This window comes from Argopecten irradians, chromosome 13 (genome assembly GCF_041381155.1).
Source record: "Argopecten irradians isolate NY chromosome 13, Ai_NY, whole genome shotgun sequence".
Classification (NCBI taxonomy): Eukaryota; Metazoa; Mollusca; class Bivalvia; order Pectinida; family Pectinidae; genus Argopecten; species Argopecten irradians.
In genome coordinates this window covers 24,620,155-24,764,333 of record NC_091146.1, presented here as the reverse complement: position 1 = coordinate 24,764,333, position 144,179 = coordinate 24,620,155, and the positions used below count along the sequence as shown (strand labels likewise).

Here is a 144,179-nt window from a genome sequence, read left to right as displayed (position 1 = left end):
ATAGAATAATTTTTGATAAATATTATCCTATGAATGAAGTCCAAACTACATAAGTGTAAATCGAGAATAAATCAGTATGTAATATCAAAACGTCTCAACAAATATGCGCTAAAATGAGTTTTTCAAATAGACTTGTTATCGTTTTTTAATTAGTCAAACAAGCTCAATAATTACGCAAATTATATACTTAAGTGAGTTAATCATTAAAAGATCAAAAACAATTGTTGTTTAATGTGGCACAGCAATGAACGACAAACAAATATGTCCAAAATACCAATTGACTACAATTTGGGCCATCCTGGTTTGTCTAAGAAATAAACAGAAACAACTTTTTATAACTTAAATGCGATTCCCTACTACAGTTCTTCTCGCCATGTCTCTTAATACATTAAATTTCGATTTCTGAGATCAAACCAGAGAAAGAAAAACATCTAAAATAAACCCACAAGACTGCATATGCAAACTAAGTTGTTGTAATTAATCTTAATAAGTTTCAGTCAAACATTGGATAGCCTGGTATATAATGTCTGGTTAGCCCGCAGAACAATTATTGTGTCACTACAACACGTATATGAAACACCAAAAGTGTGTATGTTTAGGGAAACCTTAAAATCGAAAAAAAATCAGATAATGCACATTACTAATACTATTTGATTATAGGATCATAATATAGTTATATGTTCAGATGAAAAAAGGTCCATCGCTATTTATGATATCAGCTGCATGAGATGGTAGATGGTCCTTATTCAAGATGTGGTACTTAGTAAGGTGTTTAAAAACCAGTTTATGAATACCTACCACAGTAATCAAAGTAGAGAAATGATACTGACTAATGCGTCTATCATTAATAGTAAATATATCTATAATAGTTTAATTAGGTAGCACATGCGAGGGAGTTATTTACAAAATATGGTCACGTATCTTCTGAAATTTATATAAACAAAATCAAGAAAATATGTGTGGACAGTTTAGTTTTAGAGTAATTAATACTAATATGCTATGTTGTGTATTGATTACCAGAAACGATATATTATATGACGCTGACAAGTCCGTGGTTATGGTAGGAGATCGTAGGCAATGATAATGCCGACATCCGGAGTAGATATAAATAAGTGTTATGTTGCATTATTTACGTAATACTTTTCATAATAGAAATACCTCAACATAATATGCCTATTTCCGAACCCAGAAAACGGCTAATGGTACAAATTACATCCACAAACATAATACCAACAGCTACTTTAACGTGCTGCTAAGAAGCTAACTCTCGTTAAAGCTAACTACAAAGCTCTATCACACGCTAGAGGCACTCCAACCACAGCTCCCATTACGCATTTAAAGCCTCCGAGTGTAGCTTCAACACATCAGAAAAGAAAATTTATTTTGGATTAAGAATAAATATCATCTTTAAATCATCTTTCCTTAGACAATGTAGTATGGAAATCCCTATTATGGGAAAAGATTGAGATCCTTGGTTTGTTTACGTATGAATTAAATTCGAAGCATGAATTGTGTAGGGGTAGGGGCTTCCAAGCTAGACAATTAGAAAGAAACGATTACATCAGTACGATTATAAAATAGGGGGGGGTAGGGCGGTAAGGGGGGAGATGGGGGTGAGAGGGGGGGGTCTCGTTGGGGGAGGTTGGGAGGGGGCTGAGTTGTGTGGGGGGGATAGTGGAGAGTATATGGTCGGGAGGGGATTGTGGCGGGTGGCGGCGTCTGTAGTGGAAGTATTAGAGGTGACAGACAGTAGGAGACTGGTGCCAGGTAAGTTGGGGGTTGACTCAAATGACAGATGATGTACAGAGTTAGTGTCTGCTAAGCAGGGGCGGGGCGTGAACTGTTGAAGCAACAGAGCAGTGGCCATATGCAGGTATACTCAGCAAATGAGCAGTGATGGTCTTGCAGAGCACACAGAAGAGGGGGCAACAGGCGACATGCACTGATGAGATGTCTTAAACCTGTCTCAAATTGTTTTTTTAAACACAAAAGACACAAGATTAATCGACAGCAGTATATCCTATACTCTGTAGTTTATGGTGAGAACCACGGGCAGGCAACGAGTAGCAGAAAACAAACGAATTTGAATCTATTATATAAGCCAGATTCATTTAGGAGGATTCGGTGACACAGGCGGGGGGGGAGTGCGCGCGGCGGGGGGGGGGGGGGGGGGGGGGGGGCGGGGTTGGGCTAGTACGGGAGGCTTACTAAAATGGGTGGCTTTATAGCTCTTGATTATATTTCTTAATCATCACACATCAGATAGCATTTACTATACAGAATACGTACGAATCGTAGATCGTCCTTCTAATGTCAATCTTGAAGGCTATATCAAAATTTAATGGACTTCGATTGATAAGTCTCATATGGGCGATCTGGGAGGGGAGATGGATGATTATATGTGAGAGAGATTGTCGCGCGCGAGGGTCTTTGTGGTGGTTCTGAGCATTACGACAGTGAACTTCATATCATGTATTGCACCTAATCACGGTTCATGTGTACAGAATCCATTATATGTATATGAATAAAACACACATAAGATTTTTTGGTTTTTCTATTAATAAAGCCAACAAGGTGAGATTGTCCTAAGATCCGCTGTGATACAATATAAACAACATAATGAACGATTGTTTTCCTCACACACTAGACTACACGGATTGGCCACGGAGAGATGGAACCGGAAAAGGTATACGCATCATCCTATGATTTAAGCATTAGCTGTCAACATTTAAGTGTGTTAATACTAATGTTGTTAAGAAAAAATATGGCGTAGAACATCACAATAAGACATATACAATTTTCAATGTTTTTTGTTATCCCGAAAGTTCACATTGTTTTTCATCAGAAACAGTTGTTTTGTTCGCGTCGGGGTACATCCTTTTTTCCATCAACTTTAGGTTAATATATTAAAACTCATTACGTTCTTTTATGCATTAAATAATGTACACAATTTAAAAATGCATGATAATAACAAATTTTAAGTATTGGAGACATTTATCATAATTTTTAAAAAAATCGATGATACACAATTACCGGTAATACGAGGTGTCCAATATATTGAATATATATGATATCCATATTATTATAACAAGGAATTAAGGTCAAACTACATATGTGAATATCGAGTTAAATATGTATTAAATGACGACAAAACTGCAAATATGTCTGTCATAATGTTTTTCAAAATGACTTGTATCGCTATTTAATATTAATTAACGTGAAAAAAAGAGGCACTAAATTTTTAAGGTGACTTATAATTGAAAAGATCAATAACAGTTGTTTGTTTAATGTGCACGCAATGAACGACAACACACACTTTTTTCAAAAATACTATGTATATGAAATATTGAGCCTTGCCTTGTTTGATCTAGAGAAACGAAACAGAATCCAAACTAATTTATAACTTAAAATACATTCCCATCCTCTGGTCTCTACACCGAGTCACTCTTAATACATTAATTTCGTTTCCTGGAGATAAACCATGAAATGACAGAACACTAAAATAAACCCTCATGAGCATTGCAATCTAAGTTGTGGTATATTAATCTTAAAAATTCAGCAAACAGAGGATAGCCTGGTATATAATCGGTCCGGCGGGGGGTGGGGGGGGGGAGGAAAGCCCGCATAACAATATTTTGATGTTGGCCGGGAAATGACACATGTGGTGGTGTATATTATTGTGTAATATGTGTGTGTTAGGAAACCGTAAAAATGGAAATATATCTGATAGAATATTGCAATTACTAAAACATAATGTGATTAATGAACTAATATATATTTATATTTAATGTTAAAAAGGTCCCATCTACCTTATCCTGAGATCACCTGCTTGAAAGTTAATTGGATCTATTTGAGATGTAGATAGTAGTGTTTTTTTTAACCATTTTAAACAATTCCACAGTAATGACAAGTATAAAGAATTGGCTCGCATTGAACAATATACGGTTTAAATAGATCACATAAGAACTAGGATAATTTTATTAGTAGCATAGCGAGGGAGTTAAATTTTTATACAAAATGTACGTGATCCTTATATTCACGAAAATAGTCTAAAAGCAATGGGAAATAATGTTGTGAGCGAGGGAATGTTATTAGGGGCGTTAAATAGAGAAAGATAAAGAGGGGGGGGGGGGGGGGGGGGGGTGGGCGCGAATGGTGAGAGGTTATCTTGTATGGGGTGTCAGTTACAAGGGACGTATATAGTCTCATTTAAGCTAGATGAACTGTTCTTTGTCTAGTGGGCGCCGGAGTTGTTTAGTAGAGAGGGACTGACATCATTCTGTGGTATGTCTGAGGGAGCTAGACAGAGGATCTGTAGCTATAGTATTCTTGTTACATATCGATCGCCACAATTAGGAGCCACTCACACCTTGTTACTTATCTTCACTCATAACTAAAACTTTTCTACGGATTATTACTAATTTATTAAACTGATATTCTGTGGAGCACGAGGGGGGGATTAACATCGCAGCCAAAGGATGATCTCCGTACTATTGTACTCTTAGCTCTCTTTTGTCATCGAGTACTGGGCTTTCTATCACGCTATCTACTCTACATATCTCATACAACATATATAGCCTCTGAGCGTGAGCGTCCATTAACACCAGAAACAAATGATATTGGAAGATGAAGAATAAAACAAATCACACACACACTTAATACAATAAACATGTTTTATTATTGTTCTCTTCAACTTACCATACTCACAAATAAAAAATATTTTAAAAAATACCATCTGCATTCCACAACTGCTCAAAATAATGACAATTGATTATAAAAGCTTTTAACCTCCTGACATTTGACCTCCGATGATTACGTTGATGTTCAATAGGGATAACAGTTTGATTTGTTGGCATATCATTTAGTAAATGTGATCTTGCGAAAATCCAATATAAAGGGGAGAGGTTTGAATATCTATCGTAAGTCTCTCATCTAGAGAGAGCAGGAGGAGCACTTTAGGATAACAACTGTAACTCGCGCAGACTCGGAGAGGAATAAGAGGCCGAAAAAGGAGGATTTTTCATATCCATATTAATGCATCAATGCCGTAAATATTTTTAGTTGGCAATATTGAAATCGTAAACATCACATAATTTTTACTCCAATTTTCATATTTTTTTGTTTATTCCAAAAGTACATATGGTTTCATCAAAACAGTAAATATTTGTTGCGCTGTGGAATATCTTTTATACATCATTAAATTGAAATAATTAAAAAATCATTACGTTCACTTGACGTTATTTTTAGACTTTGAAAAAAACGCAATGATATTCTTTCACATTGGTGATATTTGGTCACTCTTTTTAATTATTTGGATGATACACGCTTTGCAGTAATACATTTTCAATAGATTAAACATTTGTTATATTACACTAAGGAATAAAGGTCCAACCAATTTCTGTGTGGTTAATCAAGATAAATCATGTGTTTAACATCAAACGTCAAATATGCATCAATTGTTTAAGCGTGTTCACTTAAAATACAAATGAGGCTTCTAATACTTTGTATTATGTGTCAGTAGCAACTGAAATATTTGCATGATGAAGGGCTATATATTTTTTTTTTTCGATGGTTTTCGTATTACTGTTCAATTGTATTCGAGAGTATAAATAAGACAAATATTATTAAAGAGAGGCCGTGCCAATAAGCATCAAGCTTTAGGTGGATTAGTAAAACAAAAATAGAAATTCAAAATATATACGTTAAAATACCCCCTTTTTGGCTAAGAAAAGAAACCCATAACGAATTAAGTTGTTTGGAAGGATGTTAGTACTGATCGGCATGTGAATTTTGTTGCCATGGTAACAAGGTCTCATTAATTGGAAAAATGTTGAAAAAGAGGATATTTGGGTAATAGAAAAATTCAAGTTTTTATAAAAATGCATTAGTATGAAAACAAATATATATTCATTATATGAGTATATTTTATTAAAATAAATCATCAATAAACAATTCTAAATTATATGATTGTTGCTATGTAACAGTAAATAGCCACATCCCTGATTTCCAAAAATTGGCGAAAAATGGTGTTACTTTTTGATGAAAATAAGTTTTTAATGGAAAATCCGTGCAATCTTGCCATTTAAAATAATATTAATGAGTATCGTTAATGGAATGTATTAAAATTAATGAAAGAAACAATAAAATATTGGGTAGAAAGAATGTTTCTGTTTTTCCCTTTTTGGTATGGATTGGCAATTAGGTCATTTTTACACATTTTAACTAGAAAAAGAGGATCCATTTTGTTTTGTTTTTTCTTTCAAATGTTTGTATTTGTTTATCCATTCCATAAAAATAAATTATCACTTTCTATTTTTCCTGTAGGCAACAGCTTATTATTGCTTATATTTCTACTATTTCCTCTTTCAAAATTGAAATAATAATATTGTCCACTCATAACATGTGAGACTCGTGATATTTCTGTTACATCAAAAATAAAGTTATTCCATTCCTTTAAACCCAAACCATAATATAATATTACCCATATGTAAATGGGTTTGAGGAAAAAACGCAGATAGATGACAAAACCAGTGTCAATGGGAATTTATTTTGATCAACTTTTAATCCGCTCGAAATGAATAAAAAACATGGTCGCTTTGCCTATAACAGACCAGGTAGATTAATTACAAAGTGAAGTGGTCCATGCCTATGATAAAATAAATACATGTTAATTTCTTTTTTTTAATTTATCATACTTGTATTCATTATAATATGAAATATGACAGAGAACACAAGACAATGGTAATAATCATTATTTTTCAGTAAAATCATCATTGGTATTATAAAGAGTTAAACATATTTATCAGTCATTTATGGATTGGATATTGATCGTGGTGTCATATGTTTTGAAAGTTTTATTTGATCAAGTCTGTTTTGTTTTGCTCAACAAAATATTGATATTCATAACTGATACCTTCCCCCAATTGGGAATTAACTCTGTGATATGCTAAGACAAAACAGTGAAGAAAATTTTAAAAAAAATGAAAATAAACAGAATACTTTAATCCCCTACCATTCCCCCAAAATTTGTAACAGTATGCTCACTCACAAAGTAACAAAAACATCAAATATACATTGCACTCTAAATAAATACGCCCTCACCACTCTTCACTGTAAACTTATAATGAAAATGTCCTCCTCATGTCCTCACACTATAAACTTATGCCTTATCAGCCATCCTACTGTGAAGTATTTTAATAAGATAATAATATCATCAGTCCTCAAACTGTAAATTTATTAAGATAACGCATCATAAAGTCCTCACATTGCAAATTTATGATTCTCAACAGTCATCACACTACAAAACGTATGCCCTCATTAGTCATCACACTGTATACTTGTATGCCACCATTTAAATTGCCCTCAGCAGACTGAAATATCTTCATTAAAACATCCTTTCACAACATTTTCAATTGTATTCTCATAAAAAAATCAGCTAAAAAATGCTATATCCACATATCGATAACACTTCATTTTTTTTTTAAAGTATCCGTTACAAAACTAAAATTACAATCAAACAGACAGTCACTTTCAGCTGATTAATTTTATTTAAATAAAAAAAAACAAAAATCTACTTTGGTCCTTTTGATCTTTTGGTTTGGTGAAAAAAATGGATATAATGTCTGCTAAACAGAAACCCCATGGTAACAAGCTCCTTCAAGATGGTATGTACAGTTACTATGGGTCCAGCACTGGTATTTATGGTGCTCACAAAATTCATCAATTCATCGTAAAAACTCATCTTCTGCCATTTCTAATAAAATTATCGAGATCGACCCCCCCCCCCCCCACAAATATAAAAATCTCGCGGCTTTCGGCGCTCGCAAATTTAACAAAATATATTTAAAACTCATCATTGCCCGATTATAAATCGTACAATTTTTTCCCGATGGGAGACCCCCCCCGTATCCCCAAACACCCAAATAATCAAATAACATCATTATACTCATCTCAGTCTTTCTAAATCGTATTTTTTGCCCTTCAGGGGATACCCCAGACCCCCCCCCCCCCCGCACCCTTTATTAAAAAAAAAAAAAAAAAAAAAAAAAAAAAGAAAAAAAAACTCGCACACGCTGATTTAGCGTATTCATGTAATTTCCTGCTTAGTGAATCGCTACTGTCTATAGATGGGTACAATGTGATTATATGTAATGAAATATGAAAAAAGTATATCAAGTGACTCTTCCTGTGCTGTGGCAGTGGATATATAAAAACTCGCCCGCATAGGCGGGGAGGGCGTCGCCCCATCGCCGCAGATAAGATTGGTGTACGAAAGGTATTGATTGTAACGGCTTGGCCCCACCATTACGTTTTTCGTCTCCCCTACGCCACTGTGTTTTCAAGAATGCATAATGTATCTTTGTAAAAAAAAGAAAGTACAATGGATACATATAATGTTACAGTTAGAGCTCAGCACGATGGTCTTTCCAGAGTCAAAGTTATAAATTTTGTGTTATCTTAGAATCGGATTTAGATGAACTTTTAACTAATTTGTTCGGATTTGATCAAAAAGAACACTACCAAATATGTGGACTTGAACAATACAATGAATTTACATTTTACCTTATATAAATGTAGTCCCCCGTCAGCCACGGGGGTGTTCTGTAGCTACTCCATTAGTAAGTGATGATTTTAATGATCATAAATTAATCAGTTATCCTTCTTTAAGAGAACAATTCAGTAGTAACATGAAATTGCAGTTACTTTGAAATTCATTTCTGTTTTGTGCTCTGACCTCCAAATATTATAATGTTTCTTGGAAAGTAGATGTTGTGCTATTCATATTACAATAATAGAATATAATCTTAATGGATCAGGTAAACAACAGTAAGAAGAAACTCAAACCAGGTGAATACATAAACTGTAACTTGTACTAACGGCGATATACACAGTGAACTGAAGACAAAAACACAGAATGAATCTCAAACAAAACTGTTAGATTACTCCAATAATTTAATTAGTTGGTTACTTGTTGGAATAAAAGGTTCTCTAGCCATTTAAGCTTTGCCTTTGTTTTTGGAATTTTCCTCTAGTTCTTCAAATCATCCTTGAAATGAAATACGCCTAATTTTAAGAGTTTTACGATTGCTCTCAGATTTTAATTACTAAATAAAAGACCTGTAGCATTTATTGGAATTAGACCAAATTTAGAATAGTATTTTATAACATGTTTCTACTCACACAAGATTCAACAACTGTTTGTATCTTATAAACTATATGTTAATACTCACCCCCATAGTACGCTGTTTATCTTTGAATCTGCCACCGCTTATCATGTTTACTTTCTCCATCTGAGAGATCCTAATTCATCAGATCAGTAAGGTTAAATAATATATATTGTTAGGGAACCTAATAGGGTTTACTTAGGAAAAGGTACTCTATATTGAGAAAAAAGATAACATCCACTTGGTTCCCACAATATGATAATTGATTATTATTAATTAATTTATAGGTTGATAATTTTGGTCTGATTCTCTCCCAATCCAACCTCCTGCATGAAAAAAAAAAGTATCGTTACCTAACAAAATATTCTATGTATCTAATTCTTGTCTCATTCCTCCACACAGACTAAAAAAAACTTGCTATTAACAGGCGATCTACATTGACATTCAGGCCGTGAGACAAATCATGCGGTTTTCCAGTAAATTATAAATCATTTTGCGAGTTTACATTAATGGAGATATCCAGGCAAGGGAGGTGAATGATTATATACTCACTAAAACAGGCAAAGGGAGATAAATCCAAACGCTAAAATTATGCCAGAAAATCCACAGGTAATGAAAATGTGATTTTTTCTTTCTGTTTTAATTTTTCTACCCGAATTTTATTATTGATTATTTTTAACCAATTAATACTTATTATTTTAGTATAAATCCCTAACATTTATCAAGCCACATTCATGGGATTTGTAGAGAAATAGATGAAGTTGCTTTTAGGACAACATTTTCACATAATTGAGAACTAATATTTTGGGGGTTTCCAGCCTCTTGGATCTTCAGGAAAATTAATTGGAAACATATGTTTTGTTTTGGTATTTTATTTTCACACGCCCATAAGGATTTAATAAGTTTAAAAATGTTCTGCTTTATGAAACATAAATTTTAAGAAATTTCGTTAAATAAGATTTAATGCATTTTTTTCACTTACATAATAGTATTATTAACCCTCTGGCTTCGCCATGAAGTACATATGCATATTTTTTTTCATATCAACCAACCTTTTTATGATTAATTATTTTATACGTTATATATTTAACTTAGCATCAAACAATCATCAACTTACGCGACGGGCCGATGCTTATTGGCACTGGGCGCTTAACAGTGAACCACTTGTGAAAAGCGTGTAGGTAAAACAACAATAGATCCCAAGTAGAGTTAGTGCTGCAGAGGAACATGTAATGAATGAAAAAATCATACTGGTTTTGAAATACATAAAATATCAATGTCTTAGGACTTTTTACCGTTTCTCTATAAAAAAAATTATAAGCAATATATATGATTGGATTCATGGACAGTATAGGTTAATATTCATTTGTAAATGTATTAACAATTTATCAGTTATGTGTGTTTATCAAGAAAATGCCAGTCCCTTTGAGATGCTTGCGACAGACTGCGGCGAGGAAGGGCCATCCATACTTCCAAAGGGCGAATGGCTTATTCTATCGGTAATGGAGCAGACATAAGAATAAGGTTAAGTCTGTTCTCTATCAACGACTGGTCCATTTTGATGACCGAACATGGCTATTTTTTATATTCCAATGAACATAAGGGTTCCTCACTTTGTTCTCGTTTTGTATGGTTAATAGATCGTATGTAGACAATATGTCGTATGGATACACATATTATAAGAGACTACCCAAACATGGATATTGTTTTACCTGTAAGGCAATTTGCCAAGAAGAGGAAGAATTTTATATATTTAACCTTTAATTTTGAATATTGCATTATATGTGGATTATTGTATGTAGGGAAGGATTTATGATAAAATAGGTTCCAATGTACCCCTTTCTACCGCAGCTTTTGGAAAACTTGCCTATTGAAGCATTTGAAACGTCAGACTGGGCAGAGAGCGCTAGCGGGTGTTCAATGTTTTGAATTTTGCATCTGGTTCAGTTGGCATTCATTTTGGCTAATGAAATGTCCAATCTGGAAATGCATTTTCATATATTTACATTTGGTTACTAATTTTATGATAACAACCCAAGGGGGGTTTTACGGTTTATAAAGAAATAAGCATCCCGATTTATAGTCCATGGAATGGAACCAGTCATTTGAAACAGCCGTTCTTTCGTGTTCGCTGACATGATTATTGTTACGTCTACAAATAATAATGACCGTCATAGTTAATAAGCGCTTGAAGTTCATTGTCCTATATGACCGGTCTCAGACTGCGCTTGAGTAAGGTAAAATAGGTGGGGGGCGTGCAGTGTGGAAAATGTAAATTCAAATGTGTGGTTTAGTTTCCATTTTATGCTTCCCTTGTTCATAAGACAGTTACATGTCGCCTTAGGGACATATGGTTGGCCATCTTGTGACTTCCAATTATCAAAAATGGCCCTACAACTGACAGAAATTTGCATAATTGCGGCATCATAGATTTTCGGAACCATAAAAAACAAGTACACAGAGGCCAAATAAAAAAGGAAATTAAGAAAAACACATTTTATGAATATAATATTTAAAACTTTCTAATTAAATACGACAGGTAATTTCATAAAGAATAACGTTATAGATCTTCTCAAGTATTCTTGTAATAATGACGGGGTGGAAAATTAAGAAATTTACCAGCTTTTTCCAACTAACTTAATTGAAAAATGGCCTTACTTGTTCAATCACACACAATATAAACTTGATGGACTGTAAAACATCTTTGTAACAGTACTTTTTTCCGAATTCTAACTAACCCTTGTAGTAAAACTGATTGTTACAGTTTAGATCTTCTGCTGACTCGTCCCTAAACATTATTTATGTGCAATTAAAAAAATAATGTAGTTGTTTAGCAGAAAGAAGAAGTTAGACAACCACCCCCAAACAAGTTCCACCCATAGAGAGAAAAATAATGAAAACGAAAATTCACATTTATTAAAATAAATTAACATATATCCTGATCCAAGTAAACATCCAAAGAGCTAGTTTTCACATGTAGTTTCTATTGACACTTCAGACCGTCCCGTTCCCAATTTATCAAATGCAAATGTGACTAGACGCGGTATTAAATCCACTTCCTCATAGTTTTAAAACAACCGGGAAATGTTTTTCTTAATTATCGGTTGGGTGAGCCATCTGAAACGCAAAAGTATTAACAAAATGTAGTTACCGCAATATATTCTCCTTTGATCTTTCTTTCCGTCTTGAAAGACAAGATGGCAAAACACAGTTTCCAGTTGATAAAAATATTAAGGTCGAGGGTTCTTTTCTTGCCCATAAAACATAGTCCAGTAAGGATGTCTGCTTGCCATTTAACTTTGAATTAAATGAAATCCAAGATGTCTAACATTTGACCACAATGAGTACATTAGAGTTGTTAATGGTAACAAGCAAAAAAATAAAACTAGACATATACTAAACACATCCATACCGGTCCCTTAAAAACATGTTTTGAAAAACTGACAGAGGGGTTTTCATGGACCTATTTGCGCTTCCCCCCCCCCCCCCTGCCCTCACTCCCCCCCCCCGATTATTTGATTTATTATAGACAATACCGTATTTTTTAAGTCTTTTCTTTGCCGCCAAAATAACGGGTAAAAGTAAACATTGAGTTTTTATTGTTTACGTCATTTTGAAATTCAAGTGCATGTAAACATGGGACAAACAGCAATATATAACTTGATACAGCTTACTTACCATGTGCTCTTATTATTGTTAGAAAATCGCGCCGCTTTAATATTGCAATATTAAGAGTGAAACTATGTGTTTTAGCCATTTAAAGTGGGTTTATCTTTTCAACGAACTTTGGGTTCTCTGTAATATGATGTACTTTCTTATTTAGAACTGCACAGTAAAATGGTGAAGTATACTGTGAATTTTAGCCCTAAATTATGTTTCTTTAGCTTCGAGGGGATATGCCTGCTCTGGACAGCGTGTTCTAGGCAGACAATGAAGACCGCCATTGACATGGTTGACCACTACTTCTTCGTTTTAATGGGCTAGCGTGCACGTAAAATCAAGGTTAGTTTGTTCATTACATTAGACATATCCAGATACATGTAGTGTATACATGGTTGAGCCTATATACATGGTTAACATGGTAACCTACCCAATCGGATTTTGCCCACTACGGACCAATTTAATAAAACCCAAGTCATTGTGTGGTAGTATGTACAGGGAACATGTACGATATCTTTTTTAAAAATTCCAAATGCGCCAAAAAGCCCTTTTGCTAGGGAATAATTAGATGTTGCCCTTCCGAGGTGTGCAAGAGGATTCCCTTTTTTGGTCCGAAACAAGATCAATTTGATATTCTATTTCGTTAATTTAATGTGATCATCTGGTAATAAAGTGGGAGGGTGAGAATGGGACCGGATTAATAAAAATGGACATTGTCCACGAACCAATTTTATGAAAACTAAATGTTATATGTAGCATTATTAATGCAAACCCTTGGAATGTGTTTAAAAATTTCAAAAAAGTCACAAGCGCCTGTGCTATGCCCAAATTAAAATTGTCTTTTAGAGGTATATGACAGGGTTCCTTTTTTCATCTAAAACTGTAGCAACATCATGTTTTAGGACGTCAAACTGTATTATTTTCTAAAGAGTATTAATAATTTCATATTGTAATCAAAATATGTAGAAAAAAAATGTAACAAAACAAAATGGCTGCATTTTCAATACAGAAAATGTCGAAATTTTGGGTGCTATTTTCGGCCATGGTAATTATTTACAAAAGGATTCACGTACTTCCAGTTTGAGTGCATTAAAAATATTTTCTAAAATGTTGGCTCATTACCTGCCAACATCAATATATAATCCAATAATCATTTGTAAAACTTGCTATAATTTCAAGTTAATTTATTTAGTGATATCTTGTGGAAAAACTATGTTTTACACAATCAAAATCCCAACACATTAGGGTATTTTGAGCCGATTATAAACTGTTCTGCATTTGATGTTGCTTCACTAACGTGTCCTGTTTTAATGATTAATTTGTAGTTATAGAGCGTATTATTATTGAAGAGAGAGAACAAATGGGATTCTATAATTGCATGGTTTGAGAGTTACCATTTCATAGGGATCATTTGTTACAAACCTAGTTCAATTATTTGTAGGGCTATACTAATAATTGATACAAAAATTCACATAACTGATATATGTTTGAAAATAAATTATAGCATTATCCTAATAAATTATAAATTGCGAACAAAGTTATAGATTTTGCTAATAATAGACAGAAAATTCTGTCACAGGTCCTTTGTAATGTTTTATTTATATTTGAAGACAACATTAAAGTTATAGTCAGTGAAACCATCAGGGAAGTAGGAATGACTGACATAATGCACCTTACTTCAATGTCGAAACGTACATTAGTATCTATGAGCTATAATCGATGCATTTCTTTCGTAAAATGGGCTTTTATATTTCCGATCGTATCTAAAGCCATTTCAAAGTGTATATATCGTGGTTGGAAGGTTCGGTATCCGAAGACTGTTTTTACATTACTGTAATGGTAAATGACGTCCAACAGTTGTTACTATCATTATGTTCTTCGGTAGGGGTTCCCCCTGGTGTTTGCAGCAGCTCAAGGACACACACGTGTAGTTAAACTGCTTATTGATAACGGAGCAGACGTGAACAAGGTAAGTGTTAAGATATATACGCATGGGTTTGACTTATTTGTTTTGTTGATCGGACAATTATAATGTTTTACTTTAAAGAGATAGATTTTATTTTCAGTGAAAGCAGGAGAATTTACAATATCGCATCTTCATCAAGTTATCAAAAATAGGTTATACCTTTGTCGTGTATATCGCAAAAGAAAATCATATTATATACCATCTTTGAACAGTCAATATTTTTACGTGATTTCGAATACATTCACAGAAGATGCATTTAAGTATATTGAATTGTAGATTGAAAGCTACCTAGATCAGTAAAAGATATTGTGATGTGGATGAATACGGTTAATGAATAAATTCTCAAGTAGTTTGATTTTGGACTAAATATACTGGCTTGTGTTCAAACGCTGTTAGCGGACGCGGGGATATGCATTGTATGAAGCCTCTCCATAAACGAAAACACTTATAGGCGAAGAATTAAGCCAAATGGTTCTATATCATAATACGCTCTCATATTGTACATGTATAGGACTTGTCTATTTTTTTGTACAAAACAAAACAACAATCCCCGTTTAATATTAAGGTAAATTCCATTCACTGGTCCTATTCTTTGTGCCAATTTTGCGGAATATTTCTTCTTTAAGAAACAAACTTTAAAAATGTATACATCAAGTTTGACAAAAATCAATATAATGTAAATTTGTATATGCTTACCCATCTTCATCGTTGATTCTATTAAAAGGGGTTGTTGATTGTCCAGCGCCCCCGATATTGATTATTTCGAAACTAGGAAAGAACTCTGACAATAATTAATGCTTAGCTTTTTTCCAAGTAATTGAACTAGTATTAATAACTTCTGGTCTTTCACAATAAATAGCGTCTAAATGAATAAATAACTAAATAGCTGTTCATATAATTGTCGGCCAAAATGTAAACCCTGATATACACCTCCAGAAGGAAACATTAAATCATCCCTAGCACAGACCAATGGGGCCTTTTGGTTTTGAATGTATTTTACAGGTTCCTCGCATAGTACTACAAATTGCACTTTGAATATGTTAAATTGGTTCGTGTGCAAAATCCATTGATAGCTGTAACTTTATTTTTTTAACTTGTATTAGAAGACAAAATTAAAGTTGCATTCAGTTAAATCATCATGAAAGTACTTGTTGATTCTACAAATGAGTAAACATATTAGCGTACCTTCTCTGTCGATAAGAAGTTAAATAAAATCCTTGTCATTTTGGTCATGTCTGACACCATTCCATCTTACTTTAATATCGATACATCGAACCTTTGCCGAACTTTCGATGTATATCTTTCGTATAACTGGATTTGTTTTATTTCCAATTCGAAACGTCGTTTCAAAGTGTATATATCATGTTTGGAATTTTCAGTATCCAAAGACTGTTTTTTACATTTATGTAACAGTAAATGACGTCTACTAATTAACACTATTATTGTCTTCTTTGTTAGGGGTTTCCTCTGAAGTATGCAGCAAAAAGAGGGCACACCATTGCTGTCAGACTGCTTATTCATAACGGAGCAGACATAAACAAGGTTAGTGTTGAAATATATACACATGGGTATTGCTTATTTGTTTTGTTGGTCAGACAATTATATTTCTTTTACTTCATTGCGGTAGAAGATTTATTATAGGTGAAAGCTGAACAAATTACTAGATATCAGCGTTATCAAGCTATCAAAAATAAGTTAGACCCTTTTTCCATGATTGTGAATACATATAGAAGATGAATTGGCAGCGTGAAGTTAGCACCTATTCGGGATTTGGGGAATCAGAATTCAAATAACGAATCCTGTGCCAGCACTCGTTTTTTTTTTCAAAATTGAACAGATAAATAGCAATTTAAAAATAAAAAACAGACTAAAATAAACTTTTAATACAAAACAAAACAAAAAAATCTTAATACCTCCCAATCATTGTTTTGAATTTGAATAACAAATCCGTTACCGTACAAAACGTATATAGACATCATTTAAACACTTGAAGGCCGTAAAAAATCTCCTTATATCGTCTTTCGTTATTCAGTTTAAATTACGAACCCGGTGCCAGCATCGTATTCGGGATTTGGGATTCGGGAATCGAATAACGAATCCGATGCCAGCACTTTATTCGTTATTCAGCAAAACGTATATATACATCATTTTAACACTTGAAAGTCGTAAATTCCCACCTTTGAACGTTATATAAGTTTGTGTTTATGAACATAAGATGATAATGCTTGTATGTATTGCATGACAAGGATGATGATGATGATGATGGTGGTGGTAATGATGATGATGATGATGATGATGGTGGTGGTGGTAATGATGATGATGATGATGATGAAGATGAAGTGAAGTTGGTGTTAATGATAATGAGAATGATAATATGTCTAACATGATGATTATGATGATGAAGTTTATGTTTCTGAAGATGAGAATAATAATTTGTTCAGTTCTTCGAAAATCAAAGAGCAAATAATCAATAAAGAAATGGCTTTGCTGTTTGTTATAATTAGAAAAAAAACACAAACAATAAGACTATAGATTTTTATACCATAACCACCTGTAATCGAGATTGTTAAATAAATCATTTAAACTTAATAACGAAAAACGATCAAGGGAGGTACTTAACGGCTTTCGAACAGTTTTATTCTATGAATGGTAACGAATGAAATATATGTCACAGTTTCTTAGTTTTGGTCCACCGACTCATCGAACCCATGCACTAAGTATGAAATTTCAGTGCCATATTTAAAAAGAGATATTGTCCAAACAAGTTCTGGTTTTACTAAAAAATATGTTACAGTGATTTGGTTTTGGTACGTCACAAATAATTTTATCAAGGTGAAGCCATACATCACATTATTGGTACTAATGCTGTATATTAATAGGGATAAAGTCCAGACAAGACCATGTACACAATAATGAAAATGTAGTGGTAGAGGGACGAATGTACTGACAGAAGGTCGTGTTCGGTCCAACTAACGGAACAACACGACACAAAACCATACCTTTGTCCCGTGCTCGAGGTGGAGAACTATAAATAAAAACAAATTAATAGTTTTAATCCATGAATGCCTCAAAATGTTAGAAATTGTTTTTTATCAACCCATTTTTTACAATGGTGGCCATATTGAAAACCACGGTGTCCGAAAGTTCTTTCTTAAATTTGATCACTTCCATAAAGCATTCACAAAAAATATGATTCTACGTCAATTAATCTATAAAATATTACACTTTAAACTTTCTTGCAGTGGCCATTTTGAAAATAAAAATATAATATGGCTGATAGTTTTTCCATTTACTTATCAAAGTCATTTTTGTTTTCAGTAACATTGAAGCTAAAATAGGAATTTACATCAATTATGTTTTTAAGACATTAGAATCTAATTATATCTATGTCGGCCATTTTGAAAATAAGATATATGACAACAGCTTTTACTATTTACTAATGTTCATATTTGCATTCAGTCACCCTGAAAATATAGGTATAGACCAACAATCCTTAAAATCCGGAATATTAAGTCATTAGTACATATCTTCAAGCAACTCTGGAAGAATAATTGAACTTGTGATATATGATATGTATGTGCTTTTTTGATCAGGGTATACCTTAAATCAAAATATCAAAACAATAAATGAAATCCTTTATAGGAAACCAGAAGGGACAGTCTATCTTAATGTGGTTGCAAGAAACAATCTGCTGTAACGGTGGTTATTCCAGGAAAATGACCATCTGTTTTGTGTACACACCGAGGTTTCTTTGTATGTTTGCATCGTCGTCATATTTGATCTCGGTAATTGCAGTTAACCAAATCTAGTTACCAGCTGTGACATAAAATGCTCTTTGATTCATGGGGATATGAAAAAACATATAACCTGCATTATTCTTTTTATTGCTTTTTATAGCTTTCGGGGCTAAAACTGCCAAACGAATGTCGTCAAGATCATCCACGAAAGACAAGGTAGTATATCATGAAGTTTATATTCCATTAAATACAAATTTATAGTATTGTGGATGCGTCCTTTAACCCCTTATTTTCAAAGATTTTTAGCAGAGTTCCCGCAAATCCGACATTTTCTTTCAAAGTGGTTTTTCTCCGTTTTGCATCAACAATTTTGGGAATCAACCAATATATATATTTAGAAATTTCATATCACAAACTTTTTAAATTTTGTAGGAAAAATAATGATTTCACATTAATAATATTACCATGGCAACCAAAATTTTGGAATCTGAAAAAAAAAATTAAGTTTCTTACATTTATCACTCTGAAGCCAATTTAGATGTCCATTTATCAACCTGACCATCAAGTATATTTTTGCCGAAGGGTTGAAAATATTTTATGGAATACAATAATTTAAATTTAATTTTGAATGTTGCCATGGTAACCAACAGCATTAAAAACCGAAAATATCTGAAAATATTTAAATTAGTGTTTCGCCTGTGGGTCTATTCATAACCAAACAGACAAGTTAATATACATATGGTAGGAACCCTCACTTTTCCTCAAATATACACGCATACATTTACAAAGTGCAACGTGAATATAATTGTGCATATGTGAGATATACCTTGTCCATACTGTAGATACCATGGAATGCACATACTTGTATATTACTTTTTATAATTTTGCCTCGTTTATATGATAACGAATTACTAGCACTTTCTACATGTATAGGAAAAAACTAACTTAAGCGCAACCATTCCTTCCTATTGAAAAAACAGGCAGTTGCCTGTAGTGATTTGTGTCACTATATAGTAAAATATCACGCTGAATGTAACTTACATGTATATGTATTCAAGATTTTTTTACTGTACATTAGATATGTTTCGTATTTTTGTGTGAGAAAACTTCGCAGCGTCCAGCAAACTTACACGAATGTACATTGTACATGTTTACGTACTTTAAATACAACCGCTTATTCCTCAGTGGTAATGAAAGTGTCATTCATCAGATGGCTAAGTCAGTAAGCAATCAATACTAACAATATTGCCTTAAATATGCGGGCCACACAAGAAAACAATCGGCATCGGACACGTTTCAATAGATACATGTAGGCCTACATGTTGCTTTTCGAAACGAAAGTCCTTGGAAGTCCCCGTTACTATAAATGGTTTTCACTGTTATCGGCAAAATTTATTTGCGGATTTAATTTCATTATGAATGCATTCAAAGGTATCATTAAAATAGTTTTCTTACCTTTTCATGTAAGAGTTCTGAGTTTCTAAATGATAAATTGAGCGCCATCTTCCGTGTGTACGAGGGAAAGTCGCCGATCGGTTTCGTACAAGTGCTTGTGAAACCGATCAACGTCAACTTCGTTAGACTGAGCGATTTTTCGTGGATGCATCTGTTGATATATTGAGTCATTGTATTGTTAATATGGTATGTTACGAATGGTATTTTTTTGTATATTGTTCAGTTTTTTCTGGCCTTCATCGTAAATATACGTTTTGCCAAATTGGTGATGAAAAACTGGTTAAAACTGACCAGATATTGCTATATATCGAGTATAACCACACATCAATCTTTGATTCCGAGTAAATGTAAAACGATAAATATAAAATCGAGATAAAAAGTTATCATCATTGTGAAGTTCAAGCATTATTTTTTCAGTACTTTTTAATTAACAAGGGATTCCTTACCGGGTCTATGCACTGAAAATTACGCCGATAGAAGGACAACATCTTCAATTTAAAATGTTCAGTTTTTCAGTCGGCATCCTTTGTAAACTTTGAATATTTTATACGGACACAAACTGTTACTTGTTTTCTCTTGTTTTAGCAGGTTTAATCAATATCTCAATAGCTCTTGAAATAAGGGAGTTAAGACGATGTATTCAACACCGACAAGTTATTTAGGCCATGGGCTAGGAGGGTCCCACTTGCATCCTCCCAAATCTCTGAACCAATATTTTTCCTAACCCTTGTGACCCACAGATCACAAATCAAAATGCTAACATTGCATGAATTGGGATGAAATTCCGGTTATGACGTCATCAAGATTGCCATCTCGAATTTGACTATTTTTTATTTTTTAGTGAAATTCGAGATGGCGGCCATTTTTATGACGTCATAACTGGAACTTATGTATTGTTAACATGGGTTTTTTTCCATTTGTGTTGTTTAAACTGATTGGTAGGTGGTCAAAAAACTGATTAGAAAAAATACTTTGCTGTCGGGAAACATTTTGCAGCTTCAAGCCAAATATGAAAAATTTGCTGAAAAATCACCATTTTTAAGCTTAAAATCCGTTTTTTTCATTTCCTGTATTTTTTGTTCTATTGTGGTCATTTTGATACCTCATTTGTCTACTTCGATTGAAAAATGTCGATGTTATGATTATTTTTCATTTTTAGTGAAATTCGAGATGGCGGCCATCTTGATGACGTCATACCGGAAGATCATCCCAACTTATGCAATGTTAACATTTTGATTTGTGATCAGTGGGTCATAAGGGTTAAGAAAAATATTGGTTCGGAGGTTTGGGGGTGCTGCATGTGGGACACTCCTAGCCCACGGCCTAATTGGCGTAGTTTGGCGTAGTTGGCAGTAAAGGGGGTTACTGTGAATTTAGTCTAATTACAAAAACACAATTTGCAAAAGGTTAACACTTATTTATCGCAAAAATAGCAACATCGCGAAATGTCAAGAAATATAGATCACTAAATAGATATGTTTACAGTATGTTTTCCTATTTTGCCTTCGTTTGTTTACATGTTTAGAGTGATCGATATAACGTCAGTTATGGTTTCGCTCACATAGAAAGTACCAAAGGTCGATCAAGTACCAATTAGATTTTAAAAAATAGAGCATAATTAACCGACTTATTGTAGATAATATTCCTATTTGATAAAGCATCTCAGTATCACAATTTAACATGCAAAGGATATTCGGGGAAATCTATACATATTGTAGAATATAATTGACAACAGTCAATTATGGATTGCATCATGAACATGAATGATTGTCGGATGCCTTTATCCGACTGCAAAGTTTTATTAATTCTATTATTTGTGTAAGAAGATGAAAACCTATCTTCATCGATCATTAAATAGTACCGGTATGTTCAAATTGAGATACTGGAAGGTGAGGGTTGATATGGAACTTTATGTAAGGCTTTTAATTAACTACTACGTTGATTTAATGTCACAGCTGATTTTTCAGTGTGGTTCATATTTACTTTCTAAAAAAGCAAACGCTTCTTATTCACACTGAAAAAAAGTTGATAATGCTATAAAACAATAAACGTATTTTTTCTTATTGGACTTGTTTGCGGCTCAATTGAAATGTTCAATTTTAAACACAATAGATATTCCCCATTGGTAGCATTACCATTTACTCCGAATCAACCACGCACACTGCAGCTAGGTTATATAACAGTTTTCTAATAATGGGGAAAAAATTAAGTCATATGAAAAATAATGATACCTACTGAGAATTTGCTCAAATAAAACAAAATAGTATTTTGAAATCCCGTTAAGCTCAGCAAATCAACTTTATTTCAAGTTTAATACAGTTCGTAAAATCAAGACGATCGACATTACTTGTATTAGATATGGAGATTTAGTGTATTTTTTCACGCTTATCTTTATTATTACAATACCAGGCTTGGTTGTCACACACAAGACGATACCAGCAAGTTATTTTTAGCGCAACAATGATATATATAATTTATATATCCATTTAATACCCTGCGAGATTGTGGGCCACCGTTGTTGATTGTACGTTTTCACGAACTTCAGTCCATTGGCAATTATGTAAAAAAAAGAAATTTAATGACAAATATGGTGTTTGGTCATTTTAGAAAGGCGACAGAAGGAATATACACAGAGCATACTGGAGACGACGGAATATCCCTGCAATATTACTTTAACAGTCGTTGGACATAAAGGAGTTGGGAAAACGTGCCTTGTCAAACAACTTAAACATGAACACATACCAAAAGGAGGTCCAGAGTCGACAAATACAGCTGATTTCTACATAAATTATATAGCCTACAACCCGCACACTGGATTTCGAAAAACACTTGATGAAAATGGTGAAATAGAAACTCACCTGCACCGACTGAAACAGGTAGTTGATCAATTTCGATCAAACAAGGACGATAGAAGACGCAGAAATATGGAGACGGTCGTTCATCAAAAAAAAAAAATAATAAAAACTAGATTTGATCGCGATCAAAACACGGGATTTCCACCTATGTAATGATATAAGTAATGTTAGCGAACAGACGATTGCTTTAACAAACGGACAATCTCACTCAATATTAATCAGAAAGCGTTTCTTACGAAAGTAGTCTGGTCCAACCGAAAAACAGATTTAGGGGGAATCCCCCTTTGGGCAGAAGATTTCATAGAGAGGTGAATATATAGGAGCCTGCTGATTGGATATATGTGTGGGTCGGAACAATACATGTAGATGTAAATTTTGTAAAGAATTTTGATAACTTCAATTAACCTGAATAGTAGCAAACGTTAACACGGTCCTCTATGGGAATTTATTTGGTTCTGTGATCTCAAAACGGCCGGATAGTTTCTCAAAATAGCACCGGTTGTGTTTGAACATCCGGTGTCACAGGTGACGGCTCTGCCACACACATAAAAGGCTTTTAAACCTGTCAGTTATTGTGTTTGTGCATTACTTTTATTGTTTGTTTGTTCAAATGTACGTCCTATTAACAGCTAGGGTCACGTAAGGACGGCCTCCCATGTATGCGGTGTAGTTACACATGTACGTGTATTTACGCAAACACGTGTACATTGTTCATATATACGTGTATATGTAGTGTGATAGAACGGGTTTCTATCATTGTTGCATTTATTATATATACAGTATGTATATTTGTTATTGCACTCTTCTAAGTCTTCACTTCAGTGATCTGTTTATGTATCTTGGACCCAAATTCAGGGGAACACCGTGAGAAACAGGTCTTATCTAGGGTGTGTTTTGCTGTTTAGCAGTCACATTCATCAACCTAGTTGTCCTCATGATCACCCCGATGATGACCGCTGGCCGGAGTACACGTGTGGTACACGTGGGAGGTTTTTTATCAGTCAGTTGAGCCTTGTCTGTTTTAAGCGGAAGATATATTTAGTGTGTAGGTGGGTTGTTGTAGCAACGGTTTCACCTAAATATGGTGCTCTGTCCGGACATTGACCAATCAGTGGTCACTTTGGGGTACTGGGTTGATGAGTTGTTATAAAAGGGGCTGATGGGTCTTTACTTAGAGTGTATCTATAGCTAACGTAGGGTTTGTGTATAATTAGGGGTTGTCAGGGGCTTAGGGCTTAGGCATCCTAAGGTATCCTAGTTTACACCGTTGGTTTTATATACCTCTAGAGTTAAGAACACTTGTAGGTGGTTAGTTGGCTCCGTAGGGTGTTAGGCTTTGTTTAGGGAACGTGGTAATCACACAGGACTTAGCTAATTAGGCCTAAAGTTTGGCTATAGTTAATCTTGGATACATTGTAACTGCTTCGGCACTTATATATCTCTTATTGTTATCTGTCTTAACGGGCACTATTGTGAATCTTCTATGTAATAATTAATCTACTTGTCTTTTATATAATAAATAGTTATTTGTACCTGTATTTACCTAGTTGAGTTATTGGATTAGTGTCAGTGCTTCCGCTACATCCTAGAGATCGAACCTGTTGAGATACAGGCCTGTAACCTGTGGAGGAAACGGGATCCGGAGAGGATTTGTGACGACTGTGGACTCTGTTGTATACTAAAAATACTATACGATCACGATTTGGGACTTATACATATAACGGGAGCTACAGTCGGATCGCCCCTCCGGGTCTCTTGTGGAAAACCCTCCCTATATTGAAAACTAAATGTAAAAATACCTTCGAAACGGCCCGTGTGTAACGAAGATTGAGCCCAGGACAGAATTTTAACCCGGCCGCTGATTGGCTGGCTTATTATGAATTTCAAAATTAAAAATGTTTTCTGACAGGTAATTATTCCTTGATAACCGTGATATGAATTTGGAAATTCCGATTGAGATTTAGGTTCAAAATATCAATTTTGATAATGAATAGGTAAACAACAATAGAATTTCAGGTTTTTTAAAAGTGCAAAAATTCTCCTTATCTTATGAAGATCTTGGACCAATGCGGAATAAACAAGTACGATTAGAGTTTTAGTATTAGATACCGATTATCACCCTTTGGCCACATGCCACATCATGTAATCACACCTCAAAATCGCTGAAAGTTTCTATACCTCATCCGCCATTTTTGAATCAAATATGACATTGAAATTGGTCATTTTATGTGTCTGAAAGCATGATCTTTCACATCCAATTCAAAACATTATCACCTTCTGAATTTTTTCATGAATTACGCTAAATTTACGTTAAAAAAATGGACGAATACGCCATATCGGAGGTCTATATTTCCGCCATATTCAAATTCATGACGTTTGAAATTAAAAACCTGTACAGACAATAGGCTAAAGCTTACATTTACAAAAATTCAACACTCTACATGAGATGATAAAGGCCTACGAGCTCACAAATAACGGAAAAAAATAAGAAAAATGAAACAAATCGCCATATTTGGAGAGCTATCTTTCCGCCATTTTTCTATATAACCCCTTAAAAATAAATAACTTTTGAAGACAAAAGTTCATACAACATAGGTATGAAAAATCAACAATGTATATATACAGGTTTAAAAGGCGCTGAAAACGTCTCGGGCAAGGACAAAATATAAACTAAAATTTCGATTTTCGATGTCCCTATATCTCCGCGATTTTGAATCTTATGACCTTGAACTTGGTCATTTTATGTGTCTGAAAGTATGATCTTTTCACATCCAATTCAAAACATTTCACCTTTGAATTTTCATGAATTACGCTAAAATTTACGTTAAAAAAATGAACGAAACGCCATATTCGGAGGTCTATATTTCCGCCATTTTCAAATTCATGTCTTTGAAATTAAAAAACCTGTACAGACAATAGGCTAAAGCTTACATTTACAAAAATTCAACACTCTACATGAGATGATAAAGGCCCTACGAGCTCACAAATAACGGAAAAAAAAATAAGAAAATGAAACAAATTGCCATATTTGGAGAGCTATATTTTCCGCCATTTTTCTATATAACCCCTTAAAAATAAATAACTTTTGAAGACAAAAGTTCATACAACATAGGTATGAAAAATCAACAACAACCGTACAATACAGGTATTAATGAGCGCTGAAACCCCTCCGGGCACCGAGGGGGCAAATAGAAACTCACGTATCGATGCTAGATGTTCCTATTAATCTCCGCATTATTGAATCGTAATGACCTTGAACATGGTCCATCTTTATCGCAGAAAGCATGGATCTTTCACATCCAATTCCAAAACAATTCAAACCTTTTGTTTGAATTTCATGTAATTACCTAAATTTACGTTAAAATAATGAACAAGAAACACCAGTAAGAGACGCGGGGAGTCTATTATTTCCGGCCATTCCCCAATCAATGACTATGAAAATTAAAAACCTGATAACAGACAATAGGCTAAAGCCTTACATTTACCAAAAATCAAGCACATCTAAACTAAATGAGAATGATAAAGGCCCTACGAGTTCTCACCAAATAACGGGAAAAAAATAAGAAAATGAAACAAATTGCCATAATTTGGAGAGCTATATTTCCGCCATTTTTCTATATAACCCCTTAAAAAAACTAAATAAACTTTTGAAGACCTAAAAAGTTCATACAACATAGGTATGAAAAATCCAACACCGTACAATCACATACAGGAATTAAGTAAGGTAAGGCGCTGAACACGGTCCATGAGGGCGGGGCAGGGGCAAATATATAAACTAAAAAAAATCTTCGATTATTTTGATGTCCAAATAAACGATCTTCCCGCCATTTTGGATCATATGACCTTGAATTTGGTCATTTTATGTGCCTGAAACAAGCTCTTACATTTAGCATGCGACCTTTCGATACTGGCGCGGCCCTCAAACCGAAAAAGGAAAAGTATTTTTATCTTTTAGCTTTCTAATTTTCATTTCTAAAAGGGTAAAGTAGATACAAATTTAAACACCATTGTAATGACCATCATTTGACCCCCTAGTGAACTTCGTGACCTTGACAAAATTCTGTGATAACAAGAAAATGAGAAAAAAACGTGAATTATCGTGATCTACATGGAAATGGAATTCGCACATGTTGTGTAGCGTACGGTTATGAAATAAAGAATCGCTTTAGAAAGTTCGTTTCGACAAAAGCAGTTTTTTACGTCTGTGACCATGCCCTGAACGTATATCCTCCAAAATCGCGCGCACATTTTCAAGCACACATGTACGAACATAACGTGTCCAAATTTCAGCCTCTACACCACTTATTATATAAAGAAGAAGTCGTTTAAAGAGTTTAAAGCTATGTTGTGAATCCTGTGACCATTGAATGATATGTCAAGGTCAATAAAAAAAATGAAAAAAAGGAATAAGTACTGTAACATTCGTTCCATAGCTATAACTATACAAAAAATCAAGCATGTGTGTTAAGTATTAAAGGCGCTGAAACCTTAAATATTTTTGGGGGGAAAACGCCAAAATAGCCTTTTTTCAAAGGCCTAAATCTCCGCCATTTTGCATCACATGACCTTAAAACTTGTCATTATATATTTCTGAGGGCATGCCCTTTCATATCCAACTTTCAAAACTTTTCTGTGACAAATTTCGTTTTTGACCTTTGTTTTGACCCCGTAGCGAACTCTTGACCTTGACATAATCTCTGATAACATGGCATGGGAAAAGCACGCGCAATGTCAAGATCTATCTGAATAACAAAACGTGAACGATGTACACCGTACAGTAATGAAGTTATGAGCGCTTAAAACTTCGTTCCAAAAAAATTGTTTTTTACGTCTATGACCTTGACCTTGAACATTTTTGTAAAAAATCGAACGTACATTTCAAGATCTTATGTACATTCATAACGTGTCCAAAGTTGAGCGTCGTACCTTATTTCGTTCCTGAGATATCCTGCGAACAAGATTTGTGGAAATAAGAATAAAAAAAAAAATAAAGAATAAGAATAATAAGAAGAAAAAAAACAGAACAATAACAATAGGGATTTCCATCCTCAAAGACAAAATGAAAATAAACAAACACTGCCGGAAAACTCATTCTATACTGAAACAACACACATCGCAGAAACACAGACGAAACCAAAACCACTCCACCAAATTGAAAAACAAACGAAACCGGAGCCACCACATCCAACTGAAAAACAAACAAAACCGCAATTAACACATCGACCTGTATATCAAACAGAACCAGAACAACACCATCAAACTGAAACAATGAATCGAGCAAATATCCAACCATTATATAAGTCTGATAGAAAGGAGGAAACTGCACAGATGTCATCACCACCACATTCTCCACAACCTTCGACAAGAAAGAGACATGCAACAGGTACAATAAATTAATAAAGTTGTTTGTTTTATATAAGCGAGGCAAACAGTTACTTACAAATGTGAATTTATGTTGCTTTTAAAGATTGAGTTAACGGAAATCACTGTGACTAGATGAATTCAGTCTCTCTGACAAATATGCCTAATGTCATAGAAGGATACCGATGTCCTTACGCAGTCATGTGACTTCGCAAAATTACATTTTCGGGAAAATTTACAGCACTTTTTGTTCTATATTACACGTAAAATTACCTTTTACATGTATATTGAGTTTGAGTAAGGAGATGCTCAAAGCCGATTGAAAGACCATGTGTGAAATGAAATGCCTAATTATTGATAGTAGAACTCTTTAATGTTATGGTACGGAAGTTGCATAGAAACGATTAGGCATTTGATTTATACAGTGAATTACTCTAAATACAAATTATTTTCAAGATATCTCGGTCTCGACTATATAAATACAAGTTAATGTGTAGTTTCAACGACGATCCGGCCTGTAGTTGCTACGACGCTCGACCTCTCGTTTGGCAAGTAGACTGCCATAACAACATACTACAGATATCGTGTTTTGTTATTATAGCATCACTGGCTCAAGATATATCTTCCGAACAAAGACAGGTCATTGATCAGATAATGGAAACAAAAACAAAGGAAGGAGAAGAAGAGGTGAAAGGTTTTGTAACAATCTATGATTTCGGCGGTGAGAGGGTGTTTTATAACACCCATCACTGTTTTATGTCCAGCAACATGGTGTTCATGTTAGTGTTTGACGTGGACATGTGTCTGGATGGGAAAAAATCAACTGCGGGCTACGGTAATTATTTTTTTTTCTGCAATAATTCAATTATATAAGCCAAATTTGTTTCAGGGCTCATTCCCCGATCTCCCATAATATGTTGAAGATTAATTCGTTAGTTGAAAAAATATAGATATGTATTACGGTAATTTGAGGAAACAACATTTTGCGAATTTTAGTAGATCGTGATATACGCGGTATGAAATCGCACGTATTTCAAAGTGGTTTACAGCATAGAAATGTACATTTTACTTCATATGATTAAGAAGCGTTCATATAAAATTTACTGATTGCTCCATTGGTTTTATCATCTTATAAACTAGGCAAAGTAAGAGGTTTATCCTTATATTTACAATATTTTCTTTAAACAATAAAATCAACAAAATCGTCAGATACAATCATTTACCTGTGTTATTCGCCGTTATACTGCTGCCATGTTTATTCATGTACAACAGCCATTCAAAAAGCGCGCAGTTGACTGAAAGCTTAATCCCGCCCTCTTTTATGACGTCACAAAAACAGTTGTCATATTTCAGTTATTTTATTCATGTCAAATAGCAATAATACATCCAAACTTGTATTGGCAGAAATAGCGGAGCATTGGCTGAAGGCTATAGCGACGTATGCCTCGGATAACGAGACGCGTGGTGAGGGTATACCACCGATAATTCTTATAGGTTCTCACCTGGACAAGGTGTCATCCAACGTAAGTTTCTTAAAATAGAAGTTTAGATTTAGATTTAAGACTTTGTTTCATTTATCATCTCCCTGACAGGAATCAGTGTTATTTTTAAAATGCCGGTTGTGTTAATACAGCTTGGAATTTGGGATTATAGACATTTCGCTTTGTAGCCATAAATCATTAAGGAGGGTAACGTTATGTAGACGATGTATACTTTTAACGTGTAACAGTTTAATTACATTGTACTTTTTGAATATATATTTTATCTTTCTGTAGGATATTTCAAAACATGAAAACAGTTTTCATTTTAATATATTCAAACGAAATATTATTTTTACAACCACATATGATGTATATATAACTAAGTCAGATTTAATTTTCATACTTTAGTTATTTCAATTAAAGAGCTTTCGACAAAGGGGTACTTTATTTTCATTTTCTTGCGTATATTTACATTGTCACTACATGCCCATTATGTAACCCTACTAAGTGCAATTTTAAAACATTCATATAGTCTATAAACTACATCCGCTTATTTTGACGTCATTACCATTGTGACGTCACAACTGCCGAGCTAGCGATCACGAAAAATGGCAGTTCCATCATTGACGAGAACGAACAATTTATTAATTATAATATATGCAAAATCCCTTGGGATTGTATCATAAAAGTGTAACTATATATGAATCATAAACATTGAATGTCTTTCAGTTGGCATCCATAGCCAAAATAAGTGCCAGCTAAACAGAGGCAAATTCAACATGAAGCGCTCGCGTGCTTCAAGGAATTTTCCTCTGTCCAGTTTCCATATTGGCTATGGATGCCAACTGAAATACGTTGAATGCTTAAATACTCACGCAAAGTCATGTTTTACAATTTCTCGTATATGACTAATTTGACTGTAAATGCGCAGCAAAAATAATATCAATAATATCAAAAATAATTGTTTGAAATCTAATTTAACGAAAATATAATGCCATGAAACTTACCATTTCACGGTATATATATATTTTGTAAACGTTTTTATATTAATTTCTTTGTACTTAGAAAACAACACAGAAAATGAAGTTTGAAAAGGTGTTGGACACTATACAAGCTAATCAACAACTCCGTTCAATAATAGAAAAACCATGTCAAGGGTAGTTTCGCCATAGCAAATCTCAATGACTCCTCAGCCAACAAAGATGTTTACAAAGCACTGTGGCAGAGGATCATTGAGATAGCTCCTTTACAATCTCAATGGAACAAAGCCGTCCCCGCCCGATGGATAGCAATGGAGCACGAACTCATCAGACTGAAGAATAAAGGACACATACTTCTGAAATATGAAGAATTACTTGATGTAAACAGCAAGACGGCGGTGCCTTTGGTGAAAGAGGAAATTGGAGATTTTCTTAGGTATTGAGTAATTCTCTCAAATTTATAAGTTTAATGTTCTAATTACATTCACACTCAAATGCTCTTACAACTATCGATATACTTGATTCGATCATTAACACTGATGTTAGTAAATTTTGTTGAATCGCATGGTCCTTTATTGCAATTCGAAACGATTTTAACAACATAAATTGCATTTTGTATTGTTTACAAGCTTTTGTATGGATCGTCACTGCAAACATAGTGGTTTAAATCATTCTCCTGATATTATTAAATGTAGCTCTGGTATCCATGATCATAGTCATCATGTTCCATTAATGTTACAGTTAGACTTCAGAATAGTCTAAGTGATGAACATAGTGTGCTTCAGCGAAACAGATTTGAAAATCAAGATCATGGAGATGTAGTCTGTAACCAGTAGGAACTCGTATAAACCATGCCATCTTGATTACTTCTTTAATGTTTCTTCTGTAACCTTGATGCAATTTATAAAGCCCATAACGACCATTCGATAATTTGTAAATTGTTAATCATGTCCTAAGCACACAAAGTTTTACATTGTAGTTAGTTCGAATACTTCATTTGACACGAGAATTTTGAATTCGAATTCGATTAAGCAAATAACAACTTTTTTCTAGCGTAGTTTTCATGTACCTTCCAAAACAAAGACAGATCATCCGTGTGATGTGTATAAATAACACCATTACTTTCATTTTTGTCAATATACAATTTTTACGTTTTCATTTACAAGAACATCGGAAATAATTTAGATTTTTGGTATTGTCGCACTAACTTAAAAATATAGTAGTCCCTTTTGTCTCCCTCCCTCCACCCAAAAAAGAAAACTACTAATATATCAATTATCTTTGCTTTAAATATCAAATTTGGCTTTCTGATTGGCTAATACTTTTTTGCATAACATCTTAAACAATCCGAAATTGGAGCGAAACTACGATGTTGCGTATTGATTCGAAAACGGATCTATTACAAAAAAAAAACATAGTAGAATGGTACACTTAAACACACATTATTTAATCAAATAGATTGTAACATTAATTATAAAAAATGTCCACTTTCTCGCACCCCAGTGATTGAAAGTTCTATCTCGTCCGATCTGTCTGGTACTTTTACGTGATTTTTGGCGGAATTTTAACTCATTCATGTATTCATCCGCGCAAGTGACGTAATATTCTGAAATCAGTGAACAAGTGCATCAACCGCGATGTAATATGTGTATACGCATAACAGTTATACGTTTAGATACAATACTGTACATTGTATAAATTGTTAAAATGTTGTCATATTTAATTTGCCGACATATGCACTGTATCAATAATGTTCCGTGATAGTAAATGAAGTCACAATCCAGATCATCAGCTGATTTAAATTTGTACAACATAAAGCAAGACGTCACCAAAAAATCGATGCTTAGATATATGCAGTGTATCTATATTCTTAAATCTTTGTTAAGAGAAATAAGTTCTATTTCAATCATCTCTAATACAATATTAAAATAGAAGTTTTCTTATAATTTATGCATCTTTAGTGTTTTATATATTTGTGTCTAAAACTAGTAAGTCTTAATCTTGAACAAAATAAATACTTAGGCACTTCAAATTTTATAAACATCTTTTCAGATACCTTAAATGCGCTGGGAGATTCCTGTGTTTCAATATCCAAACGAAACATCCTTTCATCGTCCTTCAGCCTCAGTGGGTAATCGACGGATTTAAACAGATCATCACTGATGATAAATTCAAAGCAGCGTTATCAGAAAAAATGAAGTTTGATTGGGAATCGTATAAAAGAACAGGTGTTCTACCGATGGATTTCCTCAAACAACTTTGGAAGGAAGAAAGGTTTCACACAAATGAGGAAGAACTCCGCATCGCCATGGAGACTCTAAGTCTTTTGGCTCAACCCATTCCGATAAATCAAGCAGACGAGAAAAACTACTACATTGTTCCCAGTATTCTGCCAAATGCTGACCCAGAGCGTATTGGGAAAATACTAAAGGATCCCACCCGAATCGTTACTGTTACCCTTTGTCTAAAATTCAAAAGGTCATTTATCCCACAGGCCGTGTGGGACAAGATGATTGCTTCATGTGTTCACAGATTCCAACGACTCGATGAACGTGGACATGATGGCCTCAACTTTATCCAACGTGGATTCGCATGTCTGAAAGTGAACTCTCGTTGGAACATGATTCTCAATTGCAAGGACAATTCAATGAAGATCACGTTATTTACGAAGAGTGGATTTGCACCAAATATTGTTAGGAAAAACACTCTGACGAAGGACGCTGGTGAATCCACATCGACAGGGGCAGGTGTCCAGCTGCTTTCAATCCTGGAGTTTCTTCTCCAGCGCATTCTGGAACTGAATCACCAAAGTCATCTTGAATACCAATACTACCTCCATAACGATTACCGCTTTGCAGCTGATGATCAGATGGTGATGGTAGACGAGTTGCGACGGACGCCGCGTATGCAGAGTTTGGACTCAAAACGATACCCATGGATAAAGAAGGAAGATATAGGAGTTTGGTTTGTGCAGCCGGGAATGGAGGTAAACTATTTTCTATGCATTCCTATCCCTGTTTACGTATTATCTATTAAATATAAACAGTATACTTTGAATCAAAACACTTTTTGATGCGTATATGAAGAGATTCGGATTATTGATATCTTACAGATATGTCCATGTATATCTGACGTTATATCTAAGTGATAAGAATATATATTAAATCAAAACGGTAAGTGATATAATTGTGATTATGAGTTAACAATTAACTATCGCGGTTTGATCTACTTTCCAGTCACCGGATGCTACGGGGAAACAAAACGGTAGGTGAAATGCATATGCTGTTTGAATTGCAAGATTCGTCTTTATTAAACTTAAAATATTGAGCTGTCATCTTAATATATTTTAATCTTAATTTATATAAATATCAATTTGTATTTTATGTTTAGAAACGATGATGCCAGCCTTGGATTTGCCGGATAGACAGCTGACTTTGAGAGAAATGGGAAGAATTTCGGCGTACATTTATGGTTCATACTACTCATTCTTCGTGCACATGAATTGCCGATTGGAAACACTTGAACAAATGTTGGTAGGAAACTCCCGCCTAGATATACGATCCATATTCACAAAAATCTTGATTCGACTCCAAAACACCAAACACAACGTGAGCTTTTCTACAATGGCTGAAGCGATGCAAAGATACGATATGAACCCGTCGAAGCTTTGGATGATTTTAGATGGGCATAGAACCAATGCATTCAAAGGTATCAATTTCCTTCAGTATTCGAACTGTATCAGATAAATAATATAATTAATGCTGTACTTCATTTGATCTAAAGTTAAAATAAGTATATTCAATATATAAATCATATTAAAAAAAATCTTTTAAATCTTGCTTGAAAGATTTTTTTTAAACAAAGCAATCTAGAAATAAATTTAAAAAATCGCTTTTACTTTACAAACAAATTGCAACTATTGTTCTATTCTTTCGAGACTATTTTTTTACAGATCACAGAACTAGTCTTCAGTCAAGTGATGCCGAAATCATTGCTGAAAAGGTGAGTGTGACGATGTACTTCAATCTGTTTGTCGAACTTGGTTTTTCACCTGAAAAAATCGAAGACTTTGATGACCTCTACTTTCATCACAAGAGTCGTGACAAGGTCGTGGCCATGTTAAGATCGTTTATCACAGAGACGAAACCGACGCCAACTAGAGACACAGTTCTACAGGCAATGCAAGAGTGCCAAATGAATACAGAGGAAGTTATCGAAGCATTACTACAACAACAGAGTGAGTGGGTTTTTTAATATCGCGAAACATACTACCATAAATGAAAAAGACATTGAATTATGATTGAATTATATGACTAAATAATTTATGTTTTTGGATGAAAGTGTGATTTAATAGTTCATTTATTATATATCATAAACGTTGCACATATATGACATTGAAATTTATATTTTCCATTTTTGCAATACATGATCGATCGCTGGAATGATTCATATATGGTTTGTAAATTATTCTTTAGCAGATATGTTTAAATATTAACACTGTGATACATTACCTAAGAATTCCTGTGCTTTTTACATTCATTAATATATTGATGAACTGTACGTTCTAATAGTTCATTTAACGCATCATGTACATTGTCCATGTATTTTCAATGCTAGATATCGATCGCTGGAATGATTGATATATGTTATATGCTACATACGTTTCTACATATAAACCAAATAAAACATCGATGTATTATATCCATTCCTTTACATTACAGGTGTTTCTCCTACATCATCCAGACCACAATCCAAAGTGTGTCTCATTATCTAGGAAGATCAAGGTTAAAGCGATATACTTGTTTAGTCGCTTCTGCGTCGCGTTGTGTTTAAATGAGTGTCTAGGCATATGGGGATTTGCTGTCAGATGTTTCATTACCAGAAATGAAACTGATAGTGTATGTAGTACTGAACATGAAAAGCCGGGGTTTCAATGAAAGAAACACATAGTTATTTGGACATATAATACTATCGTATAATCATTTATTGAACATGTCATGTATAGTGAATGAATAACTCAAATAGTGTTTATGTTATAAACCGCTGTCGGTTTATGCCGAGAGAATATTCTACCTTTGTGTCTTGACTCATTAACACGATAAACCTACCATGTTATTTAATTTCCTATACATTTATATCATCACGCAATTTTTAGTGCAAAAGGTTTTTTATTCGGGTCATTTTATCGTTTACATTATACCGTATTGGATGAGAATGACAGGGCAACATTTTTTTGCGTCCATTGACTAGGATGCATTTAAGGATTTTGTGAAGGAATTGCTAAAACCGCATTACATTTATTATGTTGTATCCATTGCTATGCGCTGTAAATCATTTTGATGATCAAATATTGGATACTAGGATGAAAATAACTATGGTTCAAAAATGCGTGCAGTAAGATATTTCATTTTTATCTGATGTTACCTTATTATTTAAGTGTGATTTGATATCGCTTCCATTTAACATATAAAAAGTAGGCATGTCCTACATACCGTCGACGAAACAGAGTCTTTTCGACAAATAACTTTTATTTTAACGTTATTCATTATCATAAGTGTCTGTACTGACAACATTGTTTATTTTGGTGATATTTTAAAGCTTGTATCAACATACATTTATTACATTCCGCATTTGTTATTCCATAATCGAGGAATTGTGTAGATCATTTTGGTTTTGGATAATATTATTGACATTTCAAAAATGAAAACACAAAACAAGTCATTTAACCGGTCTTTAGTTTAGTCGATATTTTCAAGATTTAATTCCAACTCACGTTGCAGCATGATCTTATGGTTCGGTTCTGAAACAGGGGAGCGACTTACGTCATGGTTGGTTGTTTATAACTTCAAGATATAAGGCTATAACCTCTTCTTCAGACTATGTCCCAATTCCTTTCTAAAACATGGGCTTTGCATTAATTGTTTTACTTTTTCCGAATCATCTAGCCGGTCCAGGAGTCCCACATATTGAGACAAACTAAGAGGAGACAAGACGTCCTGAAGACAGAGGTTATAGCATAAATTCGTTTACTATAACAACCTGCCCATTGAGATTTGCGAAGTAACACAATTACATGCAAATATGGCGGTGATCATATCAAACACATATTGTGTTTCTAAGAAAAACAAGCACGGGATAGCGATACTAAGTTCCGGACGTCCCTCATAAAGGCGGCGGACTTCTAATGACATTACACTGCAACTTTAAAATGTGTTAACCCCCATAATCCACCATGCCTATGTCACCCCGATCCTTAAAAGATCGACCGAGACAAACTATTATTAATATTATTCTATCAGTGTTATCGTTTGTCGGAGGACAATTTTTCCTGTTTCAGATATAACACATATTGGATATTGCCTTTAGACACACTGGGCTAAATTAGCGGGAAATAGACGGCACTCTGCAGTACAAATGTCCACAAGTAATTTCAATGTTTGTAGTTACAACCGAAATCTGGATAAGAACATATACTCCATTTAATAACTTTAATTATTCCTAATTAGAGGGATATGTCACCCTTACAACTCATATCTATGCATCTAATATGTTTTAGCAATTATGACATCCTCTGCTATTGGAATCACGACTGGTTTCCAATGGAAAGCTAGTATTATTGTCAGGTATGTTATATAACGTAATATTATTTATTCAGTTAATACATGTAGCTTGAGACAGGTGATAAGTTTAATTGGGTCCGGTAGTGTCACTTTTTTCAGTTATAAATATACTAAAAGCCAACAATAAACTCGCATTTGGGACACTTGATTATATATGGATGTAGTCACAACAATGATACAAATATAATTTATAACTTACTGGAAAAGCTACGTATGCTATGGAACATATTTTAATAATGTACATGTTGCATTAGTAATCAATTGATTTCAACTAATTTATTGGCCTCAGTTTTTTGTGACCTTATTTACTAATGGAATGTAATGTGCGCCAAAGCCTAACGCTCAGTGTAAATAAAGGAAACAATCATACAATTACATTTTACTGTATAGTGGTAATGTAAATTTGTGCTAATGTTTGCTTTGAGTAATTTGTCCTAAACTTATTACTAAAAAAAAACGTCTATTAGCATTTCTGTTTTTAGGAGGGAAATCAAATTTAAAACACGTTTATCAAATATATATTTTTTATTATTCTTTCGCCCACATTTCTTTTCATCAAACCATTGCATGCCGTGATGTCCCACTGTGACGTACCGCGATTTTGTCACTCTTTTGCGCCATACACACTGTTTTTTTTTATCATTGTGGTAAATAGAGATAGTTTTTGCGCTTTAATTCGAGAACTAAATGGTGTACGCAACTGTTTTGTGATCCGGAATATTAATGTTAATGTCTGGTATCCAAACGGTACGTAGTTTCTTCTTCTATTTGATGAGATGGAGTTATGCAAGCAATGTCACAAAAATCAGATTTCACATGCGTTGATTTTATGTTTGAAAATAAAAACTCTCTTGTAACTGATGGCAGACATAGCGTCAATTTTACTCTTGTATTTGTCAATTGTCACTTAGATGACCCACATACTCATCTCCAAACAAATCTACCGTTTCTGAATATTACTCGTGGTGGCACATTTTGCTATATTTCACAATTATTCACACTTGCTGAGGTTTGGAGACCAAATAGTTATTTTATTTTCTATGAATTATTAATCGTTGTCAAACATTTAATTAGTTTTCACTAACAAAAATAAACGATGCATACATTATTATACACTTTGTGGATGATAAATTGCAGATATACAAGACGCAAAACACAATCAAATCAATAGAACAAATGTCTTCGATCTCAAACACATTATTTATGTATTTCCAGTAAGGATATTGTTGTAGTTCTTTTAACAATGTTGTAATATGAATGGCTTTAAATAGAGTATGATGTATACACCAATTCATACTTCAACGCAAAACCACTAACAACAACGAACAGCAAGGACCGCAGATTCAACATAATTCGAGCGATTTCAAGGGTATTCGACTCATCCGAGGATGGGCCACTGATCTATCATCCGAGCAGTCCAAAATGCCTGGTACTCCGAACTATGAAAAAATAATCGTGTCCAATGACTTTTTTTTATTACTGTATGATTTCCAGCATTTTCGTAAACTTCTTAAGAACGTAGGTAGAGTCTGAAATGCAATATCGAATTGAAAAAAAATGTATTACATAAAAATGACTGTTGCGAACATCTACCTGTTTTGAAAATTGATAATGGTACATAGACTCATGTTATTTGACGAGGTGATCATCAATTCTGTTGCGAGGAATCATACGGAGACTATTTGGATAAGCGAGCGACTGTTAGACGGCATTCCGGATGTATGTTAGAGGATTATTCAAGGTAGTCACAAATGAATCATATAGATATACGGCTATTTCATGACGTCAAGAGTCTCCTTCCTCCTTTTGCGTATGAAAGATGGAGTTAGGCATACGCCAAGAAATTAACGATTTCGAAATTGTGTTGATTTTTAAGTCTTCCCATAGAACTGATCATTTAAATGGTCACATTGATTTATTAATTATTCCGTCGGTGATACGATAGCCAACAAATCAATTTGCGGTTTCTGTATTTCTTATATATAGGATTATATATATAATATCAATAGTTTACTTTTTTTCGTTTTAATATTTTCTTTGGTTTGAGAATGAAGATGACACATTCTTATGACAAATTATTTCTATTGATTTTAACGGTTGCAAAACAATATCAAATATAACTAAAAAGCCGTCTTTCAAACAGCAACGAGGTTTTTGAAGTATGTCTGTATTACTTATTTGTAGGTGTATTGCAACAGAGAATAAGGGAATAATTAGGACAATACGTTTATTTGCTTCGAAGATGTGTAATGACACATCCAAGGAACAGGATATGAACATCAACCATTATTCTGACTATGAGTGAAGTAGCATTGACAACAGAAACATTAGGAAATGGACAAGAATCTTTGTGAGTGAGAGTGCAATGGTGCAGTGTAATAAAATGGGATGATTGCATTCACGCGTCCGAGGGTGTAATGCCCGGTGTTTCGATATGGTAGAGTCACATCCGGATGGACGGAGTAAGGATGGTAATGCTATCGATAGAATGCTTAATTTCACAACATTGTGTGATTTATTTATGATTATTACTTACCCCCTGTCCCAAATGTTATTCATGTGAACTGAAGAAAATGAAAATGAAAGTAGTGAACAATTAGGTAATGTAGTGAACACTGCATTACTGTTTATTTAAACTACATGTGAATAGTTTAAACCATAGTGATTATTGATGTTTGGTCATTCCTCATATTAAGACAAATCTCACTCAGCTAGTAGTAGTATAGCACACCAATCGGATCCAAGTAGGTCAAACTTTTAAGTTCTATTGAAAATATTACACAATATATTAATTTGTAACCAGCGTTAAAAATGTTGATAAAAGTCATACTAACCTGTTTGAGCAACCTGACATTTGAATTAACAATACTCCCCCAATGTGTCATCAGATAATACAAAGACTCTTTTGGTAGAGATCCTCGCAAAAAATGTGTGTAAGCGATGTGAAAGTGGATGAGCTGTAATTTAATTATGTAGACACACACTTGATGGATTTCTTGCAATTCATGTTTCCAATGTAATAATTCACTATTTCGACAAAAACCCGTGCCCGCCAAGTCGTGTTAACTCGATTTCGTGAACCATAACAAACAAAACATTTCAGGTCTGACCTCTTTTGTTTTTCTTTCTTTACATAAGTTTAACAATCTACAACAGGAACATGATATGTAATTGTTATTGTCTTTCGAAACACAAATATAATTATACTATTTCTACAAAAGACATATTTCATCAATGTAATTTTTTACTTTTTTTTTTTTCCATTATCTGTATTTTTAGTTGTCAGAATTGTTCTGACATTATTTAATTATCATAAATCTTATTTTTAAAGGGTTTTTTATTTTCATAATCACTTTTAAAGTGTTATTATATTTGGCAAAAATGCGCGCGGTTGAACTGAAAGAAAGCAGTTCGCATGCTTAAGTTCTTGGTTACGCCAAGAGTAACTAAGTCCAAATCTGTATCCGTCCTCAACTTACGAACAGTCGTAGTAGCTGCTTTATGAAACGGAACTTAGAATCGAATAACATTTGGACTAAATCGCTTAGTCAGGCCTGAGTTAGGCCCAAAAGTTAGGCCGTTTAGAGAAACGCAGACCTGGAGTCTAAATTGTTATGTTCCAATATAAACCGAATGGTAACGGTAGTATGATTTCCTCAATACATCCTGGAGTATATATAAAGTAATCACAAGGTATTACACAAAGTTGATAGCTTTTAATTATCATATTGATATATACAAAAATATACACAGCATATACTCAAATAAGATCCAAAATCAGAACGCTAACAACTTGTAAACTCTTATTTCAGTTAAAATCCACAATACAGCATCCAAACCATAACGGGACAAAACTACCCACTTGGCCACCCCTTACCCCTCACCCGCTCGTTAGGGTCAACACAATACTGACTTATTTAAGCTAATGACATCAGTTTTCATTTTATCGTTCAACTAAAAAATACACGTCACTACTTTAAATGCTAATATTAAAATAGCATAATATGCTTAAAAGAGAATTACTATGACAACCAACTGTCCCTCCTTGATTAGCCCCATCAATGACCTCATACCTGTTTTTAAGGTCAGAAGTAAAGAAATGCAGTATTTCCGTCGTCGGAAAGTTTGTAAAGTAATCGGAACTTGCTATTAGAGATGTACTCGTAAGGTGTGGATAAATAATCATAAAAACTACTTAATTGAAATAATAACGTACAATTAATATACATTCATCAATATGTGTTAGACTATTTGAATTGACACTTAGATACTGTCGCAATTCGCTGAAACATGTACTTATGATTAAATGACAGCAGTTTATTATACCTACGAGTGTCTATCATTAAATTCCCCGTCCCTTTAATAAGACGTGGGGATGATATGACCATGATCTGACAACAAACGATGTCTGTGTGCGATAGAGTAGCCAGGCTAGATTACAGGTAGATTGATAGCTTTCACACCTCAGTGAAATACACGCGAACTTTAAATACCGTCGATTGTTTATCACTATTATACCCTTCCAGACCCTTTAATTGAGAAGGTGCAATATATAACCATGATATGAAATAGGAAACGACAGATAACGTCTGCTGCCAGAAGTGAGTCAGTCTATGTGCTACAGGGTTAGATAAACATGAACTTTTGTGTCGATATTAGACACGCGAAATGTGTATATCTGGAATTGTGGATAAGCGTTTGATGAGTCAATAGGGATATATTTTTAAAAAAGGAAAAGCAATACGTGGGAGCAAAGTGGTAGTATAAAAAACAGCATGTTAGCTTAGATATTACCACTAAAGAATTACTTGTAAATTAGGAAATGTAATTAGAAAATCATATCTGAGTGAAGCAAAGTTATTTAAAAACAATTTATATATACACTACCAGTATGTTTAAAAGTTTTGGAACTACCAGGTAGTTATGTCCATAATGGCTGTGACTGTACACAACACAATGTAAGGCGCATTTTGGTATACACTCTCATCAGAACAACTTTAATTATGGATCTTCTGTGACATTAAAGCACTATCATCACCACCTTGATTTTCTTTGGAGATGCACGCAATTCGAGAAATGACGTATATATATAAAGTCAAATAACTAGTCAAGTATATTGTCACCAATTTTATTTCGGTAATATTCTATGCTGAGAAAAATATTTACATGGAAACAGCAAACCGTATTGTAAACTGTTGAGGAAAACCACAATTTCGTTTTTTTTTCAAATGTATTACGACAGCATATTACGTTGACTATGCAGTGACTATGCACTGTCAGCTTGAATCAGGTTTCTCCTGTCGATCAGAGGCAAAGTTTTAAAATCAAGCTGTTAAGGAGATGCATTAACAGATATTCCCAGATTCATCTATGACTTTTACAAAACCTTTCAATAAAACAGGCATTAGTTAAAATTATAATTTATAAAAATTGAAAATATTATTTTTGTTCAATTAAATAGATTGAAAGTTCGAACAGTTTTTGTACAACTATACTTTCAGTTAGCACTATCATGATAACGACCTAGCATTTAAATTTTGCATCAATTTAAATCACTGTATCTTTCCCCTTTTATCAGTTATCCTTTTGAACCACAGGTATAACAGATTAATTGCCCACTTCACACCGCCCTATCGCCATCTCTGTGACATATCTGGCTGTATGATGCGGTCTCAGTATAGTTACAGTGGAACATTCTAACGTAGATAACGTGATTAATATTATTACATTATTGATTTTATACATTTTATTTCATAATATTTTATTGTGACACATCTGTCAAATGCTTACATTTATTTTAATATGATTACATACATGTAGCTCTATCACATGTAACGTTAGACATCTCCGATAAAATTCACATTACATGTTAAACTTACATCTTAAGTACATTACAATGTCAAACCAAACTAATTAACTTAGAATAAAGTTTTTGTATCTAATATACGTTACTTCTTACATGCACCAATTACTTTGTAATGATGCTGGTTGATTTGCATATGTTTATAAGTAAATTTAATTTGCATGGTGCATACAACTAGCTAGAAAAAACTATGTATTTAGTGTAATTTACAGCAAGCTGACCCCGCTTAAGACCTTTACCCGCAAATCCCGCGCTTGTGATACATTATGTAGTTTGCTTTTCTTGTCAAACAAAACTAATTAACGTAAAATTGTTCACGCAATTACAACACTTACTACTTCTTAAATGGTAATTGTTTAAATGACATATATTTTTGCTTCTTAAATGTACCAATATGGATACATACATGTAAATATGTATTTAGGATGAGGCTGGTTAAGGTCTATTGTTCATATAACTGGCAAGATAAGTTATTGGTGTAAATTTGACAGCAAGCTAACCCCCACAAGGCACATTGTTCATCTGCGAGATAAACTATTAGTGTAATTGACAGCAAGCTGACCCTACTCAAGACCTTTTACCGGAAATTCCCTACACTAGCGCATGCGTACAAGTAGTTATTTTCCTCACATAGGCAAAAATCTAATTAAAACTATTCCTTCGCCAATATTCTACTGCGTGGGGCATGAAGCCCCACGCAATAAAATATGCATAATCGATTCCTTCATTGATATAATCGGATGTTTTGAGAAATAATTTGTGATCAATTTAACATTTCGACAATGGTTATAGTATGTTTGATAGATGCCTATTGTTTTGATTCTAGAAACAACAAATGACTTTGTTAATAGCAAAACATGTGTACTGCTATGCGAGCCATGTATTGGTAAAACATGTCCGTAATAGATCTTATAATCTGCAGTAGGTACAATACTAAATACTAACACCCTACCTGCAGTACAAATTAACAAGGTACGACTGAACAATGTCATCTTACCAATAATTATAATAATAGTAGTTACATTGCTATGGAAATAAAATCGCATGTTTGAATTCCTGTTGAATTGACACTTAGATACCGTCGCCATTCGCTGAAACTATTTTACTTATGATTAAATGACAGCAGTTTATATGACTATGAGTACATATCATTACATTTCCCTGTCCCTTTAATAAGAAGTGTGTGTGATATATATAAAACAAACGATGTGTGTGTTAGAGTAACCAGACTAGATTACAGATTTTTAGCACATCAGTGAAGTACATGGAAGTTTAAAATGACATCGAATGTTTCTTACTATACCATCCGTCCCTTTAATTGAGTAGGGACAATATAACCATGATCTGAAATCGGACAATACAGACAACATGTGTTACGTAGTAGTCAGCCTGTGTTACAGGTTAGAAAATGTGTATTATTATGTACTCGTGCTTGTAATAACTCCTTTGAGGGCAACACTGACCCTACAAATAATATAGTATATTGTGATTTGCAGTATAATGTTTGTAAATCGTTGGCTGTTTAAAGGTCTGTAACTACTGCGTGATACATCATATAATGTTTATAATAGACATGTGTATTGGGTATCATTAATAGTCGGTCGGTATATAATTAACTGGGTACTAAAGTGTTGTAGGAGATATATTGTTTGTCTACGTTTACATTTTGATGTTAAAATCTTAAAACAGTGTCGGTGCTAAAAGCTGGGTAACTCCGGTAGTCAAAATGACCGAAAATAAAGTTCAACTACTTGTGGAATGTTATTGCTGTGCCGTGTGATCAAAAATATAACAATGGTAAATTTCAGATATTTCAAAAAACTCTTCTTGTCAACAAAGGTTAATCATGTAGCGGGATTGAACTGGGTCGATCGGTGACCAGGTATTTTAGTCGTTTGAACATTCGGTAAGTAATGGGATGTCCCGGGTTTCGAATCCCGGTCTGCTCGTTACATTTTATTCCTCTCCTGTTACAATCATATACATGCATTCATGATTTTCATTTTTGAATAAAAATGAAGATCCTCAAGGCTAATGATCACTGTAATAGTAGTGATTCGGTCCATTCTTCATTGTCACAACTTTTTAACTTCCATTAGATATGGTAGTAACAGTCTGGTTCGAAGGGTTTAACTGACCTCAAACTCAGTCAACAAATGTATAATGTTTAATGGTATTAACTGCCATAAAGTTATAAATGTCTGGAAAACCCGTAAGATAAAAATCACCTATTCACAATATCATGTTAAAACCCAGCTTTGTCTTTAACACGCATGCGCATCATGTCATGTACTGTTTAAAAACAATGACGTGTTCCATGAGGTAAATACCTATACACGCCATGTTTAATGGCGATAACCATGTAAGGGTAATCATGGATTATTGGATAGTTTACCAAAATGTGTTACACATGTGAAACAAGTGACCAGCCCAACATATCTGCAACCCCTGACCCCTGAACTTGTCAAGTGAATTGGTCAGTAATTGAGTGAAGATGATGGGGGCAATTTGACACAAAATCAACTGGGATCTTAACTTATAAACGAAACGGTATGTAGTGTAACTAAGCATTATTGAATACACCTATTTCAATACTACCAAATGCACCATTATCAGTTATGACACATTGACACAGTTCGATAATTATGATAAAAAAGTAATAAAGTACAAAGTCACCTAATTATGTTAGTACGTCTTCATACATGCTAGATACTATTGACTAAAACCAGTATTTGTTTGTTGTCTCTCTGATATTGGTTTGTTGTGTATTATATTATGCTGGAAAACTCATTAAAAATATAACTTGGTTCCAACAAAACTAGCCAAAACAGAACGTTGACCCACCTATATAACCCCCATCATTAAATACCAAGGGATTCCGACCTAACCTTAATCATATGTCATACCATGATGGCCTAAACCCCGGGTATCTATAAACAAAAACATGCCCATCAATCATGGCCGCCAGAGAGCCCAAATTGACACTCCTTCTTTGCACCGTCATGAATATCATGTACTTGTTTTTGTGTACTTTATTGATCTATTTCATGCAACGGTTGATCACTGTCGTAAACCCTGCGTTATCATGCACACAAAAAAGGTGGATTATGCCTGGTCATAATTTAGATATCATCCTATATTGGTTGGGAACTTAAGTAAAATGTTTATATTAGATTAATTAATTGTTCTACTATCCTTAACGTGATATTGCAATATAATTGTATTTAACATTGATGTCACTATATCATAATTTCTGGAGTTCAAATAAATTGCATCGGATTATCGAAGTATTTTTAAAAATAAACCTTTCTGAGATTCGCTGCGTATTCTGAAGAACTGTCTATAGTGAAAACGCTAAGGGCATACCGAGTTTTCTTTTTTTGTTCCGCCTGTAAGAAAATACCTATTGTTTTGTTCTATTATTTATCATCCTCCTGCATCCAAATTTATATACAAAGGATCTCCAAAATGGTAAAAGATACGGCAATGAGCGTGTCATCAAACTACATGGCGTAAGTTGAAATGTGACAACTTGTGTTTAAAGTTGGCCGACAGTCCAATATAGCCGTTATGATATCATTTTCGGTTGTAAACTTATATCAATATCTCGTTAACGGCTTAACGATTTAAAAAAAAGTTATACATAACCGAAACAGAAACAAACATCTAGTGTATCGCTTTTCCATAAAACGTTAACTTCTGGGTGGAAATATTGTTCATAGTCAAAAGTGCATTTTTTCGAGAAAAAAAACAACAACACATTAACATATCCTCTTCTCAAGTTTAGAAAGGACTGTACGATGCCGAGATAAATGTCTACTCAAGTTTTTTTTATATGAGTGATCTTTAGCAGTATTCAATGTCGCATTGGTAAAAAACCTATTAAAATGACATGTTGAGTTCTTAAATATAAGGTTTTGTAGTATTACTGCTGTTAATATTCTTTTTTAAATATCTGTTAATATGGGTGAACTTGACATTCATTCAAGGTTATATGAGCCAAATGGCCTTAAATCTTTATCAACTTCTTGTAGGATTCAGAAAGGTGTAGCCTCCCAGAATTGGACATTTAACATTGTCATGTAATGGGCTACCAAATATCTTAATATCAAAAACCTTGATTGTCCAATACAAAATTGGACGTTTGTAGAGTTTGCGTTATAGATCGATAAACAAACCATTTCGACAGTTATGGTCATCAGAAAGATTAATCGACTGCCGATACATATATAGATTAAATGATACACTACATGACTCTATGCCAGATTTGAAGAAATATCGGTTAGAAGGTATATACACACATACGCCGATTCTAGATAATTATTTAATTCTGCTTCATCACGTGGGAATTTTGAATTGTCTTTTTGTATGCTGATGTTGTAACAAAACATACATAACTCACTTGTGTCTTTTAATATATCTAGGTGTACATGTATCCTGCACAATTAATTGTGCAAAACCAGTATGGATCCGTATGGAAACCAGGTGCAGGTTTTAAAGAGCTATGTTAAGCCAGTTTGAAAACAGCACATATCTCAACGCAGGAAAATGGCTGACGTGAGTATATTTTCGAACATTATTCTTAAAGAAAATGATTGCTGAAATGCATCATTGATATTTGTTTAAATGTAATATTATACAATTATTTGAAACCACTTACATACGTGTTGCGTAGTTCACTCTCATACAGTATAAAACAAGTTAAACTGATACATGTATGTCATCAAAGAGTTATTAAACAAATAGTCCATCTGTCAAATGGCGATTTTCACCTAACCTAAAAGATAGTTCGCCTAAAATGTCTTTGCACAGAAATTTTCTTTAACATGTCCTCCAACGAAAACTGGATGATGTCACTGTGGAATCCCTCGGGAATTTGAAATATGCAAGATGGCGGACAAGATTGTTGACAAACTGTGATATTGATATATTGCAATCCTAATTTGATAGTTTTTGCCATAAAATCATCAATTCTTTACTAGAGGGGCAACACCTTAAGGGATGTTGCGGATGAAATGAGAGACGTAAAGGACCATAACTCGTCGTAATTCTCCTAAAGATAATCGAGTATGTACATGAGTATATGAAGAATAACGCATAAAGGACTATGTTACACACATTCGATCTATTTTGTAGACTACTACAGTGGGCGACACTTGTATGAAGGAGTGTCCCGAATTCGAACGGGGTATAACTCTTGCTGTTACTCTTAAAAGAAAGCGGTTTCATTACCTTAGGAAACAATATCCCACGATTTAAAGCTCTTTTGCGATTTCAGTCTATTTGATCATTGCGACTGAGACCTTGAATGAAGATCAAGATCATTCCTTTAATAAAACTTATAATTAGTAGCCCTTCATCCCAGGTTGCTACAAACTTAAAAATGTACCATGCATATGGCTACAGGCGAGTCAATTATTAATATAGGAGTTATTTGAATTTGTTTAGCCTATTTGACCCTGTGACCTAAAATTAAGGTCAAGTCCATTTATTTGAAGAAACTCATAACTCAGTAGCCTTCCATTTCAGCATGTTACAGACGCAACATCAGGTCTGTAAGACTATTGACATAAACTTATTGCAGGTGGAATAAAACTAACACTCCCAATTCAAAACTGGTATCTCATTCTTTCACGACTTACCTAATCTTCGGAAGATAGTTTTTTACAGCTTATTCTAATATATTTAAAAATATATAGTAATTAAGCTTCTCTAATGGTTCAGCATTTTTTAGTTCAGTAATCAAAACTTTAAAATGTTTAAATTTAAAATCATGTCATTATCAAACCTATTGGTTTCAAAGTATTCCATCGGTATTATATATAATATATGCAATATAATATTATCAATGTAAGGAATTTCAAAGAATCGTTTTGCGTTTTTTCCAAATAATCTGTCAGTAGGGGAAGATAACTTCATATTTAAGGATAATTTGGGCACCACATGCATGCAACCATCACTTAATCTTGCAAACTTTATTTAAAGTCTGGTATTTGCTTTTAGCATATAGCTAAATGAGTAATTATTAGACAAAATCTGTGCAATTTTATACAATATATGCTTGTAGCAGTAATGTAGCTTTACATGTTTCTAAATGAAAAAGATGTCAAATAAAATCATATTTAGAAATCCTATATTCAAATATCTGCAAGATAAACTCATTCTGATATATAAATGATATTATGATACCATTACCCAGTATAAAAGATTTGGAAATGTCATGTATATATAACATCACAAGTTTTGTATTCTTACATGTATCCTGGAAATATATATGTTTATGTATAATCATGTAAAATGCTCCGCTACCCCCATTTTACCGAAAAGACGCTGTTTTTCCTCATATAAGTAAGAAATTAGTAATAGCAGACAAAATCGTCCTTGTCGTACACTCAATACCTTGCAAATACTTACATTTTATAGAGCAAGAATCATTTGGATTTCAAGTGAATAAATAATTTTGTTTTCCGTCCTTTCATCAGTATTAGTCACTTATTAGGACGCACTGGTTATTTAGAAGGTGAAAAAGATGGAGTAGATTGTTTGGGGCTGTGGACAGTGATTGCCGAGTAATAAGATGTTTCAACATATTTACCACAATCCCTCTACCTTTGGGTTACGAGTTTAAATCCCATGTAGGGTAGATTCCAGGTACTGACTGAAGCTGCTGGTGAGTGGGTTTTCTCCAGGTACTCTGACTTCCCTCTATCATCTCCTTAAATGACCCTGTATTAAAAACTGATTCTGATATTTAATCTAAATAATGACATGATATCAACGATTTTGAAATGGCTGGTATAGTATTATCATGTAAAAGTCCCAACATATTACCACAGTGTTTACGAGTTTGAATCCCATGTAGGGTAGATTCCAGGTACTAATTACAAGCTTATATAATTAGCTCCACCTCTCGGTCGCGAGTTTGAATCCCATTTGGGGCAGTTGCCAAATACTGACCGCTGGTTTTTTTTTTCAAAGTATTCCGACTTTCCGCCACCAACAAATCTGGCCGTTAATAGACGTTAATCTAATACTCATGTACAAGTCTCTGCTATCCCTATTTTATAAAAAAAAAGAAACTTTTATTCCATATAAATAAGAAAATGGTAATTATAGACAGTATCGGTCTGGCTAAACAAGAAATCAGTTACAATTACATGCATTTCTTAAGTTTGGTTATTCTTTCAATTGTATTAAGCATTATGCTAGAAAATATACCTAGAAAATGAACAGATATGTAAATTACTTCCCTTGATTTAATCACAGTGAAAATATTTTATGAGAACACGTAAAGAATGAAGTATTTACGTGAAAGTAACCCCTTTCAAAGTTAGCTGTCATTTTTTCAACCCTTAAATGAATTTAGTGGTGCAGTATATTGTACCTTAACCGATTTTTTTTAAATGTAACTGTATAATGACTAATGAGATAAATATATATATATGATTTTTTAAAACGTATTCCCAAAGTTTAGTAAAGTATTTTTGTTCCGGAACTGACCGAGCGACCGAGAAATTTGATATATACGTACACAGAATGTAAGCCGTTTGCATTTTTGAGAAAAATTAGATAACAATTCTTAATATGAAAAAAAAAAAATAAAAAAGTCAATTAAAAATTAAGTTGGTCTCTGAAATGCTTGAAACTGAAGAGGATGTTGAGTGTTTGATATCCAGTAGGCCTACATTTGATTTCTAAAACCTTGCTGTTACTATGACCCCCCCCCCCTCCTCCAAGTCTCCAGTAACTTAGGTCTACTCCAGAGTAACACGTTAGCCTAGGTGTCATGCAGTGCATATCTAATAATGTTGACCATATCCATTGTCAAACTACCAGATTTTCAGGTTTGTCTTCTTTAGTTGTCCCTCATATTTAGGTTACGACCATCCCGTGTCTGACACTGACATTGTCGCATGGACGTGTCACTTTCATTGATCTTATCAACGGCACGGTATGCTATTTTAGAATGCAGCTGATCAACAAAAAATGTGTCATCTGATAACGGGTATGGTTTAATTACAGAAATAGGTAGCAATTTAATCATACAATTAAGCAATATATTAGGATAATATATCATAACGGCATTTGTCTCAGAGTCTGTACAATAGACTTTCAGTTTACAAGTTGTTTTTAATACATGCAGTGTAGCTTACAGTAGCTTAGCGCTGGATTCAGTCGCTGGCATGATCAGACTTGGCTTCTGCAGCAGGCATACGAAAAACAATCATAATAAACAACAGCAACCTCAAATATTAGATAGCGAATACTACTAACATCCGCCGATAGTAATAGCTTTTACAAGTAAAATACATAACTAGGCCCACTTACCTGATATTTCCGATTGTAACTTGAAAAGCGAAGCGGCTTTCAACATCAATCCGAACCGGTTCAAACTGGATACACAAGTGACAGAGCTTCACGATGCACATTCTTTCTACCATGTGGCGCTAGTCGTATAGCATTCCTTTGTGTTGTTGAACGCCACAAACAGCACACATTTCCACAATACACGCAATCCCCAACACTTATTTGGTTATCATTTCAAGACTTATAAAACATTTTATCAATTTAAGTAATTATATAATAAAATAAACAGTATATTCATAAATACGATCAATTTGTGAATGGTACACTCGTCGATCCAATCGGTCTGAATAGCTTTGAAGGAAGGCGACCCACAAGTCCCGAAATCTCGTCTGCCATGGAAATTAACCGGGAATCTGTGAAATACTACCAATTCCCAAGACCGTCTTGTGGTCGTTCTTAATAATATTTTCAAAAACCAAAGATACCGTTTTGTTTAAATGTACTTCAATTTTTAATCTGTAGAATCTCAGTTCGTCAACTTTTAGCGTTTGTCCGCTTGGTCGAATTAAACAGAAACTAGTGATGAAAATGTCGATTTTTGCCTGTTGGACCCAACATTATCACTCAAATGAATTTTCGTATCAACATTTATCTTAGTCGATAGATCACGCCAGGATTTACTTAACTTTGAAATATCGTTACAAAGAATCTGCCAGTTCCCTTATTAATTAACTTGCGGTTATACGCGTGTTGGTGTAGGTAAACGTTGTCGTGTTAACATGCTAACTCTGTTATCGCACCTTACGTCTCTCATTTAAAAGTATCTGTCAGTTTCCTTATTACTCAACTTGCGGTTATAAGCGTGTTGGTAGGTAAAAGTTGTCGTGTTAACATTCGTTCCGAAGGAACGATAACACTGTTATCGTACAATACGTCTTTCATTTCATACTAGTTGGACAACACCTTAAGGGATGTTGTAGATGAAATGAGAGATATAAAGGACCATGATAACTCGTGATAATTCTCCAAAGTATGCGCTATGCATATAACTGTACATGTATATAGTGCAAACGTGTATGGAAACTGAATGAAGAATAACGCACAAGGGATCATGTTACATATCTCTGATCTATTTTGTCTGTATGAAGGAGTGTCGCGAACGGAATATAACTCTTTCTTTTACTCTTAAAAGAGAGCGGTTTCATAAGCTTAGGAAACATATCCAACAATTTAAAGTCATTTTACAATTTTAGTCTATTTGACCCTTGTGACTGTGACTTTGAATGAAGGTCAAGGTCATTCATTTGGTCAAACTCATAATAAGTAGCCCTTCAGCCCAGCATGCTGCAAAATAATACATATATCATGCATATGACTACAGGCCAGTCAACTATTGATAGAGGAGTCATTTAAAGATTTAAGCTCATTTGACACTGTGACCTTAAATTAAGGTCAAGTTCATTTATTTGAACAAACTAGGTAGCGTTCCATTTCAGTATGTTACAGGTACTCCCATTTCAAAACTGGAGGTTTGATTCTTTTACGACTTATCCTAACCTTCGGAAGATAGTCCGATTCTATTTCAACTTACCAATTCTAAATTGGAGGCAGTCCTATTCTTTCACGTCTCATCCTAATCGTCGGAAGTATATTTTAATTTCCTAACAAAAAGCACCCGAATGTACACATTATTACACATTTTTGGTGAATAATGTATTTACGTTAAGATAAGATGAATTAATTTGTCTTTAGGTTACTTTCCCTAATAGAAGTAGCACCAAAATGGCTATTTATTTTTTGTATTCCTATGAAAATCTGCCTTGGGTATGGGGTCTACCAAATTATTTTTCATCAATTCTATACATTTATGGACCCTTCGACGGTGTGATATGGAGGTTTTTTTTAAGAATATTACATCTAAGGGTAAATAAACCTTCATATCACACCGGTAACAAAAAAAAATATCATACAGAAAATCTGCTAGGGGGGGGGGTTGTGTTAAGAATGTCCGTGTTTAAGTATACAATTGTATACAATTAGTCCGTCATTGCTGTACAATCATAAGTCATAAGGGGAGATATAACTCTGTGAAAGAGGACCGGTTATAAATAAAATTAAATATTTAGCATTATGCTTGGAAATACTGTATAGCTCAAAACTTACTAAATTAAAGAATTTATTCAATCCAAATAAGAACTTCTCATATGGTTTCTGTCATGGGGGTAGAACAGCTTATCGGGTAATACTTCCATAAAATAATTAAAGACTTTGGTAATGAAAGTAAGTTTTCAGTAGTAATGGAGAAATTCATTGTTTTTAATTTAATACCTTTTCCTATTAGGACAAACTTTACATTGATTTTACAGTACATACTGTTCAATGAAGAATGCTTGTTTTTGCAATGTCATAGCGTTTCCAACTTTAAAATGTTTAAAGTTAAAACCATGTCATTATACAACTTATTGATTTCAAAGAGTTTTACCTGCATCATAAGTACAATATATATAATGTTATTAATGTAACGAATTTGAAAGAATTCTTGTAAAAAATGTTCAGTCAGCGAAGGGATATAAATACAGTTGTGTTTTTCCAAAGAATCTGTCAGTAGGGTGAGATAACTCCATAAAGCAGGATATTTTGGGCGCCATGCAGACATTACTTAATCTTGAAAACTTTATTCAGTCTGATTTTTGCCTTAAGCATATAGCTAAATGAGTAAAAAAAGATGTAAAAAAACAAATCATATTAAAAAAATTCAGATTCTGATTTATAAATAATAACATGATACCCAGTATAAAATATTTGGAAATTGTATATGACATCAAGAGTTTTTGTATTCTTACATGTATCCTGGAAATATGCATGTTCATGAATAATCATGTAAAAAGCTCTGCTACCCCCATTTTATCGAAAAAGACTGTTTTCCCCCTCATATAAGTAAGAAATTGGTAACAATAGACAATATCATCCTTGTCGAACACTCAATACCTTACAAATTCATACATTTTAGAGAAAGAAGAAATCACTTGAATTTCAAGTTCATGATTAATTTTTTTCCCCGTCCTTTCATCAGTATTAGTGACTTATTACGTAGGACATGCTGGTTATTTAGAAGGTGAAAAAAGATGGAGTAGCTTGTTTTGGGCTGTGGACAGTATTTGCCTAGTGGTATGATATCTCAACATATTTAGCACAAGCCCTCTATCTTTGGCTTATGAGTTTGAATCCCATGTGGGGTAGATTTCAGGTACTGACTGCTGGTCAGTGGGTTTTCTCCGGGTACTCTGGCTTTCCTTTCTTCTGATATTTTATTTAAATAATGGCATGACATAAACAGTTTTTAAATGTCTTGTATATAATTATCATATAATAGTAAGAGCCACGGTGGCCAAGTGGTTAAGATGTCCCGACATATTACCACAACTCAAGCCAGGCTCACCTCTGGGTCACTCTTGTCACTCGACTGTTTTTTCTCCGGATACTCCGGCTTTCCTCAACCAACAAACCACACATCCTTACATGACCCTGGCTGATAATAGGACGTTAAACTAATAAAACCCACTGATGTATAAGTCTCGACTAACCCTATTTTATATAAAAAAAATCCCATATAAATAAGAAAATGGTAACAATAGACAATATCAATCTCGATAAACAAGAAATCTATTAGAATAGTACATACATTTCAATATTTTTGCTATCTTTTTAATTGTGTTTTTAGCATTACATGTATTTAATGCTAGAAAATATACTTAGAACATGAACAAATAGCAAATTGCCTCTCTTTATTAAATCCCAGTGAAAAAATATTCTGCGAACATGTAAAGAATGAAGTAATTAAAAAAAAAAGATTCAAAAGCAAATAATACTTTTATTCGTACAATACCTTAACCGATATGACTTATTTTTTTAAATCTATCTGTATAATGAGAGAGATCTATTTTTTGTAGATCTATTCCCAAAAATAATTGTTTAATAAATTATAAAATATTCCGTTTGTTCAGGAATTTGCTGGAAGACCGAGACATTTTAGACAAACTACTGGGACCCTACCAGAAGTCGTGATTTGAGAAAAAATAATTCTTTGCATCTCATGAAACATATTATTTCCACATAAACAAAACAACACCTTGATGAAGTATTCGTCAGCAGCTCCAGACATTCGTAAATCTGGACACACAGTAGAATATGCACATAATCACGACTACTGGTTTGGTCTCAGTAGTGAACATTTTTAGAATAAATGTAAAAAAAATGTAAAAAAAAAAAAATCAATTAAACGGACAATTCACTCAGGCTAATTCTTTTAAATAACCAAGAAGCAAAATATGGCATAAATGTATTGTTGTACATTTCTTTTGAAACATATAACGTAAAACATTGACAAATTCCACAACATTGTTAGTATTTTTAATTATTATCGTTGAAATATCAAATCGTTGATCAATACGATTAAGCAGGTACAATATAAACGCTGTACCTATACCCGAGCCAAAGTCACACACGTTAAACAAATAAACTACATAACCACTGAGAAGGTGATAAAATGATTTTTAGGCAAGACAATTCACCTAATAAGGTAAACACACACTACTGTCAGATCGACTTTAACAGTTTTAGACAAAAGTGCATTACTCTATGAGCAAGGGACAGGGTTCGGCATACAAGAAGTTCGACTACAACGTGTAATGGCGGACAGCAAGCGAGTTTGAACATCTACACTCATGTCACAACCATGGGCTTTTCAGTGATATCACAGTAAAACCGACTGATCTAATTTCCATTAGAACTGTTTCCGATATATGTACACATTTTAATGTCCTCTTAGACTGAATTGTCTCTTTAAAAGGTCACTGAAATGCTGAGAACTGAAGAGACTGTTGAGTGTTTGATATGCATAACATTTATTTTTAAAAAACCTGTTGTTACTATGCCCCCTCCCCCTAAGTGTACAGTAACTTTAAGGTAATGTAAAAATTGCATATGGTAATAAGCTTAGGCCAACGTGTCATGTAAAACTGCAGTGCATATATACATGTAATAATATTGATCATAGCCATTGTCCAACTACCAGTTTTCAGGTTTGTCTTCATTAGGCCTAGTTGTCACTATATTTAGTTTACGGCTATATCTCTTGCCTGACATTGTCGCATGGACGTGTCTTTCGCTTTCGCTTTGATCTCATCACGGAACAGCTGATACTCGGTGCTATTTTTAGACTGCAACTGATCAACAAAATATGTCATTTGATAACGGGTCTGGTTTAACTACCATACTAGTAGGTAGCAATTTAATCACACGATTAAGCAGAAATTTAAATACAATTACTATCTGTCTCAAAATATGTACAATAGACTGTCAGTTTACGAGTTGCTTTTAAATTCAATGCAGTGTTGCCTGGCCTAACGCTTGATTCAGTCGCTGTCAGTGTCATGATCAGACTCGGTACATAATAAACAACAGCAACCTCAAATATTAGATAGCGAATAATACTAACATCCGCCGATAGTGATCGCTTTAAACAATTATGATACATAACTATGCCTACTTACCTAATATTGCCGATTGTAACTTGAACAGCAGGCGGCTTTCAACCTCAATCCGAACCGGTTCAAACCGGATACACAAGTGACACAACGTTACCATGCACATTTCCTTCTACCAGGTGGCGCTAGTCGTATAGTTTCCTTTCTGCGGTTGAACGCCCCAAACAACACCCATTTCCACGATACACGCAATCCCCAATAATTTTTTGGATATCATTACAAGACTTATAAAAAGTTTTATAAACTTAAGTAATTATATAATAAAATAAAGATAATTTCCATAAATACGATCAATTTGTGAATGGTTCACACGTCGATCCAATCGGTCAGGCTAGTTTTGAAGCAAGGCGACACACAGTCGGGAAATCTCCCCTGCCGAAGAAATTTACTGGGAACCTGCGAAATACCACCAATTTCCAAGACCGTCTTGTGGTCGTTCTTTAATATATTTTCAAAAAAACCAAAGATACCATTTGTTAAGAATTACTTAAATTTTTAATGTGTAGAGTTTAATGTGTCAACGTTTTAACGTTTGTTCGCTAGGTCGGATTAACAGAAACTAGCGATGAAAATGGCGATTTTTGCCTGTTTGACCCTAAATTTCTCACTCAAATGAATTTTCATACAGTCAATATCTATCTCAGTCGATAGATCACGCCAGGATTTACTTTACTTTAAAATATCGTTAAAAAGTATCTGTCAGTTTCCTTATTACTCAACTTGCGGTTATAAGCGTGTTGGTAGGTAAAAAATGGCGTGTTAACATTCGTTCCGAAGGAACGATAACTCTGTTATCGCACCCTACGTCTCTCATTTCATATGTAATACACTACATATAGGACGCAAATCTGATTAAACAAACAAACAAACCACTCGTTTGGCTTTCGGTTGAGCTCTCGCCCTCGTATGATGAATGTTCAGGGTTTTGTCAACTGTCCGACACACACCAAAGTCTATAAATTATAAAAAAAAACTTTATTTATTTTACATCGATAGCGAAACAAGTTATACAACTTATACAAATCACTTTCGATGGCCCGGGTGAAAGCGCGCGAGGGGTTTTAGAGTTTGAAGAAAACCGGAGTGCCCGGAGTAAACCCACGTGATCGGGCAGGTGATCCCTGACCTATTCATGTTCGTGCCGGGGATCGAACCCTAGCAGGCTAGGTGAAAGTCGAGTAGGTCAACCACTAGACCACCCGATCACCAAAGTCTATGTAAGTGGTATTTTCTGGTAGTTTTTACTCCTGTTCAGCGCTTAGTATACCGGGAGTGGTGCAACTGATTCGCCTGTTGTTAGTATAACGTGACCGATTTGGATGTTTTGCTTGGTGTCTTAGGCGGCATGATTCAGAAAAATGGCACTATTAAAAGGTCAAGAGTTTCGCTATACAGGAAGATGCAAAACACCGCATACACGGAGGCCGTCTTTACATGACCCTTGATGTTAATAGGACATTAATTTAATTAAACAAACAGATACGTTTTTGATGCATCATTAGTATGAAATTACACACATTTTGAATTTCAATTTATCTATAAAAACAAGAATACCTATATTTTTTCTAAATTTTCACTTCAATATAAAAATAGAGAATTACATAAATATTTGAAGGTATTTCATGTAGTGACAATGTTTTCCATTTTTCAATATGTAAGAAACAATTCAGAAACAAGAATGGAGTCTATCAAGATATAACATATTGATCGATATATATTTATTGGACAAACGTTGGTTGGTTAGTTGTTTAGGCTTTTGTCCCAATCTCATTTGTTTAAGCGTTCCGTTGAACCGTTCTACTAGACAATTGCACATGGGATGATATGGGGTTGCAGTGAGCCGGCGAATGGACACGAGACGACTGACCTCTCTCATCGTATCCGAAATGAATTGCACCCCGTGATCGGTTTAGCATCTCTGACGGCACCCCAACTCTAGAAAAGATGTCAACCAAGGCTTCTGCGACTCTCTCCGTTTCAATTCCTCTGACGGCTACTGCTTCTGGGTATCGTGTGGCGTAGTCCACAACGGTAAGGATGTAACGATTCCCTCTATCTGTCGCTGGTTGCAGAGGTCCCACCAGATCTATAGCTATCCGCTTGAATGGTATATCAATCATGGGCATTGACCCTAGTGGTGCTTTCGTGACCCTTCCTTTTGGTTCCGTCCTTTGACACACGTCGCATGACGTGCAGTAGCGCACTACATTAGATTGTAACCCCGGCCAGAAGAATTATGTCATGACACGACTAGCTGTCCTCTTCGCCCCTTGGTGTCCCGCCATAATGGAGTCATGCGCTAGCTTTAGTACAGTTTGACGAAACTTCCGAAGTACGTTCAGATGTCGAAATGTCTTTCCGTCGGAGATCTTAGGGCTGTGAAACTTCCTGTAAAGTAAACCTTATGATAATAAATAATTGACTTACCACCGTCGTTTCTTTCCGCCACATTTTCCTCCTCAGCAAGTTTCCTCATTTTACTTAACGACTCGTCCTCCTTTTGCTCCTTCTTCAAATTCTCCACGTCCCCAAGATCTTCTAACATCTGTGGAATTCTTGAATGGCCTATGTCCCTGTTCTTTTCGTTGACATTGGCTCTCGTCTCAACAGCCTGCATGGGCTCTTCTTTGCGTTCCCAGTTTCCATCTGGATGATCAGGCGGCTTCGCCAATGATTAAATCGTAGAGTGGAGTGTCGAGTACCCAAGCTTTAACTGAACCTGTCAGGTATGGCGTATCAATCTCCACCTCAGCAATCGGCACCTCTATACGAGACCCATCTGCTAGGGAACATGTCTGATTCCTTTCCGTCATCTGTGAAGGCTTCACCAAACTCTTCCTCACCACCACTCCACTACAGCCACTATCCCTTAACACAGTCACGAAGTGGCCTCCAAAACATTCTCTTTCCACCGGCATGTTTGTTGCTGCGGATAAATCGGCACAACAAAACTTACTCAGTTCTGGAGTATATGTATCAACAGCACAGGCTGAACCACCATCAGATCTCCTCGGACCCTTGCGCGTTACTTGCCCTTTCCCCGTCGCCGACGTCCGGTCTATACTGGAATCTGTAGTATCAAAAGTTGTTCCCGTCATTCCAACAACTCGATGTCCCGACTTCTTGTTAGGACTTTCAAAGGATTTATGTCCCAGCTGGAGGCACGTAAAACAAACCGTTGTTTGTCAATATATTTCGAGGGTCGCGACATCATCACATTGGTCTTGGTTCCCCTCGCCTCTGCAAATTGATCCGCAAATCTTGCCATTTCTTCCATAGATTTCGGAACACGCTCCTTGAGAAACAATGCCAGCTCTTTCCCGCAGCAATGCAGGAACTGGTCCCTCACCATCAAATCTTTTAATCCGTCGTAGGTCTTCTGCGTGTTTGTCATCTCAACCCAATTTTTGAAATAACCATCTAGCCTCGTCGCAAACTGACCAAACGTCTCAATAGGATCCGGCCTTTCTGATCTTTTCCGAAACCCCTTTTCCATCTTCTCTAATCTCCTTAAAAGCGCTTTCTTGAGGGTGTCAAAATTTAACGTATCCTCTACTGAAAAGTGGGTGAAAACATCTAAAGCCCGTCCCTTATGTAAAGCTCCAAGGTTAGCTCCCCACTGCTCCTGAGGCCAACGCTGTGCTGATGCATACCTGACAGACCTCTCTATATAGGCATCTATGTTGTGCTTTCCCTCTTCGAAGGATGGAAGCTTAGGACCATTGGCACCTCTAAAATCTTGTTGTTGTCCTTGACCTGCGGTTGAACCATTAGGAGTTCTGTAGAAGCTCCACCTTCCTTTGATGTTCTCTTTCCGCCGATTCTTCTTCCCGCTTTGCCCGTTCCTCTGCTAGCTTAACCAACTCTGCTGCAGTATCAAGTCTAAGCTTCACTAATCGCATCGCCTCTTCTTTCTCGCCTTTCTTCCGTTGTCTCTCTTCTTCTCTTTCAGCTGTCTCCTGATCTTGTTCCGACTAAATAAAGCTCTGCAGTATCTTTATATCCTAGATCCTTTCCTATCTGCATCAAGTCCTTTATCGAAGTCAAGACAATAGATAAACAAGGAATAATAATAAAGAGAAACAAGAAAAGACAAAATACGATAGTACATATAAACAACACACGGTTATACTCACCAAATAGCCCCCGCTGGTTCCAAGAATCCGTAGCTCTCCTACGTGTACTTACCTTTTAAATGAACCGATATTCGTGTAGGTAGTAACACCGACCAACACACCCAAAACAAGAGGAAAACAATACCCAGTACCAACTACTTCAAAATACCAGGAATGTTATTATCACATTAACAATCAACGTTATTGGTAATTTAATCCCTACAAAGACAATTGTGGCGCATCCCACCGCTGACACCAATTTTGTAACGTGGGATGAGCATGCACAGTCTTTGATTAGGAAAACGAAAACACAATATCGTGTAAAGAAACAAAATAGAGATTTTATATACACCAAATACACAGAACAAGATATTTACAAGTATTACAGAAATTATTTTATAACTACAACCTATTCACACTATTTTCACACAATGAACAATGTCTCTGCACACGTCCCTCCGGTGACTCCACAAACAAAACGTAGGTTAAGACGGTGTACATAGACGCAGACTCTGTAGTTGTAGTCTGTCTGAATGGCTGAGTTGCGAAAGTAACCTATGACACACGCAGTGTCCACAATAACCACAGGCCGTCAATGCTCACTAGCCTGTCTACCCAGCCGTGTGGTGGCTGAAGTTTACATAGGTGACGTCACGAGTTAAGTTGATGTCTCTGACACAATGATATGGCGCCCCTCTTAATGGCTTCGCTGCCGTATAACAGGTGACAAATTACAGTAAAAACTGGCATAGTATGTTGCACAGGTATGAGCGTCTTGTCAATACTGTAGCTCCTGCCCAACATCAAATTGATGCGAAAACATAAACACAAAGTAGATACACTCATTTACTCATTCACACCTTGTTTATTTTTTCCTAAAATAAATCTTTACTTCTACAAACAAAGTTGAATCAATACTAATCCAATGATTATACACTCAAAACATAATAATTATGATACAAGTTTGCTTATAAAAGTGCTGGTACACGAGTTAACATAAAACTTTAACGACTATGAGTTTCCATACAATAACTTCTGATTAGCGGTAAGTTATATAAAGTTAAACAGACGTACATAAAACCTAAACACCTTCCGAATACCTAATATACATGTTTGTATATGGAAGTACGATAGCTATTACATACATAGATGGGTATAAACGCCTACGAAACAGTCAAAGTAATGCATTTTTGGACCGCACAATAGAATAATGCATGAACAACATTCCAAGGTTAATAAAACCTTTTAAGCCAAATACCCCAATATTAACATTATGAATACTATCAAATAGAGATTAAACGTAATACTTACTATAGACTGTATGGTTCTATGCCCGTATTAGCTGTAAATCGCTCAAATGTGTTTCTCTATCGAGTTACATCGACATGGCGTCCAGCCCGTGCGCGCTCGCTTGCCTGTGTCCTCCTACGTGGGCTCTGTCGTGCCATACAAGGTAACAGACAAGATAACAACGACACGACAATAAACACATACACCACAACAAATATGAGAGGAATATATACGCGATTTGATATATCCCCCCCGCCTAAGAAAATTGTACATTTTACTAAAATCACAAGGCGTAGATATTGAATTGTTCTTGAAAACCGATAGGAGCTCATCTTCTTCTCTTCCCTGGCCAGTGGTAATGTGTTCAGACACATGAACATCTCCAATTCCCTCCTTTCCAGTTCTCATTGGAAATGCTTCCAATTCACGATTACATTCCTGCTCCAACTCATCCTCGTGAACCACAGCCGTAGTTACAACCCATAACACTCCTTCAATGTTTCCTGTCTTCACTGGGTCCTTTTCAAAATATTTCTTTAACATATTTATGTAGAACGTCTTCTTCTTTCCTGCCATGTCTACCTCGTAGTCCATCGGTCTCAACTTTGCCGTCACGTTGTATGAACCCCTCCATTGCATCAGCAACGTATTAGCTTTGGTCGGAAGGAACACCAGTACTCTCTCATTTACTATCAGCTGTCGGTCCTTTGCCTCCCGGTTGTAGTATTTCCTCTGGCACGCCTTTGTCATCTTCAGTTGCTCTTTCGCCATCTGGCAGGTCTCGTCTCAATTCTCTCGCAGATCCATCGCTGGTAGGTAGTCTTAACTCTGGAAATCCAAACTCTCTTGGGGTACTTCTCTTCTCTGTAGGCGAAAAGCAAGGCATTGAGGTACTTGTCCTAATTTCTTGGCGTCTCAGAACACATACGACGTAGCATTTGTTTAAGCGTTCCGTTGAACCTTTCTACTAGACCATTGCACATGGGGTGACATGGGGTCGTAGTGAGTCGGCGAATGGAGAGGAGACGACTCACTACAAACAGCTAACGTCATTTGAGGACGGTCTCCACTGTATATATTATATTGCGTGTGCTCCGAAGCCTTGGGAGGCTGTGGTATAAATTCGTTTTGTGTCTTCTTATATACGTTTTAGTAAAACGTTTGTCATTTGTATAGCACTACTGAAGCATGCCACCAAAGATATCAAACCCTACCCGGTCATATTAAACCGACAACGGGCAAGCAGTTGTCACATTCATTTGTGCTGACCAGACATCGGCACTTTTAGACTTAGGTGAGGCTCGGCAAGGGAACTTAATCCGTCTATTACGATAATGAAAGGGCGGAAACAGGTACACTTACTTTGCCTTACACATCAAGTCGGATATTCAATTATGATATACAATTTAATATAGAATTGATATCTTTGCTTGCTTAATCAGTCTATATATAATTGAGATGTTATGAGGCGATGTTGTCTATAAAAACATTGAACCATCAAAATGCCCATAGAACATCATTTATTTGACAAAATCATCTCTTCACCAATTTAAATGTATAATGTATATCGGTTGCAAAACGATAAGATAAATCATTTTTTTTTATTTCTCATCTTTAACTTTAAACTTCAACTGTAAAGGGAAAGTAACCTTACTGATGATGCATTCGATTCTCCAAAAAGTTACCAGATAAAAGTGATACTAATAGTGTGTTAATTAGTATATTTCCCTATTTAATTTGTTTTTCTTCCACTACTGTCTTCATGAAACTAAAAACAAATATATTTATAACATTATATTTTATTCGGATTTTACGTATACTAATCTGTTTCTTATATTAGCCAGCCTGAATGATGATAATCAAACTTAAAAACAAGTGTTAGCTGAGTTTATATGGGAATCCATAATGACAGCATTTCAAGCACATTACCTAAAGATCACTAAAACCGTTTAAATATCGTTTTGATAAAGTGAATTAAAGGACTGGTTTGTTTGTTTTCGGTATAATGTGACGGTGTTGGGTGCGCTTTTCGGTATCTCATACAATTTAATAAGATCTACTTTATTGAGGTGTATGTGTGGGGGATTTTTGGTTAAACGTCCTATTAAAGTGTACACGGAACGGAAAAAAACATATTTTGATATGCTATTCTGTTTGATCTCCTGACAAGAATGTTAAAAATCGCATCAAAACAGCCGCTTCAGCACCGAGATACCACCCTCCGAAGTGCTCGATTTTCCCCCGTATATCGACTGCTAATCAGGTAATCGGCCGCTCACGCTGATTTAGGGAATAACGGGATGTGACGTCACGTTACTGTTTGGTAGTGGGGTTATAGCACAAAGATGGCCATATGTGTATTCCTGAATTGGCGCTGAGAATTTTACAAATATATATATATACAGTATAAACTTATGTTGACGATTTGATTATATATTAGGAACTATTGAACTAAAATACATATTATAATTTATGGGGGGTCCATGTGCTCACTTTTTGTCCCATTTAAATATGTGTTTTCTGTCAATATTTTAGAGTAATAAATGAAAGTGCTCAAATTACCATTAAATGTAAAAACAAAGCGACAAAAGAGTACCATTTTACACATTTATGTTTAATATTTAAAATAACCACGAATCTAGTAAAGATTTACAGCAGGAATTTACTTGATACAGCTAACAGTACTGGCGCAGTGATGATTTAAGTAAAACCGATTTAAGCAAAAAATGGTTAAACTTTGGCTCTACTCATAGCGAAAAAATGCACATTTTCAAAATGGCCGCCAAATAAGTAATTTCTTATAATCTCTGTATAAAAAATCTACTAAGAGTAAAAATGTAGTATTTTGACAAATTTTGCAACTGACTGGGGCAGGAGGGGTGGGGCCCAATAGGGGAAATAGAGGTAAATCCTTTAAATCGCTACTAGCCATAGAGTTCTGAATGGAATGTAACCAAATTTGGCCACAAACATTCTTGGGGGAAGGGAAACAGAACTTGTATAAATTTTGGCTCTGTTCCCGTTGGGGCAGGAGAGGCGGGGCCCAATAGGGGAAATAGAGGTAAATCCTTTAAATCGCTACTTGTCATAGAGTTCTGCATGGATTGTGACCAAATTTGGCCACAAACATCCTTGGGGGAGGGGGAACAGAACTTGTATAAATTTTGGCTCTGGTCCCCCGGGGGCAGGTGGGGCGGGGCCCAATAGGGGAAAAAGAGGTAAATCCTTTAAATCGCTACTAGTCATAGAGTTCTGAATGGAATGTAACCAAATTTGGCCACAAACATTCTTGGGGAAGGGGAACAGAACTTGTATAAATTTTGGCTCTGGTCTCCCGGGTGCAGGAGAGGCGGGGCCCAATAGGGGAAATAGAGGTAAATCCTGGGACTGAAACCTCAGAGTAATGCATCCTTAATAATATATAATTTATTTATAGCTGTAACGTGTTTCTCTTGCTTTTTAAGCTATGTCGACATGTGTTATTTAAACAATCTTCAACGGTACATCTATTGGGTATATAAATTATCATTATTGGTATCATATAATGATCGACATTGACCAAATTCACAAAAAAAATGGATATCCGGAATCTAGCAAGTATATACATGTAGTGCTTGATACACTTGTTATATGTTGTGTACGAAAGATATATTTTTATTGTAAACCAATGATTTGTAAGTGTATAAAAATATACAACAATTACATGATGGTCCATCGATAACTTAAATGTGGACTGCTATTTTGACACGTGGCGTGTGCTAATCAACAAAGCATAAAATAATCTGGGTTGGTTTTATGTAAAAGTCAGAATTTTGTAAAGTGGGTGTCACCAGTAGACATTAGACGACCCGGGTCGGGTTTTGGATAGCATAATCACGAACATACAAGTCCTTGATATAATATCCATGCATATGTGATTCCAAATAATCGCGCAGAAATGTTCATTTATCTACAATACCAATATATATGATGTAAATCCTTATTTTCAAGCGTATCTCAAATTCTTTTCTCTGATTGGGGATAATATTAAATAGGCATCGGACATGTACACTCTCAGGTATTTGTGTCTTCAAAATCGATATTTACAAACAGATATTTTATATAAGATGGCAGACACCGAAAATCGCCACAGGTTAGGGGTTCCGAATCGGGGTCAATGGATAGGGTCTTCAGGTGTATCGCATGATCTCTAATACCGTAATTGCTATGAAACTTGTACTTTCTCAATTCTAAAGTTTATCCAATGACGCATTTATCAAGCCTTATATACCGAACCATTCCGTATACACTTCAAGAAACAACCATGATCATAGGTCGTGGAAACAATTATTGGTCTACAGTCGGGAGCAAACTAAACTTGGTATCTAGTGCAGTTTGTAGTGCATATGTAGTGAACAGCGTAGTGTACAAGACTAAACATTGTAGTGTACTAGAGTGCACTACGATGTGAACTCCAGTGCACTACAGTGTTAACTCTAGTGCACTACGATGTTAACTCTAGTGCACTACGATGTTAACTATAGTGCTCAACGTAGTGCACTTCAGTTTTACAGTGCTGTGATACACACATGTTCCAGTATAACCTTACAAATACAAGTATATTCAAAGTTGTGGTACAAGTTATATTCATTTTGAAATAAATTAATGAATGCATTTTCCGGATACCATATAAATTCTTACAATCATTTACAATAGCAATATGGGGGATGGAAGTAATCCCAACAGTGTGCATGGGCAATTACACTTGTCATTTGTTTCACAGTGTCATTCATTATTTGCAACAACACTATACTGTTATGTTTATAGCCATATACATAGACACACTATTGAAAGTTAAATAACTTGTAATTTTAGTGTACATGAAGCTATTGTTTTTATTTTGTTATGAAGCTACATTTATTCTAGCTAGATTACAGGTTTTACCAGAAGTTTATATAGTATATTATCTGAATATCTGGTTTTTACATACGTTCATTCACGTAATCGCATCATCTTCTATACTAGATCTCTATCCTCAAAACGATATATGAAATAAAAACTAAATATAAATCAATGTATATTATCTTCATTTGGAGAAAAAAAATCATATTATAACAATTATTCTCAATTGAAAGAATAAGCGTATTTTGATAAAAAGTCGCTATAAGTTTATAATTATTATCATTATTACAAGTTAACCGATACTAACATTATATATATCATTGGCTTAGGTAAAATATGTGTTCTCGTTTAAATATCACATACATTGTATATAACAATAATGACAATAAAAAAGCTAACCGAATTTTATAACATATTTGTATATTTCCTGAGGTCAGTCTAGGAATACATCTGACCAGCTGGTCAATCTAAACAAATATGGCCGCCAGTGATCACCAATAAACAGAGGTGTAGGCAAAATGAGAGTTTTAAAATTTTAATTTTAAAGTTCCATGAAAATGAATACAAGAAAAAAAATATATTATTATTACGAGCTAACCAATATTTACATAATATATAATTCATTTTTCGATTATGTGGACATGACGTACGTACATAGCAAGTATTTTACATAATGAACAAAATTGCGTGTCCCTGTGCTGCTTGGGCTGAGGTGACCAAATATTACATTTTACGGTCCCAGAATAGCAGTTGAGATGGGTTGTTTTTATTTGTACACACGTTCATATCCACACATCCATAGGTCTAAATATAAACTGTTCAGAAGACAGATATATATCAGAATCAAGTATACCGATGAAAATTACATAATAATAGACCACGATCGAGTGTATCGCGCGGGTAGCGATAGGGCCTAGGGACGGTCACTCCTTGCAAGCGGTGTATGTGTATTTGCAAATTATTTTTAGTCTAGATGAAATAAATGAATTTGTTTAAATTATAGGTTTATGTAAATAATGAATGTACTTGTCATATTTCCAACATTTTTCTTTTTGCTTATAAAATTACATAATCGATGCTGCTTTTGTTTGTCCGATGAGGTGAGATGAAGAAGTTTTGCCGAGTCATCTCGGTTTTCCGTGTCGACACCAAAATAAAACTTGTATTGCAAGATACTGACCTGTATTCTGTTTATCCTGCAACTATTTCATTATACATACAGAAAATAGTATTCAAAACGAAAGTAAATTACCTGTTATTTACACGATTTCGCTGAAAGCGAAACGCTTCTTTGATGATCAACAAAAGATACATTCACGAAACGAAATGAGTGTGTACTCCTTTTTACTACCGCGGGAAATATGTAAGCGACGTCATTCCGGTGATTGTGACGTCACTGTTTGGCGGGACTGACTGCCGTTTCATTCACTCCTACTAAAGATGACGTCACTAGAATGTTCAGGATCAAGTCATCAAATTTAGAAATTGAATCAAACGAACGAAATTATACATTTATTTACAGACAACGTAATATTTTCCTATTGCAATTATTTCAGGAAATTATCATTATCCGGTATCGAGTTCTGTGCCCGACTAATGTCGATATTAGTGCTGAAAAAGCATTGTTTCTTGATATTGTTCCGCTTCTTTTGTTACACTACATTAATTTTGCTGGAACACTTAAAAAAATCGTTCTGATTTCAGAACAATTGGAATTATGAAGATTCCTCTTACAGTATTTTTTATTATTATTATTATATATAATGTAAGTTAATAAGTTAATTATTTCACAATTAGAATATATTATTATTTACACCAAATGGATATTTGGCACCATTCCAGATACGAAAATACCATTTTCATTTCAAAGAATATCGTCTGCTACTGAATCAGACGCTGTAAAAATATTGCCACGAAAATGGAGAGCTCCGAATCAGAGGACTCAAAGTCAATTGCATCTCCAGACAGGGGTCAATTCCATTTGGAAATGCCGAGGGATTTGTCACCTCCAAGTTCTGGAAGAGGAAAAGCGACTAGTATTTCTTCACAAATTTTGGAGAATGGTTTAAACAGTTCAGACGAAGACCTCCTGCTATCAATGTCCTTTGCAGATATTGAATTTATAAGGATTTTATAAGGCATCAGAGGAGGAAATGAAAACAAAACATGTTCCGGATAAAGACGATCTGACACAATGCCTAATCGGTAAAACATCAAATTTACCACTCAATTCAGAATGGGAAATTTCAATGCTGCCAAGTCCAGACCTCTTCTTATAGTAATGATAGAAAAATAGAGAGGAAGGCACTCCTAGAAAACGTTCGACATATATCGGATAAGGCCCCGTCTCGTTTGAAAAAAGGTTATCCTGAAAAGTGACCAAACAAAAACACAGCGAGAAGAAAGAAAGAAAAAGAGAGAAGAAATAGGAGCACCTTAAAACCCTCTTTCTATTAGTGCTGAAACACTACCAACAGATATAGAACTGTTTTACACCGAGACGTCAATCTAAAGGCACTCAAGGTAGAGAAAGACTGAACCTACAGTCAAGTAGCACATCAAAGGGGCCCATGACTACACCTCCAAATCTTCCTCCTCCACCAAAAGGAGATGTCACCAAAATATTCTTAGACACAATATATATCAGCCCTATAGATCAAACTATAGCGACATTTCTTTCTAATCATGATACCCCAATGTCAGATGACCTATACTCACAAGAGACCCTACTAGATCATAGGGATGACATAACCTTCCCGTATGCGGAATCATCAACTTTCGCTGACACAACAGGGAACACCACAGTTACTAAGTCACGGATGATGAACCAACATCACCAACGGTATAGAGGGCATATGATACAGTCACTATCAAGGAATGGCAAACCTTAAAGTTTTATACAGTAAATAACTGCAATAACTGCTGTAAAATAGAAATACCAAGAATGGACAAATTATCTCCACTGCAAAACAGATAATAACCATCAATCGTACAAAATTGCCAGGAACAAAGCCACAACACTGTTGCGACTATCACAAAGATCTTAAGAAAAATCCATAGCTGAAAACATAAAGGATAGCCCAAAACTCTTCTGGAATTATGTCAGAAAAAACAAAGATAAAAATCTACCATCACAAGAGTCAATAATCCAAATGGAGACCTTACAGAAACATACGAAGAAACAACCGAAGTTATGAACGATTATTTTGTCAGTGTATTTGTGGAACACGGAAATACCCCTCTACTAACGTTATCCATGAGGAATATAACAAATCCACTGGTAGATTTTGCAATCACGGAGGAAATAGTACTAAAGCACTATCTAAACAAAAACCAAATAAATCACCTGGTCCGGACGGAATTCATCCGAAACTTCTATTAGAAACAAAGGACACCATAGTTAAGCCTTTAACCTCATTATTCAGAAAATAAATCGAGGAAAGCGTAGTGCCAAAACAATGGACCACGCGAATGTCTGCCCAATACACAAGAAAGGCTCAACAAAAGTCTGTCATCTGTACCATGTAAAGTCTTGCAGATGATAATACGTGACAATATCATGGAACACCTAAATATCAACAATCTACTGTCACCAGATCAACATGGATTTACGCCAGGCAAGTCAGGCACAGCACAGCTTCTGGGGGTACTAGAACACTGGACACAGGCCCTTGATAACAACAACAACATTGATGTTATTTATTTGGGTTTTAGTAAGGCCTTTGACAAAGTATCCCATAGACTCCTCATACATTAATTAAAATCCTATGGAATTGGAGTCAAAATTCTGTCATGGATACAACAATTTCTGTCAGGACTACAACAAAAGGTTACTATAAATGGAACAAGCTCCAAAACCGAAAAAGTAAAGAACGTATAAAATAGGGCAGACACAGATAAATAACGACCTAAGTAACACATCGATGTACCATACAGTGACCTGTCAATCATTAGCCAGGTCCTTTGTTCCACTAAATATATAATCCAACATTAGTCAACACCGTGTCGCACGGTATCGGTACACGAGTGAACAGATTCAACCTGCTGATTGGGTGGAAGGGATTAATATTAGACCCCGACAGATTTTAAATTCACCAATTGATAATATGTGTCATCGGTGTAAAGATTGTATAAATTTAATATATACGGTTTCTAAGTAAAGTTTATATCTCTCATGGGCTTAAATTCATTAGATTAATTACATTAGTTTGATAATCTACCATAATCAAAATTACTATTGTTTAAGTCACGCTTAAATAGTCAGTTAATGCTATCATCATTATGGACGGCCAACGTTATCTGTAACACACTTAAAATATGATATTCCATCACTTTCTCAGTAAAGTTGTACGTTCATAAATTGACCTTTGACTGAAACGTTCATTTTCTTTTGATCAAACTATATGTGTGTTAAGAAATAACTACTATTGGAAATGAATTATACTCTTTCAAGGAGCTGGTTAACAAAAAAGAATCGAACAACGCATGAGGTTCATCTTCCTTCAATGTCGTTATCAAATTGTCAGATTGATGATATATATTGTCGATATAAAATTGGCAGATTGATTATATATGGTTTCGATGAAACTTGTTTGATAACTAATATTTTCGGTGCAAAGTACCATCAATGTCGATATTATATATTGGTATTCACTAAAATTTATATAAAGCACAAATAAGGAATGACAACTATAGAGAATATAACATATAACCATAATTATATATTTTTATTGATTAATAATGGATTTCTGTCGGCACTGCTGCGATACGAAAAAAACACCTTGAATAGCCATACCTCAGGGGATATATACATTTTGATTCATGCGAAAATGGATGTATTATAATTAAAGATGCTGCACCGCTGACAAATGGTATTTTTTCACGAACAAAAACAGGAGCAAACGATATGTTATTTTTCTTCAGTTACAAAAGTTACTTACTTTACACCATTACCAACATTGAAAAGTTTGAGATTCCAAAGTTAAAAATATTAAAAATAATTAATTGCATCCCGAAAAAATTCCGTGGCACTATATCTTATATGGAATAATGTACTGATTGCGCATGCACCAAAGGCAAAATAAATTATTTTATATTATTTTTTTGTGTTAATTAGGCATATATATACAAAAATAAATACAAATGTTCAAATGATGAATAGTATTTATGCTTTGTCGGCGGTGGAGCATCTTTTAGTATTTCATATTTTATACTTCCAGGACTTATATACCGCAGTTCTTGAACAAAATGTGGACAAAGTACAAATTTTACTGGAAACAGGAGCAGATCCAAATACGGTTCGTTTTATCTTACATCCAATCCATTTGAATTGCTTAAAGAGAGACATAAATAACCATTCATATTCAGGAAAAACAAATGTTATAACAAGTTTTGAGTACGACAGGTTTTCTACATTGCCTAAATATGATCCCAGAAAAGCAGAAACACATATTAGAGAGAATGACAACTTTATGGCGGATAAATATTAATAGCGCCCTGCCGGGCGTTATTTCATGTATCTGTCATCCAAATTGCATTTATATCTCAAATAAAATAGATATTCTTCACACCTATGCAAGTTAAAATATGACAAGTAATACTTAAATATAATATGTTTCAGTTGCTACAAATATGTAGCAAAACAGCTCTGAATAACTACTTCTGTTTTTCTTTGTATCCCAGGATCATGCTCTTGAGAAAGCAGTAGATAAATGTAACCTAGACATTGTAACACTTCTTATCGATAATGGAGCTGACGTCAACAAGGTAAGTATTTGACTATGAAATGATGTCAGGTTAACATTTGCATTGCAGCTCTGCTATGAAACATGATCCTCCGCTTGTTCTGAAGTCATTAACATCTTGGTGTTTTATCGGAGAAAATGGATGTTCCGTACCTCAATGTTTTTTTGTTTCAGATTTCTCGAGATTTTATGATAAAATTGTTACCGAATGTCAATATAAACGGTGAGCTGCATTTAGTTGATGAGTATGGGATTATGAATGTCGTCTGGACAACGACAAAGGAAAAGGTGCAATAATGACCATTTTTAGTCAAAAATGTATAACATTCAAACTTTACAAATCTAGCTTTTTCAAAAGGGCTTGGTATTCATATTTTAGAAATCAAAATATCTACATCTATTGATTGTAATTGGATTAAAAGACGATATCCTTAACGGCATTTGGTGCGTTCTCTTTATATATTTCCTTGAAAAATATGATATACTTAGTGTTTTAACGCAGTGCATTTGGCGATGTTTACAGAGCCGCGACATATTTTCAAGTTATTAGGGTAGTTTACAATCAGTGCAAAATATGAAAACAGTACATAATAGTCATACTTAATTCAAAAACAAATTGTTTAAAGATAATTATGAAGCTATGTACAAAGGAGGTACAATACGCCCCTAATCACTTGTTTGTAATGGAAAATAGTTAAGTATTGACTTACACAGTTAAAATGGACCGGTGCATTCCTTCACAATGACAAAATGATGAAATTGATATACAAACATTAACTTGGTGTGTTAATGGTCTGAACGTTGAGTATTTTTACATCTTTTTTGTAGGATAACTAGGGCAGGGCCTAAGCAATGCATTTACTTAGAGTTGAAAAAAAATGTGTGTAGTGATACCGGTATATACTAAACATTTAGAAATAGGCGATAGTCAGGACACTGACGATGTTTCTGAAAAAAAAACTAATTTTTGAATTTAAGGTATAATGCTTAAATCAAATAAGATGGAAATGGTATTATTATAGATGATACACCTCTGACGAATGGTGTATTTGTTTTCACTATAAAAAAACAGGAGTAGACAAATTCGTATTTTGCTTCAGTTACAAATATTACTTACCTTACACCAATATCAATATTGGGAAGTTTGAGCTTCTTATTTAACTTCAAGTTAAATATTTCATATCAAAACAATAAATCAGGTCCCCAAAGGAATTCCATGACGCAATGCCATATATGGAATGTAATACGGGTTTCGCATAAACCAAAAGTTATTGTTCAAATGCTGATTCATTTCTTTGATATAAAATTCCAGAAATGTACAGACTACCTGGTTGTTTATATATATATATATATATTAGAATATTTACATCTCCATTGCAGTCCCACTATGTAACCTTACAATGCGCACTTGGCAGTCAGACAGACTATGACCTTCAATCGTTTATTATGACGTCATTATCATTGCAGTCCCACTATGTAACCTTACAATGCGCACTTGGCAGTCAGACAGACTATGACCTTCAATCGTTTATTATGACGTCATTATCATTGTGACGTAACAATATTGTCGTGCCAGCGATTACAGAAAAATGACTTTTCTATCCTTGACGATAACGAATGATTAATTTATTATAGATGCAATATCCATTGGGATTTTATCATAAAATTGTAACCAAATGTAAATATAAGCATTGAACATATTTCTGGACAGAGGCAAATCCAACATGAAGCGCTAGAGCGCGCGTGGAATTTGCCTCTGTCCAGTTGGTATTCATTTACGCTATGGATGCCAACTAACAGGCGTTCAATGTTTAAATAATTTCGCCAGCTTAAATGCAGACATGGAATGAAGAAAACTGAAACATGCATTGATTTAGATATATTTAACAACTATTTTTTTACATTTTGAGTGACTACATTGTTCTCGCACACTGAATGACTATAGATACCGTATAGCGCCGACAAAATTGTTTTATTATTTTCGATGCATTTAACAAAATTCCTAGTCTATCAAAATATTCTAGCACTTACAAGGTTTGTTTTCTGTAATATAATTATTATAATTATAATTATATAATTAATATTATTATAGTTGTTAGTTTATCATAATTGATCTTTGTTATCATTCTCTTTTAGGGCAATACCCTTAAAATGGCAGCGTCGAAAGGTAGTATAAAAAAATGGTCAGATATCTTATTGAGAAAGGAGCGGACATCAATAAGGTAAGCATATATGCAGGGTAGAATGTAATCCATAATGCATGGCGTATTTGTGTCAGGTGTACGTTTTACTTTACATTTATATCTAAACGAAAAACCAATAAACGTGTATGATATCGCAGACATTTGAAAGTATACAGTTTGAAAGGATATCATAGGCTGAGGAAGAAAATAGTAAACTTATTTTAGTGACAGGAATTTGCACGAATGTAATCGGCTGAAAACATTTCTGAAGTGAAATTATAATAAAAAATGTAATCACGGTAAAATGTAAAGAAACCATACTTCAGTTGATAATATAGGCCTAGTTCTGAATTTCTATTTATACATAATTGTTATTGTACATATTACATTTCTCATAGGAATCTTTCACTCTCCACTACTCGAAAATGAAATCCATAAAGCCAACGCAAATATTATTTATGTAAAATTCAGAATATTACAAATATAACAAAAATACCAGCTTATCGGTTGATTTTTACAAAATCTATTAAATATAAAAATCTTGGAATCCTCCTGACGAGAACAGGTTGCACTTATACACTTATGGCCCTTTGTTGAGGGATACATCTTGAATTGTCTCCCTTGAAAGAGTTATTTTCTCCAGAAAGACAATTATATATGTATCCCTACATATAGGTACATGATTATTGTATTATAACGAACAGAATTAAATGAAATCCATAAATTTGTTACATCAATAAGTTTTCTAGATCACAGGGACCTGGCACGATTTTTTTAAACACAGAGTATACATATATATATATTATAGTATCAAGGGTATGAACTCGGCGGTCGAGAAAAACGGACCTATTTTTTTTTTTAAATCGTGATTAATTTAATACATGGTTCTATACAACATTGACAAATATATTACCTTAAAGAAAAATAATTTATCTTTCCATTGAGTGCTTGATGAAAAAAATTGGCCAAGTATTGACGAAGTTATGGCTTGATGAATCGGGAAATTTACGAAAAATATGCTAGGTAGACATTTCCCTGTCCGGTCGAAATTTCGTCTTGGCTCTTATGGGTACCTCAAAAACCAAGCCGAAATCACAAAATCTACGCTTGTGGCGGTACACACTACCCATAACTGTGTTCATCCACAATCTCCTTTGGAGGTGTCATGACCCGTACTTTGTAGAAACTCCATTTAAACATCGTGTAGCTCACTTACTTTAACCGTCACCGCCATGTTCATTTTTCTCTCGGAACGCTTCTCGACTTTACATATCGTGACTACATTATGCAAATTATGTAATATTGTGCTTTTGGGTAAACTCGAGAAGCGTTCCGAAGAACAAATGAACATGGCGGTATATAATATATATATGTATACTATTGGATAAACATTTCCGTGCCAGGTCCCTGTGGTCTAAATATCTGGTAAAAGAACCTATTCAGATATTTCCCAACAGTTTTGCTAAATTCGTCGGGCTGCAAAAAATGGCAACAGTGTTGCCATTGTTGGTTGACGTTGCAGAAGACGTCAACTTCCGGTCATGTGAGGAGCTTCCAAGGGGTTATTTTCCTGGGGTTATTTACCTCAGGGGTTGTTTCACTTCCCTTCCCAACTTATTTGATGGCATGGGATCAAGATGAATTCAGAACATTTTAAATGAGGTATAATAACAATCAGTATATACTTCAAGTTCAGCCATACTTCTATTTGAACTCTCATCTCGCCGTCAGCGATAAGTTCTATTGTGATACTTGCTAATATTTGGTCAGACATATGCTATATGAATTCCGGGTAATTTAAGACTACTCTGACAAATGTGGGTGTAAAATATTGATGTCATTTCTTTTTAGAGGTTCATTAAGATGAAAAAAAAACAATTATTTTCGCTGCATTTTAAGACGCAACGTTGATCTAGTTTACCTTATCTTGCTTGTCAATTGAAGTCTTTCATCACTTTTAACAATTACACGGTGACAAATATATCTTCATGAAAATAAAGTAACAATGGAATTATTGAAGTGCATTTTATTTAAATACATATCCAAAACAATGATACAAAAATTAATTTACATCAATCACATTTGTTGATCATAATTTTATGCATATGGCATTTTCGCACACACACCGACCTAAAACACCATTAACATAAATAACTTGTCTATTAAAGAAATCCATCAATAAGATAATTAAGATTTATTTTTTGTATCGAAATTGTTGAAATGTCATTTGTATTTATTTCGATTTTAAATGCACGTTCCATTTGATTTCTTTGACACCTCTAGCAACGTACTATTCTAATGTCACCTTCAGGGAACATTCCTTCTTGTCATATTTATTTATTTGACCTCGTGCGTTAAAATCACACATCTTGGAACAATATTGTGACTGAAAGGGAACAAGGCGTCGCATCTGTTACCGGTACTGGTCAATTAGATACGACCAGTCGTTGAGGGTAGGCCATTAAACCTAACATATTGTTATTTTTGTTCCAGTAACTTGAGCACAAAGACAAAATTAATTATCCTAACCAGGATGTGAGCCTGTCAAACTAGAGAAAACGAAAATTAATTAGCGAGACATTGTTCAAAGTGTTGTCTGTATATTCTAGGGCGATGTCCTTGAAATTGCAGCGTGGGTAGTTAGTATAGATATAGTCAGACTTCTTCTCGATAAAGGATCGGACATCAAAGAGGTAAGAACAGATAGAGCGTTGAATATAATCCATGTATGCCGCATTGATTTCTGCTGAACGATATATCCTACGTTCAATGTCCATTTATTTTGAAAAAAACAACTTATCTTTATGTTGTAATTATGTCTGAGACGAATTATGTATGCCTTGTAAAATGAATGATATGGTGATTACATATTTTGGTTAATAGTTGTCTTCAAAACACGTGTTTTCCATTCTATCATCCAATAATGTGATACCCTATACTTTTTACGATTTGCGTTTTCTTCTTTTTTACAACATTGATACTTACAATCAAGGGCCATTTAAAAACGTGAAACGGTAACCTGAAACAATCTATGGGCTATATATGGTGACTGCCATGTTTTTTTTCAGGCGGTGAAAACATCATACTTTTGTCGTTTGATTGCTAATGAATGTATCATTTTGCAGACCATGGCATTGAGGACAGCAGCGCTGAAAGGTCGGGTGGATATTGTATCTCTGCTTCTAGACAAAAGGTGCCAGTCCTGATCAGGTAAATAAACGAATGCTTTTGTATTATGCCATGTTTTTTTTTGTTTTTTTGTTGTTTTTTTTTTTTTTTTTTTTTTGCATTATAAAAGCAAGGCCCTTGTATTTTGAAATTTTCGAAACGTTGCATGCGGTTAGACGTACTGTAATTATAAAATTATCAAGCACCTATCATTGTCATCGAATGATAGTAGGCAAATTTGAAACATACACAGCAAATGTGGTTTGAGATTGTTTTAATGTGTTGATGAGAAGATGACGCTATAATCCTTGACTACTACAGTACTCATTTCGCAGTTCAAAAACACCTTTCATTCGAAAACAAATTGGAAAGGTAACTATATGGTATGCGATATATATTGGAATAAGCTAAATCTTTTATACACAGCCACTCCAAATATTATGTGTGACATTCCGATGACTAGTGCGATGTCTACCTTGCCACTTCGTCACAGACAGCATTAGTACACATTGGTGTAAAGGTGTAGGAGTTTTCTTTAAAATGACAGTCAAAGAGCGATGTTTAATGTCGATTTCGGCCATGTTGAGTGTAAATCTCTTTGTGGTAGTATTGACATTGATCTATTTTTTTTATCTCGCTACATTTTGCACAATACCTGTAGCGTGGACGTCAATCACTCGCTTCTGAACAGACAGGCATGCGCATCTGTACCCATCCACTGAGGTGTTCGAAAGTAAATGACGTCTGGTGGTATTAATTTAGAGAAGTTCGCAGTAAAACATTATCACGGACAAGGAAATTCCATATTTATTTTCTTTCAGTGCAGATGGCATATTTTCTATGCCAATAAAGTGAGTTCACTGCTAATAAATAATATGCCTGTATAATGTATAGATATTATACTTCAACAGAAATGTATTCCAAGTATTTATCAAACGTCAAGAGAGCCACTATGTCTCATAATCGCTAACTGACGGATATTATGATTAAAGTGTGTCGCATTGCAGTGTATTCTGATAATCTACAATACCCTATTTGAAAATAACTGGCATCCTATTTTAGGATCCATGCTTTGTTAGATGCATTTATAATCGAGTTGTAATGCGTAAGTTAGTATTTATTGTTGGCATTTTAAAAAACTAATAAAAAAAATCTTTTGCAATAGCTCAAGACGACAGTAGGAGAGATGCCTGTGTTAAATGCAGCTATAAATACAGTTATTGCAAGGAAACAAGGTAAAGTGTAATCTATGTTTTTTTTGTTTAGATTAATGAATGGATACCGATTATTGAGACACATTACTAGATATTGGGGAAAAATAAATCAAATAATGAACGTGCCCCGAATATATTAAATATTCACGTAAACCTGTACATTATGCAAGCTACTACATGTATAACCGGAATAACTTATGCTCACAATAAGTTTGTCATATATAGATATGGCAATACGATGCAAACCATACTAACGGTAAATGCATGTGTTGGCCTATCCCTTAACTAGCATGCACGAACCATTTACATGTGTATTTGTTTACTGAGAAACTAATAATATCAAAGGCGAGTATATAACGTCACAAGGTTATGATGATCGCCGCCAATTTGTCTAACTATCGGGTATTCATTCGTAAAATTAATATAATGTTTTGCCCTGTGAAAAAACTGTAAATCTGTTCCACCCTACCCCTTCATTAAAGACTTGTCAAACCACAAATTCAAGAAATCGGGTCCTAGATTGTCATCTGATTTACATTAACGTCGTACAAATGAATGCCCCAAACAAACAAAATATGTAGTTTAGTTCCAGTTTACCTGTAACTGATATAAAGCTTTGCGGAAATACGTCCGTTTACTCCTGACTCTATTGGCGGGCAAGGCGGGCGGTGATTCCAATTAATTCGGCAAGTTGCAATGTCGAAAGTTATAAAACAGGTAATTCACTTTCATGTGACACTAAGGAATGACTCTTAGTTCTTCGTATGCAATAAATTTACGTATTAAACAAGTAATAAGTACATAGGTGACATATGGGTGGTCACTAAATGGAAAATAAAACAAATTAATGTATGCGAATATCCCGTATGTTTCCCTGTCAAGGTAAAATAATTAATCCTACATATTATACATATTGTCCATATACTATGTCGGGTACATCTTGCAAAAATATGTTTATTATGCATAATAAATTCAATTTAATTATATTTTCTAATGTCTGTGCCGTAAGTGAGTCGAGTTGTAACGTATGTCAGTATCATGTTGTGTAATCGTAGTAATGAAATTGTCACCGTATTGTTATTGTATATAATTATATAATACACAAAAGACACGTGTTCATATATACTCTACATTTATAGACTCTTCATGCATGTGTGTGTTTAGAATACCTATTATTTCTTGTAAAATCCATAGAAGTTCCCGTGTCTAAGCGATGTAGGCAATGCAAGACAAATTGATTAATTATAAGACTCTTTCATATTTATCCTGAAAACTGCCCACACATACTGACGGATAACTACTGCCGGATAAACATGTGCTTTTTTCCGTCAATACAAATACTTTTTTCCGTTAATACGATCACGTGAATTTGTTCCATATCTGACGGAGCTTTTTCTAACCTTACGCGGAACTTTAACCTTCCGGTGAATGAAACGCCATTCAATCCCGCAAAAAAGTGGCATCACATTCACCGGAATGACGTCATTTTAACGATAACGAAATCTGGTATGGCGGTGTCGTCTTTTTCTTAGCTCATAGCAAAGGTATGTATTGTAAAGTTTTTTGATGAATTTTATACTGTTTCAGTAATATTACACACTGAATAGAAGTACTGGTACTGTTTGCGAATGCGCTTATATATTCGCCACAGACGTAAATAGGAGAACACGCTCATTCGGTTTAGTGAATTAATCTTTTCCTCCGCATCAAAGAGATGTCTCGCTTCGAGCGAAACCAAGTAAATAACTGAACATTTGCTTTCGATTCGAATGTCATAATAGTTGCAGGATATCTCGGCTTTCCTAAGTCTCGCACCAAAATAAACCTTGTATTGTAAGATACTACCCATGTATTCTCTATTGCATACATGGAGGATAGGCGTATTCCAAGCGAGGGGCATGAAATGCCGTAAAACCCGAGGCTTGCCGAGGGTTTTACCACGTGTCATGTCTCTGAGGGTGAATAACCCCCAATCCTCCATGTATACATAATTAAAGAGTCATTTTTTTCACATATCATTACCTAATTTTAAATACTTTCCATTACTTCATTTTACTTTTTTAGATTTTTTATTACATAATATTATGCTAAAACAATAAGATATTATCATTCCCACAAAAAACGGATGAGTACATCAACGAAATATATAGCTTCAATATAAAACAAAACGAAATAACAATCAGAAAAAAAGATTGATTTGACATGTTACATGCATTCCCATTCTGAATGTAACATCATTGCCATTTTAAAGAAATGTAACAGTAAATGTCACTACAGTCAAATCACTGCATCATAGTGTCGCCACGACTGTCGTTGGAATTTCATTCATATATTGGTGGTCAAGGCTACTGCGAGTCGCTCTCGATCACTATAATCAGACGATGTTTGGATTCTGGAGCTTGTTTTGTTACATTTTATTTCAGATTTGTTCATATGGGATCCAGCGAACAAGATCTCGATACAGGTGTTCGACCTTTGTTATTTAAACGTGATTCTTGTTTAGAAGCGAAGCGGAGGACTGTTCTCGCGCAGATTGTAGGTTGCCGGAGGACGTTTGTGTTTTGTTCATGTTCTACAGCATATTTGAACTCCTTCAGCGATTGTATGTTTTGTGGCCAGTAAGTTATCAGAAACTTGGAAGCTAGAGATCTACAGTACATGATAGTCTGTCATTTTTGGACTGACCGTACGTTCACAACAGGCACAAGGGCACGCAAGTTTTCTATTAGTTCTATGTAAAATGGACCTAGTCGATGTACATGTACGTCATATCCTGATAGTACTGTACTGATACGAGATCAAAATATTAACAGTATTTGCGTGCCCCCTGTGCATCAGGTGGGCTCAGGTGGCATTCAACAATTGCCTCAATGCTAATACAAATTAATCAGCGCGCCTGAAATGCAGTGTAAGATAGATTTCTACGTAGCATATAAGAGCAAATTAATTATTTCTTCTTATAATGACTTGACAGGGACATTTAGATAAATTCACTTCTGACAACAAATTATAAATACAAGATGTAAACCCTATGTATTTAACATATTGAGATTTATACTACATCATGACTCTCTTTTACCTGTTCCAGCATCTTAAAGGTGATAAAAAACCAGATATCAGTTTTACCATTTCTGAATAATTTTAGCTTCATTAAGGTAGCTGGCTCGACCGTTTGAAAGTAATTATCTTTTTTTTCATCTATAGATATGTTTATTCGTATGGTCATGCTGTGTAAAAAATGAACAAAATAGTGTGTGTCATTGTGCTAGTTTTCTACTAGCCTCTTTTGAAAATTGTTACCATGACGACGACTTAACCAAACCTTTACGCAGAGATATAGCACAACAGGACATCTACTTGGTAAATGTGATACAATAAAATTACATGGATATATACGATTTTTTTCATTTGTTCTTGCTTTAATGTATTTGTATGGACGTCTTGTGACTATTAATAAATATAAAACATAAATCAATATATCTATTGATTCCTATTGTTTCTCTTAATTTTCAGTACTGATATATAGCAAAATGAGTTGTCCATTTCAACATGATAAAAATACATGTATATGAAGGAATAATTAATTCTTTTCCAAATATGCTCGTTTTGCAGAGGACATCACTATCTTTGGAAATAAATGATGAGAAAATGGTATGTCATTGTTCAAAGAAAAAAGTTATTGGATGGTAAATCCATGACAAACCGTTTCCCTTAGCAACATTTTTTATAAAATGTATAAATAGGAATATTGTGTACATTTGAATGTAATCTAATGTATATTTTTTTCTGATAAAGACATGTTCATGTGATAAAATATTTGTCTTTCAATGAAAAAACTATATTTTGGTTAACTTTTATTAGTAACCAACCATTGCATAGCAACCAAGCAGTATTCTATCGCAAAAGTCTTCTCTTGATTCAATTTTGCATTCTATTCAAAGTTATTTTATATATATAGCATTTACATAAAAGTTTTCCTTTGAGGCATTCATAAATTTTCATAACTAAAACAATTGTGTGATGAAAAAATACTCTATGAAAGGTTGTGTACCTTAGCAACCACTTTCAAATATTTTCTCCCTGCTATAACTAAATACTTCATAACAAGAAAATTGCATTTTCATACATAGAAATGCTCAAGTTTTGTGGTTGCTAAGTTATTTTTAATCAAAGATCGCAATTCCTATATTAGATTATTAGCACCAAGGGGATATATGAATGCCATATGTAAACCAAACACTGATAACAGGGCTGAGGTATTTGGTCACATGAATTCCAAGATACCTGTTTGAAGGTCAGTGATTTTTATCAGTGTACTAGGTCTTCCCTCCATTTCCTAAACCTAGTACCTACCTAAATGCCCCTGGCTGCTTAAAGAAAGTTAAACAAAGTCAAACTTGAAAACATAAGAATTCCACATAGAAATCTAATAGAAGCAAGTAAATAACAAATTATTGTTCATGAAATATTTCTCACACATGTATGTAAGTTTGAATTGAATTCCATTCTAAGTTCAGGAAAAAAAAAATACAGTAAAATGTTAAGTAAGAACATGTGTATGATGACAAAAGACAAAGCACTTTTATAAAAATTATCTTTTAATTATTAAAAGTTTGTATCCTTAAATGATGATTAACAACATTAATTTCTGTAATATTTGATTTATTCAAAAATGAAAGAAAGAACAGACCTTGAGCATGTATAAGATAGATGTTCTGCTAATTGTGAAGTTAGAATTGACATAATCACAAATATGACACAATGAAACTTTAACATTGAATTCAGAAAAAAAGTTCTGACAAAGGAAATATTCAGCATTAAAACTATCATATTAATAGTACAGTCGTCATGTTGCAAAGCAGAAATTTGATAAAACGAACTTTTCTGCCTTACAAAGCAATAAATAAAAACTAAAGTCGTTCAGGTTTGGGTGATAATGTAGCCAAGGTTTATTACTGTATCATCGTATTATGTAATGTTACATAATTATAGATAGATGATATAATCATGACACAATATTGCAAAATATTATTGCATAACATATTTTTTATAATTATGATTACAGTAAGTGGAAGAACCACATGTAATAAACCAGGTAGTAATTTGTCCGTCTAAGGGACCGACTAACCTCGACTAATTAAGGACTAAACTAAGTAATCTATTCTAAGCTATTCTACACATATAAAGGTACAAAGTTTAACACAACCTACACAATTAACGCAAATACCGGGCGGGAAGGGAAGGGAGAATTTTTGTTGAATTTCACTGCGAACAAGCGCGATCTGTTCTGCACGGCCGAAAATTTGAAAGTGACGCTTTGCTTTGAATTTTCTTTATACATATCAGAGGTTGGAGCAAGTTTTAAAACGATTGGATGCTACCTACCCTATCGTAGAGTTGTTGTGTCCCAAGGGGAATCACAACACGCTCTCCATTTGTTTACATATCTACGACGCATGGAAAAGTCCGAGAGACTCGAACGACAGTAAACCACGTTAACGAGACCTTGCGAGACTTGGTAAAACATTGTTAATAAACACTAATTTCGTTAAAAAGGAAATATCTAGAAAGTGTGTACATGTAAAGCGAATTCCTAAACTGTAATCTAAATTTAAAAGGGGGGCATGTACAATGAAAGATAATAAAATGAGGAGTCGCACCAAACCGGAAGTTACACCACACAGACGTAAATATACACAGACGCGACACACGTGTGTAAGTACAGTACACTGCCGAAGAACAAGTGTGGTGTGTAGCGAGACAGGTATTGCATGTAATATTGTATACATATTACAAATGATTCTTCCGCCTACAATTAATAAAATATTATCTAGATAATACATACATTAATAGTACAGTCGTCATGTTGCAAAGCAGAAATTGATAAAACGAACTTTCTGCCTTACAAAGCAATAAATAAAAACTAAAGTCGTTCAGGTTTGGGTGATAATGTAGCCAAGGTTTATTACTGTATCATCGTATTATGTAATGTTACATAATTATAGATAGATGATATAATCATGACACAATATTGCAAAATATTATTGCATAACATATTTTTTATAATTATGATTACAGTAAGTGGAAGAACCACATGTAATAAACCAGGTAGTAATTTGTCCAAACACCCAAACCTGAGTTGGTAAGTATATAAAGTAAAATTACATATTTGTATAAAGTAGTTTAAAAAAAAAAAAAAAAAAAAAAAAAAAAAAAAACAAAGGGGAGTAGGCACAGTGACCATTAATGAATTCAGTCTGTACTGCCTGTTACTGCAACGATAAGACACATATAATTACAGGTCCATGGTATATACGTGCACATATCCATCACGATATATCATACACAGTTCCACATGGTATAACACAAAATAAATCCAAAGTCAATCCATGAAACAATATGAAGTTCAATGATATAACCAGCAGCACGGAAGTCGACACCATAAATAATCCCTGATTAACATTATGTTCTCCTGAACTCGGTTTAAGAGGTCCATCGATGTCCATGTACTGTCTGTGATCGAACAGACCACGCACTGTTCAGAATGTTTGTACAAGTATATTTGAGTCACTGTTATTACATGCACACTACAGAGATGGGTCTTCATGGCTGACCACAGACATATTTAAAAAATTCAGAATTTTTTCTTTATACATGTAGCTTCCCCAAGTGAAGTACTGAGGTGTTGACGATATGCGAGAGACGTGTCTGTGTATTTCTTATATGCATCACTATGCCAATCCCCTTGCGCTTGAATGATTTCATGTGGTAAGCCACACTCAAGTGCAAAGGATGCTCCACCCCGCCTAAAGCTATGCCCAGAGTATTTTGAATGATCTATCCTGAGATGTCCAAGGCACTCTCGAAGACGAGAGAGGAAAATATCATAGCTAAGCAACCTACATCCCCCTGGAGTAGGGAACATAAAGACCGGTATCTTTTTTGAGGGACACAGCCTGAACAGCAAAAGGAGGGCTTGGGTGGGGCAGAGGGGAGAGGAAAGGAAAGAATTAATGGTAAGGGTTCAGAGAGTGACCTCTCTCTAAACTGAATAGTTTTTGACCAATGCACATGTAGGATCACTCCATTAGGACTAAAGGACACATTATGACGACTTAGATGTATGTTAGGATTAAAATCCTTCAAGGAGGGGGGGGGGAAAGGTTAGACTTCCTGAAGAAGGAGAAGAAGGCAACCAAGCAAGCAGCCCAAAAGCAAATATCACGAGGGGACTTAATATCAAGCTGGGGTAAGATTTGCATTAAAATAATGGGAGTAATCGGAAGTTTCTGGCAGGATGAGTCCCCCAACAATCTACGTGCTCCCTTTAGTACTCTACTTATATGGAAATTGTCAACAGGATTAGTTAACCCGACCTCAAGATGTAAAAGCCTTACAACCGACAGGTAATTTCTTATTGAGGAAAACTGTAACCTCATAGATAGGAAGGCAATGTACCGCCCTAAATTGATATAAGATATTGGGATAGGTTTTATACTATGATCACAACAAAATTTTAGATAGGTATCTAGGTAGGTATGGTATGTTCGTCTGGTTGATGGCGCCAAAGCATTCGCACGTAACAGGGACACTTGATCATCCAGCAACCGCATATTTCGGGCCGTGCCTAGATAAAAGAAGGGAAAGAGACCTAATAGACATATGGTACAACAGAGAGAATAAAGGGGTTGGCATTTGGAGCGTTGAGACAAATGAAGTGTATGCCTTGCCCTCATGCAAACGGGACACACAATCTGCTAAGCAATTATGCTTACCTTTGATATGTTTGGAAGATAAATGAAAGTTAAATCTGGCTGACAACCAGAAGAGGTATCTTAGAAAATGCATAACTGTAGAATTGCGAGACGTACATTTGTTTATACTAGATACTGTGACCATATTGTCAGAGAAGACAATAATACGCTTATTTGCCCAGGCCGGAGCCCAATAGTGTGCTGCGAGGCATACAGCTAGAACTTCCTTTTCATTTATGTGCATATGTAACGCAGTAGGAATGTCAGCGGACCAGTTTGTATAAAACCAGTCATTACCCCAATGACCACCCGCCCCTTCATTACAAGCATCTGTGTATACACTTGTAACAGCTCGTTTCTCTAAGAGGAGGGATTTGCCATTAAAGGTTTGAAGGAAGGTATGCCACCAGGCTAAGTCCCGGAGGACTTCCGCATTAAACCGGAGTTTATGGGAATCTTTTTTTCAGGGAAGACATAGCATTGATCAGTCTGCGAAGGAAGACTCTCCCGCCATATACTACCGACGATGCCCAGTTTAGTTTCCCTATTAAAGATTGTAGTTGCTTTTTGCTAGCACGACAGCGAGAGCTGAAATTGTCTAGCTCATATTTTAGTGCGTGTAACTTCTCGTCAGGAAGTCTGAGATGCATTCCGAGGGAATCTATCTCGATACCTAAGAAGGTCAGCTTGTGTGTTGGATCCACAACTTTATTCCAGCTAATCATAAACCCTAGCCTTCGTAAGAGGCAAATTAGGGTGTTAAGGCTTTGGATGCATTGAGCCTTAGAAGACTCGCAAATAAAGAAATCATCTAGATATGCTACTATGTTACTAAAACCCTTACGATTCATAATCCGAACCACTGCCTGAGAAAGTCTATGGAAAATACTAGGTGCTAAACGAGAGCCAAATGGTAATTTTTTATCAATGAAGTAACGAATTCCGTCTTTAAATTCCCAATGAATCCCCGTTACTGTTTGACTGCTGTCACTGATAGGGACAACACGATATGCACTTTTGAGATCTACTTTGGCCATGTAACAATTAGGGGATACTAGTCTCGCAGCAGAGTCAACCGTGCTGTACTTATGTTTAGGAATGTTTTCAGCATAATCATTCACTGCTAATCCCTCAGGTCTACTACAGTCATGTATCAGTCGTACACCTCCGTCAGGCTTTGGTATGACCCCTAAAGGACTGACTATCTTGGGTGTAAAGGGCACTTTCACATAATTACCGTTCTCAATTTCGGTCAAAACTTGCTCTGTTGCTTTCTGATATAAAGGACTTGAGGGTCTAGCTGATGGGTGATTTTTTAGATAAGCTCTGGCAGGACTAGATACAGGATCAATAATATCAAAACCATTCCTAATTCCATTTAAGATGTAAGACTTGTCAAAATCATTGCCTAATTCATTCTCCCAGGCCGTTATGTTCAAACAAGCAGAGGGCTTAGGTTGCTTAGCTACACCTAGTTTTTTAAACTATGGTTTCCTCTAGCATGAGACGCAAAACATGCTGGTATTGAACAAACATGCTCGTATCGACACTGCTGTGCCTGACACCCCCCTTTAGAATTGAATCTTTTGCATATTTCCTTCCCTTGGGGTGTAAAATTAGCAAATTTCTGTTGAGTACCGGGGGCCAAAGGTTTTTTCCTCTGTTTTGCAGACTGAGAATTTGATGACTGATATGGTCTGAGGCGCAAAAATTCGTCCGATAGGTGAGAGACAGCTGTACCCCAACGGAACTTGTGGACATGTTGGAGACGTCTGTATTCCCTATCATATAGGAAGACAGATATCATATCATGTGTTGATATTAAACGATATATCCTAGAAGTGTGTGATAGGTAATCAAAAATGTGGTCTTTGGACAGAGTACCATCCTGTACAAGTTTATGTAATATAGCCAAATTAGCATTGGACCATTGTGACAAAGAGATATTTTCTAATTTAGGTTTTTGGGGCCCAGCTTTATAAATAAATTGAAAGACCTCATTTTCAGACACAATTTTCTCAGTCTGCATACCCCCATTAACAAAATCTGTGATATCTAAATAGTTATTATCACGGGCCTGCCCGAGTGATTTTAAATGTACCTGAGGGTCCTGCCATGAAAACCCACCTTGCAGTGTTTCATCAGTATTTTCACGGCATCCAGCTGTGGTCTGTTGACCTCTCTGCAGGTTGTTCAACACTTCCCTGATCAGTAAGTCTTCATCCTGGGAATTGTCATCAGTTGTAGCCGATTCCTGAACCTGGGATGTGGAGCCGCCTGTGGCTCCTTCTGCTCTACGCTGTGCTGCCTCTACCGGATCCGTCGAAAAAGTTTGTTTCACAGCTTTGACAATGAGTTTGACCTGGCCTACAGGGATCTTGGACTTGGCCAGGTCCTCAGAAGTGAGGCAAGATAGGGCCTCCATTGAACAAAATCCCAAATTGAACAGTAAATTTAGTGAATCCTCAGTTATTTTTTTCTGTGTTGCCCAGATCTCCACTTTTTTCATTTCCGCGTTCAAATCAGAGGAATCCATGATTAGTATTTTTTTTTTCCAAAATCAGGCCGAATTAAAGTTGAATTTATGTTCTTTTTCTTATAAAATTGACTGATAATGTTCCAAAATTAAAATTGACCACAAAAGTAACAGCCGTCACAAAAGGCCGCACAGTCCAGCTGAATGGCAAACAATGCCTGCTCTACGGATGTTGCCGTTTTCATGATGCTCTCCAACCTCTGAATCATGTATGTGTCCAAGGAAACGTCATTTGGAATTTTAAAGAATGAACGTATTTCCTTTTCTGGCATTTTTAAGTTTTCAAATTTTGATCGTCTTTGATAAAATGATCCAAATACAGCAAGAATATTGAATAGCAAGAATATTGAATGTTTAGATCGTCTGTGATAAAATGTTCCAAAATATAGCAAGAATATTGAGGCCGAATGTACCAAAACCAGCAAGAATTTTTGTTGAATTTCACTGCGAACAAGCGCGATCTGTTCTGCACGGCCGAAAATTTGAAAGTGACGCTTTGCTTTGAATTTTCTTTATACATATCAGAGGTTGGAGCAAGTTTTAAAACGATTGGATGCTACCTACCCTATCGTAGAGTTGTTGTGTCCCAAGGGGAATCACAACACGCTCTCCATTTGTTTACATATCTACGACGCATGGAAAAGTCCGAGAGACTCGAACGACAGTAAACCACGTTAACGAGACCTTGCGAGACTTGGTAAAACATTGTTAATAAACACTAATTTCGTTAAAAAGGAAATATCTAGAAAGTGTGTACATGTAAAGCGAATTCCTAAACTGTAATCTAAATTTAAAAGGGGGGCATGTACAACGAAAGATAATAAAATGAGGAGTCGCACCAAACCGGAAGTTACACCACACAGACGTAAATATACACAGACGCGACACACGTGTGTAAGTACAGTACACTGCCGAAGAACAAGTGTGGTGTGTAGCGAGACAGGTATTGCATGTAATATTGTATACATATTACAAATGATTCTTCCGCCTACAATTAATAAAATATTATCTAGATAATACATACATTCATTTGATATTGAATGTATTATCTATACATATCATATATTATAGACTAGAAATCCAACATAAGATCATAATATTTTGTTCCTAATATCCATGAAGAAATTAATCCAGCAACAGTCAATCAACTAAGACATCTCTTAATAGTTTCTGTGACCATATTTTCATAATTCGCCGGAGTTATGTCCCCTGATAGCTGCAGATTCAGTTCTCAACACATGCAGACAGGAACAAAAGCTCAACTACTACAAATCAATTACACAAGAAATTCCTTTCAGTTATTATCAATTAAATTTACAAATATAATTTACAAACATAAAATACAATGGAATAGATAAACCATATTCGCTGTAATTAAATAATTTTGGCTAATTAATGAACCAAAATGTCAGTTGTAGACGAAATAGTTTAACACTTTCTGTTCTCATGACATATGAATCTGGTACAGTAAGCATCCATATATGTCTTTTATTCTTTGAGACGCATTCTTATGTCCTGATTCATATGTGAAAGACTTGCAAGATCATGTAAAAATGGAATACAAATCGCAAATTGTAAAATATTGTTAACTCCATGGCATGGGGGCATTTATACAACTTCAACTGTTTTTTTTTTTTAAAAAGGGAGTGACGCTTATAAGGGGGACACTAATTACGTACATACATATTGTAATGACTGAAGAGTGAAAACTCGTGTAGATTTCGAAGCTTTATTGTAAATCCTGAGTGGTAAATCATCTAGTGTCAAACAGACCTCCGGGAGGTAAAGAACTGTAATATACAAAAATCACATCGTCTGAGTATAAATCTAACCGAAAATGAAAGTCACGACAGTTCGATTCAAATCAGTAAGTTCTCATTTCACGAACAGTAATTAAAGTGTCTTTAATATATATATATATATATAATCATCGCTCATTTTATATGAAATTTACTTTGTGATTGTCTGCAGTAAACAGTTTAAAGTTCATAACATTGCGGAAAACTTCTCCAACTCGTCCATTCCGCGACCATGTTGTCAGGGTAGATCACTCTAACGCAAAATTCAAAGTTCAAGGTAATACTACACCAAACCGTTCCATTGCACTCCCCTCCTGATTTATAACACTTAAATCACTCAATTATTTACATTAGAATAAAACATACACGGGTTTGAATATCTCTCTTCACCAAACCATAAACAGTTAAGTAACAAGGTCACTATTCCGAAATGAGTAGAATGAGTTCCGTAGTAAGTTCACCATCACGTCTAGACACACGAAGCTGGACCTTTCTTACTACGCCATCATCGCTCGGGAATGTCTTCAAAATGATGCCCATAGGCCAATTGTTCATATGCCCACATTGGTTGTCGTTCATGAGGACGACGTCTCCCTCTTTGAGATTAGGAGTCGCGTGTTGCCATTTCTGTCTTTTCTGAAGGTTATCCAGATTCTCGCGCCGGCAGCGTTTCCAAAATGTTTCCGCCAGGTATTGTACATGTCTCCATTGATACTTATACACATCTTTGATATCTAGTTGACCAAACCAATCAGACGCTAGTCCGCACTTCTGAATGAGTAACATGGCTGGAGATAAGACCGAAGGCGAGTCCGGATCTGACGACACCGCCACAATGGGGCGGGCATTGACGATAGCACACACCTCAGCCATGAAGGTGGAAAGAACCTCATGGGTGAGACTCTTCCCGTTGTGAGAGAGCAGCAGTGAGTCCAAGATCCTACGAGAAGTTCCGATCATCTTCTCCCACACTCCTCCCATGTGATGTCCTTGTCGTAAATAATGACGTTGACCGGTCCATCCTCGACCTGAATCGAATCTATTTCTAAGTGATCAAGAGCCCCCACGAAATTAGTACCCCTGTCAGTCCGGAACGGGGCCTCACAGAGAGGTAAATCTTCTATGAGCGTTAATAAATGAGGAACTGCTAAGCTCCTCAAACATCTCGATGTGGATAGCCCGTGTGGTGAGGCAAGTAAAGAGAATAGCCCACCGTTTGCTGTTGGCTTGTCCTCCGCGTGTTTTCCTGGTCGTGATGGGCCAAAGTCCAAAGGTGTCGACCCCAACATGGGTGAAGGTTGGGGTAGGAACAAGTCTATCAGTGGGGAGATCAGACATTGTCTGCTATTCCAGCTTCCCCCTGAGTCTGTTACAGGTGTCACACTTGTGTATCTCCGATGAAATAATGCGGTTGCCCCCTACAAGCCAGTAACCGGCTGATCGAATGGCTCCCTCTATGAAATGGCGTCCTTGATGACGTGCATTGTCGTGGAAATGCTTCACAAGTAGAGATGAGACATAACATTTGGGGATGATTATGGGATTTACGTCTTTCCCAAATAACTGATCATTCATTTTGTTCAACCTTCCATACTCGAAATATTCCTTCCTGATCCAGCCTTGGGCTGAGTGATGATATAGTGCTGTTTTTGGGGAGCGCTTCTCATTCCAATAAGCGTTCGAGCTCTTGACCGTAGTGTTCGCGTTGATCTTTCAATACGAAAAGTTCAGCCTTTCGATACGCATAAACAATTTTGTTATTGGAACATAGATGCCATGCTCTGCATTTCCCTGACAACTTCTAAAAACCACATGCCAGATGCTGAAAATGCTGAAGGCGATTAATTTCACCAATGTTTTTAATGACGACAATTTCTTAAAGCGGTCTGTCCACTGTGGATTCTGAGAAGAAACAGAGGTTTTACAAGCGTTGACATCGGGCTTCACCTCTTTATCTTGGTCCGGAGAATTAAGAGGGTGATCCGCGGTATCCATATGTTCAGGTCCTTGCATAAACGATAGACCCTTCGACCAAACGCTATGTTGAATGGTTCCTGCAGGAACTGAGTGAGTTGCGAGGTCAGCCGGATTGAGATCAGTAGCAACGTTGTGCCAATGTTAAGGATCAGTTGAGTGTCTTATACGATCAACCATGTTCCCAAAGAAGACATAGAAACGCCGTCTCTCGTTACTGATGTAACCCAACACCACCTTGCTGTCTGTATAGTATTGGACACTGTCCAGACAGAGATCTAGACGGTTCCTAACCATCTGAGCCAGTTCAACCGCTAGGACGGCGGCGCACAACTCCAATCTCGGTATGGTGTGGTCGTGGGACGGTGCCACCTTTGCTTTTCCCAAGACAAAGCTGACATGATTTCGTCCATTGACGTCAGAGACCTTAAGATAAGAAACTGCCTCCATTGCTTCCTTAGAGGCATCAGAAAAGACGTGAACCTCTCTTTTCGTGACTTGGTCTGGTGGTACATTAGAGTAGCTGTGACTTATACTTACATGTTCAAGACGTTTGCATTTGCACCATTCGGCTTCTTTCTCTAATGGCAATGGTTCGTTCCAATCAGCGGAGGTTGACATCGAATCTCTGAGAAGTAGTTTTCCTTTGACCGTTACTGACGCTATAAAACCAACGGAATCGCATAAACTGTTAACAGTTGAGAGTACGCCTCGACGTGTAAATGGTTTGACGTCCGAAGCGACATGGAACGTGAATGCGTCATGCGAGAGGTCCCAACTCAAGCCCAAGCTCCGTTGAGTAGGAGGCGTGTCGATGCTCAAATCCAGATGCTTTATTCCCTTAGCAAGATCATCCGAGGGGAATTCAGAAAGGACTTCCTTGCTCCTCGAGGCATTTTGTGTCACAGTCTGCCACCATCCCACAATGCAGTTTGGGTCCTTTTCATCACGTCTACAGCGTCTTGCTTGGAGGAAGTGGACAGTAGTCCGTCAGCCACGTAAAAGTTCTTCTATACAAATGACCTGACATCCTCGTCAGCAGTTTCAACACTCTTCCTGAGTCCGAATGTAGCTAAAGCCGGCGATGGGCCGTTGCCGAATACATGAACTGCCATGCGGTATTCTGTCATAGGTCTAGATGGGTCATTGTTACGATACCAAAGAAATATGTGGAAATTGCGGTGGTCTTCGCGAATGGAGAAACAATGTAACATCTGTTGAATGTCTCCTGTTATGGCTACATTGCCTTCATGGAAGCGCATCAGAATCCCGAGCAAGCTGTTGGTAAGATCCGGTCCAGTAAAAAGAACACTGTTAAGTGAAATTCTTTCAAATCTCGCCGAAGCATCAAAAAACGCCCCTAATTAGGTTGGGTCTTTTGGGGGGTTGTAGACCCCAAAAAGAGGTAGGTACCAACATTCTCCTTCATTCTGCACAGCGAGAGCGATCTCCGCGTGTCCACTATCAATAACTTTTTGCATGAAATCAAACATATGCTGCATTTTCGTAGAATTCTTTCGAAGACTCCTATCGAGTACTTCAGGCCTGTGGAGGGCTTGTGACTTGTTGTTAGGAAGTCGAGGGCGGATCAGACGGAAGGGTAGATGAGCCACTCACTTTCCTATCGAGTCATTCGAGAACTCAGATTCCATGACGGTCAGGAATTGCTTATCTTCAAAGGAAAGACCATGCTTTTCGTCTTGTTCTGTTCTCTGAAACACAGAACTTACAATACCAGCATCAATCGCTGTCGCGGACTTGAAACCTATTAGGACAATGTTTCATGACTGTGGTACGACCATCGTTAAGCACATGTGTTTTGTACACGTTCAATGTATCTGTCTTATGGACCTTTCCTAGACACGCCTCGCCTATGATGACCCAACCAAGCTTTAACTTTTGAGCGTATGGAGAGTTCTGAGGGCCAATATGCTGATCAAACACATGATATGCGGCTAATAAGTCCCGTCTAATCAGAAGTGTGATGTCGGCCCTTGGTTCGACAGGTGGAATATGTTCCGTTATGTCGTGGGAGGTGTCCATAGTTCTTTGCTACCTCCGGCGTACGTATTTCCTCGCGGATGTCAGGAATTGTATTGCACTCAGTCCACAAAGGGAGCGTGAGCTCTGTGATTCCATCTAAAGATTGGATTTTGTATCCATTAGCTCTACTGACACTGGTAGTGGTGTAACCAAAACAAGAGGAAAGCCTGTATTCCATTTCCTTGCCGCGCTCGTTAAAGAAGTCGGAGAACTTTGAGGACCCCAAAGACCGATTACTCTGATCGCTTATTATCGCGTATGTTAATAATGACATGTCCGGATTTCCTTCAGGAGAAAACTTTCACGAGAAGCGTCTTAGCACACGATTTGCTGCCGATCCCATATTTTCCGCAGATTTGAGTGCAAGACGAGCTAACAGTGTCCTCTCTCTTCTCCTTCTCTCCTTCGTGAGGAGATCCGGAAGAATTGTCAACATGCATGGCAGACGCGTGGCGGCTGCTTTTACATAATTCACAACACACGACCTCCTTGCAGTCTTTAGCCAAGTGCGTAATGGGGTCACAACATTTGAAGCATATCCCATTGGCCAAGGTGTGGTTTGTTTTGTGAAATGGGCACAACTTCACGTCTGGCTTCTTCAGTGGAGCTGTGTCGAGGTCTGTTTTTCTCAAAAACGCCGAAATGTTCGGAGCGCCTGTGACTATCCCCATTCCTTTTCATCTTGGCATTGTTAGTGGTGACGGTGTGCTCGTGCGAGAATCGAGGATCGTTCTTTACCTTAGCCATGTCCTTGATGAAAAAAATTGGTAAATACCGAGAACGGTGGTTAAGGTATGGCATTCCTCTTTAGAATTTGACCGCCTCATTTGTCCATTTGTCCCACTGTAAGTTGTGAGAGTAGACTTTATTGACAAATGGGAATGACACCCGTTGCAGGAGTCAAAGTAGGCAAGAAAGTTACGAAATTTCTCATGGTTCTTGACAGCAATCTACTTCTGTGACAATGTCGCACAAGTCATGCAATTGTTTGTTGTCCTTAGGTTGTGAGCTTCGGAAATGGTTCGCACAAGTTTGCCTTAAGGCAGGCATACACCATTTAGGTACATAGCGCGTAGTGTTCCTCAAGTCTCTCCCAAATGCAATCCATATCTCGTTTAGGACCGTTAGAGTGGGCTGCGCGGATTACTGAGTGCATGCTTGGGTGATTCTGGGCCAAGCCACTTTACCAATAGGTCCAATTTTCTTCACAGTGGGGTGACCTCCAGTTCAGACATTACACTTTTGAAAGTGGTCTTCCAGATATCAAAAAAACTCGGGTTCGTCAGAAAAGGTTGTCAGACGTGAATGTGAAAGATCCTTCTTGATAATGAATTTTGTGAAGTCTGAACAAAAATCTGGTCTCGCAGGAGAAAAGCTAGTGGCATGAGGGTTCAATAAAGCTGGGTGTTGACAGACATCATAAATGTCATGCTGATACCTAGATCCCAGATGGCGAGGTTCATACGTATTGTTCACCATATCATTTATGAAGTCAACTCGAGGCAAAGGTGCGTATTGGAATAGTATCCCTAGGTGTAGCTTCCAGTACATTTGTTTCAGGAGTTGACCCTGAAGGACACGGCGTAAGTTTCTGACATGTGCTCACATTGCCAGTCTGGGTTTGGCCCAATGGTGAATATTTAGGGTTAATTACATCGTCGTGTGCGGTATTGATATCAATATCATTAGCATCATATGGTGAAGTCTCATGTGACCTACTTATATTCTCAAATTGTTCGTTAATGTAGTGTTCCATTCTTTCTTTTTTTTTATTTATTTTTTATTCATTTTTTTTCAAAAAATATACACATCACAACATATACAGAAGATACATGAAAGACGAAGACAATAGAAGTTACATTTGTTGAGTTATTTCAAATTGAATATTTTAACGTATGTACATACATATATTTACTAGTAACTTATTAACGTAACAAATACACACATACTACCATTCACATAAAAGGTCTATCAAGAGTTATTTCCTTCCTACAGATGTGGTGAGAAATTGAACTAGGGGAGACAACTATTGATAGAAAATTACACCAAAGACAGGACAAAAAAAAAGGGGGGGGGGGAGTAAACCTAGGTCACAGATCTTTCAATAATTTTTAAAATATTAATGTTTATACATTTAACCAATTTTGTAATTCTGCAAGTGCTTGTGGTTTCCGCTTTAAATTACTGTTGGATATTATAATCCTGTGAGCTTTTAGTTCAAATTTAATATGATTTTTTAGACTATATAAATTGCGATCTTTTTCTAGACATTTGCAGTTGTAAATGTATTGTTTTACTAGAATCAGTATCAAATTATCAATATGGAAATTAGTATTTGTACTATCTTGTTTGCCGAAGATAAAATCCTGTTTTTCAAATCTAAGACTTAAATTATTAGTAATTATAGAAATTCTTTATTGTTCAATCAAATTTGATACATTTTCACAGTCCCAAAATATATGAGTGATTGTTTCTGGATGTGTTTTACAAAATGTACATAGATTGTTGTTTGATTTACCAATTCTTAAAAGAAATGTTTTTGTAGTTAGTATTCTGTGATTTATTCGGAATTGTAACCATTGAAGCTTTGAGCTAGTAGTATCATTAAAAGGTTGTTTATAAATATTTCCCCATTCATCCCGATCAATTTCAAAATTTTGATTTCATTTATTTTGAGCAGTAGGTATAACTTCATTTTTAATTAAAACATTATATATATTTTTAAACACCTTTTTTTTACAACTTAAAATCAATTTGAGGTTTATTGGTATGTTAGGAAGAGTTATATTTTTTTCAGAGTCAAAACTTTGTTGATTGTTTCTGATGACATGATTAATGGCATTTTTCATACCCTGATATTCTAGAAAATTGGTCTGAATATTATACGTTTCACGAAATTCTTCTAGACTATATATGGATTTGTCTGTTTTCAAAATGTTATAGATAAATATAACGCACTTTTCATACCATAACTTCTTAAAAATAACTTTATGATTTATTCTGATTTCATTATTATACCAAATAGGGTTTTCTAAAATATTTGTTTTGTAAATATTACTTAAACTTAAGGTCGTACACCAAGCCTCTAGAACATCTCTCCAAAATAAATTTATACAATTTTTAGATTGTTTTTTTATGTGTTCAATTCCAGTATTCGCTATTTTTTGTTTGTCAAATAGAGAATGATATCCCAGTTTCCTTCTTTACAATAAATTCTTCTTATCCATGATACTTTTAGAGCAGTTATAAAAGATTTTAGATGAATCATTTTAAGCCCCCCTTCCTCATATTTTTTAATAATTACATCTCTTTTAATTTGATCCGGTTTACCATTCCATAAAAAATCAAAGCACAGACAATTGATTTGTTTAATATACAAGTTATCAGGATTTGGAAGCGATATAAATAAGTTGTTGAACTGGGATATTAGTAAGGTTTTTTATGACAGCTATTTTGCCAATTGGAGTAAGAATTCTTTTGTTCCAAATTGAAATTAGTGATTTTAGTTTTGCAAGTCTTTTGTCGAAATTCAGTTGGATTATTCTGCTTAGATCTACATCATATTCAATACCCAATAGATTAAAGCGTGTGGTTCCCCATTTTAAGTTAAGATTAGAATTAAATGTATTATTACTGTACTTCATACTGCCAATCCAAATTACCTGGGTCTTGGAGAAATTCATTTTTAAACCAGATATATTAGCATAGAAATTTAGTGATTTGAGAGTTTGATCTAAAGATTTTTTTGAGCCATCTAAAATAACAGACGTGTCATCAGCAAATTCAGATAATAGAATTTCATCTTCATGTAATAGTATACCTTTAATATTTTCATTATTTCTTAATAGTATGGATAACATTTCTGCACATAAAATAAAAATATATGAAGAGACGGGGTCACCTTGACGACAGCCTCGCTCTATATGGAAAAAGTTGGACAGATTTCCCCCAATATTTACTGCTGACTGTATATCATTTCTAAAGAGTTTTATCCACTTGATTATTGTAGGACCAAAATTAAAGTATTTTAGAGTTTTATAAATAAAGTTCCAGGATACAGAGTCGAAAGCTTTTTCAAAGTCTATTAAAAGTAAAAGTCCCGGTATATTATTGTCTTCTGTATATTGCATAACATCATATATTAACCTTGTGTTTTCGCCAATGTATCTTCCAGGGATGAATCCAGTTTGATTATTGCTAATTAATTTACTGATTACCTTTTTGAATCGTTCTGCTATTGCGCCTGATGCTAATTTATATATATTATTTAAAAGTGTTATCGGCCTCCAATTACTTAATTTATCACGGGGTTTATTGCCTTTTGGAATGCATGTTATTATTCCTTGTTTTTGAGTTATTGAAAGTTCTGATGTGCTAAAAACTATAATTAAGTGATCTTAAAACAAATGGTCCCAATTGCTTCCAAAATATTTTTAAAAATTCCACTGTAAAACCGTCAGAGCCAGGACTTTTATCATTTTTCATTTTTAGCAGTGTGTTGTTCATTTATTGTAAGGGGTCCTTCAATATTTAAAGATTCTTGCTCTGATAATTTAGGAACAGTATAAGATTCTAGAAGTTGTTCAAGATTGACATTACTTAGTTTGATATTTTCTTTATATAAGTTATTATAGTAATTTTCAGATTCATAAAGAATTTTCTTTTGATCCGAGATAACTGTTCCATCTTCTTTAGTTATGTAAGGAATAATTTTACTAGTATAGTTGCGAGACTCTAAGTTGCAGAAATATTTAGTTGGTTTTTCCCCTTCCCTTATCCATTTAGCTCTAGATCTTATTATGCTACCATTTATTTTTTGCTTTCTTATTTCTTCTAATTCCTTCTTTTTATCTTCTAACTTGTTTACTGATGTATTATTTGGCTCTGTTTTTTCTAATGCCTTAATTTCATTAATTATTTTTTTCCTTTTTCATTTGATATTTTTTTTATATGACTTGAGTAGGATATAGTTTTACCCCGAATTTCCATCATTAGTATTTCTAAAAAGAGTTGGTCATTTATTGTAAATACTATAAGATCTGACGATATATCTTTTGCATTATTAATATTATATACAGGTACTGCATATTGAGATTTGATATCTTCTATTGTAGATTTAATAAGGTTTAAACATTCATTATCGAATAAAAGAGAATTATTAAATTTCCATAAACCTTTTCCACGTTTAAAGTTATTAAAAGACAAGTTAATTATTGAGAAAGAATGATCTGAACGGTAACCTGGTTCAATTATTGAAGAAGTCAAACTTGGTAAAAGACTATCTGATATCAGTATATAATCTAATCTGGCCTGTTTGTGCGGATTTTTTCTACGCCAAGTATATCTTTTAGTCTCAGGATTCTTTTCTCCATTCTTTCTTGCTTAATGCAAGCACCAGTATCGGATCGCGGTAACAGGTCACACTCGACGCGTCATTGATACATTTAAGTTCTACTTCCGCCTCAGCGAGATCACGTTTTGATTCGAGAAGTTTGATATCCGCCTGAATAGCAGCCTGCTGTTTACTGAGCTCTACTTCCTTTCCCATGAATGTTAGCCTAACTATATTCAGGGCTATACTCGTCATGACATTTTGATATGTTTTTATTAGTTTTAAATATTGCCGAAATTTCTGTTTTGTGACATATCCTTTTGTGAATAAAACGAATCTATGATCATAACAAATATAATTAATTACTGTTGAAATGAAATATAACTTTTTGTCAACGAAAGTCTAGAGCTACTAAATTGATTAGAATACTTTTGTTTTAGATAAATGAAGTAAAGTTGACTAGAAATTATCCATTCAACAAGCAAGATAAGTTGAATAACCCATGAAATATATGTTATCACAACGGTTAATGATCAATAAATTAAATCATAGTTTTTGCCTCGCTCATGCATGTTCTACGAGAAGGATATAAATTATATAAATTAGGTGATTGTTAAAAATCTAGAGAAATGCTATTGTAAATAGTAACGGGACTTTGTAAAGATGTTTAGGATGGTTTTAAAAGAAATATTATCGCTCTTTCTTTTTTTATGGATATGTGTTAGATATGTGTTTTTTTATAGACGTTAAAGGTAAGTGGGTTAGACATTTAGCCACAACGTTCAGCTGACGTTTGATCTTCAGCAAATGAGACTTCAATCAATTTCAACTCCGCTTACTTCAAGTTTAGCCAACCGTTCCCACCTTAGGGTGAATTGGACGCGACTATCTTGTTATGTCACCTCATTTAATACAATATACATTTGCTACAGCTGTATAGTATTTTCATCGTTCACAAATAGGGTTCAACGGCAGTAAAACCTGCTAGTCGCATTATTGTAACTTAGCCGAGCAATTGCCACACAGGTAACCCAAAAATAATAACAAATTCAGGAAATACATATTTACAATTATTATTATACACTATGATTACAAGCAATATACACTAAGATATACAGTTACTTTACAAGATTCTTTTTATTATTTCTATATTTTTACAAAACCCCACTCACATCCAAACACTCATATCCTCTTGTGATACACTCAGCAAGGGAACTTATACACTTTTATTATTACATTAGAATATACTTAAATACAACTAAACTTTTCCTAACAGCCTACAGTCTTTGTAGCATCACAAATATCAAATCCGGGTTCAATGTCTTCAATCCTGTTACTGATGATGTAATATCGGTCTCCTTGAGACCAGGAACTGTCTGATTAACTCCGTCGAAGCTATTGTCCTCGACGCTGCCGGCTTCAGTTCCAAGGCCCAATATAGGTATAACCACAACCCTCAGGTTGGACTAGCATTGAAGGCTACAACCGAGCACACACTCCTTCGTGTCCTCTTTACCTCCCACAATCAGGTAATCGTGGTACGCCGCTTACATAGCGAATAAGTGCAGTATCTATGATACATGTGTATATCTGACCAATCTGGTCTCTCCCGGCTTCCGTATTTTTCTGTACTGGACAGCGAGTCCTTGCACGTGAAGCTACAACATACGATAATAATCCCTAAACTTACTATTTACACAATTAGTACAATTGATATCATAAATAAACATGTATATAGGCATTAACTAACCATATAATTACCCTAGTATGCCTATACTGCTAACGTAAACAGTATTCGCGCACGTGCTAAAGCGTACTCAGTTAACACAATAACAACTATTTCATACCCGTTTAAAATGACCTTTCAACAAATACATTCAAAATCATCAACTATATACACACTCAGAAAGATAAGAAAGATAGATTAAACTTACCGTGACTGTATTTCACGCTTCCTGCGAACATACAGGCATCAGCATTTCCATGCCCTTACTTGCCACGTTCTCCATTATCACGCCGGGTGGATTACTCACCTACGGCAGCCCAAACGACCCAGCCGTAAAGTCGCGTATAGCGTAAACGCACATACTTACCCGTCGTACCGTCGTACCGTACACATACTAAACTAATATACCTACCTTTTTTTATAATGAAATAGAGTCGGATTGTGACAATTATATCCACCTTTCCATAAACATCATGTTAGTGTTGTTTTTTTATACCAGCCCAATCGATCCATTGATATAAGAGAAAGCATAGAAATTACAAGAGAGTTAAACAAAATACTGTTTACGATGTTAATGGCTATATAGGCCATGGGTATCATCAAATTGTGCAGACCAAAGTAATTTGTTCACAGTATTGTGTGTGATTTTAACTTACAATGAGATAATGTTTTGATGTTTATCAATCATATCTTGATCAGAACAACTACGTCAACATCAGGAATACGCTGAAGGGATAAAGAAGACTGTTGAGAACCCTTGTAATATAACTATTACTGTTGTGGGACATAAAGGAGTCGGTAAATCATGTTTAGTCAAACAACTTAAAAAGAAAGCATTCCACAAGGGGGACCAGGTTCAACGGATACCGCTGATTTTTACGTGAATTATATCGCCTACAACCCCGAGACAGGGTTCAGAAAAACACTTGATGAACATGGAGAAATAGACACTGGTCGCCATCGACTGCGGCAGATCATTCATCGATACCAAAAAGGGGACGTGGCAGTGGTAGAGGAGTCAGAGTTAGTTCAGCTCACCATTAACACGAGAGACACTAAATACACAAAACCAAAGACTGATGATAGAGCACATGTGAATGATAGGAACCGCAGTTTGAAAAAAGAGGCTCTTTCAAGCACAGTCGCATCTGCTTCACCGTCCTCGTCAAAAGCCAAAACGAAAAGTAAGATGATTATTTATATATCATAAAATGCTTTCACGAAATAAATATTGAGATCATTGTTATGTATGTATCATTTGCACAAAGTACAATTATATACACCATAATTCATTAATGGATATGAAGGATAGGGATATTATACATGAAAGTCCCAAAATGTAGAAATAACCGAGACTTGCAGTTTATATAGCAACATTTGTGGTATAAGTGGGGGAGTAAAAATGGGTCCACATGTACCCCTCTGGCAGTTTTTAGAAACATGTTTTTTAGGAAGAGTTAACGAACCAGACAACACACAGAGGTAAATAAACACATTTTGATATGATTGAAACATGCTGAATACGATGAAATCATAATAATGATGTTACGTCTTCTCCGTTTTGTGAAATGGCGGTAGGATAATGAAATGAAAATTTCCGGTTTGTTTCACTATAAAAGCCAATAAAAGTCATAATTGTCATCATAAGAAAGAAAATGAGTCACAAAACAACTTGTAACAGTCATTTTAATAGAACTAAACCTTTCGTAAAGGTATGTTTATTATAAAAAATAGATCGCATGAATGAAACAAAAATGACTAAAGGTTAAATAATATTCTAGCAAACCACATTGTAACATTTGTTCTAAATTTACCTGACTCTTGTCTAAATATATGTGCATTATAAAATGATAAATTTATTGGTTTTTGGTAAAAAAACGAGATGGACACCCGCACCATCATTGATAGAGAAAATCACATAATTATAATTTCAGTTGTCAACCTTTGTCTCTCCAGTGCTAGATCAAATGGCTGTGGACGCTCTATCTCTGGATTGCGAGGGGATGCATGCTTATGTATTCCCTCCATTCAACCTTGTGGGTAGGGTTTTGATAGAGGGTTCGGGAGCACCATTGTTCTCCTCTTCTATTACCGCCCCTGTAGCGAACCTTGGTTTCCTGTGCTCTTGTCGTTTCTGGTGTATGTTATGTCCTCATAGTTTTGTTGAATGGCAGGGAAATAATTAATAACTATCCCTTGTGTAAACATATGTGTACTATGAAAAGGTAGATCGCATGAGGGAGGTTGAAAAAACAGAGGAATCCCCCACCAAAATGAAATAATGCAAAAAAAAAAGAAAAAAAAATATAAAATTTTAATACACCATATATTCTGGCAAAACACATAGTAACAGGTATTCTGAATTGGATTGACTTATATATCAAACATAGGTTCATTATAAATGGATACATTTATGTTATTTTAGCAGAAGAAGCGAGATGGACACTCTCCCTACAGCAGCATAGCTAAAAACCACATACTTACAAAAATGACATTCCCGGATCCAGTCAACATCCAAAGACTAGTTCACATGTTTTACTCATAATTCCTGCACTTCCAATTACAACTAGATCGTGATGATTAAGACTGTAATAACCTATTTCCTTTTAGTGAGAACATCTGGAAAACATAAATGAACGACACGTGCCTTAACGAAAAATACCGAGTTAGAATTATTCACCTTGATTTTTTGGTTATACCTCCCCGTGAAAAGGTGTGTATCATTGTGATGCCTGCTCGCATACAGTTAAAAACAAGTACATATAATGTCAACTGATGAGGAACAGTCACAGATTAAGCTGCCGTAACCGGTACCAAGGAGAACAGTCCACCAGAATGATAGGCAGTGACAGGATATACAAGTCAGTGAAAATAGACTAACCATGCCAAAAGCCAGCAGAAACGACAAGAGCTCCGGAAACCAGGGTTGTCTCGACCACGGGGTAAATACGTCATATTTGTAATTACAATGTATTATTATAATAATTATTGTAAACGTATCCTTTTGCAATGCACAAATGTTAAGAAAAGAGTCAGATCATTGCAGAAAAATTGTTAGAATGTGATTTGTAAGAATATATGGAGTTTTAATATTCGTTTGTATTTTCCTTAAGGTGGGGGTGTGTTTCTTTCTTTTTCTCACCTCATTCATGCGATCTATCTTTCCATAGTACACCTATGTTTAAACACTGGTGAGTTCAATACGAAATGATTGTTTGAAGGTGTTCTGTCATTAAATTGTATTTCTTGTGATGAAAAATATGACATTTATTATCTGTTTCAGTGAAAAAAAAAGCTGAAAAATGCAATATTTCCCCACCATTTTTGAGAAGACGTAACGTCATTATCGTGATTTTATCGTATTTAGTAATATTTCAATCATATTAAAAAAATGCCTCTGTGTTTTGTCAGGTTCTCTATCTATGAGCGTATTTGCAAATGTGTGATTTTGACAATTTTTGATGACTGAAATCCAAGATTGTCGCCATATGAACCCCACGATACAATGTTCTAAAATGCCACGAGTGCAGATCAATGAAAATTGCTCGATGACTTTAACGAAAGTCCTAAACAATAATATGGTTTGTTGCTCCAGTGACACAACGGGTTTCAGACGATATCGGGATTTTTTTTTATGATTATTTTCACTTTTCATTGGTCAAAAACACGCTATGTGATCACCGATAAAAAAACTATACGATTTTTCCGGAAATCATTTAAAGAAAACGTTTATTGCAAGGTTACTTTCAGATAACGTTATCGTCTACGTTTCGTGTTCCTTGGTCTCTGAAACAAACGCTTTGATAACCTGAGTTTGAAGAGTAACGGCAAAATGGTACAGATGACGTCGACGGTTCCGATTCCTATCAAATATGATGATGACTTCCAGCTGATGACTACAGTTTAAACTTTCAATTTTTCAACATTAACACCGTAGGGGTGTAGGAAAATAGAAAAAAAAACATTAATTTATCTAGAGCCATTTAATAGTGAATACGTTTGAAACGCCTCGGCTTGTTCCAACATTAGGCCTAGGCTAAGGCTACTGTGTGCATACGATTTATGTTTTACGGAATAAAAATGTATCTTAATATCAATCTGAATCTGTCAATATTTTTTGACGTCGAAGTGGATTATTTCAACGGAGAAGAAACTTTAATTGACTGTGTCCTGATCATTGAGCTACAGGTGTAAGATAGTACATAGACATGTATGCATTTAAAACACGCATGTGCACCGAGTATATATATCAAAAGCGTTAAGTGCATTAATTAGTACTGGTTTCATATGTTGTTTTTCAATTTAACATGTAAAAGAATCATGAGATTATAACTATCATCAAGAAGCATAATTTTACAACTTGATGCTTATTTCAATTCACACTCATTTCAAAATTTTTGAAATCCAGGAAAATAATAAAACAATTATATCATTTTTTAGGTCAGTAAATGGTTAAATTGACTACGTCCTCGGTCAACATATTTTTCTGTGGTCGATATAACTATGTATCGACCTCATCAAAATGTTATATTTGTATATTGTACGATATAAACGAATATTACAAAATATTGTCTGGATTGTTCTATACAATGTGTTATCAATTTCCTAACAAATACCATATAAATGACCGATCTTTATCTGAAGACAAAACGAACTCTTACCAATAATAAAAATGAAACATATAATCTGCTTCCCGAAGTGTTATTTAAAATATTCTTGAATGTATTGGATATCTACTTACTAATACGTAAGACTGAAACAATATCAAATTGATATAATCAATGTATTTTATACTTAGCTGTGTATTTTTACAAAATTCGATATGAATAGCAAAATGCGTTATATTTCCAAACAGGAATCAAAGAGAGACTTCGGCAGTTTTTCTCATTGTCCAGAAAAAAACGGAAAGGTTTGTGGAATTCATTTACAATGGGTTTCTAATTACGCGTACTCGCATACATTGTATATACCGTACACCAAGGGACACGTTAATTCAATTCGAAAGATTCATTATATAGATAGAGAGAAAGAAAATATACACTTGCCATAATTTAGGGAGCACCCTTATTTTTGTTGGATCTGATTGTGTCAGTTATTCAAAAGCACGAAGAAGGACGGAAATCCACATGGATATGCAATAATAATGTTTTATATCTATGAAGATATCTTATTATCAAATGGAAATGCATAAACAAAACCCGGATATGTTACGTGAATTTAGATAATACTCTTAAAAGGCTTTTTTAACACACCGAAAAAAGTTTCAATTCGTTGGTGTTTTTTTCACAAGATTACTCCATGTAATATCATATTCCTTAACTTGGCGCAAAAAACTAAATAACAAGTTTAAATGATCAATTTGTGGTCTAGCCTCCGTACTTCCGGTACAGTTCCTGGATCCTTCGTCTCATGCCATGGGCCAGACGTCGAAGTTGATTTTGAGGGAATCGCTGCCATTCTTGAATCAAAGCAGCTCGAAATCTGCAATATTTCGGAATCTTGGAACCTATGAATTGACGTTTTTTAGAGAAAGCTCCACACGTGCTCAACGTGGTTCATGTCTGGTGACATTGCAGGTCATGGGATAGTCTATATGAGCTCTGTCTGGATATACTCATGTACTAGGTGGCCTATGTGCGGTCTGGCATTGCCGTCCATCATGACGGGACGATCTGCTAACGCACGGGAATCGAAATGTGGAACAATAAGGGCTGCATCGTATGCTGTCGTATCAAGAATGTGATTCTGGTCGTAAGCCGAATTTCTCGGTCTGCAAACACCAACCGTTCCATCGGTGGAACAAATTTAAAAACGCATTTGGAACACCCATGGATCATTCGCAAAGACCTAAAGTTGCTACTTGTGTGTACGATATAACACGGTGTGCCATGCCTGTTACTTGCCATATTTCAGCGTTTGTTAGTTTTCGACGAACCATTATCAAAGCATCAGCAAGAGGTGTCACAAACACCGTCAAAACACGTGCAAATGCATCTCTTGCCAGCCAGTCCAAACTTATGTTTTTATAGGTAGGGTGTTCCCCTATTCAAAGCGTGTGATCGTAGAGTAAGTGTGGTACTAAATGGAAACGAATCCATATAATTTAATGATATATATCTGGTGTTACATATATGCCAATTTGTTCAGAATTAAAAGAAAATAATTTCTTTTGTATTTTTTCTTCAAGTAAAAGTTGTGCTCCCTAACGTATGGCCAGGTGTGTAGATATTGTCCTAATATAAGTATAGATTAAAAACAAACAAAATTTGGTTTCTCGAGCATTCTTTGGAGAGCTAGTAGGATTCGGAGGCATGGGGACACTTGCATTTCCTTTCATATATCATGGATTTATTATTCTGTTTCTTTTTCTCTTGAGAATATTTGTATTTATTTGTTTTCAAAGAACGATAACATATACACGTGTAATTACACATGCATGCAGCCTACGATTTTTTTATTTACAAACAACGATTATGGCAGAAATGAAAGAAATAAATAAACAAAGGGATACACTAACTTTTGTTTATATCTGTTTTAAATACAATGTTATTTACCATATTTAAAATTCTTTTAAACTATCTTGTCATTCTAACATACTATAATCAATTGTTTTTACATGTGACGAAGGAGCCTCGGCTTTTAAATAATCTTATTCAGTTTTGAAATTCCTGCTGAAATGATATAACATATAGCAGATTTGCAAATAGGAGATTTCAGAAAAAATTGCGATGACGTCACACAAAGATACATCCGGGCGCTCAAAGGTACAACTCCGTTATCTGTACACGTGAACATGGTGGGCACACCGCCGCTTGCGATGTTTGTTTTTACATTTTATTGTAATGAAAGTACGGCAATCCGAGAACTATTGTGTTATTTTAATTTTAAAAAGTGTAAATTAAAGTATTTAACAATAATACAAAGATCTCTAAACATATTGTATTCATATATTTTACTCTGTTTTATACTCCATTTTCGACCGCCACGAGAAAACACTGTCCCCATTACGTATAAACATTGACAATAACATTGCGAATATCAACTTGATATTATAAATTAAATTCAAAGTTCCCCAAATATATCATACTGGCATTTTAATAAGCAATTACTGTTTTCTAAGTTTTACTTTGTAAAACACCTGTAATGTGTGATAATGACCAAATCAAAAGCTTTCGTATATCACCCCAAGCGCACGGCAGCCATTACGTACAGTACTGACGAGATACCAAATTTCGTCCTTTTTCATGGTCACAAAATAACGTATTCTGGATATGTTTTTCTTCGGAAATTTTAGAATTTAGTTTATGACATACAAATAAGTCAGTTGATAGTTGCTACTTATCATATTGTTAACAAAATTTTGAATAGTTGAGGATTCTCGAAGCCGCGCGCAATGTGTCCTGGTCGGCATTTACAGTACTACGATCTGTATTCATAAATCTAAATGTAGTCTATCTAACATGTATTTAAATTACTTAAAAGTAACATCACTTAAATTTGAGACTTTACGAAACAGCCCATGGAATATAAGCGACTTATTTAAAAAAAACCTCTACAACGTGAAAACTGAACAATTTCACCATGTTATTTTTTCGAGATATACTGGCAGCCATAAGTGTACGTACACGTGTATATCTGTATGTACGTGTAACACGTTGGTTTATAGCATTCATTAAACAAGATATATATGGTAAAGAACGAAATATATATATATTTACAAGTGCTTATTGAGGTATGTGTCGGTAATTACGTATCAATATTATTTATTTCCCCAACTATGGGCTGTGGCCTGAAGTGATCTACCAGCGAAGCCATGCACGAGCGACCGTAGTCTGGCCAGGTGATTCACATTTCGTTATATCAAATACTGTTGTGAACAGCTTTTTCATATATAACAGATCGTGACACAATAAAATCAATTATCTATTCATAACTTTTCCACAACATGGATTTCTACGTGTGAACAAAAAAAAGGGTACGTGTGACGGCCCGACACCGCTTTGCAAGTTGACTTCAGGACCAACACTAAATCGACACAAATTAATTCAGCAATAAGCAATTGTAAATATACAAATATAAATGTATATAACCACTGAAAAAATAAGAAATCATTTTACAATCAGAATTTGCAACTATGAAAATGTATACTTTAGTTGAAATATCGATTGTATAGCAGAGATGTGCGTATCTGTTATTGTTTTTATTAGTCGCCATATGCATACTGTGTTTGTACCATTGAGGATCCGGATGTAAACTTTCTGTGACGTCACGCCATCTTTTCTGAAATCTCCTATAGCCCGTGCTATGCACTTTCTGTAGATGCATAACATTCTCATACATCCCATATATATTTGGTTATTAACAAAATGTTCAGCAAAAAAAATAGGTATAGAATAATTGATTTGAATGATATTAAAATTGAATTATTTGGTTTTTAGCTAAGGGCCCTCCAGGAATACAAATTGACCTTAGAACATCACAGAAGGAAGTAAGTGTCGTCCTTCAGTCCTTCAGTGTGCCTTTGGAATAAAGTTCAAAGCATATCATCAGAATGGGTGTTATACGATGTGATTGTGTGAGACGTTATTCAGGTAGACATAAAATGAGATATTTTTGCACACTGTGTACTATTGTGTTCCAGTTGAAACCGGTCTAGAGAAAAAGGAAGATATAGACGTTTCCAGGGAACAGAAGGAAGTTATAGAGGAGATTATGCACACAGAAATAGCAGAGAGAGTGATGATGGCGTGAAAGGTTTTATAACAATATGCGACTTTGGCGGCTAAGAAGTCTTCTACAACACGCACCATAGTTATTTGTCCAGTAACATGGTGTTTATTGTTGTACTCGACTTAAAGATGTGTACAGATCCAGAAAGATTGGCAGCAGGATATGGTAATTATATCAAGGGATTGTTAATGATAGTTTAGCATAGTCCGCATCTAATGATTTCAGTATGCATTAACGTTATTGAGCGTCGATTTTCTTTTGTATACATGTATGTAACTCTGATCAATACCAACCGCAATATACCACTCGGCTACAGAGAACGCCTCTTCTCTTTAGTCAGAGGTTCCAACCTCTGGCAGATGCAGTGATTGAATTTATCATATAACCACATGCTCTGTTACATTAACAGTAATTTACATCTCCTTTGAATCAATGTTGACAGGTATAACGGAGCAGTGGCTGAAGAACATTGCCACCTATGCTATTGACGACTCCGCAGTCGATGCCAGAACTCCACCCGTGATCCTCGTCGGGTCCCACCTCGACCAAGTGTCGTCTGATGTAAGGAAATTTATTGTATGTGCTCAATTAGTAGAATAGTATATGCTTACATTATTTTCACTTGTGCTTCGTCCGTTGTCGTGCTTCTATATTCATAATACATATCTACAAGAAAGCATGAACACTTCACAAAACAACATACATTTGTAATAATATCCGCACCGGAGACCCTTACCCTGACATGTAACCTTACTCCTTGTAGAATACGTTGTGATAAATATTGTATGATAATGTATGAAAAAGACATACATAAACCATATGAAAAGATACAGTAATTTCTGATAGGGACAAATCCTGATAATATTTACAATATGAAATATATCATTCCCGATCTACTGTGATGTGAATGTAAAAATCTGATAAATACAGGAAGAATGCTATAATCAAAGCAGCATTTGAAGATATGCTAATAAGCGTCCACTCATGGGAGGGGATACACATCAACGTAACCGTCAATGCAACCTGGCCATATTGACAGCCGTCGTTCTGTCAACGATGATCATCATAGAAAGTGTAGTGTACATTTGTTCAAATAGAAGCATTGTTTTGCTATACACTGATTGTTGTTTCTTTAAGTGATGACACTGAACAATATAACTTATATATCATAACCGTAGAGAGAAGAGCAAGAAGCAATGTTTGCTGATGTTCTTCAAACTCTCCACGATAATCCAACTCTGCAAGGAATCATGGTGAATCACGTCCAAGATGCGTTCCCTATCGCAAACCTATTCAATTCTACGATAAACCAAGACACGTACGAGGTAATGTGGCAGAGAATATTGGATATATCCCATCTTCAATCACGATGGAAGAAACCTGTCCCTTCGAGGTTGACAGATCTCCAACACGAGCTGGTACGGCCAAAGCATCAGGGTGTCATCGTTTTGACATATGAGGAGCTGCTTCATGTCAACCGTAATTTGCCAATGCCACTTAAAGAAGACGAAATCAAGGACTTCCTCCAGTAAGTATTTCTAAATTCTTGAAATGAGTTTTCCCTTGCACTAGAAACAATCGCTTCCCAGATATGAAACAGTTTGGGCAAGTATATTCATATTTATATATTTGAGGTTATCAAAACTATAATGTAAATTACATTTTTTTATCATACTCTAAAATCAGGAACTTGAAATTAAACGGATCATTTCATCGCTACAACGTTCATGGGAATAGCCCATTTGTCATCCTCCAATCCCAATGGACATCGTTTTTGGATTTGTTTTTCTTTCGTGTTAAATCGGGCTATATAACCTTTATGTAAGAAGGTGTTTATAAACAGGACCTATTTCAATCTGTTCTACCTAGAGTGATTTAATGAAACGTAAATAACCTAATGATGATGATGATAATTATACCATTGTTATGTTTTGAAATTTGTATCTACTTGTATTTATTTGTAAATGTTTTGCTCTATTTTCAACATAGCTTAACATGCATCGTCATGTTGTCGCAGCTACATGTATGCAATGAACATTTTTTATCAGTGATTGTCTTTGCACTTATTATCTTTTATTGATCAGTATGTAATATACAGCGAAAATATTCCTTTAAGTTAGTTCTTGTTATTTTATCATTTATATATTTTTTCAGTGTTATATATGTTAAAGAAGTGTGCACATGGACCAAATCTGTGTAATATTGATATATCCTATTAGGAAAGTATTCGGTACAGATCTAATTGAACCACAACGGGATTGAACTGAAAAACATCATTGTTTATTAAAAAACATCGGTTTTTATTTGGAAATGTCAAAGTGTCCAGTCCAAAAAAAAAAAGTACAATGGAAAGTTTTAGAAAATTACTCCAATGGGTCTTCGTCAACTGATTCGTAATGTAAGGGCAGAAACCCTTTCAATATGCACCAACCTAACTCTGTTGGTCCTTTAATGAACAAATATACTAATTAAAATATAATTTAAGACGGTAAACACATGGCCTTTTATAAACGCTATGAATTGGAATATCTGTTCATCGGCAGAATTTATTTAAACCGTACTATTGACCTATTTTGCGTAAAATATATAATCAGGTACTGATAATTGTTTAAAAGTGTTAATTTCATTCCGTTTGTGTTGCTATGGTATAATGAGTATGGTACAATGTTAGAAAAGTTAGTCCTGATTCATGAAATATTTTTTTTTTCGTATTGGCCTAAATATTACATGCCTTGTAACTGGTCAATCTTGTGTGGTGTATTTACTGCACTGGCGTGGATGTTTTGTCACAAACGACAGCCTATATCTAAATAATCATAATTGACAATGTGAACTTGAGAAAAATGTTGTTTTTTTAGCATAATTTGTCCTGTCGTCCATTTGATATCAAACAAAACGGAAGCAATAATGTAAAATTTAAAATAACTAATGTTTGAATAGTAAATAAAACAAAATATAAAATGCATTTTTTGATTCATTTGGTCATTTCCTTTGGCAAGAATCAATAATTCCCTGATATCTACATCTGATACTTAACCAATCGTCCGTTCGATATACACATAATCAACTGACAACCAAAACCACCCTGAACACAATTGAATATATCTTATAGCACCAGCGAGTTGTATTATATAACATCATGATATATACCTTATAACACCAGCGAATTGTACCCTATAACATCATGATATATACCTTATAGAGACCACAGAACCAAATCATTTCGCTATATACGATATATTAAGGTTTGCCACTGTCCAGGTTAAATGGAGTTTTCAAGTCTGGTCACATGTCACTAATTTTGAAGATTGGCATCTGGCATACCTGTGAATAAAAAGAAATAAAGATCTACCATCTTGTTAAACTTTTATGTGGGGGTTCCATCTTATGTTGAATTCCGCACCAAAAATTGACCAAAATATTCATGAAATTCCAATATATGATTACCTCCCCCTGTCAGACACATACTTAACAGAATTTTAAAATTTCTTTACATATTTTAACCTCTTTATGTATTGCCCAACCCACACATTAAACATTTGAAACTGTTGCGCCTGAATACCCATTCAGCAGGCTCCGAAACATTCACCTCTCTATGAATTCTTGTGCCCAAAAGGGGATTTCCAGGAATTTATTTTTGGTTTGATTCTGCGGTCCCTATAACACCAGCGAGTTGTAGCATGTAACATCAATGTATATACCTTATAAACACCAGCGATTTGTTTCTTGTTACCTTATGAGATATACCTGTAAACACCAGCGAGTTGTATCCTATAACATTATGATATATACCTTATAACACCAGCGAGTTGTAATTTATAACATCATGAAATATACCTGATAACACCATCGAATTTTATTATATAACACCATCCTCGAGATGTTACTGATAACACCTCACAAAAACCCTGGTGACGCCATTCATGTCCATAATAACACAATGTAATCAAAAATGTAAATAAGAACGTCAATATATATATTCTGTATAACTACATGATGTGGCAATGACATAAAAGGTCAAATTAACTAATTCTTAAAAGTCCTTTAACGCCTAAACAAGATACATCTAATTTAAACAATTTCAGAAGTGATTCGTGACCTAAACACAGCAACCACAACGTAGCTAGACAACATGTCTTAACACCACAGAGGTCTCTGACAACAACTCCGCGGTCTTTGACAACACATCTGTGGTATCTGACAACACTTGGTTGTCTACGACGACACCTCGGAGGTATCTCACAACACCTCGGAAGTGTGTGATATAGAGTAGCAGGCTAGATTATTCGCTTTAACGCCTCAGTGAAGGGTAGATCAGTTTAAAATGGCGTCGATTGTTTATCACTTTACCAGTCCGTCCCTTTAATTGAACAGGTGCAATGCATAACATGCTCAATGTAGTCAGTCTGTGTTACAGGTTAGGTATGTCGACATCAGACATTATACTGGGGCTCAACATAACACTTCTGTAACCAATCAGGAGATATATAAATTAAGAATGTATTGTTATTTACAGTGAACTTTTTAACGGTCATGTAAACCCAAATAAGTATTATTTATTGGACGGTATATATAACCAGTTTTAGTTTGTAGGCGATATCGTATCCGGAGTCACTTCAATGCTTTCTGATGCCACGATGTTTCTACCCCTGTTATTACCAATATCACTTAATTGATTAATTAATTTATGTCAAAGGAGTCATGCGTAACTAACTATGAGCGATTGTTGTTTGGTAGTCAAAGTGGTAGTTTAGGCAGCAATTAAATTAGCCCCGGTGTGCATATAGCGACAGCATATGACATGAGCACATTGCAAATTGTGGAGACTTGTACGCCAATTCCTCATACATGTATAAAACTAGAAGGAAAGTAAACGTTGTACGCCTTTAATTATAAGTGATTTAAGTACAAGAGTACTTTGAATCTTTGCAATTAAATGGTAATTTCATACAAGAGTAAGTTGAATATCAGCAAATGAATTATAAAATTAGTATTTATAACATAAATTGAAGAAAATATATACAGACGATATAAAAAATAACAATAAACGATAAAATCAAACTGTTAGCGTTTTCACCCCATCGAAGGGAGTCCGAAAATAAACGAAATCAGACACCAGAGATCTGGTTGGTTTAGGGGGGGGGGGTGGTGGGGGTGGGGGCGGGAGGGGGGGTGTGGGGGGGGTTACCATGATTCACTATGGGACAGTAATATTTCTACTATCAATGCAAACACTGCACTAGTAATTTATATACTATGAATCACAATATAATGTAAATAAGCCACTGTTAAATATATATTGGAATCTTTTACAATCACTTAATTATAAGTTATTTAAATTAATGTACAAAATACTTAAAATGGGAATAGGCGTATGTAAGCACAATATATCCATTGTCAGTCGTTTAGTATATTTCAGGTAGCAGAGTTTTGTAGGCGATAAGTAATGTAAACATAATTTTGAGGGTTTGTTCGCGTTTAACACATCATCAAAAAAAAAATACTAGAAATAAAAGATAATACTAAATACAGTAGAACTAAAAACGTAATTAGACACTTGTAATTTACGGTATTACTGCTATTTTTATCACCGATAAATTCTTGTGTATATATGATATGAAAATGATTAAATATATGGCGATTACTAAACCGAAATGTTACATAACATTAACATATTCTAATTCATTAACATATTATATCAATATATTTGAATGTTAATAAATGTGTATTTTTAAATGTCGATGAGTGCTTATCGTTGTATATTTCCATTTTCCATTACTCCAATGATAATCATGATCTGCATTATGAGTCACTGAATGCAGTCTGGACTTGAATTGGTGTCCTGCTTACTGACATTGAGTTAGCCTGCGTGGTAAAACTCACATTGTGGTTGAATGAATCAGTTTGGTTATGAAAATAAAAAAAAACTTTTAAATGTCTGTATTATTAATAGGAAACTGAAAAGCTATCTAGTGGTTGTCTATAAGTCTCCTGCTACGTTTTTTTTGTTTAGCTGTCTGTTGTTGATAGTCTTATCAATATTCGTAGCCTTTCGACACTTGGTGTATAACTACGTAATGCTTAAAATGGTTATGATATGGCACAGTGCATGGAGGATATATCGGTAAATAATTTGGTCCGGTAATAGACATTTGTAGGCGATAGATAATACCTAAGCAAGTCTCTTAAAGAAGAATTGTTATGTAGTGTTGTTTACTGGATAGGTGTGTGAACTGACAACTTTGTATATAAATGTTAAATGACACACGTTAATACCTTATATTTAGATTTTGACAGAATTTTTCTTTTTATTTGTGCTATGATAACATACACTTTTTTCAATATTATGCAATTGAGGTAACAGCTGGTGAATTGATTGGATCCCGGAATAGCTGACTTCAGTTATTTTTTTGCAATGTATGCAATATTTCTAAAGCATTTTACTTCCTGATAAACAATTTCAGATTACCATTACTTTACATCCACACTATTTGCGGGAGGCAGTGTTCCGTTGTGTGTTTTTCATGCGCGGCAAATTTTGAGTTTTCTCAAGTGTAAACGATTTTCCGACTGGATAGATCGTACAGCAAATATATTAGAAATTAATCAGAACTGAAATAGTAAAAACATTGACATTAAAAGTATCGGTCTACATTCTTTGTTTTATCAATTATCAGACTAATTGCGGGTGTTTAATTTACAATTAATGTCAAAATGGCACGTTTAAAAATCAGTTGCTTTACGGTAGACCGTCCCCTCTGATTTCCTCGGAAGAATTTTGTTTATTTTCTTTGATAAGGCAAATCCTGATCACAGAAAGCTCATAAAAATCATATATCACCAGGTTTTTTTCCATGGTTGGTTAAGATATGTACGGATGACCTAATATTCCGGATTTTAAGGATTTTTAAATAGATACGATTTTCTTCCTGTAACTTCCCTTAAGATATAAAGAGTATGCCTATATCGTATTCATACCTGCAGTAGGACATATACAATTCATAACTGTATAAGATAAGATGCATTTTCTGCAATAAAACAAAATATATTTATTTTTCAAATAAATCCAGACCCATTTCTAGTGAAAAATTGCATCAAAATGTTCATATTTTCTTTTTTTTTTCTAAAAAAAATGGTCTAAAATAAATAGAATTTCGAGAATTCCCATAAAGATAGATGTATTTCCATTACGAAAAGCAAATAAAGGTATACCTCATCATATTATTTTTAAAAATATGACCGATTCACTTACTGATACTCCTTCATTTTGCTCAGAAAATGCTTAAATACGCGAATCCGTAGCATCCCTCTACATTATATGTTATTCATTTACCCTTGTATTTTTTATATTTATTTTATTATTAAATTATATAAAATAACAGAAATAATTACATACCTTGATAATTTTATTATTTTTTTTTAATAATAACAAGCTTGGGAAGCTAGGCCTAACCTCAATCCTTTGTTTTAAAAGGTCTTATTCAGAAGGATATATAAATTAGTTTTTCTAAGGCGAATATTTTGCTCTGTGCGATTCGGTATTGAAATCAACTATTTTCCGAAATAGAACCTTTCAAATTTTAAGTAAAATCAGTATAATTTTGATAAATTGTATTGTTATATTTTTTATGCGTTTCCAGACGAAAATTAGTATACCAGTATGTTACGATTCAGCTATCGAAGCTGAAAAACTCGAATATTTGCAATCAAAACATCACAAACTTACTTCAGCATCGATATATTGTGCTAATAAGTTCAATCCTGCAAAAAAATAGTATTGCGTACATGGTTATAAATGATAACGGTAATTCAGTTGTTAAAGTTGCATGGTCTGTGACTTGTTGTATATATCACAACGGAATTCCTGGTAGTTACAATATTTCTCTTTTTGCGGTATAAAATCGAGAGACGTTGATTAGTTTGCCAAATACGAATTTATTAAATCATTTTTCTATGATATACATTTGGCCTAGAAACGTATGTAAATCGTTCTACATATTTGTATTTCGCCTCTCTAAGTATTTTCCGTATTTAATGACTTTTGAAAAGTTGGTATTCGCAAAGTTACTAAACAATTAAATTAAAACATTAATTGTTTTCGTTTAAAATAGCTCGGCAGTATCCGAACTATTCCGATCTGTACGGGTATTGCCGATATTGACCACGTGGGACGGTTCGGGAGGTTCCGATCTATACGAGTATCGCCGATATCGGTCACGTCATGCAACTCAATTTTCCGATATTACCCGAAAGTTTGAATCATGGCGTTGACTGTGGTGGTTCTTTCAAAGCGTGTGATATTTCGTGTGACATTTACCACTATTCAACAGGGTATTGGTGTTTTTTTTATGAATCTGAATTATCATATATATCAATTTTCACACATTGTATGTTTTATGAGAGTTTGTGATGGTGCAAATAACGAGAAATACAACTTTAACGTTAGCCTACTGACGCAAAATTTTTCATTTTGGGTTCAATAAATCCATGTGTATTCAATTTGATTGTTTAACGGCCATTGTTACTCTTGAGTTCTATTTTATGCATGAATCTAAAGAATTATACAATATTTTCTGTTTACCACACGGTTCACACTTTAAGATTGGTAAACGTCAAGTAAACATTCGAAAAACTTGCATACGAAATATTTGCGGATATCCAAAACCAGTTATAATGGGTACGGATAATTAAAAGACCCTTGCCGGGATCCGGATAGCGACGTTGCAAACGTATGGCGTCACAGAAGGGAAGGTGTACGTAAATACTTCAATGGTGAGCAGCACCTAGCTGTTTAAATGATGGTATTTGTCCATCATTACACCTCCCTCGTCCCCTTCATTGCTCTGATAATAAACTGGATTCTGAAATCGGAACAAACAATCACGTGTGTGCTTGTGTAGTCCACCTGTTGCAAAGCTAGAATAACATAAAAAAAATCTGACTTACTATATATGGTATTTGAACCCAAGATAATATTTTTGATCAGATTTGCTGAATAACACATTCCCTATCTTTGCAGTAGCCATTGTGATAAGAATAAATTATTTTATAGTATCATGCATATAACCATATCGTCATGCAATGTGCAGTTTACCCTGAGATATCGTCATGCAAACCATTTACTTTATAAACGGCCGCTGTGCGTATCCCAGAATGATCTATTTATCCCATTTGTTATACGCAGATCAATAAAATAGTAACCACTCAGACCAAATTAAGTTACAACTTCCATTTGACATAAAAAGGTCATGGGTCATATCCTCGATCACGTTGGATGTCTACAGCTTTTGCAACATCAAGATATCTCACGCGCTTAAATCTAATAGTTAACAAACTCCTTTTTTGTGATATAAATACTAACCCATTTATTGCCACATCCCTTTGTCTATTTCTATTGGTTCATTGGTTTGTTTTTTTATTTTATTCCTGAACATAATAATGGTATAAAGACACAGTATTTCCGCATGAATCAAATAACACTTTATTTGTACTGAGTGTTGCACGTTCGGCGAAAAAATTGACAATGATGAAAGTGTGCAGCTAGTATGTGAAAATACGTCATTATCAAAAATTAAAAAATGGCAAAAAAGACTTAACACAATGCTATTGTTGCATAGGTTAAGGAAACTTAATATGGAACCTTTATCTCGTGGCTCTAGCAAAAAAAAAATATCATGTACAATGTATTTAACATCTAGTGTTGACTGTTAGAAACAATTCCCTTTGAAAGAACTGGTTTGTTATGACAGGAAAGTCCTAAGGAGAGACAAAAAGACCCATCTATGATATTTGAGACGGAAATTCAAAATATTTTTATCTAGAATTGAGATCTCGGATATACATATGTAGGCGCCTTTTACGGTCATGCAATGGAGCAGCAGGAATAATTATAACATCATACTTTCAATTTAGCTGGTGTTTAAGGATTTTATTATAAAACGAACTTTTTTAACTTGAACACTTCCTGTAAACATGGAAAATATTTAATTTTCAGGCGATACCATTCAATGAATATAACCTAATTTTTGCAACTGACTCGGCATATGTGACACAAGAATGTACTCATCTGAAATATATCGTGACATAATGCTTAACCTCACCCTAAATATTTGAAAAGTTTTTAAATTAGATTTTTGATCTAGGTAGCCATAGGATTAAGATTTAAAATTTAGATATTTAAATAAATGCTTTAAACATGGTCAAACAAATAAAATTTCGTAAACAAATGGTATCATTCATTAACAATGACCTAGCTAATTGATGCACGTGACCCAGCCAATGTGATACTAGGATGTAATCATCTGAAGTATGTCCATGTCAAGATCAATATCAAGTTTTCATTTTCATTTTTTTTTTCAAGTTTTTATTTCCGAAAGATAATGCTAAACTAGGTCACTGTGACCTACTTATTCCATATTTTCTGAATTGAACTTCACAACCCCAAGATTTGCTGACAAAAACTGCTAAGAATAGCATTTTTAATATTGTATTTCATTAATTATGACTTAAATAATGAACATGTTAATTTCTACCCTTTTGACTTCTGGAATTACCATGAGCCCAGAAAAAAATGGATATTATGAATAGTATACAACATGCAGCTGATCCTAAGGTTTCTACATGCAAAATGTTTGACTTATCACTGAGTGGCCGTAAAACGACCCGAAGTGATACCTCTACTTTCTGGTGTATTTCTTTTTCGACTTCTTCATTTCTAATCTACCTTTTTATCGCCATGCTAAAGATGTTCCGATATATTAGAACACTCGTTCCATCTCTTTGTTCAAATCCCAGGTGGGTTAGTTGCCCAGTACTTACCACTGACGGGTGGTGTGTCCCCGAGTACTCTGACTTCCATCCATCATCTTAAAGATGCTCCACCGCCGACGGAGCATAAATGATATTCATCATTTGAACAATAATTAGTATTTAATCGTGTATATATATATGTCTAAATAACACAAAAAATACATGAAAATATTTCATTTTGCCTTTGGTGAATGCGCAATCAGTACTTCGTTCCATATAGGAGATAGTGCCGCGGACTTTTTTTCGGGATACAAATAATTATTTTTTTATTATATTTTTAACTTGATGTAAAATTAGAAGCTCAAACTTTTCAATGCCGGTAATGGTGTAAAGTAAGTAACTTTTGTAATTGAAGAAAAATACTTAATCGTCTGCTGCTGTTATTGATAGTGAGAAAATACCATTTGTCAGCGGTGGACCATCTTTAACCTGATCCGCCCTTAAATGGCCCATTCCATAAAAATAGACTACTATCCTAACCAAGTTTAATGTTAACTTCCATTGCAAATGGAAATGCCAGGGAGTCATCTGCTCAACCACGTTTTTTTTTCTTGACTATTCTTAATTTCTATCACTTTAAGATACATGGCCCGCTTACATTCGGGTCATTCAAAGTGATTTGTATAAGGTATTTTATTTGTTTCGAAATCGACGAAAAATAAATTAACAAGTTGATTATCATCGTGTTTATCTTTAATGATATCAAAAACTAATTTCAAACATATATTTTCTATTTATAACCATTGTTATACATGCATTTAAAACATACTGGCTTGGGGCATTTAAACTATTTAACACACTAAGACTTACAGTCATGTTGAAACCTACCTATTTCATCAATGCACATGCGCGTATATGTCGTCATTGCTAGACAACAATAGATATACACCATGTTTTACTGACCCTGTTCAATTTAGTATAGTGAAAATGGATTATTGGATTTTCTACATGATAATGTCTTCCATATGAACAACCACTGAACAAGATGTGATGGTAAGTGTATTATTAACGGAACGTTATCCACGGTTGGGACTATTAATTATTGAACTCGTTTCGTGTTCAATTTTTAATCATTTAAGGCAGTCTCAGTAACGGAATACAACTCCAAAATATATTTAATATTTAACAATTTAAACAACATGATGTGTGGTATAAATGTTAACTCGTTTAATGTCAATTCCGTTTATAGTCACAACGAATTATCCATAGGCACACAGTAGTATCCATACTCACACCGGAGTATCCATAGTCACAACGGAGTATCCATACTCACACCGGAGTATCCATAGTCACAACGGAGTATCCATAGGCACACAGTAGTATCCATAGTCACAACGGAGTATCCATAGTCACAACGGAGTATCCATACTCACAACGGAGTATCCATAGTCACAACGGAGTATCCATACTCACAACGGAGTATCCATACTCACAACGGAGTATCCATAGTCACAACGGAGTATCCATACTCACAACGGAGTATCCATAGTCACAACGGAGTATCCATAGGCACACAGTAGTATCCATACTCACACAGTAGTATCCATACTCACACCGGAGTATCCATACTCACACCGGAGTATCCATACTCACACCGGAGTATCCATACTCACACCGGAGTATCCATACTCACACCGGAGTATCCATAGTCACAACGGACTTTCCATAGTCATACTGTAGTAGCAGACCCTGACCTCAGCAATCACTTTGGACCGAATCTCTTAAATACAATGGCCGAAAACAGACTGGCAAATTTATGTTACTAGTAACACGTTTTCGTAAAAAAATTTTTGTTGACGAAAACCTGTTGTTTTATGATGATAATAGATTTGTCTGATCATGAAATGTGTACATGTCAAACATGTGTTGTTAGTGAAAACCTACTGAATCCGTATACAAATTAACATTCCTTTCTTCTGTGATTGATCGTTACTCGGTCATATGCTGACTTTACCTGTTAAAGGTTTTGAAAAACTAAAATAAACTTAAGTTTCCTTTCATCGTTTTGTTGTTGTTGTTTTCAAATGAATGGGGTTTTAATATATATTTAAGCTTAATTTTGAAGGTAATCGGGATGGCTATAGTTATCACATTATCAAATACACATTCGAAATTAATTGCCTTCCTGCAACTGCCATAACCGCCATAATCATATGGTAAAAATTAGACGTACTTTCGTTGTAGTAAACCTGCCTATATTATTAAGTTTTGTTTGCCTATAAACCAGCGAGAAAAAAAAGGTGGGGAAGGGGAAGGACTAGAATTAATCTTGACCCACAAAGTTCTAAGAATATACCTAGAATAAGTCTATATGGGTTATTAAAGAGAACACATTATGTTATATGTCGTGACTCACGGCAGTAAAGTAAAAATCGCGTTTTGCTTTTGATGCCATACCCTTATCAGTTAAAGACACCATATGACCTTGTAAGAATAAATCAGAGAAACAAAGGAATGTCAATTGATATATAGATCCAGTATGTTTCCAAACTACATGTTTTTGTCATGTACACATTTCGTGTACAGCCAAATCAAATACATTTATAACAATAGGTTTTCGTCAACTAAATTAGTACGTACATATTTTGCTGACAAAAACGTGTTACTAGTAATACAATTATGTCAGTCCGTTTTCGATCATCATACTTAAAGGTATTCGTGCAGTCAAAAATGATAATTTCAGCTTATGCTAAGAATGGTTTTATTAGCACGTGTAGAGACACCTCCTATCACAGTGTTAGAGGTATGAGACGACACGACACTTTTTAAACATTACGTAAGCATAGTCAGCGAAATGATCCGATAATGAAAATATGCAAATAATGATAAAATGAATAGAATGAATAAAATGAACAAAGATCAAAAACTGTATGCATAGATTTCTGTCAAAAACGAAAACCACACAACGATCCAGACCTCACACTCAATGAAATGAAAATTCCAGTAGTTCAACTAACTATTTTTTTTGGACTTATATTTGATTCGAAACTGTCCTGTGTTCCACATATAAAACATATGAAGGATAAGTCCCCCGAAGGCGCTGAGCATTCTACGTGGTTTTTTTTTCCATTCTGGTTTGGATGCAGACCGTGAAATGCTTCCGCGTATCTACCGGGCATTGATTAGATAAAAAAATAAAAAGATAAAAAAAACGGCTCGATTGTCTATGAATCGGCTTGCAGCTCCTATCTACAGATGCTTGAACTTATCCAGAATCAGGAACTACGTCTCGCACTTGGAGCTTCTCGTACAACACCTGTGAAGAGTCTCCATGTGGAAGCTAATGAAATATCTATAGACGAAAGAAATTATCCATACAGTATGCTGCTCAAATTTGATCCTAAAAAACCCGCATTTAATCTAGTTTTTAACCAACAACATCAAGGAATAATTACGCAAAATTAAAAGCTCATACCAACATTTGGCATCAGAATTGGAATGAAAAGGCCGATAAAGCAGCTAAGACTGCTCTTCGTCTAGCACAAACAGATTAGAAACTACCTTACCCTGACATCAAACCTTCAATTCAGTCAGCCATTAAACACAATTTGCAACAAAGGTAGTCTACCGAAACAAACAATAAACTGTTTAAAATACAACCGACAATTAATCTGAAACTTTCCAGTCGGAGAGACCGCAGAGAGGAAGTTGTTCTCTCTCGGCTCCGGACCGGACATACATATTTTACACATTCCTATCTATTAAGAGGGGAGGATTCTCGGCATTTTTAACAATAAATGAACGTTTTCTCATATTATCTTCATATCAACTCAACACTCATCGTTTCAAAAACATTGTGCATGCATTTTCAAATGTATTTTAGCCAAAACTACTTTTATCCGATGCAACTCTTTTTATTAAATCAATATTTACAATTCATGTTTTATTTTTTGGCCTTTTCTTAATCGGGCCAGTTTTTCGGTCACCCACGGCATTGGGCCCTTGTTTATCCACGTGGCCCTAATTCTCTTCGTAGAAAACAAATATTATCATATCAAATAAAAACAAACCAACCTAAAATAACTGTTTTTTCTTTGTTTTCATACTAAAACTTGCTTTCTAATTGACCAATACTTTTTTTGCATATCACTATGAAAAAAATCCCAGAATGGCACGCGAAACACCGACATTGTCGTGACGTCACATTAGAGACATTGACGTTGCGTATTCATTTGGGAAAATAATACCTTGAAAAATCACTAGAATGGTATATTCCAACATACTTTGTTTTATCATTAGATGATGAAATTAGTTATAAACATTAATGTCACTATTGATTTCATCGGGTTATGAAAAAATATATTTATTGTCAAACCCCTATAGTTTTTTTAAAGGAGTGATATCAGTGCCTAAATAAGCTAAGTTTCAGTCTCGTTGACCTCTCGTTTCTACGTAGATAAAAAACAAGATAAAATATTTTCAAATACAATTTATCATAATATGTAGTAAGTTATCTTTTTTCGCTTTAAGTAAAGCGACAGTTTTACTATTTTTATCTTAAATTGCTTTTACTCTTATCCTCACTGCGCCAGTATTTTTAGCAGTATCGAGCTAATTTGTGCTGTATATCTTTACTAGGTTCGTGGTAATTAAAATATTGAGCATTTATATGTGAAATGGTACAGTTTTGTGAATTCATTTTTACATTTAATGACAATTTGAGTACCTTTACTTTTCATTCTAAAATGTTGAATAATAACAAATATTTAAATGGGGCAAAAAGTAAGCACATGTACCTCCCATTTTTCAGCCTGATTAAGAAAGAGCAAATTTTTCCCTATAGATATGAAAATTATTGACAAAAGTTTAATAGCAGAATCTTTTGGGTTTAAATTCGGCAAAAATGAATAAAAATGGTGCATTCCGTTGCTCAAAATTAAGGGTTAGGGTAGCATATGTTGTTATTGTGGGAAAACCTATACAACTATAACTGCTATATTTTTAAGAAGACTGATGGAAAATTAATTCTACAAACATCCATACATTTCAAACATCTCATGATGGAATTATGGCTTTAATATTTCGTGTAGGTGGTCAAAACGGCAAAAGCTCCATAAAATCCAATATTTTGTCAACTATGTATCTTAGAGTGGCAATAGCTCAAAAATGTGTACGCGGATATATGTGTTTTCTTCCATTTTTTATGGTATAAACTCCTTTGTCCAAAAATCTATATGAGAAAAAAATGTTGAATGCAGGAAATTTTGACTTCTAAGAGGAGTATATCCTTAATCTCTTATAAATTACACGCACAGAATACACAGCAAAGATACAGCCGCAAAGGTTGTTATTGGGATGTCCGTCTGTCTGTTTGATAAAATTTGGTACACAGAAAAATTTGATGTCACAAGCTTGAGTGTAAAGTACTGCTATCAGTGGGGTACGATAAGATAACTCATTTAATGTTATGACACAGGTATGCTGAGTAGGGTGCATGTAGGTAAACTATCAACAAATCCTCCCATAATTTTGAGAGACTGTTCATCATGACGAACGTGTTTTCATCATAATGGATCCCTAAGAAAAGGTAAGAACGATTCTTGTTGTCTGCGGACACAATACAGATTCATATTGTGTTTCGTTTTACATAATCATTCAGTAAAATACAATAAAGTAAACTTAAAAGAATATATGGAGATTTCAAACAAAGTCGTTTGAGGGTGTATCAGGTGTCGTCTTTTTCTTGCACGAAAATCTACATTTTCGGTAAGTAGTTAGAACACCACAAAGATGCTGGAGTCTCCCTTGTTAAATAATGATTTATTTAGCAAAATAGTTTAAATATATTTTTATCAAAGTGCATAGGTTTCCATGTTAATACAGAAAAATATTCCATTCATTTTGTAACCGATTCAATCATGACCAATCACTACCACCATACTAAATTATAATCAAATAATTAAGCGTATATCACGGGTGTTCAGCTCTAATGTATGGTTTATTAAATAAAGCTAATATCGCCCGATATTTGTCTCTGATTACTTGTGATTTCAAGGGTTGATTGATATTTAATTACAAATTTGGGAATGATGTTTCAATTAATACTTAGTAATCCACATCACATTCAAATCCCTTTTATTCAGTGGTATAACAATGCTCTGTAGAATTGATTCAGGAATTTTTAAACTTTGACCCGATCTATATTTTTGCGATGTGACGTCACAAAATGTTAAAGTGGATACAGACTTTATTTCATATTCGTAAGTTTTGTTTTAAAGAAGATCACTAAAGTTCGTGTCTTTTTATTCAAAACCTTTCCAAAACATTGGTGTGAAATGAATTTCATATCTAACCCCCAATAGTTGTATGACTAATTTTTATTTTTATGCTCTGGCATGTTCAATAAAATCAACAAAAATGCATGACAGATGTTGTCATAGCATACATGTTGAAGAATCGTTAAGTCAAAAGTTGGACAAGCATCACCATGATTTTCTCATGGTATTCCTGATATATATCGGTCAGAATAGATAGTTAACAGGAAATGGGAAAGTAACAGACAAATCCATACTTTGTTGCAAAAATATGTTATCTGGTTATAGTATTTTATGTGTTATCACAACATCAGTAAGTATTAGACTCCTAAACATGATGACATCACATTGTATCACCCGAGACCACCGGTATTATGTATGGTTTGCCTTTGTCTACCTTGACCTAAATATGTAGTGATAACTTAGGTAACTATAGATTGAGGTATGAAACAGAACACGTAAAAATGGATATAGACCTACAATGCTAATGCATTGAAATCTATATTTTACTAATGAGAAAAAAAGACAATATAAATATAATAGTTTTAGCTGTCGTAATAACATAGTAACTTGAACAGGTTGAAATTGGTTCTCAAACATTAATTTTATTATTATCACAACAACATCCTAAACGGAATATTCCTGAACCGTTAGTCATATTTCTTTCTCTCACTGATTTTTCTTTCATACTTGACAGGGTTATACTACGGCGGCGTATTAGGGCCACTACAAAATTTTATTTATCTTGTACGTACAAGTTAGTATTTTGTACGTACAACTTAGTATCTTGTACGTACAAGATAGTATCTTGTATGTACAACTTAGTATCTTGTACGTACAAGTTAGTATCTTATACGTACAAGTTAGTATCTTGTACGTACAAGATAGTATCTTGTACGTACAAGTTAGTATCTTATACGTACAAGATCTTATACGTACAAGTTATTATCTTGTACGTACAATGTAGTATCTTGTACGTACAAGTTATTATCTTGTACGTACAACTTAGTATTCTGTATGTACGATATAGTATCTTGTACGTACAACTTACGTACAAGATAGTATCTTGTACGTACAACTTAGTATCTGGTACGTACAAAATTATCCTGTACGTACAAGTTACTATTTTGTACGTACAAGTTAGTATCTTGTACGTACAACTGACAGTATATTGTACGTACAAGATAGTATCTTGTACGTACAACTTAGTATCTTGTACATACAAGTTGATTTGAACTGCTGTTCATCACCGCAGAATTGAGTCACCCACGTGATATTTTTCGTAATTTAAGATAGTCGGTCTACTTTGCATTGCTTCAAGTACGATCACAGGTTTATTAACTTCTTTGACAATAACAAAAATATAAATATATATTAATGATGACAATATCTTTTTTCACAATCCTAGTTTGAAATTGCCGGATTTTTAGTTGAAACTGTATAGTCACTTGCATTATTTTGAAACTGACACTGTATAGTTCCTTTAGAGAAAACTGTATAGTCGCTTGTTTTATAGATAAAATACATTTAGTGATAAAATGGATATGATATATTTCCGATGAATAAGATTTATCAATTAAAAATGGAGCAAACAAATTCGTAATTTTCTTCAGTAATAAAAGTTAAATACTTCACACTGGTGCCGTTATTGGAAATGTTTGAGCATTTATTTTACTTCAGAATAGTGGTATTGAAAATAATTAACTGCCTTCGAAAAAAATTCTAGGCATTATGCCCTAATTCGAATGAGTTACTGATTGCACAGACAACAAAAGCAAAACAAATTATTTCATATGTGTCTTTGTGTTTAAAAGACATATATACACACATCAATTATTGTCCAAATGATGATCATATTTAATACTCTGTTATAAGCATTTACATATATATGTTCGGAAACTTATCACAGCATTACAACTCCACTACATGTCGCAATGTATTCTTTTACCCCCTTTGGCTTAAACAAAGGGTACGTAATATACGTATAGCTTCATGCGATGCCATTGTGACACAGTAACGCAGCCACAGCCTTTAATACCGAGAGTTTCAACATTATACTATCTTGTATGTACAAGATACTAACTTGTACGTACAGAATACTAAGTTGTAAGTACAAGATACTAACTTGTACGAGTATCTTGTACGTACAATATAGTAAAATATACGTACAATATGCTAAGTTGTACGTACAAGATACTAAGTTGTACGTACAAGATACTAACTTGTACGTACAAGATACTAACTTGTGCGTACAGAATACTAAGTTGTAAGTACAAAATACTAACTTGTACGTACAAGATACTAAGGTGTACGTACAAAATACGAAGTATATTGTACGTACAAAATACGAAGTATATTGTACGTACAAAATACTAAGTATATTGTACGTACAAGATACGAAGTTGTACGTACAAGATACGAAATTGTACTGTACGTACAAGATAATAACTTGTTCGTACAAGATAAATAAAATTTTGTAGTGGCCCTAATACGCCGCCGTATTATACTGTGGTTACTAGGCGAAAGATAATTTTGTCTTTTATCGGGGTAGGAAAAAAAGTTCACGCGCTCTAGACAGTGACGTTATCAAAAAATGCGGCGAATATTTTTACGCGCAGTGACGTTCATATCAATTGTATTTTCACCTTGTCTCGTTCAAGTATGGGAGAAAAAAATTCAAAACATGGGCCTGTCAGGTGAACAGGGATATCTCAACCTTGTGAAAAATGTTGACCATCAACCCTTGACAAGCCTCGTGACGTTCATAATTATTTACCCATTTGGTTGTGATTCGTTGTCACGCCCTCTAGGTAGATAAATGTTTCATTAGACTTTAACATTATATTACTACTTCGCTGTCAAAATAATTGCAAAATCTCACATCTAATCGACATACTACTAGCGTCAAAATTTATAACGTCATGGGCTTAAACTTGATAAATTTATAATGCAATGACATTTGACTCTTTTAGTGGGGGAGGAGGCATAGGTTCCTATGTACCCCTCTGGCAGTTTTTCGAAACATGGTTTTTAGGACCGCTATGATGTCTAATTTCATTTTATGCTTGTGGCCATTGACAACTAATGTCCCATGGGGGTCATATGGCGGCCATCTTGGATTTCAGGTATCAAAAATGGCCAACGTGACACATTCGCAATTCAAATTCAAAACTATACATGTATATCTTTTGAATTTCCCGCTTGTGCTAGTGTTGACGTCACCAAATTCAATAAACGGAACAGCCATAGCATCAGCTTCTGAATATAGTTCAACACAAAACGGTTTGAAACAAGCGAACAAATGAAAATTATGCGATAATATTTTTAATACATGCTATTTTGTCAACACGATAATACCATTAGATTTCATAGACCGCACAACTTTAAACCACTTTTAAAATATTTGACCGTTATGTATAGGCGTAAGTATACAGTGTATACATTGTCAGTGACGCGGGGGAAACGTCAAATATTCATACGCTTGACCAGATTGGAGTTCATAGCCAGATATTGCCATCTGGTTTAACATAGATTAAACGGGAATGAAGTAGAATGGAAATATCGCATATATGCGCATAGATAGAGAACCAGACAACATTCAGAGGCAAATAAACATTTTTTATATGATTGAAACATGCTGAATACGATTAAATCATAATAATGACGTTACGTCTTCTCATTGTCGTAAAATGACGGGAAAATAATGAAATTTTCAGTTTTTTTCCCTTTAAAATATCGATAAATGTCATAAATTACATCACAAGTAAAACAATTGATGGACAAAACACCTTGTATCAGTCATTTCGAATTGCATTAACCCTTGTGTAAACATATGTGTATTCTAAAAGGATTTTATGATTTTTGAGCATAAGAATCGTGGACATACCCCCTTGCAACACTACTCAAAGAGAAAAAAAATATTATTACATAAATTACATATTTCCTGATCTAATATTCAGACAGTTCCAAACTATAATTACATTTATTAACAGCCAGGGTTATGTAAGGATCTGCCAGGTATATCGGTGGAAGAAAGGTGGCGGAAAGGCAAAAAACACCGCCAGCAGTCAATACCTTGGCAACTGCCCCTGTAGATTCGAACAAGCTAGCTACCCAGAGGTGGAGGGCTTGTTGTAATTTGTCGATACATCATAACAATCGGCCATCGCAGCCCCAAATACAACTAGAACATGGTTAAAACCGTAATAATCCACTCTCTTTTAGTGAACTGAAAACATAGAATTTTTCATAAATTTTCGGCCCGTGCCAGAACGAAACGTACCACTGTATTACAAAACTAAATCATTTCGGTGTCACGACTGTTACTTTGGTTTTCACCAAACTGCTGCAGGTTGGCGTAGGATTTCATCACTCAAGGAAAATAAATATGCACATCTATATCGACGATTCCCTCATACTCCACCGAGTCTAGGAATCTTTGAAGCGATGACAGATGACAGGTTGGGAGGCTTACCTCGACGGCCATTGCCAGTTTGGGGGAGTGGTCTGGGGATCAGGTCTCCAAGCACATCAACGTGCTGGAGATAAAGCTTTTCGGTTGGCTCTGCAGGCTTTTCGGAAGATTCTACATTCCAAGGTGGTTTGTGTGACTACAGACAACTCTACAGTTGTCGTGTATCTGGAGAGAAAGGGTGGGGGTCCCATGTCCTACGTCCTTTGTGCACTCGTAATTCGTGTTCTTCTCTTCTGTCAGGAAATGCGATTGACTCTCTTAGTCAAGCATCTTCCAGACAGGTTGAATGTTCTGGTGGATACTCTTTCCAGGCGCCGCAAGCCGGTTGTGACAGAAAGGCAGCTAAATACCCCGGTCTTCGAGAGCATGTGCTAGGTGTGGAACAGACCTCATATAGACCTTTTCTCCACTTTGCCACTAATTGTCCACTTTTGTCTCTCCGGTGCCAGACCAAATGACTTGGGCTGTGAACGCTCTATCTCTAGATTGGGAGGGGATATATGCTTATGCATTCCCTCCATTCAACCTGGTGGGCAGGGTTCTAATAGAAGTTTCGGGAGCATCATTTTCTCCTTTTCTGATAGCGCCCCTGTAACCGAGACAATCCTGGTTTCCGGAGCTCTTGTCGTTTCTGTTGGTGGATATTCCTCTGGTTTTCCCACTTAGAACCACTCTCCTGCGCCAGCTTCGCTCCCGTGTCAGCTTGCATCGCCCTATCAATAAGTCTTCCTCACCTGCCGTCTAACAGTCATGGAAGATCGTCTGTGATTGGTGTATCGACAGGAAGATTGATCAGGTCAATGCCTCTGCCCGGCTGATTGCGGATTCCCTTCTCTATTTGTTTAGGGAACGCAAACTTGCCTCTAGTACTATTGCAGGCTATCGCATGGCTATTTCCAGTGTACTGTATTCTCATGGTAGACAAGAGTTGGGGTCTTCCAACTCTTTGTCTGCCTTGATTAGGTGGTTCAGTCTGGACAGGCCTAGGGTTCAGCAGTTAGCTCTACAGTGAAATCTAGCACTTACTGAAAGAGGCTCCTTAAGAGCCTTTGGTGTCGGTCTCGATTAAGGTTTTTACTTTTGACTTCCTGCTTGCTTTGGCCTCAGGCCGTAGGAGGAGTGATATCCATCTATTCACTTTTCGTGCTTCGTTGGGCCAGATATACCTCTGTTACCCTACTCACTGATCGTGCCTTTTTGGTAAAGGTTCACAATCTCTATTGAGTTGAAGGAGAATGATCGGCTGCTTTGTTCAAGTCGGACGCTTAGGTTTTCCCTTGATAAAAAAAGGGGGCGATATACTATTCTTGCCCATTAAACTTCTTTGGCTCTCCATAATGGGTCCTGGTTCCAGGACATCATGTCTGCTGCCTTTTAGCGTGGTCAGACTACTTTCAATGACTTTTACCTACGGTCCCTGTCCTCTCATTCTAATTGACGTTTTCCTAGGATCCCGTTGTGGCGGCCCAGTCTGTGACTGTTGCTCCTCAGCAGATTTACTATGTATTTTTAGTTTTTAACTTATGCGAGCAGGAAGCAAAATGGTACACCTTTTTCAAGGGGAAGTATATCCAAAATTGAAGTTTAAATAGAGATTGAACAATGTTTTGATTGCGTTAAAGGTGGTATGAACGCAATGGGATACAGGCACATTCAATGTAGCGCGTTAGCGCTACATGTAGAATATGTCTGTATCCCATTGCGTTCATACCACCTTTAACGCAATCAAAACACTGTTCAATCTTTATATTTATATAAATAAGTCTACTTTTACGTCAAATTTAAAACGGTGATGGTTGCTAAGTTGGGTAACTACGGTAGTCAGGATGACCGAAGATATAGTTCCGATTGTTGAATGTTATAGCTGCAGTTTGGTTTGAAATATAACAATGACACCTTTAAATATTTTTAAATTATGTTTTTTTTTCTCGATTTGATAATGTATCAATACTGTCTATTTCGAATAAAAAATTGAGATAAGCGAGGCGGAACGATGCCGGTATCGTTGTCAGGGTAGTGATGAGGTCTGAAGTGAAGCGAGCCGCCATATTTGATTTTCAAACGAGGAAAGTAGCCTAACTGTGAAATAGCCTGTTAATCAAATGGTATGCCTGTTGAGCTGCCGAATGTTTTCAATGTATGTATCGGTCTACGTACGCGATATAGACTAAATTCTTCATAGTCACTACTTGTATTTTATTTGATAGACAAGTGTTTGCATGGTGTGTGACTGACGTAACTCCTCGAACATTCCTGAGGAAAGCCCGCGGTTGTAGCCTCGACCAGGGACTTTTTTGTTGTTGTTTATTACCGTTACAATGCTTGAATACATATTCTGTTTTGATGTCAAATACATTTTAATTGGATCTAATAACAACTCTTTAATATTATTTTGTATCCGACAACGAGGAAACTTTGTTTACACTTCACACAGTAGGCCAACCGAGTAGGCTAATGACGAGCATGATATTTATATTGTCTAATGACGAGCATGATATTTATATTGAAGACCGAATAGAAGAGCGAAATCATTTTTAGTTTATTATTAATTCGAAGCAAATATGTCATCTGAAAAGGTAAAATGTAAATTAAGTAATTAAAGTTTATTTAGATTATCATGACGCAAAATCTTACCGAAGCGTGAACTAGAAGTAGTCCGATCCTACTCTGGGTTTGTATTCATACGCCGTTGCGTTTACGCTAATTTGAACGCAACTCCCCTCTCATTGACTATATAGGGGCATATGTAAATATTTGAGAATAGTTCGAACCCAGTTGTTTTCACTAAAAGAAATAAATAAATTACGGTTATTGAGAACTGCCTGAATTATGGATAAAACATGTGAACTAGCCTTTGGATACTAACTGGATCACAGAATATCTTACTTTTTTATAAATTATTGGGGAGGGGGTTGGAGGTCATCTCGCTTCTTCTGTTAAAACACATAAATATATCCTTTTATAATGCACATATGTTTAGACAAGAGTCAGTTCAATTCAGAATAACTTGTTACAATGTGTGTTGACAGAATATTTGGAGTTTTAATTAATTTTAATTTTATTTTTGTTTTTCATTTTTTTCTTCTGCATTTTCTTTCCGGTGTGTGTGTGTGGGGGGGGGGGTTCCCTCTATTTTTCCCACCTCACTCATGCGATATATTTTTTTATTGTACACATGTGTTTACACAAGGGTTAGTGCAATTTAAAATGAGTGGTACAAGGTGTTTTGTCCATCAATTGTTTTACTTGTGATGTAAATAATGACATTCATTGATTTTTTAGAAAAAAAAAAAACCTGAAAAATTTCATTGTTTTCCCGTCATTTCACAAAAATGAGAAGACGTAACGTCATTAGTATGTTTTAATCGTATTCAGCATGATTCAATCATATTTAAAAATGTGTTTATTTGCCTCTCTGTGTTGTCTAGTTCTCTATCTATGCGCGTATATACGAAAGGTGTCATTTTGGCCATTTTGTTAATTTGTTATGGGGGGGGGTCCCTTCCTTTCCCGACCTCATTGATGTGATCTATCTTTTTATAGTACACACATGTTTACACAAGGGTTAGTGCAATTCGAAATGACTGTTACAAGGTTATTTGTCCATCAATTATTTTACATGTCATAACAAATATGACATTTTTCGATTTTTTAGGGAAAAAAAGCTGAAAATTTCATTGTTTTTTCCGTCATTTCACAAAAATGAGAATACGTAACATCATTGTTATGATTTAATCGTATTCAGCATGTTTCAACCATATCATAAAATGTGTTTATTTGCCAAAATACCAAGATTATAGTAATTTTGTTGATCAAGCCGCGCTGGCCGAGTGGTTAACATGTCTTGACATATTACCAAAAGCACCCCACCTATGAGTAGCGAATTTGAACCCCACGTGGGCCAGTTGCCAGGTACTGATCGCTGGTCGGTGTTTTATATCCGGGTACTCCGGCTTTCCACTACCAACAAACCTGACACGTCCTTACTTGACCCTGGTTGCTAATAGGACGTTAAACTAACAGACTTAAAATCTTGATGGTAAAAAGCCAAATTGTCCAATACAAATTTTTCACAGCCCACGTAAATTGCGATCTTCTAAATGCATATTTTGTTTCTGGCATTGGAACAATAAGCTAACAGTAAGTGTGAACCTTTCTAATATAGCAAACCATTATACATGTCCGTCCTTTATTGAGCCAACATAGCAGGACTCTCGAACTGAAAAAAAAAACAAACGATACAGTTTACGGTAGAGTAGATACATCTCGGTTACAGATGTGTATGATAACATGTATTAATACTTAAGTAACATGTTTAAAGCATAGATTGACAATCGATAACATTTGTGGCCATATGTTAAAGTTGTGTTTTAAGTTGAAATCACATTACCTAGTGCAGTGAAATTAGATATATGGGATTGCATTGCATTCGTCACACTGTTTTATACGTGTCGAGCCATCTACTCTAAACACAAAGAATGTAAAAAATATTTTATTTTCTACCACAATGTGTCGATTTATTCAATTCTCAGGCCATTGGTTATATGTACACACCGTTGATTATATATATTGATATTCCACTAGTGGAATATAACCTTCCGGAGTTTTGATTGGTGGAGAAATTGACCTTTGACCGGTACTACTTTTTCTACCCCACGTGATCAATGTTTACGTCGTCTGCTTTCAACGTCAACATCATGGCTGCGATGGACGAAGATTTGGTCAAAATTGGCGACAGAGTGAAGCTATGTGACGGGGAAAGGGGAGTAATCAAGTCTATTTCAAAGGCAGACACTAATTATGGTTTCGACCGATTTGAAATTCAGTTTGATTCAGGCAAAATAGCAACTGAAGCCCGGTATCGGTTTGACGTCATGCCCGGGTCGCGACGTTACAATATCACAAACTAACGTTAGATCTGTCACGATATCGGAAACCATTCAGAGTACATTAACACCCCCCCAGTTGATAAGCCCATGATCCATATTTGTCAGAGTGTTCTCAAGGAAAACAGGCCATTAGAATCGATTCCGCCAGTTCAGCTGAACAAGTTACTTTGTATCTTTTTTATGAATGTTGCATGTAGCATTGATCGGTATTTGATATCGAAAGATTACGGCAAACAACTAACAACAAGTGTAGAGTTTTCTAAGGTAATGGAGGTTATCAAATCTAAGCAAAAAAGCTAAAACGAGAGGGAAAGGGAAATTTAGAAAAGAGGACTGATGCTCAGGGGGTCGAACGTGTCTTGGTATGCGAAGGTGTAATTTGGTATGCGAAGCAAATATGGCGTCGAAAGCTCCGCTTTGAGTGTCAACAGTGACTGGGAAATCACTCATATCTGTTCTATGCTTCATGCAACACTCTTATAGACGTTGCGTTTCGGTGACAAAAGGATTGCAGTTTCTAAAAATGCAACATATAATTACTGTCCTCACTTAAACAAAAATCTATTTTCACGCTAAAAAACAGCACCTGGGCATGGTACATGACTTTGTTTGGCTGAATGTGAAATTGTAGTTCGTTAGAACAGCCGTATGATAGACAGAATCCTGTAAAATAACATATCAAACATTGTTTACCCTGTTTCCACTGTGAGAAATGACTGAATTCACAGAATCGAGCGTTTTATTTCGGTGTACGCAATCATTGGTAATGCGCAGTCGTGGACACCACCGGTTTTGGTATGATGTGGTCTGTTTCATACAAGTGATGTAGATATTTGAAAAATTGTATAACTGCTTAAATATGTGATGTAGGTATTTTAGAGTGTGCAACAATGTTTTTGTGTCAAACATTCTATAATGGACTAAATATCAAATTTATTAGTGAGCCCTTTTTACCAGGCATACTCAAAAACAATCCATAATAAAGGGTAAAATTGCTCGAAACGCAAAAAAAAAATACAATATGTTTTTTGCCAACTGTAACACCATAACTTATGATTTTCCGTTCACATTATATTGCTCCATGATCACCGAAACTGAATTAAATATTTAAAAAAAACTTCAATATTTTGAAATATGCGATTTTCGACCTGTACATCCGTTCAATGTGAAAATAGAAATCGTAAATGTTTGCCTCGAGGCGGAACAGGATCGGACGGGAAGGAACGAACATACACGTTGAGGGTGTGTGTGTGGGGGGGGAGGGGTGGTACCTGCAATATTGTAGACTAGACAGCAAATTGTGTTGTCTTTAGCCTAAATAGTAGGCCCGGTATGTATATTCGTTCTCGTTCTAGAGGTGGGAGGGGGCATAAATTAAATACTCCATTCTGACGACTTTAAACACGCAATTGATTTGTTTTTATTTCATTGATTTTATGTGCCCCTGTGATCAATGCCCCATGCAGCCTTCATTGTAACAAACCCCTGTGGTCTTAGCCATGTTCCATACCCTACAGCTATGCATTTCAAAATTTCACACAACAGGTCAAGGTCGATTGTCCTGGTTATTTGCACTTTGATACTAAATGATTACTGAATTGTGACCCATGATACAGGATTTTTCAATATTTGCAATAAAAAATGTTTAGGCTTGACGAGCAAAACAGGGGAAAATGGAAAACGCCTCACGAACCATAGTGCAAGAAAGTATCTTGTACAGAAGTTGAATGATAACGGGTTGCCTCCCAGTCAGATTATGCAGGTATTAATAAATATTCTTGTACGTTAAATAATAAAAAAAAATGTGTGTTTTTAATGCAGACTAACCTTTATTTAAGAAAATACATCCCATCACAAATATTTTCGGTACAGTAGGGCTACTGTAACTTTTTTACGAATCACTTGCATATTTTTGCATTTTTTTAATCCTTTCAAATGTCCGGACACAAGAACATCCAGAGTATTAACAACTATTCGACATTAAACTCAAACCAACATAGGACGATCTCAAGAACATTGTCGAACGCGCACTCGGAGCAGATCGGTCAGCCAGCAAACAATCCATCATCCGGCCCCCCGGCCATCATCACTAGTGTCATCAAACGGCGATATTCAACTTCAAAGCGTATCAAACAAGACCACCAATACCAAACACGCTCCCGTCATTGTTTTCGGGACCCATTAATGGTGGATCTTTCACAATTAATATCAAAAAACAAGTCCGTGTGTACTTGTAGGAAACGCCAAAGGCCAAGGGTGCTTTACTCCGACAGTGACACGGACTAGAGTGGTTGAACTATCCGCGCGGGAAAATTACGTCACATGCCGAGGCCACACAACTGTTAAATTTGCGCGCATATAGTCCCCCCCGTCAATTTGATTTAAAGAGAACGAAATGACTGGGTTTCGGATATGAAATACATTTAATTATCATTATTTTATAGAAATATTTGTGTATTATCAATTGTTAAAGTAATAAAAAAATAATTACGAAATTGAATGCTTTGCATATTAATTAGTTTCTGTATCATACAGGTTATATCACTAAGCCTAATTTGCACACGGAACTCTAGCAAAAAAACGTGGGCCTATTGTCACAAAAAAACATTGTGGTAGAAACAGGTCACACCACTCGCAACTATTGGATATTGAATTAATTTCCCTCTCGTGAATTATTTTTTAAAAGTTACAAAAGACACTCGCTAAAGCTCTTGTCTTTTGTAACTTTTAAAAAATAATTCACTCGAGTGAAATAAATAGCTGCTCGTTGTGTAACCTCTATATATCAAACAGCAAATATTTACAAATATAACAAAGGCAGAAACAAGTCCATGCTCCATTACTGATATTGCTAGAGTGCATATCTTTAAAATAATTACAATGTAATATTTATAATCTAAAGACATCTCATGATGTATATACCATATGTGATTTAAATTGCAATGGAGAGGGCGTTTGTACAGTGTAAGTTAGAAACTTCCTTGTTTTAAACTTCGCCGAGAGGCTGTCAGCTATTTTTAGTAAGTAATCACGAATAGTGTGATTTATTGTCAGAATACTTAGAGAACAGCTTTATGTTTGCAGTACAGGTTCATGTCGTGCAGCGTGGGATCATTTTATCGAGAACACAACTATCAACGATTTATACTCATTCTGTTTGTGGATATTGAATTTAAAATGACTGTAAAATATTGTATTAACTTGAGTCTGACTTCAGAAAAATTACAATAACTCATAATTGTTATTTACCGAATGTGATAAAGAGAAATGGAACAAACAACGTTAATTCGATTCACAAAAATAATATTGAACGCAATTAAAAAAAACAAGTGAGAGTGGTCGACTAAACACTAAGTGCGAATACAACCAATTCCAAAGTATTAAGTTGATCAAATGATTTACTAATGAGTTTAATGAATTGACTTTATTTATTATTATTATACATGCGAGATATTAATAAATTAAAGATTAAATAATTTTCTAAAATTACTTAACTGAACAAAAATGTACATCTAATTACTAAGAAATTATGTTGCACACTGGGAACGTTCTAGTTCAAATCGTCATAGTTGCTTCCAGAAAATAAAACTCAATATCATACTACATGTATTCATGTAAAAGCATTCGCACGACACGGCATCATCAAGCCATTACCGTCAAGATCATGTTCGTTTCATACACGATAAATCTAAGAAACTCATCAGTGAAATTATTGTCCGTCAAGATATATTATTAGTACTTCAATGAGATCAATTTTTGACACAACGACCACGACGCATCCTCTTTCCAACAGCAGTTTTGGACATCAAGCTGCGATCACAGCATATAATGACGTCATTTGAATGATGACGTGACACTGAGAACTAAGTAGTTCGGTCAAAGTTTACCGTGTCAGCCAATCAAAATGCGTACAGAGTTTATACCGCGTGTGGTATAACCAGATTGTTAAAACAGCTGCAATGTTTTTTTTTAATTTCATGAGAGTTGAATAACACCGCCTATTGTGGTAGAAACCTACATAAACACCATGTGGAAAGTTTTGGATAGAGACACGTAGGAATATTTACATAGACTCACGTGAGAATATTAACATAGACTCATGTGATGAGAATATTTACATAGACTCAAGTAAGAATATTTACATAGACTCACGTGAGAATATTAACATAGACTCATGTGATGAGAATATTTACATAGACTCATGTAAGAATGTTTACATAGACTCACGTGAGAATATTAACATAGACTCATGTGATGAGAATATTTACATAGACTCATGTAAGAATATTTACATAGACCCACGTGAGAATATTAACATAGACTCATGTGATGAGAATATTTACATAGACTCATGTAAGAATGTTTAAATAGACTCATGTAAGAATGTTTACATACACTCATGTAAGTATGTTTACATAGATTCATGTAAAAATGTTTATATATACTCATGTAAGGATATTGACGTAGACTCATGTAAAAATATTTACATAAACACCATGTAAGAATATTTACATAGACTCATGTAAGAATATTTACATAGACTCATGTGAGGATATCTACATAAACTCGTGTGATGAGAATATTAACATAGACTCATGTGAGGATATTTACATAGACTCGTGTAAGAATATTAACATAGACTCATGTGAGGATATTTACATAGACTCGTGTAAGAATATTAACATAGACTCATGTGAGAATATTTACATAGACTCATGTGATGAGATTATTTCCAAAAGCATCATGTTGGAATATCTATATAGACTCAGGTGAGAATATTTACATAGACCCATGTGATGGGAATATCTACAAAGACATATTGTCGGTGTTGTAGTGTAAACATCATGTGAAATTGTCGGTGTTGTAGTGTAAACATCATGTGAAAAGTTTTTAATAGATCCATGCTGGGGTATTTACATAGACTCAAGTGAGAATATTTACATAGACTCACATAAGAATGCTTACATACTAGACTCATGTCAGAATGTTTACATACTAGACTCATGTAAGAATGTTTAAATACTAGACTCATGTAAAAATGTTTACATTTAAGAATTGATGTCACTACTTTTTAATTTTATCGGGGTATGAAAAAAAATGGTTTGCAAACTGTGTGAATCCGCGTATTCTCACAAAAGTTCGCAAACAACTTTTTTTCATAACCCGATAAAATAAAAAAAATAGTGTCATCAACACTTATAATTAATTTTATACATCATTTGATGAAATGAAGCATGTTTAATTGTACAATTATAGTTATTTTTCAAGGGATTTTTTTTTCCGAATCAATACGCAACGTCAATGTCTCTATTGTGACGTCACGCTAACGTCGGGGTTGCGCGCCATTCTCGGATTTTTTTTCCATAGTGGTATGCAAAAAAAATATTGGCCAATCAGACAGCAGACTTTGGTATGAAAACAAAGAAAAAATAATTATATATTTATGTAAGAATATTTACATAGACTCATGTGATGGGAAAAAATTTACAGAGACTAATGTGAGAATATTTACATAGACTTATGTAAGAATATTTACATAGACTGTTACCCATGTTATTGAACACAGCAAGCGTCTATATAAATAATTAATTGGATTTCTTACACCCGGATAACGAGTGAGTCAGTCCTGTTTACGGGATGATCCTTAATGCTGTCTACCGTTTTAGAAATCTCCTACGTTGTACAATTGACCATAGCGACTGTAGAAAGTTATATTTTGACGTGAGGTCTATCATTTGTATGTCATATCTAGAACCGTTGAAAATCTTTTCTTGAAATTAATCTATGGAAAAATGTTACATATTCATGTAGATCTTTGAAAATATATGTTTAAGCATCATGTGAACCGATGAAAATATAACATGAGACCTGTAAATATTGCAGTGTCATCAGATGTCATCGGAATGTTTGATTGGCAACAACGTGTAAAATCGTAAAACATTGTATTTTTTACACAGAAGACTACTGGAAGATGGGCAGCATTTACTCAAAAGCGTCAGATATCAAGAAAGTAAAGAAACCCTCTTTAGCTATCAACATGGATGAGACCAAAGGTGTAAAGTCCGTTAAGGATAAGGTGAGCTATCTTCATCCTTTTATGTCACCTGCTCACACCATGGACATAACAGCATATAAGAAGACTGGTATACAGATATTGCGCTTTTATTTACCTTTATCCATTTGTACTAAAGTTGATAAAACATCTCTTCATTGCATACGTTCTAAAGCAGACGAGAATGTAAATGCTTTATCTAGTTTTTTTTTTTTTT

General features: G+C 35.0%; 4 protein-coding genes across 5 annotated transcripts; 3 read left to right on the top strand and 1 right to left on the bottom strand.

Moving 5' to 3' along the window:
- Positions 1-16,523: 16,523 nt before the first annotated feature.
- Positions 16,524-35,433, top strand: LOC138305737 (uncharacterized). Its single transcript, XM_069246017.1, is given in 13 exon segments — positions 16,524-16,541; positions 17,037-17,134; positions 18,703-18,743; positions 22,590-22,986; positions 27,874-28,220; positions 28,800-29,033; positions 29,603-29,721; positions 30,745-30,822; positions 30,824-31,095; positions 32,682-33,645; positions 33,896-33,923; positions 34,612-34,896; positions 35,381-35,433. Coding segments are annotated over 13 exon segments (2,934 nt in total).
- Positions 35,434-45,479: 10,046 nt separating this feature from the next.
- LOC138306729 (putative ankyrin repeat protein RF_0950) lies at positions 45,480-111,316 on the top strand. Of its 2 annotated transcripts, XM_069247197.1 has the most exons (11): positions 45,480-45,692; positions 47,567-47,699; positions 72,501-72,578; positions 72,964-73,047; positions 75,162-75,247; positions 77,818-77,901; positions 78,334-78,418; positions 79,542-79,611; positions 103,454-103,938; positions 107,610-107,663; positions 111,193-111,316. In XM_069247197.1, exons 2-6 carry the CDS (start codon positions 47,691-47,693, stop codon positions 77,846-77,848), a joined length of 288 nt encoding a protein of 95 aa, XP_069103298.1. In that variant the 5' UTR covers positions 45,480-45,692; positions 47,567-47,690; the 3' UTR covers positions 77,849-77,901; positions 78,334-78,418; positions 79,542-79,611; positions 103,454-103,938; positions 107,610-107,663; positions 111,193-111,316. The 2 variants fall into 2 exon arrangements, with proteins under 2 accessions (XP_069103298.1, XP_069103299.1); XM_069247198.1 differs by lacking the exons at positions 103,454-103,938; positions 107,610-107,663; positions 111,193-111,316 and adding an exon at positions 82,014-83,466.
- LOC138305736 (uncharacterized) lies at positions 93,798-94,274 on the bottom strand. The gene has a single exon (XM_069246016.1). The coding sequence runs from the start codon at positions 94,272-94,274 to the stop codon at positions 93,798-93,800; it is 477 nt and encodes a 158-aa protein (XP_069102117.1).
- Positions 111,317-111,339: 23 nt separating the features above from the next.
- On the top strand, positions 111,340-113,721 carry LOC138306724 (uncharacterized). Its single transcript, XM_069247190.1, has 4 exons — positions 111,340-111,649; positions 111,927-112,045; positions 112,663-113,012; positions 113,171-113,721. The coding sequence occupies exons 1-4, from the start codon at positions 111,583-111,585 to the stop codon at positions 113,307-113,309; spliced, it is 675 nt and encodes a 224-aa protein (XP_069103291.1). The 5' UTR covers positions 111,340-111,582; the 3' UTR covers positions 113,310-113,721.
- The last annotated feature ends 30,458 nt before the right edge of the window (positions 113,722-144,179 follow it).

What these genes read in the sequence shown, in the direction of transcription:
- LOC138306729 (XM_069247197.1), top strand. An exon ending in ATGGAGCTGACGTCAACAAG is followed by an intron (nt 73,048 to 75,161) that starts GTAAGTATTTGA and finishes ATTCTCTTTTAG; the next exon opens with GGCAATACCCTTAAAATGGC. An exon ending in AAGGAGCGGACATCAATAAG is followed by an intron (nt 75,248 to 77,817) that starts GTAAGCATATAT and finishes TGTATATTCTAG; the next exon opens with GGCGATGTCCTTGAAATTGC.
- LOC138306724 (XM_069247190.1), top strand. Translation starts at nt 111,583, where the DNA reads ATGGTGTTTATTGTTGTACTCGACTTAAAGATGTGTACAGATCCAGAA. An exon ending in AAGATTGGCAGCAGGATATG is followed by an intron (nt 111,650 to 111,926) that starts GTAATTATATCA and finishes CAATGTTGACAG; the next exon opens with GTATAACGGAGCAGTGGCTG. An exon ending in TCGACCAAGTGTCGTCTGAT is followed by an intron (nt 112,046 to 112,662) that starts GTAAGGAAATTT and finishes TCATAACCGTAG; the next exon opens with AGAGAAGAGCAAGAAGCAAT.
- LOC138305736 (XM_069246016.1), bottom strand. Translation starts at nt 94,274, where the DNA reads ATGTCAACCTCCGCTGATTGGAACGAACCATTGCCATTAGAGAAAGAA.